Source organism: Oncorhynchus mykiss, chromosome 7 (assembly GCF_013265735.2).
Source record: "Oncorhynchus mykiss isolate Arlee chromosome 7, USDA_OmykA_1.1, whole genome shotgun sequence".
NCBI classification, from domain to species: domain Eukaryota; kingdom Metazoa; phylum Chordata; class Actinopteri; order Salmoniformes; family Salmonidae; genus Oncorhynchus; species Oncorhynchus mykiss.
This window is the reverse complement of record NC_048571.1, coordinates 75,535,935-75,657,830: the sequence shown is the minus strand read 5'-3', so window position 1 is coordinate 75,657,830 and position 121,896 is coordinate 75,535,935. Positions and strand designations below refer to the sequence as shown.

General features: G+C 42.4%; 3 protein-coding genes, 1 long non-coding RNA gene and 2 other non-coding genes across 16 annotated transcripts in view; 1 reads left to right on the top strand and 5 right to left on the bottom strand.

Annotated features, from left to right (window-relative positions):
• Positions 1-2,068: 2,068 nt before the first annotated feature.
• On the bottom strand, positions 2,069-7,087 carry LOC110528495. 2 transcript variants are annotated; one of them, XR_002474265.2, is made up of 7 exons: positions 6,541-7,085; positions 4,689-6,135; positions 4,232-4,435; positions 3,296-3,347; positions 2,932-3,112; positions 2,682-2,750; positions 2,069-2,432 (listed from the first exon to the last, which is right to left on the bottom strand). It is a non-coding gene; the product is annotated as an uncharacterized LOC110528495 (long non-coding RNA). The 2 variants fall into 2 exon arrangements; XR_005052671.1 differs by lacking the exon at positions 3,296-3,347 and having other exon boundaries at positions 6,541-7,087.
• A 10,621-nt stretch (positions 7,088-17,708) lies between these two features.
• On the bottom strand, positions 17,709-67,985 carry LOC110528493 (eukaryotic translation initiation factor 4B). 8 transcript variants are annotated; one of them, XM_036984071.1, is made up of 15 exons: positions 67,958-67,985; positions 49,279-49,431; positions 48,838-49,043; positions 40,391-40,507; positions 39,926-39,980; positions 38,884-39,036; positions 38,301-38,510; positions 37,594-37,758; positions 37,032-37,290; positions 36,148-36,251; positions 33,850-34,090; positions 33,635-33,669; positions 32,289-32,418; positions 30,294-30,366; positions 17,709-18,434 (listed from the first exon to the last, which is right to left on the bottom strand). In XM_036984071.1, the coding sequence occupies exons 1-15, from the start codon at positions 67,968-67,970 to the stop codon at positions 18,354-18,356; spliced, it is 1,995 nt and encodes a 664-aa protein (XP_036839966.1). In that variant the 5' UTR covers positions 67,971-67,985; the 3' UTR covers positions 17,709-18,353. The 8 variants fall into 8 exon arrangements, with proteins under 8 accessions (XP_036839966.1, XP_036839965.1, XP_036839964.1 ...); XM_036984070.1 differs by lacking the exon at positions 67,958-67,985 and adding an exon at positions 53,247-53,344; XM_036984069.1 differs by lacking the exon at positions 67,958-67,985 and adding an exon at positions 53,219-53,251.
• On the bottom strand, positions 38,672-38,839 carry LOC118965424. Its single transcript, XR_005052750.1, has one exon. It is a non-coding gene; the product is annotated as a small nucleolar RNA SNORA81 (small nucleolar RNA).
• On the bottom strand, positions 44,095-44,229 carry LOC118965414. Its single transcript, XR_005052740.1, has one exon. It is a non-coding gene; the product is annotated as a small nucleolar RNA SNORA16B/SNORA16A family (small nucleolar RNA).
• Positions 67,986-73,719: 5,734 nt separating the features above from the next.
• On the bottom strand, positions 73,720-84,067 carry LOC110528492 (keratin, type I cytoskeletal 18-like). The gene is made up of 7 exons (XM_021610596.2): positions 83,479-84,067; positions 81,844-81,926; positions 76,883-77,039; positions 75,965-76,129; positions 75,385-75,510; positions 74,786-75,006; positions 73,720-73,885 (listed from the first exon to the last, which is right to left on the bottom strand). The coding sequence occupies exons 1-7, from the start codon at positions 83,959-83,961 to the stop codon at positions 73,852-73,854; spliced, it is 1,269 nt and encodes a 422-aa protein (XP_021466271.1). The 5' UTR covers positions 83,962-84,067; the 3' UTR covers positions 73,720-73,851.
• A 31,256-nt stretch (positions 84,068-115,323) lies between these two features.
• The window catches only part of LOC110528491 (keratin, type II cytoskeletal 8), a 12,131-nt gene continuing 5,558 nt past the window's right edge, over positions 115,324-121,896 (top strand). Inside the window, exons 1-7 of one of the 3 annotated variants that reach the window (XM_036984066.1) lie at positions 115,324-115,879; positions 117,029-117,237; positions 118,304-118,364; positions 118,562-118,657; positions 118,817-118,981; positions 119,589-119,714; positions 121,695-121,896. The exon at positions 121,695-121,896 is cut by the window's right edge and continues 19 nt beyond it. In XM_036984066.1, the coding sequence (XP_036839961.1) occupies positions 115,403-115,879; positions 117,029-117,237; positions 118,304-118,364; positions 118,562-118,657; positions 118,817-118,981; positions 119,589-119,714; positions 121,695-121,896 (1,336 nt within the window). In that variant the 5' untranslated portion in view covers positions 115,324-115,402. The remainder of the gene's footprint in view (positions 115,880-117,028; positions 117,238-118,303; positions 118,365-118,561; positions 118,658-118,816; positions 118,982-119,588; positions 119,715-121,694) is intronic. The other 2 variants (XM_036984068.1, XM_036984067.1) reach the window with 2 other exon arrangements.

Here is a 121,896-nt window from a genome sequence, read left to right as displayed (position 1 = left end):
AGACGCCTCACAAGTCCTCAACTGGCAGCTTCATTAAATAGTCCCCGCAAAACACCAATGTGAATAATATTACCACATTAATTTGGTTAAAATATTAAAAACATTTACAATAGGATAAATTGTGTACTGTATTCCCATCTTTGCCTGTCATGTCAGTCCCTCACAAGCCTACAATGAGAGCAGATTATAAAATAGCAGCACCTAGTGGCGAAAAAGGAGAAGAGCATCTCAGTCTCAGCCACATTGCAGCAGACATTCGGTACCAAACCATTTTGGAATACTTCTATCTCAAGGGATTTAAACTTTTCAAATACCTTGATTGATTTCACTATTTGCCTGATGAAGATAAGCTATGTCTTGAATCCCCCTCAAAAGAAGATTATGAGCCTTTGGTAAAGGTGGTTAGAATCTTACAAACAAACAATATCATGTTCTCTTTATTTTAATTGGAAATAAAGATGACATTTAAAATGTTATGTTACAATTATTAAATAATATTGATAATATTGTCCATCCTAATTGTATCCCAATAATTTTTACCTGATAGTGAATTACCAAATCAATTAACAAAGAAAGTTCCAGAAAGCTCTCCTTCTATGGCCAGGCAGCATCGCATCAGTGGAAACCAAGACCGTTCACAGGGCAGGCAAGGTTGTAGCTAAACATGATGGTACAGGAGAACAAGATGTGGAAGGAGGTGCTGAAGCACTGCAGGGATCACGGACCTCACCAGCTTGCTGTCTAAGAGTGAGCAGCTCCAGATCCAGAAATTGATTCATTTAAATCGTGCCCAGAGAGACCAGTCCATGCTTCTTCAGTGGTTTCTGGATGTGGGTGAACAGGGACCCCTGGAGTACCAGGCCTGGACCGGGGAAAGGCTGCCCTACGCAACCCCCCCGCTGTTGGACCCTGGCCAGAGAGCGCAAGCTTTGGGGAACCAGGGACTGTAAGGAGAGGAGGAACTTCCTCTGTTACAAGTGATTTGGTAATTCATTATCATTGATGGGTAAAATTAGTTTTTAAATAACATAGGATACAATGTTTCATTGCTAATTAAAAAGGTTGACTGGAATTAGCTTTAAAAACCTAACAGGACCATCAGTGGAAGAGGACAGCACTATGATACAGTAAAATAGGCTACAATGAATAGTACATTGAACAATGTGTGCAACATACAGTACCAAAAGTTTGGATACACCTACTCATTAAGGTTCTTTATTTTTTTACTATATTGTAGAATAATAATGAAGACATCAAAATTATGAAATAACACATACGGATCATGTAGTAATCAAAAAAGTATTTAACAAATAAAAATAGATTTTAGATTCTTCAAAGTAGCCACCCTTTGCCTTGATGACAGCTTTGCACACTCTTGGCATTCTCTCAACCAGCTTCATGAGGAATGCTTATCCAACAGTCTTGAGTTCCCACATATGCTGGGCACTTGTTGGCTGCTTTTCCGTCAGTGTGCGGTCCAACTCTTCCCAAACCATCTCAATTGAGGTTGGGTGATTGTGGAGGCTTTGAATTAAATAAATACATCACAGACAGTGTCACCAGCAAAGCACCCCCATACCACCTACTCCATGCTTCATGGTGGGAACCACACATGCGGAGATCATCCATTCACTTAATCTGCGTCTCACAAGGACACGGCGGTTGGAACCAAAAAATGTAAATTTGGACTCAGGCCATTTCCACCGGTCTAATGTCCATTTGCTTGTGTTTCGCGTCAGAAGCAAGTCCCTTCTTCCTATTGGTGTCCTTTAGGAGTGGTTTCCTTGCAGCAATACAACCATGAAGGTCTGATTCACGCAGTCTCCTCTGAACAGTTGATGTTGAGATGTGTCTGTTACTTGAGCTCTGTGAAGCATTTATTTGGGCTGATATTTCTGAGGATGGAAACTCTATAATGAACTTATACTCTGCAGCAGAGATAACTCTCAGTCTTCCTCTCCTGTGGCGGTCCTCATGAGAGCCAGTTTCATCATAGCGCTTGGTGGTTTTTGTGACTGCACTTGAAGAAACTTTCAAAGTCCATTTTATACTACCTTCATGTCTTAAAGTAATGATGGACTGTCGTTTCTCTTTGGTTATTTGAGTTGTTGTTGCCATAATATGGACTTGGTCTTTTACCAAATAGGGCTATCTTCTGTATACCACCCCTACCTTGTCACAACACAACTGATTGTGTCAGTTGAATCAGAGAGGTGCGGGGGGCTGCCTTAATCAACATCCACGTCTTCGGCGCCCGGGGAACAGTGGGTTAAACTGCCTTACTCAGGGGCAGAACGACACTTTTTACCTTGTCAGCTTAGGGATTCGATCCAGAAACCTTTTTGGTTACTAGCCCAATGCTAACCACTAGGCTACCTGCTGCCTCATTGAAGGTGGCGATTAGCAAAGAACTCCAGACTACACTCCGACAACTGAAAAACAAAAGGCAAAACACAATAGTGTAACAGAGTTGGAAACCATATTCAACCATGGACCATAAAATTGATAAATACAACCATTCAAAGCTAGAATAATAATAATCACAGAACTCATCATACCTTATATTTTAAACTCCAGCTGTGCAGATTTATTCAAGACGTGTTACTGTAAATATGCTATCTTTTTGGCAACATTTTATTTTTATGGCAATGGGAAGTCCAACATGGTACAAAGGAAATCACCTTTTTCACTGTCTCCTTGATGTACAACTTCTTGTTTGACAGGTCATGACGAGGGTACATTTTAAAAACCTGAAACCCATCGTAAGAGAATAAGCAAACTAAGTAACGACAATGACTATATATTATTATTTTTTAAATTGTTAATCTATCAGGTTCTTAAGATGCACTGTATAGCCTAAATTGATCCATGAGGAAATGTGTGAGCGTTCAGTGTATGAACTCAATGAACTAAAAGATTAGAATGACTAACCTTCTTGAAAATGTCCTTCATTTCATCCTTCATTGTGACTTTCTCCAGGTCGACATGGGTCGGCACTCAGTTTCTTAACTGTTGTTTTCAGCTCCTCATTTGATGGCTTCCTGGTCATCATCTTAACCAAGGGTTCGTCATCTGAACTGTCATCTGTGATGATCCGATTCTGAAAGCAGCACTTAAACCAAAAGTGAGAGAAACAATGAAAAATACACAAGTTTTTTTTAAAGAGTTGTGTCAGTGCTGTAAAAAACACATACAGCACCCTGTGAAAGCATTTAATAGGCTACCTTGCAGTTAACATTGTTGTTTGTTCCGGACCTACACATCCTAAACTGCAATGTCTTAACTAAAAACTCACCCGTCTTCCTTTGCATCAAACACCTTATCTTTGCTCTCCTCATTGCTTCAATCTGTAATCCAACAGGGGCCAATTTAATATCTGGCACTAAGAAACCATCATTCACATGACATTCAAATAATCTCAAATTGATCTAGAGACTAATGACAACCTGCTATGCACAGCCATTAAGCCTAGACCTGGGACGATAAACCGAAAATGATTGACACCGATCGTACCGATCACTTTTCGTAGGCATTTTGATGATATTTATTACAATGAGTATTTTACACTAGAGAAATGTGAAGTTTGCAATGAAATAAGTTTGCTAACATGGTGATTGTTAATGGGACAATTGATGGCTACAACCATTAAACTAGTAGTAGTAGTAGAGAATAAAAACTGTGGTGTACATTAATGTTAAACTTATCATTCTATTTACCATTATCGCATCAGTTCAGGCAATTCATCGCGATATGGATTTATGTCCATATCACCTAGCTCTAATTTAGCCTATATCATCCAAATTAATTTAAACTAGCCTGCTTTTCATATTCGTTGTCCTCAAAATCTGTTGAGGTAAGGTCAGAGATCTCAGAAACATCCTCATCTGAACATGGGTGCCACATATTTCTGTGTACTACCTCGATCTTTGTGTGTGTGTTTGGCAATACTCTCCTCAGGGGAGAAATAGTCTGCAGGGAACAACGTGTGTTAGTATTCCAGTGAAGTTCTGCACATTACTGCATGTAAACATTAGGATGAGGTGAATATCTATGGGAATATTTACAGTATAGCTTAAATGCATAGATTAGGATACATTATAGCAGATTCAACATAGCCCTGCTTGTTCAAAGCTTTGCTCAGCCAATAAATTCAAAGTATTGAAAGACTCCAAGACCTGAAGAACTCCCATTCCAAATCAGTCAGGTGAAAAATGATTACATTTCCTCTTACCTTGGCTGAGGCTTGATTGATACCATAACCATCCTCATCGTTGGGAGTTATCACCATAGTCCAATCTCTTGTGCCTCAACCCAGCCCTCTTGGTTTGAGGACCTCTGCTATTTTGTTGTTCAGCTTCCAGTTCTCAGTCTCTCCCCTCCTCAGTACTCTGATGTGACCTGCTCGGAGTTCTACTGGATTTACTTGTTTGTTTGACTGTTGGACAAGAAACATAGCAGAGAGGGGCACTTTTGCTTAATTTGACTGTAGAGAAATTAAATATAATGGGGGTGTACATTGATGGCATCGGTGGGATTTTTAAGGTGAGTATTTCAGCCTAATAACTTGCGAGTTGAAATGGCTGAAAGCATGATTCACATGCCTACATATATTTCATGATAATGAGCCACTCTATATCATTAACGTATTTCTCAGTCAGGCGTTATGAACTAAAATGTCTGATAATTACCTGCAGGAGATGCAGTTTCACCCTGAGGGAGAAGTAGCAGGGCTGGTTGGGGGTTCTCCGCGGCATCGGGGGTTGTGCTACGAGGAGGCGGTGTCTTGCTGTCTCTTTTCCTTGCCGACTCCAGTTTCATCTCCCTCTCATACTCTTCCTCAGTAATAACCCTAGCTTTCAGTGGGGTCTTCATCTTACTTGGTCTTGGGGCCGTCTTCTTTTGATTATCTATCTCTGTGAAGACCTCAGCCAATTCTGCATTATTCAGTCCTGCTGCCCCCAGGGGGTGGGACATGTACTTGCTGGGAGTTACTGCTGATGGTGGCGCTGATGGAGTCGCAGTCCTTTGGGGCTGTTGCTTTTTGGATGTCAAGGGAACTATTTTACTCCAATCTATGGCACTGGGATTAAAGGGGAAGATCCCAGCTTTTCTGAACCCACTGACTACAATCTTCCGCTCTTTGCATTGCTGGTACGGCTGACGGAGAACCATGGGAAAGTCCATATTGGAAATGACTACGGAGTTTAAGTGGCAAAGGTCTCCAGCCACCTTGAAAAACCCAGTCTTCAAAGCAGAGAAGTAGGTCAAATCCAGGGGCTTCAGAATGTGAGAGCTGTTTGGAGGAAGAACTAGGAGCACAACGTTTTATTTTCTTGCTGCCTCAATCACCTCCGGATCCAGGTGACTTTTGTTTCCATTAAACACCAGCAGCAGGGGGCATGTTTTCACAGCATACTTGATGAAATTATTCCCAAACCACCCCCTGAAGAGTTCATTGTCAATGTATCCTGATGGCAATGTGCCATAGAGAGCATTAGCTGTACCTTCCTTGGTGTAAGGTCCTCCTGGGAATCTCTTTCCAAAAATTATGAAAGGGGGGGACATCTTCACCAGCTGCATTAAAGCAAGCCAGTATTGACACACGTGTACCAAGTGCCTGGATGCAATTCTTTTTCCAGCCCTTTGGTGCAAGGACCTTTCATTTAGATGCATCCATCTGGAACCCTGTCTCAGCACAGTTATACATCTGACAATGTTTATCCTTCAACCCATGTTGCTCCAGCGTCTTCTCCAGGAGCTCAAAGTATTCAGTCATATCAGGTTTTGTAGCCTGGTTGGCTCTGCATCTATTAAGGACGTCGTCTACCTTCTGCATGCTCTGGGGTTTTGCCTCCGTCTAAAAAACAACCACTATGTTTGGCCTAATGGCGTGACGTTATCTCCTGAGTTTCTTCTACCTCCTAATGGCAGTGCCGTCTGGCCTTGGTCGGGAGGAACCTTTCCACTTTTTCTGTCACTTGTGGTGGACCTTGGTACTATAAACATTACATATGCCATTACGGATTGATATGCCCTTTTTGCATGCCCCTATAGCCTTCTCCGTGTTTTCATTACTCCAAACTTTTTCCTGACGGTGTTTTATTTTGGTTTGTAATTGAATATACCATGTGGTCTCTGCAAGGACATGCAAACAATATAAATACAAATGATCAAGTCAAGGTTAGTCACATTCGCAACTCAAAGTTGGCTAGTTAGCTACATAATTTTCAAAATCTCTTAATATAATGTCATAGTTTAGCCCTAACAGCTAATTATTTTTTTAATCACTGGTTAATTTATCAAATATCATTACAAAGACATGATAAGCATGGCATCGTATCTAGCTAGCTAACTAAGTTATATTACCAAAATGCATGCCAGCCAGGTCACGTTAGATAACGTTAGCAAGCTAGCGAACGTTAGGTAGCTTGCGCCAAATGGACCAATTATACTTGCTCTTTTCCAATCCACTTAATTATTGAATGAAACATGTGATTCGGTTTCTTCTGGTACGTCATATTTATTATTTTCATTTCTTACCATATAATCTGAATCAATTTTCCACGTGCTGCTCCGGTAGCAAAGATTGTACTGGTTAGCGTTTACCAGACACTGTTCACATAGCTAGCCACTAAGATATGCGTCGATTTGGTGATTTCATTTAAACTCGCAAGGTGAGAGGAATATTACTTTATGACCAATGGAATTTTCTCATTGTGAAACGTCGTCCAACTGGTGCCCCGGGCGAGCTAAAGCAACCGACTGTTTTGTTTCTCAATCACTGCCACCTTCAATACAAAAAAAAATGCGCAAAGTTCTGCTTAAATAAATCAAAGTAATGATAATATGATCACTAACACAGCCTATATGACTAATGGGTTGTTATGTAATCCATTGATTTATATAAAATTACTTTTTATAACTAACCTCAATTTATTCTACCCTTAACCTGCTGTCACTGCAAGACGTATTGCAAATTATATTCATTTGAATGGGACTAATAGGAAGTGGAATGGCTGTCCTAGAAGGGCTGTGTTACGGAAGCATACTTAAAACAAAAACAACTATTGAAACGTTGAAGTAGAGATGGCGCCAGATCACCATTGACAATAAACTCACATGATGATACAAACTCAAGCAGTACTACCCCCCCCCCCCCCCTTTTTTTTAAACACTTTTTTTTCACCTGTCTTTAACCAGGTAGGCCAGTTGAAAACAAGTTCTCATTTACAACTGCGACCTGGCCAATATAAAGCAAAGCAGTGCGACAAAAACAACACAGTTACACATGGGATAAACAAACGTACAGTCAATAACACAATATACAAATCTATATACAGTGTGTGCAAATGTAGTAAGATTAGGGAGGTAAGGCAATAAATAGGCCACAGTGGCAAAATAATAAAAATTTAGCATCAACACTGGAGTGATGGATGTGCAGATGATGATGTGCAAGTAGAGATACTGGGGTGCAAAAGAGCAAAAATAAATAACAATATGGGGATGAGGTAGTTGGGTGGGCTATTTACAGATGGGCTGTGTAGAGGTGCAAGCTGCTCTGACAGCTGATGCTTAAAGTTAGTGAGGGAGATATAAGTCTTGAGGATTTTAGACCATCTTGATCAAGAGCTCACAAGCAGAGATCTCCTCTAACCCTCACAAATAGTTAATGAAATACAGTATAATAAGGTAGTCTTTCCAGAATCTAGCTCACTTTTTCACAAAGCATCTCCAACCATTCCAGCTCCAAAGCCTCAGGTAGTCAGTCCCCTTCCAGTCAACAGTGAGAAAAGCATTAGACAATAGCATCACCACGTGGTGAGAAAGGAGAATTGCGACAACTCAGTTTCCTAGCTTCTGCTTCTTCCAGCGGAAATTCATGTACCAAACAATATAGGAACTCTTCTTTCAACTATCCATTCCGTATCAAAGGACCTAAAGGTAACTACAAACATTGTGCCTAGTTATGCTAGCTCAATGAGCGGGAATAGAGCACCCAAAGTCTGAGAGAAAGATTGAATATCCTCAGAATTACAAAAAAGACACTCAGTTGGGAAGGGCTACGGGGTCTATGAACAAACACCCAGTTGTCCTGGGCGGTAGATTTGCATGACTATTGTGAAATTGCTGGATTTGAGCACCCAACCACTTTTGTCATACTCCAGCCAAAGGCTAGCTCATTCCCCAGGCATCTCCAACCATTCCAGGCTCAAAACACTCAGCTTCTAATATTGAGATGGGCGAGGAGCGAACAGTGCCATTAATTCATACATAGTGGGTTTCATTAATACCTTCTGGTAGATTTTGTGTGTGTGTGAGAACTAACTCGTCAACACGGCTTCTGTTTGCAGCGAACATGTTGCCAGAGTAACAATTTCAGTTTAATGAACGTTCCAAAATGTACAATTTTTAAAGGATTACTGTGGATTTTTAGCGACAATATTCAAACTGAAAACGACGACGCTATTCCTATAATATAGTCAAAGTCTGCATGGACACTTGATTATTTTTTGCGGACGTTTAGACCTGCTCCTACGATGTCTGGGTATTTATATCCCCACTTTCCATGAGCAGGAGTGTCACCTCAAAAATAGCCATGAAACTCTCCGAATAGGAATGGGAAAGCGTGTGTAAGACAAAACAGCGCTCTCGGTTGAGGAATGCACCTAGTCAACAAGGACCCTATTTTGGCTCAAACATTGATATGAACAACTCAAACATTGGCAATGGCATACAAGAGAGCAATGTGCATTGGTGACATTGCAGTATCTGTGGGTTGGAGAAATGTAACGTGTAGACAACATTGCCCATCATAAACATGAATATTATACAACATATAAAGACAAATGGATCGCTGTTTTTACATGTGTATGTCTACCCATGCCACTGTTTTTTCTTTAGATCAGGGATATTCAAGTCCTACCCTGGAAGTCCAGAGTACGGTTGCTTTTTTTTGCTCTTCTACCTGATAATTAATTGCACCCACCTGGTGTCCCAGGTCTAAATCAGTCCCTGATAAGAGGGAAGAATGGGGGGGAAAGCAGTGCAACTGACATTGAGGTCCAGGTACTATATACGCTACATGACCAAACGTATGTGGACATTCATCAAAAATGTCATTAGAAAATCATGGGCATTCATATGGACTTGGTCCCCTCTTTGCTGCTATGACAGCCTCCACTCTTCTGGGAAGGCTTTCTATTAGATGTTGGAATATTGCTGCGGGGGCTTCCATTTAGCCACAAGAACATTAGTGAGGTCGGGCACTGATGTTAGGCGATTAGGCCTGGTTCACAATCGGCGTTCCAATTCATCCCAAAGGTGTTTGACGGGGTTGAGGTCAGGGCTCTTTGCAGGCCAGTAAAGTTCTTCCACACCGATCTCGACAAACCATTTCTGTATGGACCTTGCTTTGTGCACTGGGGCATTGTCATGCGGAAACAGAAAAAAGCCTTCCTCAAATTGTTGCCAAAAAGTTGGAAGCACAGAATCATCTAGAATGTAAATGTATGTTGTAGCGTTAAGATTCTTAACTGGAACTAAGGGGACCATGAACATCAGCCCCAGACCATTATTCCTCCTCCACCAAACTTTACAGTTGCTACTATGCATTGGCGGAGGTAGCGTTATCCTAGCATCCGCCAAACCCAGATTTGTCCGCCGGACTGCCAGATGGTGAAGTGTGTCCAATGGCGGTGAGCTTTACACCACTCCAGCCAACGCTTTGCATTGTGCATGGTGATCTTAGGCTTGTGTGCAGCTGCTCGGCCACAGAAACCCATTTCATCAAGCTCCTGAAAAACAGTTCTGGTGCTGACGTTGCTTCCAGAGGCAGTTTGGAACTTGGTTGTAAGTGTTGCAACCAAGGACAGACTATCTTTACGAGCTACGTGCTTCAGGAATTCTCTAAGTTAGCCACCGATTCAATTTCCACCAGGTAATAACTCCATTGGAAATTATACTGTATTTCTTATCAACATCAATGAATGAGGTCAAAGCATCCAACAAAGTCCTGTGTCATGCTAAATCAGGTTGACATGGTTAAATACTGCCAACAGCTACGGAGTCATACATTGCCCAAAAGTCCAAAAGACAGTGAGGAACAATCATTAGCAAACTCCAGTAACCACCATGCCATGTGATACTGTGATTAAAATGACAATTGTCCACATACACTATCAGATTCAACTAATCAGGGTGTTGTTAAGTTAGATGAAGTATGGTAGGGCTGGGCTGGAACAAAAACGATTGCACATACATCTAGCCTCGAGGAACTGACTTTGAAACCACTGATTAGAAGTTCACTCTGAACCGTTTGTGATTGTGTTTGTTATATCTCACATGACACCAGGGGCGCCACTTTGGTTTTAGAAGTGGGGTGGCAATTGTAATAGTATTTTTTAAATGTATATATATTTTTCAGTTGGATGTACAGCCTACACGGCCGCTCGGAGGTGTCCGCATGGTCCTAAAGCGCACCGCTACCTAGTTTTGTATCACATTCAAATGATAAAAATGGGGGAGGGGACAAAAATGCAATTTCAGAATGTGGGGGGGGGGCATGCCCACCCCGTCACCAGTGAAAGTTGCGGTCCTGCATGACACTATCCATAAACATGTCCCGTAAATTGCTATTGGTTGTGTCACAGACAGAGCATTCTCCATAGACTAGGTGGACGTTGCTACATTATGGTTTAAGACTGGGGGTCCTGGCTAGAATCACTGGTTTTGTTTACATGTTGATGGGTCACAAGACAACTCCAAAAAGCATTAGGCGAGATACTCACAGCACAATAAATTGAGAAGTGCTATAACTACCTAGATAGTACAGAATCATGGTCAATCTATTCATATCCCATTCAAGTCCCCCAAAATGATTGTCTCCTGAGGTAATATTGTAGTAATATTAGAATTTGCCATTTAGCCAATGCTTTTATCCAAAGCCACTTACAGTAATACATCCATACATCTTCCGATGGGTTGCCCCAGTGTGATTCAAATGCACAACCCTGACATTGCAAATGCCATGCTCAACCAATTAAGCAACTGAAGGGTTAAACGTTTCGCGAATTGCAGAGATGTCAACAAGTCCCTCACGTACCTCAGCCAGCTGCAGGATTTCAACGGGGACATCGTGAACCACTACTTTTGTGGATCCATCAGGTTCTGGAACGCATCTCTTTCCCTTGTGACGCTGGGTACTGTGAACGCATCCCATAGATACGGTAGTACGCTTCTCTAGTTTTTTATGTCAGTTATCCGGTTATCCCAAGGACCTGCTCTCCTTCCTTATATTTATTTTCAAAGGGACCCACTCTCGTTTCTTCACTCCTTCACAGTGAATCTGGGTTCTGCCTTTGCTTCTTTGGCACTCTTATCTTAGCCCCCCCCCCAAACCCTTCGACTGCTCACTCTAATCTGCCAGGACTGGACCCCTCAGCCTCCACTCAGTTCTTCTCTCCTCTCTCTGGCTGTCCCATCTCTCCCTTTCTCCCTCTGTCACTAGCTGTTCTCCCTTCCTTTCCAGCCTGCACAAACCTTCCTCTCTCTCATCTCCTGTTACACCTCTCTGACTGCCCTCTCTCTCCCCTTTCAACCTTTAAAGAAACACCCTTCTCTTGCTCTCTGTCACTCCCCATCTCTTTTTACAATGTTCTCTCTAGCTGTTCCCCCTCTCCTGTCAGCCTGCTGCACAGACCCTCCCCTCTACAGGGAGAGGGGCAGCTGTTTTGGTCAAGCTGACATCAGGCCCTTCCCCATTTCTTGGTGTATGTTCAGCCTCTCTCTTTCTCTCCTCTCATATGGGAGCGATTAGATAGCGCCGCTCACTACGACACCCTGCACGGACTCCGCAACTTTGCACTTGAAGGGAGCAGACAGTGAAACGGTTCCTTCCTACCATTTTTCATCTCTTCCTTCTCTATGTCATGTGGGAACGACAAGAGAGAGTGCTTCACACACTCAAATAACCTGTCCACCCACCCGGAACCTGAAACTCTACTTGTGGAGAGAACACACACAGGACATCAGCACTGTAGTTCTCTCCATTTCTCACCCCTTCACCCTCTATGTTTTCCCTAAAAATCTCTCTCAACTGAAAACAATGAAAGACTCTGTTCCTTTAGAACTGTATATGTCAAGGGGATGTTGTGGTAGTAAAAGTAGCAAGGCTGGAGAGGGTCTGCTCCTGTCCTGAAGGAGTCACATGTGGAGCTGGACCTCCTCGGAGAGCCAGCTGGTATTCCGGCCCAACCACCAGGAATAACACTCCACAGCAAAGAACAGGGGGTGGGGAACACAATCACAGTTACACCCCTCCCCCCCAACAATGAATTCCCATCCAAAATCCTATTTTCTCTGACCCTAAAATAGCCTTTTTACAATTAAGGACCGGCAAAATGTCCTCAATTCTCTGGATTTTAGGTGGTTTACTATTCTTGTGAGGACTTCTAGTACTCAAGTAAATTAAAATGTGTACACAAACACCTGTCAGTATTCCTGAGGCAAATCATCAAGAAGCTGATGACTGTTTTAGCAGAGGAGTCCAGGACCCTCATGTCCCTGTCGAGACAGGCGTGAGGGAGGTGACGGGTGGCACAGCAGGACCCTCACCACTTGCCATCATGAGTTCTGTACACAGCGGGGGTTGAAGAGTGATCACCACCAGAGAAACAAACTGACATCCATGTTCAGGTCAGGACCACACCTGGGGTCTCTTCATTGAGGTGAAATGTTCACAACGGTGTGGATTGAAATAGAGCAGACACTTCCATATTCTGCATGACAATCATATCTGTTCAACATAATTCATTAATTAATTTCTATCTGAAGGTTTAACTGCGGCACAATGCAAACTGACATCTAATTATTGCTGATTAATGGCCGTCCTTGTCAAGGAACTGCATAAATACAAATTCATATAATGGGCTCTATGGAATAACATTACATATACAGATGAAGGAAGATTAGCCAAATACATTTAAACTCAGTTTTTCACAATTCCCAACATTTAATCCTAGTAATAATTCCCTGTCTTTGGTTAGTTAGGATCACCACTTTATTTTAAGAAGGTGAAATGTCAGAATAATAGTAGAGAGAATGATTTATTTGAGCCTTAATTTCTTTCATCACATTCCCAGTGGGTCAGCAACCTTTCGGTTACTGGCCCAACATTCTAACCACGACTACCTGCTGCACCACAGGTAGTCTAACATGATGCAGCCACCACTATGCTTGAAGTTATGGAAAGGGGTACTCCGTAATGTGTTGTATTGGATTTGCCCCAAACATAACTGTGTTCAGGACAAAAAGTGAATTGCTTTATCACATTTATTGCAGTATTTAGTGACTTGTTGCAAACAGGTTTCGGAATATTTGTATATTCTACAATGTTGCTGATCCATCCATCCATTACACTGTTTTAAAGTCACCATTGGCCTCATGGTGAAATCCCTGAGCGGTTATCTTCCTCTCCAGCAACTGAGTTAGGAAGGGCACCTGTAGTTTTGTAGCAACCGGGCTCCTGAGTGGCGCAGCGGTCTAAGACACTGCATCTCAGTGCTATAGGCGTCACTACAGACACCCTGGCTCAAACCCAGGCTGTATCACAACCGGCCATGATTGGGAGTCCCATAGGGCAGCGCATAATTGTCCCAGTGTCGTCCGGGTTTGGCCGGTGTAGGCTGTCATTGTTAATAAGAATTTGTTCTTAACCGACTTGCCTGGTTAAAAAAATATATATACACCATCCAAAGCGTAATTAATAACTTAACTTCAAGCTCAAAGGGACATTCAATGTCTGCTTTTCTATTACATTTTTACCAATCTATAATAAGTGCCATTCTTTGCAAGGCATTGGAAAACCATGGTCTTTGTGGTTGAAATCCACTGCTCGCCTGATGGACCATAAAGATAATTGTCAGTGGGGTACAGAGATCAGGTAGTCTTTCAAAAATCATGTTATATACTATTATTGCACAAAGGGAGTCCTTAAGTCAATTTGTGACTTAAGCACATTTTTACTCCTGAATTTATTTAGGCTTGCCATAACAACAGGGTTGAAAACTTGACTCAAGACATTTCAGCTTTTAATAAATATTTCCACTTTGACATTAAGGTATTGTGTGTAGGCCAGTGGCAAAAGAAAATCTTATTTTAATACATTTTAAATTCAGGCTGTAACAAGACAAAATGTGGAAAAAGTCAAGGGGTGTGAATACTTTCTGAAGTCACTGTACATTTGGTTTGATCCTTGACATCCACCAGATACTCACAAGCCCAATTTATCAATTACTTTGAAATGTTAAAAATGGCATCTCAAAGTAATCCTTACATCCTCTTTAGAGCGGCTCAAATGTTTTCCCAAAAGCAGATATTTTCACAGAACGAAGTCTGAATCACCAACAGCTGGCTGAAATATATAGTTGATGGCTTTTTAATGTCACTGTTGTGCCAGTCAGCGAGTGTTGAGAAATGTATACATCTGCACTGTGATGGGGGATAATGGTGATGAGATTAAGTTGAGATGAGTCTGTGGGGAGGCATTATTACCGTTGGCTGCCAACAGTAACAAAGACCCACCTAAAGGCCTCTGTTGAAATGCTGTACAAGTAACTTATGTCTGGATTACATTGATATGGTATTTCTTGTATATTGCTTAATTCTTGTGTATTTTGATTCCTTGCGTTATTTAAATTATATATTTTTTTAACTCTTCATTGTTAGTAATAACCTTTACGATAAAGTCTACACCGGTTGTATACGGTGCATTTGAAAACTAAAATTTGATGTCCCCTGTAGAACAAGTGCTGTACAAGAAACGTCAGGTTTTGAAGTTACTCATCAAAACTATCAAAATATTCATTTACATTTTTTCCAATTAATTGGGAATTGGGATGCAGTTTGACACCCCATATCAAATCTGGTATAATCAAAACCTCATAGCTTAAATGAAAACAATTAATCTCACTTGTCACATATGCCCAATAAAATGGTGACTTAACTGTGAAACGCTTGATTACGAGCCCTTCCAAACAATACAGTTAAATAATAGAATGAAAAATAGTACCACAAATGGAATACAATACATAAGAATTGAGCTATATACAGGGTGTACCAGATCAATGTTCAGGTGTACGAGGTTTTTGAGGTAGTTATGTACATGAAGGCAGGGTAAAGGGACTAGGAATCAGGATAGATCATAATATGAGTAAAATAGTGTGTTGGTGTTGTGTGTGTATGTGAGGGGTTTTTGCATTAGTGTCAGTGCAGTGTGTGAGTATATCATGTGTGTTTACAGTGCCTTGCGAAAGTATTCGGCCCCCTTGAACTTTGCGACCTTTTGCCACATTTCAGGCTTCAAACATAAAGATATAAAACTGTATTTTTTGTGAAGAATCAACAACAAGTGGGACACAATCATGAAGTGGAATGACATTTATTGGATATTTCAAACTTTTTTAACAAATCAAAAACTGAAAAATTGGGCGTGCAAAATTAGAAGAAGACTGATCAGAGATGCAGCCAAGAGGCCCAAGATCACTCTGGATGAACTGCAGAGATCTACAGCTGAGGTGGGAGACTGTCCATAGGACAACAATCAGTCGTATATTGCACAAATCTGGCCTTTATGGAAGAGTGGCAAGAAGAAAGCCATTTCTTAAAGATATCCATAAAAAGTGTAGTTTAAAGTTTGCCACAAGCCACCTGGGAGACACACCAAACATGTGGAAGAAGGTGCTCTGGTCAGATGAAACCAAAATTGAACTTTTTGGCAACAATGCAAAACGTTATGTTTGGCGTAAAAGCAACACAGCTCATCACCCTGAACACACCAAACCCACTGTCAAACATGGTGGTGGCAGCATCATGGTTTGGGCCTGCTTTTCTTCAGCACTGACAGGGAAGATGGTTAAAATTGATGGGAAGATGGATGGAGCCAAATACAGGACCATTCTGGAAGAATGCATATATATGCATACATATAAACATATCCAGGTGTTAGAATGGCCAAGTCAAAGTCCAGACCTGAATCCAATCGAGAATCTGTGGAAAGAACTGAAAACTGCTGTTCACAAATGCTCTCCATCCAACCTCACTGAGCTCGAGCTGTTTTGCAAGGAGGAATGGGAAAAAATGTCAGTCTCTCGATGTGCAAAACTGATAGAGACATACCCCAAGCGACTTACAGCTGTAATCGCAGCAAAAGGTGGAGCTACAAAGTATTAACTTAAGGGGGCTGAATAATTTTGCACGCCCAATTTTTCAGTTTTTGATTTGTTAAAAAAGTTTGAAATATCCAATAAATGTCGTTCCACTTCATGATTGTGTCCCACTTGTTGATTCTTCACAAAAAAATACAGTTGGAGCCTGAGATCCAAGAGCCGATGCTCCGGTACCGTTTGCCGCACTGTAGTCTATGGCTTGGGTGGCTGGAGTCTTTGGCAATTTTTCTGGCCTTCCTCCGACACTGCCTGATATGGGGGTCCTGGATGGCAGGGAGCTTGGCCCCAGTGATGCACTGGGCTGTCAGCACTTCTGTAGTGCTTTGCGGTCAAGGGTGGTGCATTTGCCATACCAAGCGGCGATTCAAGATGCTCATGGTGCAGTTGTAGAACTTTGAGGATCCAAAAGGCCCATGCCAAATCTTTTCAGCCTCCTGAAAGGGAAGAGGCGCTCTCGTGGCCTTTTCGTGACTGTGTGGTCCATGTTAAGCCCTTAGTGATGTCAACGCCAAGAAACTTGAACCTCTCCTCCTGCTCCACTACAGCCCTGTCGATGTGGATGGGGGCATGCTCTCCCCTCTCAAAAATGTAGTCCACAATCAGCTCATTGTTCTTACTAACATTGAGGGAGAGCTTGTTGTCCTGGCACGACACTGCCATGTCTCTGACCTCCTCCCTTAAGGCTCCCATCGACATCGGTGTTCAGGCCTAACACCACGCCAGCAAACTTGGTGTTGGAGTTGTGGGTGAATAGGGAGTACAGGAGAGGACTATGCACACACCCCGGAGGGGCCCACATGGTGGTTGTGCTGTGGGCTACCCTTATCACCTGGCGCAACAGCCCGTCAGTGGGGATCTGATAGGTTGTCTCTGAATATATTGATAATTATTACACTGCTGTTACTCTGTCATATATGCATAGTCACTTTAATAACTCTACCTACATGTACATATTACCTCAACTAACCTGTGCCCCCGCACATTGACTCTGTCCCGGTACCCCAAATATAGCTTTGCTACTGTTATTTTACTGCTGCTATTTAATTATTTGTTACATATTTTTTACTTTCTTAACTGCATTGTTGGTTAAGGGCTTGTAAGTAAGCATTTCACTGTTGTATTCAGCATGTGACAAATAAAATCTGATTAAACATAATAATTTCCAAGCTACTTCCCAAAACACTGTCAAACACCTTCCCAGTACATCTCAATAGATCAGTAGCACTGCTAGCTGGCTAAAGTTCTGTCCTACACTAGTAGTACCAGCTTCAGACATTTCTCAAAGGTAGACTTTCTTTGGGTGCGTTCTTTTGCAGAGGATGTCTGGTTATTAGTTGTGTGGGCAGAGCTGGCACTCGATTTGCAATTTAGTAGTCTGGTGGTAAATGCCAATTGCTCTACTCAACAGACCAGCTAGAACGAGTAAAAAAATAATTCAATGCTTGTGGTAGAGAACTTCGGATCATTAAGAAACATTAGAACCGCCACAAAACAATGCCTCCTTTATTGATCAGATTTGTTTAGTTAGTGACGACATTCACCTCCCCGTGCTCTACAGTACTCAATTACAACGGCAAACTCTGCCTTCACTTACGTAGGTTCAGTGTCCGCCAGCGGGGCAAACCCCCCCCATTGAGAACGATGTCATTATGAGTATTGGCTGGACCAATCGGCGAGAATATATACTTTTATCCTACTTAGCCAGCTGTCAGGTAAATAAAACACTGCCCTTTTAACTGCACATGAGATTTAATAGGTCAGGCTGACAAGCAAGCATCCAGTAACCAATGTCATCCTTTTCCACTGGGGAAAAGGATGGAGCCCAACGCATACCATCACAAATGTAAACAATATTTGTTTTTACCCCACTTTTTTATTTATTACAATTAATTCAATATTCCATATTTTCTTGTCAACTATTCCTTTCCCTTTCCATTTAAAACAAGTCAGTATATGACTATTCTTTTTAGAAACTGAAAAGTCCTGAAAAGGGGAGGGAGGGTTACGAGTAAGGAAAGTAGGTAGGAGTGACGACCTCCCAGGTGCCTCTACACCAGGTGAGGAGACTTTCATATTTAATGTGAGATTCTTTCATTGACTGGATCTTCTTTTCACTCCCCCGCTCTCGCTTTATTCTATGCTGTCCTCCGCGTCGTCTCCTTGCTCGCTGTCCATTAGCAAAGCGGCGTATTTACTGGCTGAGCTGAATTTCTGAAACAAAAAAAACAGATCAGGAGAGATCCTAACATTGCTCATTTGGTCCCACATTACAATACATGTCCTTAGTTATGTATTTTCAAGGTACAGTGCTACTACAGGTAACGGGTCAAACACTTAAATACTATGTCACAATTTGCACCTAAACTGCACATTGTATTATGAAAAATAAATCAGATTTAAGTGAGACGTATTTGCGCCATTACATTCCTGTTAGCTTGCACAATTCATGCCATTCTCCTTTTACCTATCATCAACAAGCTGTTTTCACCCACAGAACTGTTACTGACTGGATGTTTTTTGTTTGTAGCACCATTCTCCATCAACTCTAGCCAAAGTAGTGCGCAAAAAGGCTAGAAGACAGGCCATTCCTGACATATAGGCACCGACAATCATACCACGCTCAGTCGATTGTTTTGCCCAGTTCATACGAACAGTAACTGAATGAGTTGATGCCTGTCTACCTTCTTTATATAGCAAGCCACGGCCAGACTCCACAGTTGTAAAGTTGGCTGACGTCCTTTGGGTGGTAGATCATTCTTGATACACAGTGAAACTGGAGAGCGTGAAAAACCCAGCAGTGTTGCAGTTCTTGACACAATCCGGTGCGCCTGTCACCTGCCATACCCTGTTCAAAGGCACTTAAATATTTTCTTGCCCATTCCCCCTCAATGGCACACGTACACAATCTGTGTCTCAATTGTCTCAAGGCCTAAAAATCCTTGATCTACACCGATTGAAGTAGATTTAAGTGACATTAATAAAAAGGGATCACAGCTTTCACCTGGTCAGTCTCACGGAAAGAGCAGATGTTCATAATGATTAATACACTCAGACATATATATACATACACACACACAGCACCAGTCAAAAGTTGACACCTACTCATTCAAGGTTCCTTTACCATGTCCTACATTGTAGAATGGTGAACACATCAAAACTATGGAATCATGTAGTAACCAAAAAGTGTTAAACAAATCAAAATATGTTATGAGATTCTTCAAAGTAGCCACCCTTTGCCTTGATGACAGCTTTGCACACTCTTGGCATTCTCTCAACCAGCTTCATGAGGAATGCTTATCCAACAGTCTTGAAGGACTTCCCACATATGCTGACCGCTTGTTGGCTGCTTTTCCTTCACTCTGCGGTCTAACTCATCCCAAACCATCTCAATTGGGTTGAGGTCGGGTGATTGTGGAGGTCAGGTACTGATGCAGCACTCCATCACACTCCTTGGTCAAATAGCCCTTACACAGCCTGGAGGTGTGTTGGGTCATTGTCCTGTGGAAAAACAAATGACAGTCCCACTAAGTGCACACCAGGTGGGATGGCATATCGCTGCAGAATACTGTGGTAACCATGCTGGTTAAGTGTGCATTGAATTATGAATAAAATCACTGAGCGTCACCAACAAAGCACCCCCACACTTCCTCCTCCATGCTTCACAGTCAACCACATGTGGGGGATCATCCGTTTACCTACTCTGCGTATCAAAAAGATACAGCGGTTTGAACAAAAAAATCTCAAATTTGATCTACTCAGACCATAGACTTCCACCGGTCTAATTTACATTTCTCGTGTTTCTTGGCCCACGCAAGTCTTCTTATTGGAGTGAGTTCTTTGCTGCAATTCGACCATGAAGGCCTGATTCACAGTCTCCTCTGAACAGTAAATGTTGAGATGGTGTCTGCTACTTGAACTGCTACTGTGAAGCATTTATTTGGGCTGCAATCAGAGGTGCAGTTACTCATGAGAGCCAGATTCAGAGGGCTTGATGGTCTTTGAGATTGCACTTGAAGAAACTTTCAAAAGTTCTTGAAGTTAAAATAAATTTTGGGAAAAAAAGGACAACTCAGCTCCATCATTCATTGAATCAGATGGCAATATCAGTTGGTTTTGTGATGAATAAGCTAACTACTTTATTTTTTCATTGGCAAGATTGGCACATTTAGGCATGACATGCCAAAAACAAACACTAACACATCCAAGTTTATCTGACCAAATTATGAAAGACAAGCATTATAATGTTGAATTCTGTAAAGTGAATATGGAAGAGGTGAAAAAAGTATTGTATCAACATGACAAGCCACCGGGGTCTGACAACTTGGAAAAGTTAGTTTCAGAGTGGGTGGCAAGGAATAAGTTAGTCCTAAATATTTCTAAAACTAAAAGCATTATATTTGGGACAAACCATTCACTAAACCCTAAATCTCAACTAAATCTTGTAATAAATCATGCGGAAATTGAAGTTGAGATGACTAAACTGCTTGAAGTAACCCTGGATTGTAAACTGTCATGGTCAAAACATTGAGTCAAGAGTAGCTAAGATAGGGAGAAGTCTGTCTATAATAAAGCGCTGCTATGCCTTCTTAATTAACAACACTATCAACAATGCAGGTCCTACAGGCCCTAGTTTTGTCGCAGCTGGACTACTGTTAAGTCGTGTGGTCAGTTGCCACAAGAAAGGACTTTGGAAAATTGCAATTGGCTCAGAACAGGGCAGCATGGCTGGCCTTTGATGTAGAGCTAATATGAATAATATGCATGTCAATCTCTCCTGGCCAAAGGTAGAGGAGAGATTGACTTCATCACTACTTTTAATTATGAGAGGTATTGACATGTTGAATGCACCGAGCTGTCTGTTTGAACTACTGGCACAAAGCTCAGAAACCCATGCATACCCCACAAGACGTCTCTCCCCAAGTCCAGAACAAACTATGGGAGGCGAACTCTATTCCACATCAAGTAACTGATGAAAGCAGTAAAATAAATTAAAATAAACACCTTATGGAACAGCAGGGACTGCAAAGCAACAAACATAGGCACAGACACATGCATACACAAACGATAACATATGCACTATACACAGATTATGTACTGTAGATATGTAGTAGTGGTGGAGTAAGGACCTGAGGGGACACAGTCTGTTGTGAAATCTGTGAATGTATTTTAATGGTGATCCTAAATAAATACAACTGATTGGCTCAACAACTTTTAACAAGGCACACTTGTTAATTGACATGCAATCCAGGTGACTGCCTCATGAAGCTGGTTGAGAGAATGCCAAAGTGCAAAGCCGTCAAGGCAAAGGGTGGCTACTTTGAAGAATCTCAAATATAAAACTGATTTTGATTTGGTTAACACTTTTTGGATACTAAATGATTCCATAGTTTTATTCACAATGAAGAAAATAAAAATAAAAACCCTAGAATGAGTAGGTGTCAACTTTTGACTGGTACTGTATTTACACATTTTAATAGGACAATGTAAAGTCCATTATTCATCTGAAGAGTAGGAATTAGGCTGTGTGAGAAGGTTTCAATCCTAAGCAATCTGCATACTTCAAACAATGTGTACAATAGACCATCATAGCTACTGTAGTTGGTCAAAGCTGTGTGATGGAAAACCTTGGTGGAGCATGCATTGTGGTGCTCATGTGAATTTACTTTATTTTCCTGCTTCAGACCAATGCCTGCTTCACACTTATACATTTTTAGTTTCCATTGTTTTTACACCGGAAAGTGATTAATTTCCACATGCAAAAGGTGTCTTCAAAAATGTAACTTGCACTTCAAAGTGTAAATTGTCTCAATTTAATGTCCAGAACCCGGTTTCGCAAAAGCATCTTCATGCTAAATTCACCGTTAGGACCTTCGTAGGCACCTTGTTAAATCTCAGAGCCATTTCTCAAAACCATTTTAACTAAAGTAGCACTTAGACCACCAATTTACCTCAGAGCACTCGTAGAACAGCTAACTGGGTCGTTCAATGATTTTTTTTGCCCTTCCGTGTCACTTCATACATGCTCTCCCCGATAAACAAAGATTCAAGATTGTCTCTGACCACCGATATCTTCAGAACGAAATTGACTACAATACCAAGTTGCTAATGTCTTTGCAATTGTTATAAAACAAGCAAAGGATAAAAATATGCTTCAAATGAAAACTGAGATAACTGCATTATAGACAAATTCAATTGGCTAAATAGCCTATATTATTCAATCATAATGAAATAATTTTCATGTTCAATCAGTTGAGTTCCATTTTGCTAATTGTAGGCTGTAATTTTTGCCTCAATTCCATGGTATAGGACTATCATGAGCGCAACGTGACAAATATTTGATTTAGTGCATAGCCTAAGCATTACAATAACACCCTGACTACACCACTCGCATTGCAAAATAAATTTAGCAACCTATATTATTCAATTATTGCACCCACACTGCTCGCGAGCATCTGCATTGCCAAGGGCTAAAATAGAAGTCAGTTCTATTTGTGACGCAGGTCGCGCTGCAAGTCCTGCCTCTCCCATCTTCTCATTGGTTAAAAGAAGCAGATACCCACGTGCCATCTCATTGGTTATACCCACGTGGGTGATTGAAAGGAACTGTTGTCGGTCATCGTGGTAATACTATGAAAGTTTAGATGCCACTCACCATAAAAGTTCAAAGAAGAAAAATCCTTGAAGGAGGAGAGATGACTAGAAACGAGTCGGTTGACCGTTTCATGTGTGGATTAATTGTTGGAGTAGAGGACCTTGTGCATTTCAGGTAAAATAACTATGTTTAAATCCCAGGACAAATTAGCTAGCAACAGCAAGCTAGCTAGCTAAATTGCCATACATGTTTAATGCTTTTTGACCTGCCCACAAATTAATGTAATAGGTTGAGTGTTTGTTTTGATATTTTAACCCGCTTGTCGTGATCGTGTTTGGTGTGGGGGGACAAAATAAATGTATGCACGATGGCGCATGTGCGCAGCCGGTTTGGGTTTTGTGTGAGCCACCTCAATATTTGCAGCCATAGATCAGTCGTAGTATCTAATTTTAAGGTAAGATTTGAACGGAGAACGCTGATCCGAGAGCAGCACAACCTTTCTTTCGATCCTATCAGTATCGACACATGCTCTAACGACACACTTAATGAAAGTTCTCCCTACATCGTGTTTTGGGAAAGATGAGTTCTACGTTATACGTTATATTAACGATGCATCATAAAAAACTCAAGTTCCATCGCTATCAGGAAACTTGGCCCTGGCTATTACTTCAGACATGGCTATATGCATTCATGCAAAACATGGGAGTCTATCTTTAAAGAGGGGTGAATATCAACAGCTGCTTTACCTTTAGTACATACCAGTTCCTGTAAGTGACTTAATCATTTGGCTGAGTGCAATTGGAAAGTCTCGTTTACTTGTTGATGGCTACTTCCCACTAAGGGGACCTACACCAAGGTCATTTGCCTGTCTTTTTTGGGTCTATTTTTGGTGCGGTCCGGCCTCGATTTCCCTAATAACACACCACTTCGATACAAGGACATTTTTGCAACGGGTTAGAGAGCATTTTTGGCAACTCTTTCCCTAACCTTAAACAAATTATCCTAACGTGCTGGGTAAGTATAACATTTAGAGGTAGAGGTAATCAAACTTCTCTATGGGGACCCCAGGCCGTTCCATGTAATTGATCTATTCCAGAGCTAGCACTCCTGAGTCAACTAATTATCAACCTCTTGAATAACTATCAGAGCTAAAGCAAAATTGTGAAACGTCTGGGGTTCCCCGATGAGAGGTTTGAAAACCACTGCAGTAGAGCAAAAAAAAAAGTATTAGTATTTCAATAGTATAATAGTAAATATTAATTCAGAACCAAAAATATACCTGATTTCAACATCCGGAAAATAAGCTTTAACGTCAGGAAAATATATTTGAAACATTGTCTAAAATATATCTGGAAAAATGGTCTTAAAAAGTCATTCGTACTGGTTCAGATTTCTGGGGACACACTGAACTGTAACTTGACATGGTTGATTGGACTCCCGAGTGGCTAGAAGAGTCACCACAGACCCTAGTTCGATTCCAGGCTGTATCACAACTAGCCGTGATTGGGGTCCCATAGGGCGGCGACACAATTGGCCCAATGTTGTCCGGGTTAGGGTTTGGCCATCATAAATAATAATTTGTTCTTAACTGACATGCCCAGTTAAATAAATTGGTTAATACCTTTTGAATCAAAGTTAGTGCTAAGAAAATTGCATGGAAAGAGCATGTACTGAATGAACGAATCATAAGTTAAGCTCTGGAATTTGTCCTGGATGCTAGAGCAGCAACGTGTCGGTCTCGTGTGTTGATCTAACTAATTAAATAACTAGCATGTGTACACTCACAGCAATCCACAGCCAATGGGCTACTTGTATGTGCATTGGCTGGGTTTAGATTCAACATAGCTAACAATTTCTTAGCAAGACGATTCGTTTTAAAATCAGCTAGTTTGTGTTGGTATAGGCTTATCTTGGTTGAGGAAATGAAGGCTCGCTAGCAGTGTTTCTGATGAACCTGAAAATCTGGCTGCACATGTAGGCATCTAGCCAGTTTGACTATCATGCTGGAGTAACTAGATGAGCATGCCAATTGAAGTTTGCAGCATGGCGGTTTATCAAAGTTTGGTGTTGACAACGCACTTTGCTTAGCTAGCTATGCTTTATGGAATGTAGCTACTGAATTTGAAGTCAACATTGGTACAGTCTTGTTGGCTTACAGTTACTGGCTGTAATAGCAGCAAAGGACATTTGCCATCTTGTTTGTGCTCTGATTTACAGTGCCTTTCGGAAAGAATTCAGACCCCTTGACTTTTTTGTTATGTTACAGCCTTATTCTAAAATCGATTTTTTTAAATATATAAACACACACACATACACTCACATATTCCGTCTACACTTAATACTCCATTATTACAAAGTGAAAAGATTTAGTAATTTTGCCAAATTTATAAAAAAAAACGAAATACCCTTATTTACATTTAGTATTCAGACCTTGCGCTATGAGACTCGAAATTGAGTTCAGATGCATCCTGTTACCATTTCTCATCCTTGAGATCTTTCCACAACTTATTTGGAGTCCACCTGTGGTAAATTCAATTGATTGGACATGGATTTGGAAAGGCACACACACCTGTCTATAAAAGATCCCACAGTTGACAGTGCATGTCAGAGCAAAAACCAAGCCATGAGTTCGATGGAATTGTCCGTAGAGCACGGAGACAGGATTGTGTTGAGGCACAGATCTGGGGAAGGGTACCAACACATTTTTGCAGCATTGAAGGTCCAAGAACACAATGGCCTCCATTCTTAAATGGAAGTTTGGAACCACCAATACTCTTCCTAGAGCTGGCCGCTTGGCCAAACTGAGCAAATCGGGGAACAAGGGCCATGGTCAGGGAGGTGACCATGAACCCGATGGTCATTCTGACAGAGCTCTAGAGTTCCTCTGTGGAGATGGTTGTCCTTCTGGAAGGTTCTCCCATCTCCGCGGCACTCCACTAATCAGGAATTTCTGGTAGAGTGGCCAGACGGAAGAAACTCTTCAGTAAAAGGCACGACAGCCCACTTGGAGTTTGCCAAAAGGCACCTAAATACTTTCTGACAACGAGAAACAAGATTATCTGCTCTGATGAAACCAAGATTGAACTCTGGCCTGAATGCCAAGCGTCAAATCTGGAGGAAACCTGGCACCATCCCTACGGTGAAGCATGGTGGCAGCATCATGCTGTGGGGATATTATTCAGCGGCAGGGACTAGGAGACTAGCCAGGATTGAGGTAAAGATAAACGGAGAAAAGTACAAAGATCCGTCATAAAAAATCTGTTCCGGATGTTCAAGGTTTTGGATATTTTTTTTTTTATATAACCCAACCCTGATCTGTACTTCTCCACAACTTTGTCCCTGACCTGTTTGGAAAACTCCTTGGTGTTGCAGACCCTGGGGCCTTTCAGAACAGAGAGAGAGATATATATATATACACACATATACACGGCGATCATGTGACACTTGAGGTCCACCTGTGTGTAATCTAACTAATTATGTGACTTCTGAAGGTAAATTGGTTGCACCAGATCTTATTTAGGGGCTTCATAGCAAAGGGGGTGAATACATATGCACACACCACTTTACCTTTTTGTTATTTGTAAACTTTCTTTTTATTTTTTTTATTTTTTTTACTTCTTGGTGACGGGGCAGTATTTTCACATCCGGATGAAATGCATGCCCAAATTCAACTGCCTGCTACTCACTCCCAGAGGATAAGATATGCATATTATTAGTAGATTTGGATAGAAAACACTGAAGTTTCTAAAACCGTTTGAGTCATGTCTGAGTATAACAGAACTTATTTAGCAGGAGAAAAAGTATTTTGAAGTCACTCTTTTCAATGGGTTTTCATTGGGAATCCTGATTTCTAAGGGACCTTCTTGCAGTTCCTATCGCTTCCACTGGATGTCAGTCTTTAGAAATTGGTTGAGGTTATTCCTTTGTGTAATGAAGAAGTACAATCATCTTGACGTGTACTGTTAGAGGCGCGTGACCAGAAAGCTATCTTCAGTTTGTTTTCTTCCTGTATTGAACAAAGATCATCCAGTCTTCAATTTTTAAACGTAAAAAAAATACCTAAAGTTGTATTACAAAAGTAGTTTGAAATGTTTTGGCAAAGTTTACAGGTAACTTTTGAGATATTTTGTAGTCACGTTAAGCAAGTTGGAACCAGTGTTTTTCTGGATCAAACCGGCCAAATAAATTGACATTTTCGATATATATATATCAACGGAATTAATCGAACAAAAGGACCATTTGTGATGTTTATGGGACATATTAGAGTGCCAACAAAAGAAGCTCGTCAAAGGTAAGGTACGAATTATATTTTTATTTCTGCGTTTTGTGTCGTGCCTGCAGGGTTGAAATATGGTTTCTCTTTGTTTACGGAGGTGCTATCCTCAGATAAGAGCATTGTTTGCTTTCGTCGAAAAGCCTTTTTGAAATCTGACATGTTGGCTGGATTCACAACAAGTAACTTTAATTTGCTATCTTGAATGTGTGATTTAATGAAAGTAAGATTTTTACAGTAATTTATTTGAATTTGGACCTGTGCATTTTCCCTGGCTTTTGGCCAGGTGGCACGCTAGCGTCCCATATATCCCAGAGAGGTTAAACAAGTAATTTTTTTCATTTCACCAATTTGGACTGTTGTGTATGTCCATTACATATAATCCAAATTAAAAATCCATTTAAATTACAGGTTGTAATGCAACAAAATGGGAAAAATGCCAGTGGGGATGAATACTTTTGCAAGGCACTAAGCACACAGCCAAGACCATGCAAGTGTAGCATCGGGACAAGTCTCAATGTCCTTGAGAGGCCCAGCCAGAGCTCGGACTTCAACCCGATGGAACATCTCTGGAGACCTGAAAATAGCTGTGCAGCAACACTTCCCATCCACCCAACATCGATCGAGTGGATCTTCAGAGAAGAATGCAAGAAACTCCCAAATACATGTGCAAAGCTTGTAGCGTCATACCCAAGAAGACTCAAGGCTGTAGTCGCTGTCAAAGGTGCTTCAACAACGTACTGAGTAAAGGGTCTGAATACTTATGTAAAATTAAACATGAGCAAACATTTCTTAAAGCCTGTTTTTGCTTCGTCATTATGGGGTATTCTGTGTAGATTTATGAGGGGGGGGAACAAATGTAATCAATTTTGGAATAACTTAACAAAATGTAGAAAAAGTCAAGGCTTCTGAATACTTCCCAAAGGCACTGAACAAAAATATAAAACCAAACATGCAACAATTTCAAAGATTTTACTGAGTTAGTTCATAAGGAAATCATTCAATTAAAATAAATGCATTAGGACCTAATCTATAGATTTCACATGATTGGGAATACAGATAGGCATGTTTGTCACAGATACAGTACCGTAATTTCCGGACTATAAACCGCTACTTTATTCCCACGCGTTGAACCTCGCGGTTTATACAATGACGCGGCTAATTTATGGATTTTTCCCGCTTTCAAAAAAACTGAGCACCGTCACATAATGCTGTTTCGTTACAGCCTATTTATTTTTGTTACAAGCCGTGTTTCGTTTAAAGGCTGTGTAAAGATAATTTGTTTCAATGTACCGGTAGGCACCTGCGGCTTACAGACATGCGGCTTATGTACAAAATACATATATTTTAATAATTCAGTGGATGCGGTTTATATTCAGGTGCGCTTAATAGTCCAGAAATTACGGTACTTTAAAAATGAAAAGGTATGGGCATTGATCAGAAAACCAATCAGTATCTGGTGTGACATCTTCACATGGAGTTGATCAGGCTGTTGATTTTGGCCTGTGGAATGTTGTCCCACTCCTCTTCAATGGCTGTGGGAAGTTTATGGATATTGGTGGAAACTGGAATACGTTGTGCACGTTAATCCAAGAGCATCCCAAACATGCTCAATGGGTGACATGCCTGGCGAGTATGCAAGCCATGGAAGAACTGGAACATTTTTAGATTCCAAGAATTGTGGATCTAGTCACGGTATCTCTGCATTCAAATTGCCATTGTGTTTGTTGTCCTTCGCTTATGCCTGCCCATACCATAACCACCACGGAGCACTCTGTTCACAACGTTGACATCAGCAAACCCACACAACACCACACACACGGTCTGATTGTGAGGCCATTTGGACAAACTGCCAAATTCTGTAAAATGACATTGCGGCGGCTTATGGTAGAGAAATTAACATTCAATTATCTGGCAATAGCTCTGGTGGACATTCCTGCAGTCAGCAAGCCAACTGCATGCTTCCTCATCTGTGGCATTGTTGTGTGTCAAAACTTCACATTTTAGAGCTGCCTTACATTGTCCTTAGTACATGTTGCACCTGTGTAATGATCATGCTGTTAAATAAGCTTCTTGATATGCGATACATGTCAGGTGGATCGATTATCTTGGCAAAAAATGTACGCTCACGAACAGAGATGGAAACTAATTTGTGCACAATGAGATTAATAAGCTTTTTGTGCATATGAAAAACTTGGTTTATGTTTAATTTCAGCTCATGAAACATGGGGCCAACACTTTACATGTTGCGTTTAGATTTTTGTTCAGTGTAATTTAGAGGACTATACCCATCTCGCTAACAACCTTTTGCTTGTAGCTTGCTTCTCATCCAACTGGTGTTAGCTAGCTAGCTACAGCTGCTAGCTAGCTGCTACTGTTGCGCAGCAACAGAGTTGTTGGTTCCGGTTTTAGAACTCAGATTGAGCTGAAAAGATGTTAGCATTGTCAGAAATGCTACAAAAGGGTAGCACATAATTGGTTCTTAAATGGACAGAAATGAGCATGAGAGAAATTAGAAATTGAACATAGGTGAAACAGTTAACCCAAAAATGCTCAAATCAAATTGTCACTTTATGGATGCTATAACCTTATTTTAATCCGATGCCTAGAATTTGAGCTAGGTAGGCACAGAAAATACTCAGTCAATTGCTAATGACCCTGTTAAAGACATCCAGTATGTGGTTCTCGGTAAAGGCCGGAACAGCTCACGACGAGAGGCAGGGAGTGTGTTGTGTATCTCCAATCAAATTGATTGGCTTAGATATGATGGTTGGGAGAATTTACTAACATTGAGCTTTAACCCATGCCTATCACCCCCACAATAATATGTATGGTAACTATTTATACAAATATCAGTAAACTTTTCAGTAAGCGGGACCCATGTTTTTCCCTGATGTGTGAATTTTGCAATAAAAGCCGAAAAGACAGAAGAACAAACAAAGACTGAGGAAAAGGCTGGCGACATTGAGGGATACTCTAAAAGGGTGCTAACCATGGGCAGTTTCAGTAGAACACCGAAGCCAATGTGACAAGATTATGGGGTAAAGGACTGAAGACAATTTGGGGGACAGGTTCAGTGAAAGACGAGATTGTTCAGGGGGAGTTTCAGGTTTTGAAAACTGAATGACAGTGTGTGGGAGTTTGAGGAAAATCCAAATCCACTATGGGGTGGGTCAAGAGCACTTGATGTGACACCAGGACTCACGGGAGTTGGGGACTCTTCGTATTTCTTTGGCTCTGGTGCTGGTCTTGAGTCCCGATCTCTTCTGTTATCCTTTCTACAATCAGAATAAACACTAAGTTAAACTTCACTGTCCAGCTAAGTCTTGAGGGTCAGAGCCTGTGAGTGCACTAGCACACCGTTCAACAGTATGACACCAAATCATTCCCAGTCAAATTGATCCAATATAATCCACTCATAACTGTAAATGCAGGAGAAGACTAATAGTATTCACACCCTCACAATCTCTCATATAACCTCTAAAGGCTGGTTAACAGTTAGTCATCAACAGGAGTGTTTACTCCGGTCCTCAAGTAGGCTACCCCAAACATGACACATTACTGCATTGTCGGAACTAGAAGCACAAGCATTTCGCTACACTCGCATTAACATCTGCTAACCATACCCCCCACACAAGCTTGCCTACTCAACTAATGATCAAGCTTAGGTGTGATTGTATGGGGCTTGATAAAAAAAAAAGTGTTATGTTAGGGAAAGGAATCGAGGATCACTGCCTAACATCGGTGTGAAAAAATATGGCTATGAACACAACCTAAACCACTTCTATCCAGTTTAAAGAGGAGCTTTTGCGAAAGAAACAAGAAACACCCACATCTACTCACGCCTGCAAGACACAATTTTTTTTTTTTTTTTAAAGGCAAAAATCAGCCAGTACTTTAACCGGGGATATTTTCGTTCATGGAATTAGCTAGCTAAACAGTTATTTTATTCCCTAAAACTAAATCGGTTCCGTTATTAAGTTATATTAAGGTTACCATAACAAGGGGTCTCCAACCTTTTCTAGCATGAGAGCTACTTTAAAAAAAAAAAAAACGTCACAAGCTAGCTTTCAAATAGGCACATTCTCCTCTAACCTGTAACTCGCCTGCAACTCCTCCCCAGGTCCTTAGTGTACAAAAAGAAAGTAGCACACTAAGTTCTGCCAATATACTTGGTAAAACAATGTTTGTTTTAACCAACTCTAAAGGGGGGCCCAATAAAATCTGATTTTCCCCTAAATTGTTTAATATTTCTCAAATTAAGTTTGGTCAAATTCTGGTTTTCAATTTTTTGGGGTATTCACACAATTTGTTGTTCATAGAGAAACAACAAAATTGGATGTTCAGAGTACATATCCATGCTTTAATCACAGATGTTTATTTTATATGTAGCTCGGATTTTGTATTTTTTTAAAAGTTCAATTCCCCTTTAGGAATGAATGTGCCATCTAATTTGCTGGTCTAGCAATGCGTTTGTAATGTCATAATGTTTGCAAATAGATACAAATGTACTTCCTAACATTTAATTGAGAAAGTTTTGGGTAAAGTATGTGTCAACCCACAAGGCAGTTATCACATCAGAGTGACAGACAAACGTGTGCACCACACAGACGGGGGCAATATTGCTGGAAATTAATTGGCAGATAGTGTTAGTTTTGGCTTGTTGGGAGCTTGGGGTGTCTGACACTTGTGAGATTTGTTAATGAAAGTTTGCGGTGGAACACGTGAAAATTGCATGTACTTTCAAATTTGCTTGGCAAGATGCTCATTAGGTGGGCTGCAAGCTACTGTAAGAGACCCCTGTTCTGTAGCCGCATCAATTTTTTTGTCAATATTTACATAAGTCAACACTTCAAACACTTCTAACTTCAGTGTTTGTGACATGATGTTCAAATCCTCCAAATTATAATTTTGTGCTTTTGTAGTGGAGGTAAGCGAGTCCTAATGTTGTGCCTTCACGTTCGGGAGAGCCAAGAGTTGAGAAATTACAGCTTGCATCCGTAATATCCTCACTGAGGAGAGTATTGGGCCCTAGTGAAGGCACTTCCACACTTCTAATAACAATAGTGGCAATTGCATTGCTTTTAACTTTCTTAATTTCCAACAGTTGATGTACTGACCATAAACCAGCCTTTAGAGGTGCCCTGGCTGCAATTACCCTCCCTGCCTGTTCCACTAATGCAGCTCGTTTTGGGCTGACCTGTCTTCCTCCCTTCGTCGATCTCTGTTGGCCCCTTCTCCTCGGCCCCGCCCTGCTCCAGGCCCCGCAGCCCCCCCTCTCCCCCGTGGGGGGCCCCGGTCCCGACGCACACCGTCCACTTTATTCTCGTCTGGAAGGGAGAGCCCAAACAGTGAGGATGGAGGGAGGGGTTTGGGTGGCTGGAACTCCACTTAAGGCTACACTCCACAACAGCATTCCACGCCGCCTCTGGCCCAGGGTTGCATTCAAGATCGTAACATTTGCAGTTAAGCAAAACATGTATTGTCAAATGCGAGGTTCACACTTCTAACTTCTGTGATCTTGAATACAACCCAGGCCAAGGGAACCCATTTTCCTTAATGGCCGCAGGGTCTGCTGCTTTTGCTGACTGACAACCTTCACATGATTAATAAACCATACCCATTAAAAAAATGAATAATCTTACCTCATTTCCCAGGAGCTAACCACATATTAATGGCAAAATCTGTCAAGAGCTTGACAACGTCAGGGTCATGTTCAGGAGGCACAAACTAGAACTTTCAAAATGTTTTATGGGAAGGGGTGTTGAAGGTTGAACATTAGGTGTTTGGTGCCTACAGAGCACGACCCTGGGAAAGAATCAGACACTGCACCCATACAGGATCAAGGGTTCCCCACTTTAACTTTACACCAGGGCTGCCCAGTTTGGTTCCTGCTGCCTCTTCTCTCCTGGGTTTTATACCAACTGATAATTCAGTAAATTACAGCTGGATTCCAATACTTCAAAGTTGCTTCTGATGTCCCATCACATAATCAATTTGAAATAATTTTGTGAAGTACTGGTGGGCAAGGTAGTTGGGACCTTCCATATAGCTTTTTGCCAACCCTTCAGACCAGTGCTTTATAGTTGCAATATGGAGTCCTGAGATAGCTAGCCAATGAAACAGGCAAGAGAACCAACAGGAGAGATTATCCAGGACCATAATTGGGCAGTGCTACACTATTTTGATCCATGTTAGTCAAGTTGTGGCCTCATCCCAATCCACCCAATCTCCCCTGCTTTAGCTAAATCACCAAACCCCGAGAAAGTGGAAACAATCAATCATTTCCTTTTAGAATTGGAATGTGATGTTAGATATCACAATCCAGCAGTCATTCAAGGGCGAGGGGGTAAATAAAACCCCAAAGTGTCAGTAACACTCACGCTTGACTTCAGAGCAAAATCTCTTAATCTGAGAGTAGGACCGAAAGGCCTAGTTGGTCCACTCTGGGATTAGATTAGGACAAAGTCTCCATTACACCTTATTTGGAATGAACCACTAACAAAAACACACAAGCACAAGTTCTTTACAGTCCGAGTGCCTTACCCCTTCCAGATCCTCTTTCATCTGCAGAACTTGAGCTGAAAGAGACCGGACATTCAGACCTTTAGCTAACTCGCTTGCAAAGCAAAAAGTCCAAGCATTTATTTTTTTGCCTCAGTCACTACAAGACAGGCTTTTGGTAATGATGTGACAAATTGGCCACACCGTTATCCACAGATGCTATACAATATACAAGACGTATAAGAACGTGTTCTGACCTCAGTTTGGGACATGCCGCGTCACTGGGTGAGACAGGGGTGGACCCAGCGCTCACCGCAGGGCGCTTGGCCCAGGCATTCTCCTTGGGTGGTGGTGCGGGCATCACCTTGAGGGGCTCCTTGGAGGAAGATGTGGAAGAGTTGGCGGAAGTAGGGCGAGCTCCGGGAGAGGGAGGGTCGTCCTCCTTACCACTGAATACTTCGTTCTCAACCGATCGCTCGCTCTCTCTGCGCCGCGAGACTGGACAAAAGAGGGTGAGATTTCAGTATTAAAACTGACTGTTTGGGTTGTCTCGGGCGTAAAAGGGGCTACCTCTGCTCCTCTCCTTTAACTTGTATTGAAAACAAATTGGCTAAAAAGGAATACACGTTACATTCACCCATGCCGTCTATTTAGTTCGGTGCAGAATGAAGAGGAAAGGAAGGCACACACACAGTAACAGTCGGAAGTACTCATTCAAGGGTTTCTCTTTATTTTTTACTATTTTCTACGTTGTAGAATAATATTGAAGACATCAAAACTATGAAATAACACATGGAATCATATAGTAACCAAAAACATGTTAAAATCAAAATATATTTGATGTGAGATTCTTCAAAGTAGCCACACTTTACCATTCTCAAGGTGCTCGACCAGTCGGCGAAAGCCAACATCATCCACGACAGAGAACGGTTGATTGTCAAGGGCAATGAAATCCATTATCTTGCCGTTAATGAATTGAGCTTTTGAGTTGTCTCGCTGAGATTCTTACTCTTTCAAATGACTGCTCGACTTGGAACTCGTTTAGTTGTTGGAGGTGCGTTCATTTTTTTTCTGCTTTTGTTCTAAGTAGTCGCTGAACGTCTGGGGATGATGCACTTTCAAATGAGTAATTACGTTTGTGGTATTGGACTTTCGCCCCTCAGGAAATAATAGCAGCACAAACGTTGCATATGGCCTTTTTGTTATCTTCCTTTGAAACTTCAAAATAGATCCACACAGCAGACATTGTGGGCTGGGTTAGGAATGCTGTGTTGCATGTGTAGCGCTGTATTTTTTGTGGCATCATTGCATAATCTACCTACGTTATATTGGTATACACGTCAGCATTGACATCTGTTTAACACATTGGTGTTAAACTAGACATCGGGCCGATACCGATGTTGCCATTTATAGCTAATATGTTTACCGAGATATCATGCACCCCTAATCTCAAAATCAACTGTTCAGAGGAGACTGAATCAGGTGTTCATGGTCAAATTGCTGCAAAGAAACCACTACTGAAAGACACCAATAAGAAGAGACTTGCTTGGGCCAAGAAACATAAGCAATGTACGTATGAGCAATTAGACCAGTGGAAATCTGTCCTTTGGTATGAAGAGTCCAACTGAGATTTTTGGTTCCAACCGCAATGCCTTTGTGAGACGCAGAGAAGGTGATCTTCGCATGTGTGGTTCCCACCGTGAAGCATGGAGGTGGTGGGGTGATGGTGCTTTGCTGGTGACACTGATTTATTTAGAATTCAAGGCACCGTTAACCAGCATTGCTACCACATTCTGCAGCGATACACCATCCCATCTGGTTTGCACTTAGTGGGACAATCATTTGTTTTTCAACAGGACACTGACCCAACACCTCCAGACTGTGTAAGGGCTATCTGACCAAGAAAGAGTGATGGAGTGCTGCATCTGATGACCTGGCCTACACAATCACCCGACCTCAACCCAATTGAGATGGTTTGGGATGAGTTGGACCGCAGAGTGAAGGAAAAGCAGCCAACAAGTGCTCACCATATGTGGGAACTCCTTCAAGCATTCCAGGTGACTAACTCATGAAGCTGCTTGAGAGAATGCCAAGAATGTGCTAAGCTGTCGTCAAGGCAAAGGGTAGCTACTTTGAAGAATCTCAAAAGTAAATATTGATTTGTTTAACACCTCTTGGGTTACTACATGATTCCATGTGTGTTATTTCATAGTTTTGATGTCACTATTATTCTGCAATGTAGAAAATAGTAAATAAATTAAGAAAAACACTTGAATTTGTTGGTGTCCCCAAATTTTGACTGGTACTGTATATAAACACATATTTAAGCAAACAGATCACACCATAGATACACATTCCTTGAAATACTGATGAAAAGGAGTGGCTGTTGCAAGGAACCACTAATTTGATAGCTGACAGAAAACATATCTACAGTGAAAATACAATGGAGAGTGTGGTCACATTTAAAAGTTGATCATGTATGCGTGCTCACACCACAAGCAAAGAGACTACAAAGAGAACTGGACAAAACTCAGAAGATTAATATGGTTGATCACCTCTTCCTCCAGATGTACTTCCAGTCTGTGATGACTCACTTCCTGTGCGGGAGCGTGTTGCAGGTCGCTCAGAAGGTGGCTCCTCACTCCTCCAACTTGGGTCCCTACGCACGAGAAGAGAAAGATTGAGTAAATATATTCAACTAAAATGTAAAAACGCAACATACAGCAATTTCAATGATTTTACTAAGTTACAGTTCAAATAAGGAAATCAGACAATTGAAATAAGTTAATTAGGCCCTAATCTATGTATTTCACATGACTGGAGAGCGGTGCAGCCTCGGGTGGGCATAGGCCCACCCCCTGGAGAGCCGAGCCCAACCCTTGGAGAGCTGAGCTCACCCACACACAACAAGTTTTTTCCCCACAAAAGGGCTTTATTACAGACAGAAATACTCCTCAGTTTCATCAGCTGTTTGGGTGGCTGGTCTCAGACGATACCCCAGGTAAAAAAGCCAGATGTGGAGGTCCTGGGCTGGCATGGTTACACGTTGCCTGCCCGTTATGAGGCCGGTTGAACGCGCTGCCAAATTCTCTAAAATGGAGGCGGCTTATGGTAAAGAAATTAAAATGTAATTCTCTGGCAACTGTTCAGGTGGACATTCCTGCAGTCAGCATGTCAATTGCACGCTCCCTCAACTTGTGGCATTGAGTAGTGAAAAAACAGCACAATTTAGGGTGACCTTTTATTGTCCACAGCCCAAGGTGCATCTGTGTAATGATCAGGCTGTTTAATCAGCTTCTTGATGTGCCACACCTGTCAGGTAGATGGATTATCTTGGCAAAGGAGAAATGCTCACTAACAGGGACGTAAACAAATTTGTGCACAATTTGAGAGAACATTTCAGCTCTGGCACTTTCCAGCTACACCCTCAACCCCTCACCTGTCTCTGTCACGGGGTTTTCTATCAAAGCCCCTGGACTTGTCCTCTTCCAGCTGCCTCTGGAGTTTCTCCTCCACCTCCCGCTCCTTGGCTGCAGTGTCCACGGGCTTGGCTGCTCCGAAGATGGAGGCACGGCCGGAGCTGGGGGCAGTCGCTGGAGCAGCTGGGGCAGCTCCCCCACCACCGCTGCGGGCCTGCTCCTCTTCCTTGGGCGTGCTGCGTGGCTTCAGGACCAGCTTGGGTCTCTGGGTGGGACCACCTGGGTGTGGAGGGAAGGGGGGGGGGGGGGGGGGGGGGGGTGTAACAGTGGATATGGGTTATAAGGATGACATACTTTGCATTAATTTAATCTTTATTTGAACCTTGAATACATCATCACCAAGGGAGACCTGTTCATATTATATAATACAACACTACTCAGTAAGTAAAAGGGGGACCTAGGCAGGGGACCTGAGGGGGGGATGGTGTCAGCAGGGGTAAGAGGATGGACATGTGGTTGATATCATACAGAATATAATGGAATAAGCAAAATTATATTGAATGTAATTTGAGGGTCAATTACCCTCACCACCTCTCTCCTCGCGCCTCTCATATCGGTCCTCTCGATCCCCGCCGTAGCGATCCCGATCCCCGTAGCGGCCACCACCACCCCCGTCATCATCACGGCGGTAGCCACTGCCAAAGGCACGTCGCCCGCCATCATCCCGGTCCCTGCGGGAGCCAAAGGCTGTGGTGGAGTAGAGGGAGTACAAGGGCCAAGAATTTACAAGCTGTTCACAGAACAAAAAAAATACAGCTGCCACACTTGAGAAACAAATAGATTTTAGCACCAGCAACCAGTCAGATCAATGTAACTGCAGGATCTAAACTTTGCTACTCAGCATGGTGTGTCGGTTTGAGAGAAAGTATAAATGCTGAACTATTTATACTAGTGGAAATGACACTGTCACGACGGAGCTGTAAGTCTCAAAGTGAGAACACCCTTCAGATAGAAAATCCCCATGATTTATCAGCTGCGATTTTTTTAGCATACATCAAGACATTCAGATTTTCAAAAACGCACTGTTGGGAAGGGCCAATAGTAAATTTTCCTGTGAGAATTAGTCCTAAGCAAGGCTAAGAGCAAAAAAAGAGCATATGGATTGACATTCATAATCATTCAGGAGGATTGATGGACTGATGACAATCTGACAGAGGAGGATCTGGATAACAAAGTGAAGCGTATTCTAGAGTGTCGATGATATGCTAAGTTTTGAGCAGTGGTTTCACCTCCGCTCTCACCTCCCCGGTCGTCATAGCGGTCTCTGCCGCCGAAGCCGCGGTCTCTGCCGCCGTCCCGGTCGCCTCCAAATCCGCGGTCCCGGTCGCCGCCAAATCCGCGGTCCCGGTCGCTGCCAAAGCCGCGGTCCCGGTCACCGCCAAAGCCGCGGTCATTGTCCCGTCTCGGCCCGTCACGGTCTCCATAGCGGTCGCGTGACCCTGAGGGGGACAGAAAGAAAATTGCCTGCCTGTTAAGATCTAAGCAATACCAAGAAAAAGTTACAGAACATACGCAGTTCTTGTCATAAGGTTGAAGATAAGAACTTGAACTGTATGGACAGTCTAAAACATGACCATGCATGCTTAACATTTCAGATAAATAGTGTAGCACGTAGCCTTGAGACAAAGGACATTGGACCGCCCTAGCCTCATTTGCGACACTGTGCCTTTTCTCTCCTTCCTTGGTGTACCCGTGCTTACATGCTTGCAAGAGCCAAGCCGTGAGGCTTCGCCCTCCCAATTTTAGCAGGGTGCTTTAAAAAAGGGATGTGTGCATGCTGAGTCCACTTTGAGCTTAGGGAGTGACTCTCACCGAAAGCGGATTCCTCTCTCTTTGGGGGTCCATCATCAGCGTCAGCAGTGGGCCGGGCCCTCCAGTCGTCACTGTCTGTCTTGTCGGGGCCCCCCATGTCTCCCATACGGCCCATCCTGTCCCGTCCGCCCATCTGGCCATTATCTCTCCCCTCTGGACATAGGAGGTTAGGTATAAAATTAGAAGATAAAGAATGAAAAGCCAACACACTAAATGCCCCCAGGTGCTTTATTTCTGCACCACATTAGAAAACAATTTTTTGTTGCTCTTGCACTTCAGTGTTTTTTGCCCCGGCATTACATTTTATGAGAAATGTGGGATGTGCATCAACTGTTCTCCTGACACATATGACTGGTTTCCTGGAAGCAGAATAAGCCTAGTCCTGGACTAAAAGCACTTGTAATATTCTCCATTAGCTTTATAGCCCAGGACTAGGCTTAATTTGTACCCAGGAAACCACCCCATAATATCTAAGGATGGATTTAAACTCCTGTAGATGTACTCCAGAGACCCTGCAACATCTCCACAAACTACAGAGATTCCAGAGCATGCTTTAAATGGTAACTTTACGTACGAGTCAATGACGTCTTGCTACGAGGAACGTTAGGCTGGATTTTTACTCCAAACATCGGACAAAATAGATGCTCCTACAGTTTGTGTGTTACTACCGTTTGTGCCTAAAATCTATGATGCTTACAAAGCCCAGGTCAAGTGACAGAACATTTGGCCATTCTGTTCCCATAGTACAGTAGAAAGAAAGCTAGAATCGTGGGTTGTGTATAACTCATGGAAAACAAAGGAAAACGCAACACACTGCTGCTCATGCGCCCAGGTGATATTTATTTATAACGCTTGGACCCTTAGGTCTTCATCAGGCATCCATACCTAAGGGTCGAAACGTTGTAAATACATATCACCTGGGCGCATGAGCAGCAGTGTGCTGCATTTCCCTTTCTGTTTTGCATGAGTCTGCCTACAACTCCAGCAACTGGGGAAAGTACCTGGATGTGCCCATGTTCTTCAGATTGTGTGTATAACTCACCCTTGTCGTTGGACTGATCTGCAATATCCACCCGGATCCTGCGATTTCCCAGGTTCTGTTAGGACAGAGGGGCAGGGAAAAAGCAAGTCATTACCAATAATGTGGCCTAAATTAACAAATTCATCTTTCCATACCTGCATGTTCCAGTGTGATAGGTAAATAGTTTCCAGCTGTCATTTACATTAAAATGCAATACATTTGTCTTGAACAATTCATTTGATTAACGCATTTACAAAAAGCTCTCGTGCTGTTACTAAATCAACATTTGTTTTTTGTCCCTTGTAGTCAATTACCAAAGTTGAATGGATGTTGATATGGGTTGAAATTATAGAAAATGTCTATGGGATTAATCCCAACTAAGTGAGTGGGTCATCATACATTGCATTGATCAGTGTTCTGATAGATGGAACTCTAGTTAAGACCCCTTGACCATTCCTGCTGCTATTCCTTGCGCCCTTTCCTTACCTCCTCATTGAGAGTCAGCGCCCTAAGGAGGGAGTCCACATCATCAAACTCGGCGTAGCCAAAGCCCTTCAGCCTCTCTGGGTTACTGGGCTCCCGTGGCAAGCGCACAGCACTGATCTGAGAACAGAGGGGAGACAGAGCAGTGAGAGTGAGCTGATGGAGAACTTTGCTAGTATGAAGTCAAAAATTAGACTGATGAGTGATCGCTGATGCGGACAGTCTCAGAACAGAAGATAAATATTGCAATGACATAACAAGAATGAGTTACTGTATCATGAGATTAATAAAAATGTACTTGAGGGCAATAGGATAGCTACAAACTCCTTTGCATACATTGGCAGGTCTCCTCACACATTTAACTTATCTCCTTAACGTACAGTACTTACTTACATTTCAACATTTATACGAGTCAACTCCTTTAGCAAAATCTATATTTCTGATGCCTCCCATGTTAACATTGAAGATAGCGCCATATACTGAACTTGTTTGTGTAAACAGCTACATTTCAGGCAAGTCATCTTAACCTTTGGACAAGTAAAATAAAAAATGCTATCGACTTGCCCAATGGGCAAGTGTCCATCAAGTGTTATTGTCAATGCCCAGAAGACAACTGGTGGTTTCAAGAACAGGTTGATGGTTCCAGTTAAGCCTCCTATAGATAGGATAATAATATTATACAGTGATACACCAATATTACATTTTCCTTGCCAAAAAAAACAACGATATTTACAATTTGAGTGGCCCTTTACGCATTCTAGTACAGTAAAATACACATGGACGCAGGGGTCTAAGGCACTGCATCTCAGTGCAAGAGGTGTCACTACAGTCCCTGGCTCGAATTGAGGCTAGCACATCCGGCTGTGATTAGAGTCCCATAGATTCTACAATGTAGAAAATAGTAAAAATAAAAGGAAAAACCCTTGAATGAGTAGGTGTCCAAACTTTTGACTGGTACTGTATATATAATGAGCAAGTTTATTTTATTACACTCATATAGCAAAAAACAATGAGCATACAAACATACAGTAGTGTAAAGTACTTGAGTAAAAACACAAATTACTTGTCGTACATTAAAGTATCTGTACTTTACTATTCACATTTGACAACTTTTACATCACAGCATTCCTCATAAAAATTATACTTAATACGCAAAAAAAAATCTGACACCCAAAAGTACGGAACGCTTAGCACAGAAAAATTGTCAGATACACGCACTTATCATCAATGGAACACCCCTACGGCCTCTGATCTGGCAGACTCACTAAACACGTCTCTGACTATCTGTAAAAAAATAAATAAATAAATAAAGAAATAAAGAAAAAATAAAAAAGAAAATGACTTGCCTGGTTTGCTTAATATAAAGAAGAAAATGATTTACACTTTTGATACTTAAGTATATTTTAGCAATTACATTTACTTTTGATACTTAAGTATATTTAAAACCAAATACTTTTACTCAAGTAGGACTTTTTTCACTTTCACTTTTTTTTCACTTTCACTTGTCAATAAGGTACTTTTCCCATCACTGACGAACATGAATAAAAATAAAATAGAAAGAGCAAAACACATTAACTAATAATGTCCTGCGATTTTAAAGTGACTCAATGAGCAGAAATATGGGATTGGTGACCTCGTGTACCATTCAGTTCTAGACTTTCGTAGTCCGTTTGTTTTGGCTGCGGACGTTCCTGCCCGTCAGTGAGGGGGTAGTCAGTCTCTGAATTTAGATTTTAAGAGGCTGACAGCAGTCAGTGCAGAGTTGTATGTCTTTCATGAAGCCGAGGTAGGGACAGGTAAAACTGGAGTGTCCTCCTGGGATGGTGCGGCATGCTCTCTTCTGAATATGCTCCAGGTCATCAGACTGGGCTGGGTCAGTGAGCTGTGCCAAGCAGGAGGGGCATTCTCTAGGGTGGGGCATATGTAGCGGGTGTACATGTTCACCAGGTCTTCCTGTGCACATGGAACCTTTTAAGACGGTGAAGGAGAAAAAGTGATCTGTTGCTCTTCGTTAGTTTAGTAAGCAACCTGTTCGCCCCACTGTAAGTCCTGTAAAATTACCCCTAAAATGTTAACATATTTTAGCAGGTGAGCTTATCCAGAGCAACTTACAGGAGCAATAAGTGTCTTTGAAGGGAAGAAGCTAGTCGGCTCTGGGATTCAAACCAGCAACCTTTCGGTTACTGGCCCAACGCTCTTAAGTGCTAGGCTACCTGTTGTACTGTCACACACAGATCCTGGCCCTCAATCCAGAGGTGGCATGGGACAGGTGGATTTATTGTTAAGGTTACTGATAGGACCTTGCACTTGGTAGGGTTCAGAGGCATTCTGCTTGCATGAACACACGTGTCGAATTTGCAAAAGGGTGTTCAACTCAATATTAAAGGTGTTACTAATGTTTTGCACACTGAGTATATTTACAGGCTAGACAGGTTGATGGTTCCAACTAAGCCGCCTCCTATAGATATAGGCAATGATTAACCTCAGGTGGGTTGAATGTCCTTCAGTTTGACAGGAATTAGGAATGGTAACGGTTAACCGTTAAAAATCAGTTAGCAGCCGAAAATACATTTGACCGGTCATGCTTATGGTTCTATAGGTACATTTGAATAATTTTGTAGAATTAAATATTTTGTTAATTGTTAAGCAGCTTATCACACGCGTTCAGCATACATAGGCTATTCTGCTCCTCAAACTAGGATATTGCCTGTCAGACAGCATGAGCTTTTGTAAGCCCAGTCATTGCACAACGAATAACAATTCTAAATGCAATCGTGTTTTAACTGTTTTATAGCCACAATTAACTTGTAATTACAGCAATCAACTCGTAATAACAGCATTTGAGTGCATAGGCTGTATCAACGGTCACACACCACTTTGCAATGTGAGCTTGAAGGAGTATAACTGTTTGAAACCCAACGTTTAACTTTAAATAACGAGGCATGTATTACTTTGCTTCAAAGTAGCCTAGCCAAAATACAACCATAGAAAGTGGCGGCAATTATTTTATGAAGATACAGAATGTCTCTTCTGTTCGATTGGTTTTCGTATCAACTTTCTTTCATTGTCAATAAGCCAAAGGCACAATGCTCATATTAGCAACCCATCCTAGTCATTACGATAAGATCTCCTTCTCTAAGTTTCTAACTGAGATGTGTCTATCACATCTAACTGATCGCTTTAAGTGTGCTATTTAGAACAGTAATTTCCCACGTATTGAACTTTGGCAAATGTTCAAAAATGACTTTTTATTGGCTGCTTCATTACAGGAGTTGCATGTTCAATAATAAACTATAGCCTTTTGACTAAGACGACAGGTTTGCTATTGTTGCATGTTTCCAGCTCTTAATAAAGAATGTCTGTTCTTTGTATACATGCATAGTATTTTCTGTCAATCACCTCATTTTACTGTTTGGGAGGGGAGGGAATGATTGTTGACCGGTTAATGAGGGGTCGGTTAGTCGGCAGCAAAATTGACCAAAATGTGCATCCCTAACAGGAATACAAAACAACTGGTGTATAAACAGCTGACCATAAACGTCAACAGTCATTCAGTTTCTCATGTCTCCTTCAAAACAGGAAACTTTTCTGCAGCGATCATTGGGGGAGAAATCAAATTAGAATCATGAAAACACTAGATCTGTCATTTAATCACAATGACGGCCAAGAAATACACATCACACTATTTCTAGGCACAATTTAGCATCAAGTGTCCTTCCCCTTAATGTTGCTAAGTCAGTTATTGTCAAACTGCACAGCGACCGTCGGTGAAAGTGTTGTTTTTGGCATCATTTGACCGTATCTGCTACAAGAGAACAGCAACGGCTTCGATTGGTGCCAAGAGGCTCACTGTTGGCAGGTTCAATAGGTGTATAATTCTGAAGATAACGAGGCTGGTCAGCAAAAACTAAGTTCGGTAAAGAGCAAACCCTTGCAATAGTAAATGTTTTACAGTTCCCCTTTCCTATATACACTGATAGTAACTGTAAATCAGTACAGATCTATACTCTGTTGAAAATGTAGATCTGTCTACAAAGAAATACATTTTTGGGCTCCCGAGTGGCACAGCGGTCTAAGGCATTGCATCTCAATTAGGGCTGGGCGATGTGGTCAAAATATTTTATCATGGCATTTAAAAAAAATATTGGATGGTATTTGACTGCTTGAATAATATAAGTTCCATATTTGTTTTATGAGTAGTGAGTGAACCCCCTACACACATTCTAAGTGATTTCAATGAGTCTTTCATTCTGATTGTTTTATACTGTTCAATTCAACCAAAACAAATTTCGGCACATCTTTAATTTCTGCATTTCCTGCACTCAATTGCAGTGGTGGAAAAAGTACAAAATTGTCATACTTCAGTAAAAGATACGCTACCAGAAAATTACTCAAGTAAAAAAGTCATCCCACTAAAATACTACTTGGGTAAAAGTCTAAAAGTAAGTGTCAAAAGTAAATGTAATTGATAAAGTGTACTTGAGTAACAAAAGTGAAAGCATATATCATTTCAAATTCCTTATATTAAGCAAATCAGATGGCACCATATTTATTTTTTAACGGATAGCCAGGGGAACACTCCAACACTCAGACCTAATTTACAAACAAAGCATGTATGTTTAGCGAGTCTCTTAACCTCTGCGCACGGAACCCGCTAGCGGGCTGAAATTCCACAACATACGGTGGTCGCTACATAAATAGTCATATTAAAGATTCATGAAAATAGAAGTGTCTCACCTGTATCGAAAGCCTAGAATCTTGCTAATCCAACTGCGTTGTCAGATTTAAAAAAGTATTTACTGCGAAATAATACAATGCGATTATCTGAGAATAGAGCCCCATAAAAAACAACTATTTCAACCAGCACAGGCGCAACAAAAATCAAACTGCAATAAAATAGTTTGCCTTTGACGATCTTCGTCTGTTTGCAATTCCAATGCTCATTGTTACACAATGAATGATCTTTTGTTTGATAAAATCAGTTTTTAGAGCCTAACATGAAACATTTTGTGAACCGCTTGTGTAGTGAATTCCGTCTCATTCCATTTTCGAAGACACATTCCAGGTAAATAACCCACACAGAACGTGACTTTTCCAGTCATGTTGGGTTTCACGGCAATCAACTGGTTTGTTTGTAACAACCAAACCTGATGGGTCAATTTGCGGGACGTATTGACTGAAAGAAACCGATTTGAAGACAACAAGTAATGACATCATTGTGCGCCAATGATTTGCCCGCTGTTTCATTGATTGACTGTCTTTTAACCCAATGACCACTGATCATCTTAATCTAGCTGGGTAGAGCCAGTGAGCTGAGCTAAACGGCAATATGCCATGTTTATGTGTTGCAAGACCAACCCATGTAGTAAGCTCCAGCATAAAGAGAGTCATGCGCTATTGAATTTTCATACCGGAAGAAGCTACGTATTTACGAACTGTATTGTTTGGTGAATGCGCAGATTCAGCTGTTTATATATCAATCATTATGGCGACTAAGTCAGGGAAAGCTAAATCTAAGTCTAGATATACAGATGTACACACAACTTCAGAATAAATTGATTGGGAAGGTGAGACAGATTGTTGTAGGATGCTTCATTTAGCGATTGTGGAGGAATATTTTTTTGAACGGGAGAGGACATAGTTTTGGACTGGTAAGTTCTTATCATGCTAATGCCCTTGTTTGAAATTAATAATATATGTGATTTTTATTTATTTTAGAAGCAATATATAAACATTTAATGTCATGAAATGTGAGATGCGTGTGTCTGCCGCCCCACCCCAACCCACATGAAATAGCCTATTTGAGGCTATTGAGGAGAGTGCAGGACTACATCAATGGCCAAAGTGAAATGGAAATAGTAGATACAGCTGGTCTGTTGTAATATAATAAAGACAGTAATATAATAAAGACAGTAGATCTAGCTGGTCTGTCATAATATAATAGACAGTAGATCTAGCAGGTAATAATAATATATTCAACCTTCAACTCTCATATATATATATATATATATATATCTGTTTATTATACCTGATACACGGCTCATATGTGAAACTATTCTAACTGAACATTTTCTTTCACAGTGACACTGACTCCGAATGGGAGTCCTGTGTGAATTTAAGTATGCTCTCTCTAATTCTCTCTTTCGGAGGACCTGAGCCGTAGGACCATGCGTCAGGACTACCGGGCATGATGACTCCTTGCTGTCCCCAGTCCACCTGGCCTTGCCGCTGTTCCAGTTTCAACTGTTCTGCCTGCGGCTACGGAACCCTAAACTATTAATTTTTACTCTTGAGGTGCTGTCCTGTTGCACCCTCTACAACCACTGTCATCTCCACCCAGCATAGCCTGGTTCCTCTCTAGGTTTCTTCCTAGGTTGCTGCCTCTCGGGAGTTTTTCCTAGCCACCGTGCTTCTACACCTGCATTGCTTGCTGTTTGGGGTTTTAGGCTGGGGCTATATAAATAGATTAGATTTTTTTTCCTATTTTTGGGGGGGGGGTGGGGGGGGGTGTTAGAATATACCTTCACCAATTTGGCCACTTGGGTACATTTGGGCTACTTGTGTGGGACACCTGGGTGACTTCATGATAAATGTCATGTAGGCCACACATTTTGGAAGTTATCATTCTGAAACTTTGCACAAGTACTGTTGCCCTCTTATATTTTTCACTGAAATTGTCCCCATCATCCTATCTGAATGTTTGTTTTAACTGGTTCATTTTCATTGTTTTATCTAAAACAGATCTATTGTGTGTTATTCTCCTACATTCAATCCACATTTACGCAAACTTCAGAGTGTTTTCTTTTAAATGGTACCAAGAATATGCATATCATTGGTTCTGTGCCTGAGCTACAGGCTGTTAGATTTGGGTATGTCTTCAGGCGGAAATTGCACAAAGTAGGGCGGGAGCTGCAAGAGGTTACAAGTGCATGAATTGGACAACTTTCCTGTCTGCTAAGCATTCAAAATGTAACAAGTACTTTTAGGTGTCAAGAAAAATGTATGGAGTAGAAAGTACAGTATTTTATTTAGGAATTTAGTGAAGTAAAAGTTGTCAAAAATAAAAAGAATAGTAAAGTAAAGTACAGATACCAACAAACAAAAAAACAACTAAAGTAAAAATACTTGAAAGTACTACTTAAAAGTACTTTACACTAGTGCTCAATTGAGAATTTCCACACTGCCACATAGGGCTGCAAGATATGGGCAAATTATCAAGAACTTATTTTTAACCAAAAGTTGCAATTGCGATTTGACTTGCGAATTAGAGCAAAACTGTTGGAATCATGGAAATAGAATGACTGTTCTATGGTTAGAATATAATAGTGCACACTTTGAATAGTGTTGTTTGAGATGACAACAAATTAAAATGCCAGGGAGAGCTTTTGTGACAGGCTAGGAACTAAAATGTTGATAAGTGTTTCCTAGGAGACCCTATAAGCTTTGGCTACATTGCGTGTTCTCTTAGCTACTCCCATGTAGCTAACATATTCTTGCTTTTCATATTCCTTTGATTTAGAAGACACTGTTGCACAAACATGCTGATTTAGGTCTACACCATCACTGGTATTATCAGGCTGTATTAGCTAGGTACGTTTGCTCTTACTCAGTGCATTTATTAGCTAGATAGATAACGTTTAGTGTCTCAAGATTTAGGGCAACTTGCGAAGACGACAAACTAGCTGTTTGCTGATTTTAGAAATATAAACTAATAGTGTCATTATAGAACACTAGTGGATTTATATTAAGAAACAAAGTGAAAACATTGTTGTTGTCAACATTGTTGCATGTGCTGCATTGACCATGCAGACTGAATGCAAGTGGCGTGGTTGAGGAACATAAATTGCGCTCCTTGAGTGACAGGGGGCTTGGATAGATTGTGGAAAGTGACATGGAGAGAAAGAGTGGAGACAGAGATGACTCAAGTAGTAAAGTGAACTATAAAAAAGTGACATCACACATGGCGTATCACATTTAACAAAGTAAACAAAATGCCAGTATAGAAGGTAAAGTAAAAACCCAAACTGGTCTCTGCATCAATACCAGTATATCATAAAATATGTTATACCGCCCTGCCCTAAACTCAATGCAAGAGGCATCGCTACAGTCCCTGGTTCGAATCCGGGCTGTATCACTTCCAGCCTTGACTGGGAGTCCCATATGGCAGCGCACAATTGGCCCAGCATCGTCCAGATTTGGCTAGGGTAGGCTGTCATAGTAAATAAGAATGTTCATAACTGACTTGCCTAGTTAAATAAATAAGATTTATATAAATAATAATACACAAGTCAAAAAGTGTGTGGTATCCTTCCCACACCAGAGTCATGTTGAGTCGGCACAACGTAGACATGTCCAGGTAGGAGAGCAAAGCATTTTTTCACTACTTTGTATCTACTGAAAACACAGATTTTGTTAACACAGATGCCGTTCTGACAGGATCTAGTACGTACCGCTAGGCCCCGGAAGAAGTCCATGATAGATTCCTCAGAGACATCGTAGGGCAGGTTGCCCAGGAAGGCGGTGTAGGGGGGGCTGCGGGGGAGGCGCGACCGGTCCACGTTGGGCTCGCGGGCTGACCGTGGCGCCGTGGGCAGGATGTTGCGATCTATGGCCGGGGCCCGGTAACTGTCCTCCCCTGAGTGCCAGGAGGTGGACACTGAGAGAAAGAGTAGGAGGAGTAAGGAAGAGGGATATGTTTTTCCATGGACAGGTGCAATGTTACCGAAAACAGATAGAAATGTACTGTGGAACAACAAGACATGATTCCCAATGCTACATTTCACTGATCTGCATAGTTAGCATTGCACCCTAGTGAATGTGAAACCCTGGTAAGTTTGCATCTTTGGATGAGCCCCCATATGAGATCTCATCAAGCATCATGTGTCTCTCACCATCTCCCTCCACGTCATCCGTCTCGTCGGCCCAGCTGGTGGACTTGGCGTAGCTGGGTTGCGGTGGTGGAGCATTGCCTCCACTCCCATTGTCCTCTGCCAGGAAGTCAGTGAGGGTCAGGGTCTTCCCCTTCTTATTCCCCTTCTTCTTAGCTGGAGAGGGAGAGAGGGAGATCAGTGGGCTGCATGAAACATTGAAGGGAAATGTAATGTACAGAGATGAACTGTCCAAAAACAACCACTAGTCCCTAGTTTCCAATCTAAGGGGTCTGGATTAGCATGGTTGCCAGTCTCTTACGTAAGAGATAGAGGGTACATTTGGAAGACATTTTGACTGATGTAATTACAAAGTCATATCCCACTACAAGCGGTCCATTTAACTTGATTTGTAACTACTAGACTCGAGGTAGTGGTTTGCGAGAGATGGATTCCGCCCGCAATTTTTATTACCGCACTCCGCTGGATTTCTGTTCTACTCCCACGCGCAACAGGTCCAAACCCAACCAGCCCTTCAATGTTATTTTAGGCGTATGTGACACAGCTCACTTGCAAGGTATGGTCCAAGCAATTTAGCGCCCTACAGGCAATATCAAAATCCACAAAAATAACCCAAGAAATAGGTTAAATTGCCAGAGATTGTCACGTGTCCCATTATTAGGCTTTCGGTATTACTAGCCGATAATCAAACAGGCTAGACATAGTTTGAAGAGACGTGCACTTTCTCTTGAGATATGTTGTAGGAGTGAGACTATTTTCAGACAGAGACATACATGGGAGATAAATATTTATTTCTAGGCAATGTAGTAAACTATAGCCTAATCATATTTAGGAAGTACATTTCCTTGTAAAGATAATGGCCCTGTGCTTTGCCGCCCATGCATAGGCTATAGCCTACTAGGGTTGGGCGGTATGCAGATTTTCATAACGTCTCCTACCATAGTGGGGGATAAAATAAAATGTTTGGACGTACAAAACAATTTAGGAAACAGGGATCTTGATCCAGGAGAGGATAGAATGTCTCTGCTGTAACCAAGAAGCTTGATATCTAGCCACTTAGGTAGCAAACCAAATGCATAGCTGGAGCTCTGAGCTTGGTATAATTTCACATCTTAGATTTCTTATACTTAGTTTATCAGCAGTTGAGTAGCACACAACACCCCTTTGATTTTTTTTTATTTGATTTTTTAAAACAGTATTGAAAATCATACTGTCTGTCCCCAGTATACGATAAACAGTATCACCCAAGCCTAGTCTTGAATTGAGACCACACATGCACCCGATCTTCACATATGGATACTGAACTTGAAGTAGCAAGAATGTTGAGAGGACAGTAACACTTTCTCTTTAGCATATAGGATATAGCCCACCTTTTAGGAGGACGATTTACAGGCAGAGAAATGGGCAAACAATATTTATAGAAATTGAACAGGCAATACTCGCTCACCATTTTTAGCCTAAGCGCGCATGGTGTCTTTTCAATAATCTATTTGTTTGATTGCACCTCGACTCAAGTCTGTTGAGCGCCCTCCACTTATTACCATTATTATTTATTTACAGACACTGTAGTAAACTATTGTCTAGTCATATTTAATAAAAATTCCTTGGAAAGATAACTGCCACCTGATTCTCCGCCAATGCATAGGCAGCCTACTCTATTTAATTGAGACCACACATATACAGACGCACTTGATCTTGCACACCTAATTAGGAGGCAGGCTACTGAACTTAAAGCAGCAAAATCTGATAATGCAACAAATAGGTGTTCTTAATACAGTAGGCAGGCTAATGCATACAAAGCAGAAAGACAGCCGTTTCCAAATCATCTGCGAGACAAATATTTTCATCCCAAAATAGTCAGACAGACTGCCCGCTCCTAACTGCAGCATGAAAAATGCTGATTGGCTGCTATGATCTCTATTGGGACCAGCAGGTCCTGTTGGCATTCCGCAGGAGTGCAGCCCTCTACCTCCAGGCAGTCCTGCATTGCGTTGGAAACCAATGAAAGTGTCTATACCGAGCTAGTGGAAATGCCTGAAACTATGTTGCATCATTTTCACAAACTGCCATTGACATTCTCTGACGAAGGCAAAACAAGCACATTGGTTTAGAAAAGGCCTCAATACGCCCTTTATGCCAACAGCTGCAAGCGAACAAATAGCAATTTCTCACTGTTGTGGAGTGCTCCCGTCCAGCATCGTGTCAGATAAAGGAGCAGTGACGTGCAGAACATGATAATGAAACAGCGTGTCTGTCTAATAAGTCTTCAGTGTGTGGGGCCAAAGCCAGCCAGATGAGCCTTGGCCCCACTGACCCATTCTAAACTGCAGGATGATGTTTATTGAGATTAATCTTGCACTGGAGGCAGAGCTGAGAGATTTCCACTAGATTGGCCAGCTGCAAAGTGAAAGCTGGCTACATATTGTAAAAATTAATGAAAACAAAAATTTGCTTTTTGGTCTTAATTTAAAGTTAAGGCATAAGGTTAGAGGTGTGGTTAAGGCCAGCTAGTGATTACCCTGCAGAGCTGCCTCCAGTACTTGAGTCATCCCCATGAATGCCAACCTTCTAAAACAGGGAGTGGTCTCACCGCATATTAACTGCCACTATATTGAAATGCTCTAAAACAAAATTGGGCATCACTGATAAGTGCTTTTACAGTTTATCCTATTTTCAGCAACAGAGAGTTTGGTTGTTTCTTCAAGAGCAACAACACTTTAGGTATGTGTGACAGACATTAAATTAGTTATTGTGACTAAATTGGTTGACTACTGCTTTCAATGAGACCCAGCTCTTCTGATGGAGAAGGTTTGGTCGGTTTGTTTTGGTTTGAAGCGGACTGGGGAAAAACAAAGAGGGCTGGCGGCTTCATTGTGAAAATCCCAGCTGTCAGGGCATTCTTTTCACACACACAGCCTGTTTACAATTGGTATCTTGTCAGTGGGTCACACACACTGTTTACAATGAATGGTGATGGTCCTCGTGCAGTGAGTGACAACAATACCATTAATACACTGTAGAACAAGCTACAATATTTAATTATCCTAGCAAACAGCGTGTAAGTTAGGCCTAGGTGCAAAGTAGTGCCTTCCACGTGGTGAATCATTATGAATTACGTGAAACCAAACTGGGGAAATAGCCAGTGAGTCATTCTTGCCAATGTAGCCATATTGCCAAAACTAGCTAACATTAACCAAATAATTTCGAAACAACTGGATGGTTCCAAGCTAACTAACGTTAGCGGCCAATACAGCTTTAGCTACCACTGGTATGTTAGTAAGCTAACGAGCTAGCTAGTTGCTTAGCTAGCCATTGTCATTACATCCACTGGCTTCGTCAGCAAAGGACTGCTTACCAGGAATACTTTAAGGCCTATGCTAGTGGCATGTGGCTGACATCATTAAATACGCCAGCCTGCTAACATTTGAGGGGAGGCCAGCGATAGGACGCGTCCAGCAACTGTCCTGCTTCACCCATCGGTTACCAAATTCCGCACGTGGGAAATTCCTTGAGAACCCCATGCCACTGAACCAGACCCTCCTACAAGAAATGCGCTTGCTTGTCTTAGCGCCACAGTAAATCGTCGACTACCTAGACACAATGTGTCAGTTGCTTATGAATAACACTACGACCTACTAAAATGTCTGATACAATCCAAAGGCACAGCCTAAAGTCAACGCAATACCCGTAACATATCACTCAAAGAAAAACACCGGGAAGAAATTATTAAATTCTGAGTAAATAGCTGCCTCGCGAAGCTAACGACGTTAGCTAGCTAGATCCCTTCGCCGGCAGCGGCGTCTTTATCCCTGAGAAACAGTAATTTTATGAAAATATACACATAGGACACCGACACAGATTGACACGACAAGGTGTAGACACTCGTCAAACGATATTTTCTAAATTGTGTCGAGCTAATACCCTCTGAAATCTCCCAACCGACCTAGCTCGTTCACCCACATAAACCTCACCTGGCGCCGCCATGTTGGAGAGCGAGTTCGTACCAGATTCCCGGATGAAGGCGTCAGAGGTTTATAATCGAGAACGCGCATCTGGTCGCGAGCCTCAAATCCCTCCAGCCTTGCCCTTGCTGTCTACTATTTTCTATTAATAATATTATATTATGGTGTTTAGCTAGAGACCAATTTCAGGCATTTCAAATAGATGTAAATACCTTTTGTATAAAAAAAAACTAATAGTAGAAGAAAGTAGTATGTATAGTAGTAAAACTGATGTGGTCACAATTGCATATATAGCTAGTTAAAGCATTATGAATGTGATATGTCAAGTATGACTGTATTTACAAATATGAAGTGGATAATGTCTTGGTGTTGCAGTTGAATAAAATAGAATATACATAGAACAGCAGTTTTGACAGTGTGTGTGTGTGTGTGTGTGTGTGTGTGTGTGTGTGTGTGTGTGTGTGTGTGTGTGTGTGTGTGCGTGTGTGTGTGTGCGTGTGCGTGTGTTTTCCTACATTATCCGGACCCCAACATTTCTAACATTTAAGACTTTTTTCAAGTCCTGAATTTGTTCAAATGCTATTTTAAGTTTAAGGGGTTTGATTTATGGTTTTGGTGTTAAGGTTAATGATATGGCTAGGGTTAAGGTTAGGGTTAAGGTTAGGGTTTTTGGGGTTAAGGTTAGGGTTAGGGTTAGATTTAGGATAAATGTTAAGGTTAGGGTTAGGGGTTTGGGAAAATAGCATTTTTAATGGTCAAACATTTTTACCCTCCAAAAAGTCATGACATTTCACGAAAACATACAATGACAACTTTAGAATTGTACAGTAACAGCTTATTTAACCAGGGGAAAAACATACAATGACAACTTTAGAATTGTACAGTAACAGCTTATTTAACCAGGGGAAAAAACATACAACAGCACATTATCAAGAGCTGATCTGGCCTACAGGAAACAGTTACACTCCTCCTGAACATAGTTTTAGGCCAGAGTTTTAAACTCACTAAGGGGCACTAGTATATCTAGGTGAAGTTCCATGCCACATTTTGCAGACTGTTCCATGCCTCTTGTGCACAATAGGAAAAGGCAGTCTTGCCTTTCTCCGTAACTGCCCTGAGGCTTTACCAACAACCTAGTAGACCGTGTCTGGTAACTGCTACTGGTGAACAAGAGCAGGCTACAGAGGAAGAGAGGTCATTTACTCAGAAGGACTTTGTAGATGAACACAACAATGTAACTGTCTGTGCATGTAAAGCAAGGTCCAGCTCACCATTTGATACAAGGTGCAATGGTGGGTGAGCGACTTAGCCTCAACATCAGTATATACCTCAATGTCAACAAATAGCTGTCAGCCTTTCATCACCTTACCTAAAGCAATCAAATAATATTACTTTATTGTGGCTTATAAGTATGCTATAACACACCAAAACAAAGATTAGGATGCAGTAATAATGATGTGCTGCTCATTGACAAAAAGGTTAGAAATGCATCACATTGACGGTCATTATAATGCTGTATGATCCTTGAGGAAAAAGTGACCAGCAATTATGAAGCGCTACATATGTTGCTGTACATTATAAGTGATTATGACTATAATGCATCAGCAGAATTGTATTTATTTATATAATTGAACCTTTATTTAACTAGGCATGTCAGTTAAGAATCATTTCTTGTTTACAATGATGGCCTACACCCGCCAAACCCTGACTTGGACGACGGTGGGACAATTGTGCACTGCCCTATGGCACTCCCAATCACGGCCTGTTGTGATACAGCCTGGAATTGAAACCAGTGAAGCCTATAGCACTGAGTGAAGCCTCTAGCACTGAGATGCAGTGCTTTAGACCGCTGCGCCACTCAGGGGCATGAGTTTATATGAGTCTTTATGTGTCTATAACTAAACTTATACTTAATTATTACTATATCATAGTGCATTATGGGTATATGGGTACATGCTGTATAATGCATTATGCATATGGGTTTCATAGAAAGTCTTACCCAAATATTATCTAAGGTTCAGGTCTGGGAAGGTAGACAGCTAGGGTTAGCTGTTCAACAGTCTGATTGCCTGGTGGTAGACCTGACACTCCATTAACCATTTGCCAGATGGAACGGAGTGAATAGTCCGTGGCTCTGGTGACAGAGTCCTTGACGATCTTCCAGGCCTTCCTCAGAAACCGTCTGGTGTAAATGTCCTGGAGGGCGGGGAGCTTGCTCCCAGTGATGTTTTGGGCCGTTCCCAGTTCCCACCACCCTCTGTAGAGCCTTGTGGTCACAGTTGTTATACCAGGCGGTGATGCAGCCAGACAAGGTACTCTCGATGGTGCATATATAGAAGTTCTTGAGGATCTGAGGGGCCATGCAAAATGTATTTAGTTGCCTGAGGTTGAAGAGGGGCTGTCGCGCTTTCTTCACTACGGTGATGATGTGATGGGTCCATGTCAGGTCCTCTATGATTTGCACGCTGAGGAACTTGAAGCTTTTGACTCTCAGCATGATGTAACAGCAGTTGACAGCATTTTTTGTTTGTTTTTCTTCCTCTCCCCAGTCCACTTAAAGTTTTCTTCTTCATTTCCTATGGGCTTCACCCAAGTAGTGGCTGGAATACAACTGTATTAAGCCCCTTACAACACTACCCTGCAAAAATGCAACGTTGTCCCAAACATTTCACTGGCCTCAAAACAGAGGACGTAAGTACTGGTCTAGAGGACACCTGAGAAAACTGAACTAACACCCATATAACTGTTAGCGTATACGCTACTGGTGTTGGAGTCAGGTTCAGGAGAGCAGAGACACTTTATTTGACAGAAGCAAACAACAGACGGATGCAACAGTGTCCAACAAACCTCCAGCCAAAGGCAAAAGTGCAAAGCGTGACAAAGTCACAAATAAGCAAAAAATGTTAACAATAAAACATACTCCGGGTTGCAACATAGTACCCAAGGGAAAAACCAGCTAGGCGCATCAATACAAAACACGTAACAAAACAATCCCACACAAAGACATGGGGGGGAACAGAGGAATATGTATACAGTGCATTGCGAAAGTATTCGGCCCCCTTGAACTTTGCGACCTTTTGCCACATTTCAGGCTTCAAACATAAAGATATAAAACTGTATTTTTTTGTGAAGAATCAACAACAAGTGGGACACAATCATGAAGTGGAACGACATTTATTGGATATTTCAAACTTTTTTAACAAATCAAAAACTGAAAAATTGTCCGTGCAAAATTATTCAGCCCCCTTAAGTTAATACTTTGTAGCGCCACCTTTTGCTGCGATTACAGCTGTAAGTCGCTTGGGGTATGTCTCTATCAGTTTTGCACATCGAGAGACTGACATTTTTTCCCATTCCTCCTTGTAAAACAGCTCGAGCTCAGTGAGGTTGGATGGAGAGCATTTGTGAACAGCAGTTGTCAGTTCTTTCCACAGATTCTCGATTGGATTCAGGTCTGGACTTTGACTTGGCCATTCTAACACCTGGATATGTTTATTTTTGAACCATTCCTTTATAGATTTTGCTTTATGTTTTGGATCATTGTCTTGTTGGAAGACAAATCTCCGTCCCAGTCTCAGGTCTTTTGCAGACTCCATCAGGTTTTCTTCCAGAATGGTCCTGTATTTGGCTCCATCCATCTTCCCATCGATTTTAACCATCTTCCCTGTCCCTGCTGAAGAAAAGCAGGCCCAAACCATGATGCTGCCACCACCATGGTTGACAGTGGGGATGGTGTGTTCAGGATGATGAGCTGTGTTGCTTTTACGTCTTGCATTGTTGCCAAAAAGTTCAATTTTGGTTTCATCTGACCAGAGCACCTTCTTCCACATGTTTGGTGTGTCTCCCAGGTGGCTTGTGGCAAACTTTAAACAACACTTTTTATGGATATCTTTAAGAAATGGCTCTTCTTACCACTCTTCCATAAAGGCCAAATTTGTGCAATATACGACTGATTGTTGTCCTATGGACAGAGTCTCCCACCTCAGCTGTAGATCTCTGCAGTTCATCCAGAGTGATCATGGGCCTCTTGGCTGCATCTCTGATCAGTCTTCTCCTTGTATGAGCTGAAAGTTTAGAGGGACGGCCAGGTCTTGGTAGATTTGCAGTGGTCTGATACTCCTTCCATTTCAATATTATCGCTTGCACAGTGCTCCTTGGGATGTTTAAAGCTTGGCAAATCTTTTTGTATCCAAATCCGGCTTTAAACTTCTTCACAACAGTATCTCGGACCTGCCTGGTGTGTTCCTTGTTCTTCATGATGCTCTCTGCGCTTTTAACGGACCTCTGAGACTATCACAGTGCAGGTGCATTTATACGGAGACTTGATTACACACAGGTGGATTGTATTTATCATCATTAGTCATTTAGGTCAACATTGCATCATTCAGAGATCCTCACTGAACTTCTGGAGAGAGTTTGCTGCACTGAAAGTAAAGGGGCTGAATAATTTTGCACGCCCAATTTTTCAGTTTTTGATTTGTTAAAAAAGTTTGAAATATCCAATAAATGTTGTTCCACTTCATGATTGTGTCCCACTTGTTGTTGATTCTTCACAAAAAAATACAGTTTTATATTTTTATGTTTGAAGCCTGAAATGTGGCAAAAGGTCGCAAAGTTCAAGGGGGCTGTAAGGGCGTTCGTCTGTAGGAGGAGGAGAAGCGGACCAAAGCGCAGCGTGGTGGTTATTCACATTTTAATAAATCACTACACATGAACAAACTTACGAAAACAAGAAATGTGAGAACGCAAAACAGTCCTATCCTGTGACAACAAACACAGTGACAGGAACAATCACCCACAAACACACAGTGAAACCCAGGCTACCTAAGTATGATTCTCAATCAGAGACAACTAATGACACCTGCCTCTGATTGAGAACCATACTAGGCCGAAAACATAGAAATGCCCCAAAACATAGAAAAACAAACATAGACTGCCCACCCAACTCACGCCCTGACCATACTAAATAAATACAAAACAACAGAAATAGAGGTCAGAACGTGACAGTACCCCCCCCCCAAAGGTGCGGACTCTGGCAGCAAAACCTTGACCTATAGGGGAGGGTCTGGGTGGGCGTCTGTCCGCGGTGGCGGCTCTGGCGCGGGACGCGGACCCCACTTCACCATTGTCTTAGTCCGCCTTATTGTCCGCCTCCCTGGCTTACTCACCATGGCCACCCCTCTCAATGACCCCACTGGACAGAGGGGCTGCTCGGGACAGAGGGGCAGCTCGGGACAGAGGTGAAGCAGCTGCTCGGGACAGAGGGACAACTGCTCGGGACAGAGGGGCAGCTGCTCGGGACAGAGGGGCGATAGCAGCTCGGGACAGAGGGGCGGCAGCTGCTCGGGACAGAGGGGCGGCAGCTGCTCGGGACAGAGGGGCGGCAGCTGCTCGGGCGGCCCCTGGCTGACTGACGGCACTGGCGGCCCCTGGCTTACTGGCGGCACTGGCGGCCCCTGGCTTACTGGCGGCCCCTGGCTTACTGGCGGCACTGGCGGCCCCTGGCTGACTGGCGGCACTGGCGGCCCCTGGCTGACTGGCGGCACTGGCGGCCCCTGGCTGACTGGCGGCACTGGCGGCACTGGCGGCCCCTGGCTTACTGGCGGCCCCTGGCTTACTGGCGGCACTGGCGGCCCCTGGCTGACTGGCGGCACTGGCGGCCCCTGGCTGACTGGCGGCACTGGCGGCCCCTGGCTGACTGGCGGCACTGGCGGCCCCTGGCTGACTGGCGGCACTGGCGGCCCCTGGCTGACTGGCGGCACTGGCGGCCCCTGGCTGACTGGCGGCACTGGCGGCCCCTGGCTGACGGGCGGCACTGGCGGCCCCTGGCTGACGGGCGGCACTGGCGGCTCCTGGCAGACGGGCGGCACTGGCGGCTCCTGGCAGACGGGCGGCACTGGCGGCTCCTGGCAGACGGGCGGCACTGGCGGCTCCTGGCAGACGGGCGGCACTGGCGGCTCCTGGCAGACGGGCGGCACTGGCGGCGCTGGGCAGACGGGCGGCGCTGGCGGCGCTGGGCAGACGGACGGCGCTGGCGGCGCTGGGCAGACGGACGGCGCTGGCGCCGCTGGCGGCGCTGGGCAGACGGGAGGCTCAGCTGGCGCTGGGCAGACGGGAAGCTCAGCTGGCGCTGGGCAGACGGGAAGCTCAGCTGGCGCTGGGCAGACGGGAAGCTCCGGCAACGCTGGAGAAGAGGAAGGCCCTGGTAGCGCCGGAGAGGCGGGAGGCTCCGGCAGAGGCGCCGGACAGGCGGGAGGCTCCGGCAGAGGCGCCGGACAGGCGGGAGGCTCCGGCAGCGGCGCCGGACAGGCGGGAGGCTCCGGCAGAGGCGCCGGACAGGCGGGAGGCTCCGGCAGCGGCGCCGGACAGGCGGGAGGCTCCGGCAGAGGCGCCGGACAGGCGGGAGGCTCCGGCAGAGGCGCCGGACAGGCGGGAGGCTCCGGCAGAGGCGCCGGACAGGCGGGAGGCTCCGGCAGCGCTGGAGAGGAGGAAGCCCCTGTAAGGATGGGCCGGAGAGACAGCCTGGTACGGGGGGCTGCCACCGGAGGGCTGGTGCGTGGAGGTGGTGACGGATAGACCGGACCGTGAAGGCGTACTGGAGATCTTGAGAGCAGGGCTGGCACCAACCGCCCTGGCTGGATCTTCACCCTAGCCCGGCAGATGTGGGGAGCTGGGATGTAGCGCACCAGGCTAAGCACGCGTACTGGGGACACCGTGCGCACAACTGCATAACACGGTGCCTGACCAGCACCACGCCCGCCACAGTTAGCACTGCTAGGAGCACCGTAGTGCTGAGATGGCACAGGACGTGCAAGGCTAGGGAGATGCACAGGAGGCCTGGTGCGTGAGGCTGGCACAGTCTTCACCAGACCCCTCGCACGCACCTCAGGATGAGTATGGATAGCTGACCCCGGTGCCATTAAATCCCTGACACGCTCCGTCGGGCGAATGTCGTGCCTCATGCACCAAACCAGCAAATCCCTCATATCTCTCTCCTCCAATTTCCCCATTAACTCCTTCACAGTCTCTGCTTCGCTCACCTCCAACACCAGCTCTGGTTCTGAGCTCCTCCTTGGCTCCTCACGATAAACGGGGGGAGTTGGCTCAGGTCTGACTCCTGACTCTGCCACACTCCCCCTGTGCCCCCCCCCAAGAATTTTTTTGGGGTGACTCTCGGGCTTCCGTCTGCGCCGCCGTGCTTGCTTCGCCAACCTCTCTGCTTTTGCTGCCTCCAGCTCGGCCTTGGGGCGGCAATATTCTCTTGGCTTAGCCCAGGGTCCTCTCCCGTCGAGGATTTCCTCCCATGTCCAGAATTCCTTACTACGTATCTCCTGCTGCCGCTGTTGCTTCTCCTGCTGCTCCTGCCTGTTGACACGCTGCTTGGTCCTGTTGTGGTGGGTGATTCTGTAAGGGCGTTCGTCTGTAGGAGGAAGAGAAGCGGACCAAAGCGCAGCGTGGTGGTTATTCATGTTTTAATAAATCACTACACATGAACAAACTAACAAAAACGAGAAATGTGAAAACGCAAAACAGTCCTTTCCTGTGACACCAAACACAGTGACAGGAACAATCACCCACAAACACACAGTGAAACCCAGGCTACCTAAGTATGATTCTCAATCAGAGGCAGGTGTCATTAGTTGTCTCTGATTGAGAATCATACTTAGGTAGCCTGGGTTTCACTGTGTGTTTGTGGGTGATTGTTCCTGTCACTGTGTTTGGTGTCACAGGAAAGGACTGTTTTGCGTTTTCACATTTCTTGTTTTTGTTAGTTTGTTCATGTGTAGTGATTTATTAAAACATGAATAACCACCACGCTGCGCTTTGGTCCGCTTCTCTTCCTCCTACAGACGAACGCCCTTACAGGGGCTGAATACTTTCGCAATGCACTGTACATGTTTATATATGCAGTTGATTAGGGAATATAAACCGGAGAACAAGACAAAGCAAATTAAACAATGAAAAATGGAGCGGCGTTGGCAAGAAGGCCAGTGTTTTTTTGGCGCAGTGTGGCCTGCTGGAGGTGAACATAGGCGGCTTCCCATGTCTCCTCCGCACGCCGGAACCAGTCGTCCACCGCAGGAGCCTCGGTCTGACTCTGATGCCATTGCGCCAGAACCGGCTGGTTCCCCAATATGCACTGAAAGGGGGAGAGGTTAGTGGAGGAGTGGCAGAGAAAGTTCTGCTCCATCTCGGCCCAGGGCACGAACGCCACCCACTCCCCCAGCCGGTCCTGGCAATAAGACCGCAGAAACCTGCCCACATCCTGGTTCACTCTCTCCACCTGCCCATTACTCTCGGGGTGAAAACCTGAGGTGAGGCTGATCGAGACCCCCAGACGTTCCATGAACGCCCTCCAGACTCTCGAAGTGAACTGGGGACCTCGATCAGACACTATATCCTCAGACACCCCGTAGTGCCGGAAGACGTATGTAAACAAGGCCTCCGCAGTCTGTAGGGCCGTAGGGAGACCAGGCAGAGGGAGGAGACGGCAGGACTTAGAGAAACGATCCACGACAACCAGGATCGTGGTGTTTCCTTGTGAGGGAGGAAAATCAGTTAGAAAATCCCCCGACAGGTGTGACCAAGGCCGTTGTGGAATGGGTAAGGGATGTAGCAGGTGTCTAGGAGCTTTACACTGGGCGCACACCGAGCAGGAGGAAACGTAAACCCTCACGTCCTTTGCCATGGTAGGCCACCAGTACTTCCCACTTAGACAGCGCACCGCCCGGCCAATCCCCGGATGACCAGAGGAGGGTGACGTGTGGACCCAATAGATCAACTGGTCACAGACAGTAGACGGAACGTACAGACGCCCGACGGGACACTGGAGGGGAGCGGACTCTGTACGCAATGCCTGCTCAATGTCCACGTCCAGCTCCCACACGACCAGCGCTACCAGGCAGGAGGCCAGGAGTATGGTAGTCTGATCCATGGGCCGCTCCTCTGTGTCATACAGCCGGACAGTGCGTCTGCCTTAACATTTTGGGAACCTGGTCTGTAGGACAGGGTAAACACAAAACGGTTATAAAACATGGCCCACCTTGCCTGACGAGGATTCAGTCTCCTCGCTGCCCGGATGTACTCCAGGTTGCGGTGGTCAGTCCAGATGAGAAAAGGGTGTCTAGCCCCCTCAAGCCAATGTCTCCACGGTCCCCCACATCATAGTTCCGCTTCGCCGAGCTGAGCTTCTTCGAGAAGAAGGCACAGGGGCGGAGCTTCGGTGGCATGCCCGAGCCCTGAGAGAACACGGCTCCTATCCCAGCCTCGGACGCGTCCACCCCCACTATGAACGCCAGCACGGGAGCTGAGGTATGGGATGGGTGAGCACGGGAGCCGAGGTAAACCGAGCCCTTAGGTGCCCAAAAGCCCTGTCCACCTCAGCCGACCACTGCAAATGTACAGGACCCCCCTTCAGCAGTGAGGTAATTGGAGCAGCCACCTGGCCAAAACCCCAGAAAAATCTCCGGTAGTATTTGGCAAACCCTAAAAACCGCTGCACCTCCTTTACCGTGGTGGGAGTCGGCCAATTACGCACGGCTGAAATGCGGTCACTCTCCATCTCCACCCCTGATGTGGAAATGTGATACCCTCGGAAGGAGACTGCCTGCTGGAAGAACAGGCATTTCTCAGCCTTGACGTACAGGTCATGCTCCAACAGTCGTCCAAGTACCCTGCTCACCAAGGACACATGCTTGGCGCATGTAGCGGAGTATATCAGAATGTCATCAATATACACCACTACACCCTGCCCGTGCAGGTCCCTGAAAATCTTGTCTACAAAGGATTGGAAGAACCCGTATGGCATGACGAGGTACTCATAATGCCCTGAGGTGGTACTGAACGCCGTCTTCCACTCGTCCCCCTCCCGGATACGCACCAGGTTGTAAGCGCTCCTGAGACCCAGTTTAGTGAAGAACAACCCCCCATGCATTGACTCAATCGCCATGGCGATGAGAGGTAGCGGGTAACTGTACCTCACCGTGATTTGATTGAGACCTAGATAGTCAATGCACGGGCGCAGACCTCCCTCCTTCTTCTTCACGAAAAAGAAACTCGAGGAGGCGGGTGAAATGGAGGGCCGAATGTACCCCTGACGCAGGCATTAAGAGACATATGTCTCCATAGCCGCCGTCTCAGCTTGCGACAGGGGATACACGTGACTCCTGGGAAGTTCAGCGTCTACCAGGAGATTTATCGCACAATCCCCCCGTCGATGGGGTGGTAATTGAGTCACCTTCTTTTTGGAGAAGGCGAGAGCCAAATCGGCATATTCTGGGGGGATGCGCACGGTGGAGACCTGGTCCGGAGTTTTCACCGTTGTTGCACCAACGGAAACCCGTACACACCTCCCCGAGCACTCTCACGAGCCCTAAGGCACCTAGAGCCCCCTGTTGCCATGACATGGTGGGGTTATGAAGAGCTAACCAGGGAAGGCCTAGTACTATGAGAAACGCAAGAGAGTCAATGAGGAAGAGACTGATTCTCTCCTCGTGACTCCCCTGCGTCACCATGGCCAGGGAGATGGTGGCTTCCCTAATTAACCCGGACCCTAATGGTCGACTATCCAGAGCATGTACAGGGAAAGGTCTAACCACAGGAACAATGGGAATCCCTAAAATAAGGGTGAACGCTCTGTCGATAAAATTCCCAGCCGCGCCTGAATCGACGAGCGCCTTATGCTGGGAATGCGGGGAAAACTCAGGAAAACAAACATGCACAAACAGGTGGTCAACAGAGGGCTCTGGATGAGAGTGGTGCAGACTCACCTGGGGTGACGCCAGAGGGACCAGCTCGGCACCGACCAGCAGTGCGCTCTCTGCGGCCACAGATGGTGCACGTGAAGGCCCTCCTCCAGCCTCCCTAAGCGCAGCTCATGGGCACTGGAGCGGGGGTGCTGGAAGACGGAACCGACAGAGCCCTCCTCCAGCCTCCCTACGCACAGCCCCTCCCAGCTCCATGGGCACCGGAGCGGGGGTGCTGGAAGACGGAACCGACAGAGCCCTCTCTGGACGTCCGCGGGTGACCAGCAGGTTATCCAACCGGATGGACAGATCCAGCAGTTGGTCAAAGGTGATGGTGGCATCCCTGCAGACCAACTCCCGCCAGATGTCTTCGCGCAGGCTGCATCGGTAGAGGTCGATAAGGGCCCTGTCGTTCCATCCTGCTCCGGCTGCCAAGGTCTGGAATTCTAGAGCGAACCCCTGCCTCAGGTGGAAAAGCCGCTTCCCTGCGGGTGAACTCTTCGAAGTGGTCCAACGCCACATCTCCTTCTCCCCACACGGCGTTTGCCCACTCCAGAGCTATCCCCGAGGGGAATGAGACGAGGGCAGACACCCTCTCCCTTCCCGAGGGAGCTGGGTGAACGGTGGCCAGGTATAGGTCCAGCTGTAATAGGAACCCCTGGCACTGTGCTGCCGTCCCATCATACTACCTGGGAAGGCAGAGACGCATCCCACTGGGACTGGATACAGGGGGGACGGGTAGAGGTACCCCAGGGGCGGCAGGGTAGCCTAGTGGTTAGAGCGTTGAACTAGTAACCGGAAGGTTGCGAGTTCAAACCCCCGAGCTGACAAGGTACAAATCTGTCGTACCCCAGGGGCGGCAGGGTAGCCTAGTGGTTAGAGCGTTGAACTAGTAACCGGAAGGTTGCGAGTTCAAACCCCCGAGCTGACAAGGTACAAATCTGTCGTTCTGCCCCTGAACAGGCAGTTAACCCACTGTTCCCAGGCCGTCATTGAAAATAAGAATTTGTTCTTAACTGACTTGCCTGGTTAAATAAAGGTAAAATAAAATTTAAAAAAATTGTGCTGGTCGAGGCGCTGGAGAGACTCCCTGTCTCTCCCAGCGGTCCATGGTCTGGACAACACAATCCATCGTGGCGCCGAGATGTTGCAGCATCTTCGTGTGTTCTCGGACGAGTTCCTCGACTCGTCTAACCGGTGTGGGATTCTGTCAGCATATGCGCTACTGGCGTTGAAGTCCGGTGCAGGAGAGCAGAGAGTTGTGATCAGGCGCACACTTTATTTGGCAGAAGCAAACAACAGACGGATGCAACAGTGTCCAACAAACCTCCAGCCAAAGGCAAAAGTGCAAAGTCACAAATATCCAAAACATGTTTAACAATTAAACACACTCCGGGTTTCAACATATGTCATCGGAATTTCATAATTCCTATATGTGTACATTAATTAAATCACTCAGTCTATTTATAAGAATTTGTAAGATTCTTATATGCATAAAATAGACAGAGACCAGTCTTAAAATTAGCTGCCATGGAACCACGAACAACAGTTTATATACAAAATATGATGTCATAGGTTATAAAATGTCCTTCCTCCTATCGACCAGGACACAGAATGTTCAAAAGTTTATTCCAACCTCCTAGCGCACACACACTATATCAAGATTAACTTCTGGAGTCTCACCTTCATCCATCACTATTTAGAAGACATAATGGAAAACCTAGGGAGAAACTCGCTGCCTTATCTAAACATTCCAGAGCTAAGTTGAGTCGGTTCAACCATAGGTTAACGATCCTTTTTGCTTACTTAAAAACCCACAACCCATTCCTCTCTAACCTAGCTGGAATGGTGTTTATTATGTTTAATTACCCCCTGTTTCATGCTACACAATCCCTTCCTTATGAATTAACATTATTAATCAGATATTGTAAAACAGGGTAGAGTTCAATTAATTATAGTTCTATTTAAATGTAGATATTGTTTAGTCATTATTCATAAAATTCCTAACAACATAGTACCCGGGGGAAAAACCAGCTAGGCGTGTCAATACAAAACACGTAACAAAACAATCCCACACAAAGACATGGAAGGAACAGAGGAATATATATATATACATGCAGTTGATTAGGGAATGTAAAACATGTGTGCGGGGAACAAGACAAAACAAATGGAATAATGAAAAATGGAGCGGCGATGGCTAGAAGGTCGGCGACGTCGACTGCCGAACGCCGCCCGAATAAGGAGGGGAGCCGACTTCGGCGGAAGTCATGACAATAACTATATAGACATGCCCAGTCTACCTATATGGGCAAAGACGCAACTCCTACTAAACATTATCTCACTGTGATTAGTAAAGTCAATTTTTATTTTATTTAAATGAATAAATCTGAACATCTCTAATTCCTATCCTGATAAGCGCTTGGCAGCCCTAAAGTGGCTCCCGAGTGGTGCGGTGTTCTAAGGCACTGCCTCTCAGTGCAAGAGGTGTCACTACAGACACCCTGGTTCAAATCCAGGCTATATCACAACTGGCTGTGATTGTGTTTGGCTGGGGTCATTGTAAATAAGATTTTTTCTTAACTGACTTGCTTAGTTAAATAAAGGTTAAATAAAAAAATACATTAAAAAAGTGTTAAATGTTTGGATGTCTCTGGGCCTCCTCTGCCGGGCTGAACGGTGGGGCAAGGTCATGGTTGACCCCAATGAATCAGTGTCCACTTCATCATGGGATGATTGAGTCTCTGAGCCCTCAGCTCCTCCCAGACCTCTATGCTGAAGTAGTTCCTTTCTCCACAGACCTCTACTCGATGCTTGAACTGGCTCCTCAAATGGTAGGGAATTACAGTGCCTTGCGAAAGTATTCGGCCCCCTTGAACTTTGCGACCTTTTGCCACATTTCAGGCTTCAAACATAAAGATATAAAACTGTATTTTTTTGTGAAGAATCAACAACAAGTGGGACACAATCATGAAGTAGAACGACATTTATTGGATATTTCAAACTTTTTGAATAAATCACAAACTGAAAAATTGGGCGTGCAAAATTATTCAGCCCCTTTTCTTTCAGTGCAGCAAACTCTCTCCAGAAGTTCAGTGAGGATCTCTGAATGATCCAATGTTGACCAAAATGACTAATGATGATAAATACAATCCACCTGTGTGTAATCAAGTCTCCGTATAAATGCACCTGCACTGTGATAGTCTCAGAGGTCTATTACACTGGGTTTATTTTATTTGATACACTTACACAATTTAGTGATTAAGTGTTCAATGGCATGTTGCATGCGTGGCCAATTAAAGTGTTCTTGTGCTAAGTTCATGTAGTGGTCTGGGTGTAGCTGGTGCAGAGGAGTCAGGCGCAGGACAGCAGAGATGAGTGACACAAGTAACTTTACTCAAATATCCCAATAATATGTCTTAATACCGAGCCCACAATAACGGACCGAACATACATAAAACAATCACACACAAAAACCATGGGGAAAACAGAGGGTTAAATAATAAACATGTAATTGGGGAATTGAAACCAGGTTTGTAAAACAAAGACAAAACAAATGGAAAATTAAAAGTGGATCGGTGATGGCTAGAAGGCCGGTGACGTCGACTGCCGAAAGCAACCCGAACAAAGAGAGGGACCGACTTCGGCGGAAGTCGTGACAGTTCAACACTCTTTCTGTTCCTTAATGGATCATTTCAGTGTGTAAGTACTTGTAAATTAGTGTTCTGTACTGACTTGGTACCACAATTTGTGTCCTTTTTGCTGTTTTCCTTCGTAATAATCCCTCTGGTGAGACATGGAGTCTGTTCTACTCTTGCAGTAACTGTTTGATTTTGCATGACTCTTGTTGACATTCTGTTGGTTTTGGCTTTAGCCCTTTGCCTTTTCAGTTCCAAGATTATTGATACAGCTGCATCCTTTAATTGAACCTGCATGAGATCGTGTGGAGACAGTCAGTCTGTAATTGTTCCCCCTTACCTTGACAGATCATCTTGCACTGATGGCCTTAGCGTGACCACGGATATCCAAGTTACTCAGTCATGCTATTGTGCCTGAACATTATTGTGTGTTGCTTTTGCCGTCTCAGGGGGAGTGTTTCTCTGTGCATTCTTCCATGTAATGTTCAGCAAGCAAAGGAGAACGTGACAGAAAGTCTGAGTCAGTGTTTACCTTTCCAGGACGATACTTCAGTGTGAGATTGAAGTCAGACAGCTCCGCCATCCAGCGATGACCAGTGGTATATTCAGTCTCACTGTAGTTAGTACTTACAGTACCAGTCAAAAGTTTGGACTATTTTATTTACTATTTACTACATTGTAGAATAATAGTGAAGATATCAGAACTATGAAATAACACATATGGAATCATGTTGTAACCAAAAAAGTGTTAAACAAATCAAAATATATTTAATATTTGAGATTCTTCAAAGTAGCCACACTTTGCCTTGATGACAGCTTGGCACACTCTTGGCATTCTCTCAACCAGCTTCATGAGTGGAATGCATTTTAAATTAACAGCTGTGCCTTGTAAAAGGTAATTTGTGGAATTTCTTTCCTTCTTAATGTGTTTGAGCCAATAATTTGTGTTATGAGAAAGTAGGGGTGGTATACAGAAGATATCTCTATTTGATAAAAGACCAAGTCCATATTATGGCAAGAAAAGTAAAGATGGACTGTCATTTCTCTTTGCTTAAGACATGAAGGTCAGTCTTAAGGAGGATTGCAGTCGCAAAAAGGTGCAGTCACAAAAAACATCAAGTGCTATGATGAAACTGGCTCTCATGAGGACCACCACAGGAAAGGAAGATCCAGTTACCTCTGCTGCAGAGGATAACTTCATTCAAGTTCACTGCACATCAGATTGCAGCTTAAATAAATGCTTCACAGAGCTCAAGCAACCGACACATTTTAACATCAACCGTTCATAGGAGACCTTCATGGTCAAATTGCTACAAAGAAATCACTACTAAAGAACACTAATAATAAGAAGAGGCTTGCTTTGGCCAAGAAACACGACCGGTGGTAATCTGTCCTTTGGTCTGATGAGACCAAATTTGAGATTTTTGGTTCCAACCGCCGTGTCTCTGTGAGACGCAGAGTAGGTGAACGGATTACCCACCATGAAGCATGGAGGAGAAGGTGTGATGATATGGGGTGCTTTGCTGGTGACACTGTTGGTGATTTATTTAGAATTCAAAGCACACTGAACCAGCATGGCTACCACAGCATTCTGCAGTGATACATCATCCCATCTGATTTGCGCTTAGTGCGACTATCATTTGTTTTTCAACAGGACAATGACCCAAAACACACCTACAGACTGTGTAAGGGCTACTTGACCAAGAAAGAGAGTGATGGAATGCTGCATCAGATGACCTGGCCTCCGCAATCACCAGACCTCAACCCAATTGAGATGGTTTGGGATGAGTTGGACCGCACAGTAAAGGAAAAGCAGTCAACAAGTGCTCAGCATATGTGGGAACTCCTGATGGATGTGCTTTGCCCCTGATCCTACATCCTACTGCCCAATGGCTATCACTGATGACCAGTCTGATGACCAGTCTGTTGACCAGTCTGATGACCAGTCTGATGACCAGTCTGTTGACCAGTCTCATAACAACTTTAGCATTTTCTTCTCTCTCTTTTGGTTGTACATGGTTTTCTGTTGGAGCGATTCCTAACTGAACTGTCACCCTGGCCCTACACTGACTGTACTAATGATGTTACCTGTCAGGTCAGTTCTTTGATTGCTTCATTGCTCGCATTAATTTTACTGAGGAGGAGATTGTATTTATTTTATTTTCGGACTGTGGTCTGTGGGGGTTCTGCCTGGTCACATTCCTCTCCACTATCCTATTTATCCTCACTCTGTACTGCGTTCACTCCTGTGGGGGTGAACTTACCTGAAACCATGGCCTTTTGCATTTGTTTGCTTTCATTGCCCTGGGCAATTAGCATTTTCTCAAGCAAAGCACTCTCATCTCCACTCAAGATATAATTTGTTAATCTAGTAACAATGACTAACTCTGTGCCATATTTCAGTCCTGATAGGGTACGAGGCTGATAACACTTTCTGTCTCAGGTCGAAGACTCGGACTAGGAAGTCCAAGGCAGACTCTTGCGTTGTCTTAATCAACTTGTGATACAGTTCAGTGGCATCCTTCTCTGCATAATGTGTCCTCAAGATTTGCCTTAGGTTGTCATGTCTGTTTTCCCCTCCAGATGACTGGGCTCACAGCTCTGATTACTGCTTCTATGATTTCTAATTCACTGAATCCTTTTCTCAGTCCATTTTCAATCTGATGTTCTAGGCTGTTGAAGTTGAGATTATCTTTCTGATTCTGATCTCCTATCAGTCTTTATGACTGGGCATACTCACTCCACTCTTGCTGTGGTGTGTGCCTTTCTGGAGCTGGGGTCACCTCTCTGCTGGGCTGAGGAGCCCCTCCCCCCTCTTTTCATCCTGCAGCAGCTTCTGTCTCTCCACTGGGTTCGTTGTTCACTTGCATCGTTGGCGCCGACTGGCTGGGACTTGTAGGCAGACTTTTCGCAGCATCCCCCGAGTCTGATATTACTTTGATTTAGTTTTTCACTTGAAGCAGCCAAGACATTCCCTCATCTTCTGATTCTATTAAATCCTCCTTCTCACAGTAATCTTCAATCAGTTTGCGCCGCAACGCGCGACGGATCTTTCCTTTTAATTCAGAGTCATCTACACTTCCTATTCCACAATTTACACACAGGTGTCATACATTGTCCTCAGTTAAAGTCCAGAAACTGTTCAATTTCATCCAACGTTTCCCACTTTCGACTCATATTGTCCTACTCACGTGGCAACAACGACAATGCAGGCAATGGCAAGATAGCTAAAATTCGTTCAGTGGTTAACCAGCTATGGTTAGCTATCTAGCAACTCTCCCAATGTCTCTCACTCATTGTCCATTCAAGAAATATGGGCCGGTGCTCACATGAAAATAAATCTCAGCTGTGCCTCCAAATTTCTTACCTTTATCTATGAGCTTATAATGTACATTTCAACGCAAAAGGTACTGTTTACTTGAATTTTAACCACGATGTAACAGCTCCCCCAGTCCACTTCAATTGTTCTTCTTCATTTTCCATGGGCTTCGCCTAAGTACCCCATAGTGGCTGGAATACAACTGTAATAAGCCCCTCCTTACATCTTCAGTCAATGAACATCATTTTCACAACCTCTTGTCCAGGTGGGATAAGCCTGTGTGCAGTGCAATGGCGATTGCGTTGTCAGTTGATCTTTTGGTGCGGTATGCAAATTGTAGTGGGTCCAGGGTGTCAGGTAAGGTGGAGCTGATGTCGTCCTTTACCAGCCTCTCAAATCACTTCATGATGACAGAAGTGAGTGCCACAGGGCGATAGTCATTTAGGCAGGTTACCTTTGTTTGCCAGTGTACAGGAACAATGGTGGAAGCATGTGGGGATTACAGACTAGGACAGGGAGAGGTTGAATCTGTCCTTAAGCTAGCTGGTCTAGTTTTGAGAGTATTTAAAAGTATTTAAAAGTCTTGCTCACGTCGGCCACAGAGATAGAGCACACACAGTCATCTTGAGCAGCAGAGGATCAATGTTATTCACCTCAAAGCAAGCATAAAAAGTGTTTTACTTGTCTGGGAGACAATGCATGCAGCTGGTTTTCCCTTTATAATCTGTGATTGTTTGCAGCCCTTGCCAAAAACAGATCAATATTCTGAAGAAGTGCATTCTTTCTCTTTTACTTCTTCAAAACTATTTGACTGCAGTAATGTGGTAGGCTATTTGAGAGACAGCTTGCAGATACTGTATATTAAGTGGGTGGGGTTATATCCTTCCTGTTTGGCCCTGTCCGGGGGTATCCTCAGATGGGGCCACAGTGTCTCCTGACCCCTCCTGTCTCAGCCTCCAGTATTTATGCTGCAGTAGTTTATGTGTTTCGGGGGGCTAGGGTCAGTCTGTTATATCTGGAGTACTTCTCCTGTCCTATTCGGTGTCCTGTGTGAATTTAAGTGTGCTCTCTCTAATTCTCTCTTTCTTTCTCTCTCTCGGAGGACCTGAGCCCTAGGACCATGCCTCAGAGGACCTGACATGATGACTCCTTGCTGTCCCCAGTCCACCTGGCCGTGCTGCTGCTCCAGTTTCAACTGTTCTGCCTTATTATTATTGGACCATGCTGGTCATTTATGAACATTTGAACATCTTGGCCATGTTCTGTTATAATCTCCACCCGGCACAGCCAGAAGAGGACTGGCCACCCCACATAGCCTGGTTCCTCTCTAGGTTTCGGCCTTTCTAGGGAGTTTTTCCTAGCCACCGTGCTTCTACACCTGCATTGCTTGCTGTTTGGGGTTTTAGGCTGGGTTTCTGTACAGCACTTTGAGATATCAGCTGATGTACGAAGGGCTATATAAATACATTTGATTTGATTTTATGACATAACGTGCTGGCCTTCACAAGAAGGAGCTACGCATAAACTATGTATTGCACTATGGTCTTTCTTATTTATTGCCTATTATAAACTGGGTGGTTCGAGCTCTGACTGCTGATTGGCTGACAGCCGTGATATATCGGACCGTATACCACGGTTGTGACAAAACATGTATTTTTACTGCTCTAATTACATTGGCAACCAGTTTATAATAGCAATAATGTAGCGTAACTAAGTAGCCTACCTAAATTCAATAAGAGCACAATAATCAATTTCTTCCTAAAGCATTCTTCTCTATAGCCTATTCACAATTAGTTATAATGAATTATTTTATTGTATGTGCTGTGATTAATTAAGGACTTTATGAATGTTTAATTGCTAATTGTTTACCTCACATGTTGGTTTAAATGTTGACTATATTGTTATACACATATGATAAATACTCATCAATTTCTTCTCTCATTATTAAGCCACACCATCCTTGGTTTTAGGATGATACGCTTTTGCAATATCCTATAAGCTTTTGTTCATGGGTTTGGGGATGTGTGCCTCTTTCTGAACATTGAGGTAATTTCAGGACAATATTTCTGTCCGTTTAATCATTTTTGTCTTCTTCTGTTACTAACCCTACACTATGTCATGCATCATGTGTGATGATGGCTTTGAGTTTTTTGTAACTTTGAGTTTGGGACTTTTCTTGTATTTATTAGATTGCTACACAAGGGGTGTTTGTGAGTTTGGGACTTTTTGATTGCCCGTGCTTCGTACTATAAATAATAAACCATAATTTAAAAAGGGAATTACAGTTTTCTATCCATCACATTAAGAAGATAAATTTTAAGCTTTCCTAAAATCTCGCAATGGGCCCGGTTCAATGGGCCCGGTTCAATGGGCCCGGTTCAATGGGCTCGGTTCAATGGGCCTGGTTCAATGGGCTTGGTTCAATGGGCCCGGTTCAATGGGCTCGGTTCAATGGGCCCGGTTCAATGGGCCCGGTTCAATGGGCCCGGTTCAATGGGCTCAGTTCAATAGGCTCAGTTCAATGGGTTGGCAGGTAGCCTAGTGGTTAGAGTGTTGGACTAGTAACTGAAAGGTTACAAGATCAAATCCCCGAGCTGGGAGATATGCACGTGACAAGGTACAAATCTGTTGTTCTTCCCCTGAACAAGGCAGTTAACCCAGTGTTCCTAGGCTGTAATTGAAAATAAGAATTTGTTCTTAACTGACTTGCCTAGTTAAATAAAGGTAAAATAAAAAAAATGGGCTCAGTGCAGTGGTTAGGTATAAATATCAGAAACAACACGTTAAATTATAAACCATTGCATCAAGGTTTTATTTTTATGACATGGGTTGATGGGTTTGACTCCTCTGTGTCTGTGGGTATCTCTCTCCATGAAGTTGACAGTTGGTCATCACTTTTGTCCCGCCTCATTCCCTTAGGGTTTCAGGTCATCCATAGCGTCTTGGAGCCTGGAATAGAAAAAAATAGGTATTCAAAAACAGGACATTCATTCATAAACAGGACAAACAATCATGCTATACCTGGTTTATACTGTAGATGGCGTCAAACTACCTCATCCACTCACATTAGTAAGATGGCGCAGACAGATATGGCAGCTCTGCTTCAAGCTCCAAAGTACTATATTTCACTCATACAAGGCCTACTTGCTGCAGATGTGTCCAAAATCATTTCGTGTTTCTGCCATTTGACTTTGTCACAACTTCCAAGTATTTGACTCATGGTAAATGTCACCCCCACCTCATTATATTCTGTTTAACTCCCTGGATTTGATTTGATCCATGCACCATGGCGTATTGTGGTAGTTGAGCTTGAAGCATAGCTGTGATTGAATCAAGAATTTGACCCTCAACTATTTGTTCTTATTCTTGCGTGATAACTGATTAAAAATAAACATTTTATTTCATCTCAATCAGCTCAACACTTCTCAGAGCTAAGGGTGCATCTCAATAGTGTAAAGTTGCTTCCTCTCATTCTCGCCTTCTTTCCTTCACTGATGTCAACAAACTGGATTGCGAAAAGTCTGCCTAACTAACATCCACCTATCGATGTGTCTGTAAATCAGTGCACATGAAGGAAACAAATCTAGGTGAGAGGAAGCAGGTTTAGACTATTAAGATGCACCCCAATAGTCAGTCAATGGCCCAATCCTAAATCAACCTTCAGGCCCTATGTCACATGCACTTGTGGAGATCTGAGAAGATTTGATTGGAATAACCAATATGATGAAACTTCCACCTGGCCTATCAAGGTGGAAGGTGGAGCTATGAACATAATGCTTATACCTATCTAATTGGTCTACGGGTTGATTTAGGATTGGACCAATCTCCCTCATCCCCTCGTTCACTCACTTGAAGTCCCCTCCGTCGAGCAGGCTCCTGTAGGTGGCGATCTCGGCCTCCAGCTTCATCTTCATGTTGAGCAGCGCCTCATACTCCTGGCCCTGATGCTGGATGTTGCCCCGCAGGTTGGTCAGCTCGCCCTCCAGACGGATGAGGATGGCATTGTACTTCTCCACCTCCATGTTGGAACGCATCTCCACGTTATGCAAGGTGTCCTCTAAGGAGGATTTCTGTTTGAAATAACAGGAGAATTTTGGGAATGTTGTTGAATGACATTGGGATTATTAGAATGTTGGAATTTGGAGATATGGAGGGTATGGCTAAGGTATGGTGAGCGGCGCTATAGGAGGACAGGCTCATTGTATTGACTGGAACGGAATACACGGAATGGAGTCAAATGTGTTTTCCATTTGTTGGATGTGTTTGATACCATTCCATGAATTCCATTCCAGCCCTTACAATGAGCACATCCACCCATAGCGCCTCCCACCAGCCTCCTCTGTTGTACATAGAGGACATACTGGGGTTACTATCAGTTCCATTTCTGCTCTGGAGAATATAGGAATTTAACTGAAATATGTTATCATCATATTGAAAGAATATCTTACCAAGCTTTGTTGGGACGCCAGCTCAATCTCGAGGGTCTGTAGCTGTCTATGTAGGTCACTCATCTCAACCTGGGCCCCCTGCAGGGCCTCTGTGTTCTGTGATACCTGCACCTGCACGTCTGAGATCTATACCACAGCACAAAGGGAGAGAGATGGGAGGGAGGGAGGGAGAAAGGGAGAGAAGCTGAGTCAACTTGAGAGGTGAATTCATGTTTTGTAGTTCAGGCTTTTGTTGTGTGACTAGACTACCCAGATATGATACTGGTTTGTGCAACAAAACAAGTTTTTATTGGAAAGCTACACATTTTGCAAATAAACATTTTTATATTGGAGGTAGACCATTTCAATTCCAATTGCGGATCAAAAACAGAGTATTATAGGCTTTATTTTTATTAACTTATTTTATTTTATTAAACCTTTATTTAAATAGGCAAGTAATTTAAGAACAAATTCTTATTTATTCTTACCCCAGCCAAACCTGTACTTTATGTGGTGTGTAATGTTAGTATGTATGAAGTTATGATAAGAACATATCCATCCTTCTTTCCTTCTGAACACTGTAAAGATAGGATGGGCAAACCTGGTTTTCGTGCCACACTTTGAGGTCCTCTGCGTTCTTCAGAGCCATCTTCTCGTACTTGGCCCTCATCTCCTCCATGACCAGTGACATGTCCTGACCCTTGGGGGCGTCCACGTCCACCTGCACCCCCGACTGAGTGATCTGGTTCCTCATCTCCGTCACTTCCTGTTGGAGAGAGGGAAGAAGGGAAGGGGGAGAGAGAGAGAGAGAGACAGAGGCATGAGAAATAGTAAGGCATTCCAAAATTGACCAACTGTGAAAAGTTCATAGCTAGCGATGAGGTTACTCTGATTTTGTTATCACGTTATCATCATTCTTCCTGGATTATATCATTCTTAAATCTAGTCTGGAAATGTTCTATTTCATGCAAATATTACATTGTTTGACATGGACATTCAATCTCAATCAGGGGAGAACAACTGCCACGTCTCATTGAAGCCATGAAGTTAAAGACCGACCAAGGTACTGCAGGCTGTTGTTTTCGGAAAGCAGGATCCCCCATTATAGTGAATGGGAAAATGGCAATCTTCGTTGGCAATATTTGTGTAAACATTTTTTTTTCAGAAGACGGTCATGGTACCAATATTTGCTTCTATCACACCAAATGTATGTCCTTGAACCAACTATTTGAAAATCGCACACAGAAGAAGTTATAAGGATATTCAAATTGCTACCGGCAGCCTGCAGTACCTCAGTATGCCTTCAATTTGAGATAATCAATGAGAAGGGGCAGCACTGAGCTAGCCTGCAATGTCGCTACCTGGAGTAGCTCAAATTGAGCATGTTAAGTCTTGAGAATCACCCCCATGAGACGCTTCCAATAATAATATTAGTCTTCAACCTATTCAAATACAATACAAATATTAATTTTAAAATTATAATTTGATGTGGATATTCAATATTAATACTATAGCTCACATTGTCATGGTTCTTCCTGAGGAAGATGAGCTCCTCCTTCACGGCCTCGATCTCACTCTCCGCGTTCATCCTGCCCATGTTGGTGTCATCGATGACCTTCTTCAGCCCAGCAATGTCTGCCTCCACTGACTGGCGAATGCCATTCTCAGATTCAAACCTGTGGGCATAGGGAGAATGTCACTACACTCCTTGTTGACATGAAATAGTTGGAAATTGTGACCTTGGGACTTTATCTGAGAAAAGCATTGTTCTGAGATATTAACCTGTTAGAGCTCTAGGGGCGCTATTTCATTTTTGGATAAAAAACGTTCCCGTTTTAAGCGCGATATTTTGTCACGAAAAGATGCTCGACTATGCATATTCTTGACAGTTTTGGAAAGAAAACACTCTGAAGTTTCAGAATCTGCAAAGATTTTGTCTGTAAGTGCCCCAGAACTCATTCTACAGGCGAAACCAAGATGATGCATCACCCAGGAATTAGCAGAATTTCTGAAGCTCTGTTTTCCATTCTCTCCTTATATGGCTGTGATTGCGCAACGAATGAGCCTACACTTTCTGTCGTTCGCCCAAGGTCTTAGCAGCATTGTGACGTATTTGTAGGCACATCATTGGAAGATTGACCATAAGAGACTACATTTTCCAAGTGTCCGCCTGGTGTCCTGCGTCGAATTCGGTGCGCAATTGCCAGCTGCTTCTACTTTACCATTTGATTCAGGGGAGAAAGCATGTGTCCAAGAACGATGTATCAATGAAGAGATATGTGAAAAACACCTTGATGATTGATTCTAAACAACGTTTGCCATGTTTTCAGTCGATATTATGGAGTTAATTTGGAAAAAAGTTCGCGTTTTGAGGACTGAATTTTCGGATTTTTTTTGGTAGCCAAATGTGATGTATGAAACGGAGCTATTTCTAATACACAAGGAATCTTTTTGGAAAAACTGAGCATCTGCTATCTAACTGAGAGTATCCTCATTGAAAACATCAGAAGTTCTTCAAAGGTAAATGATTTTATTTGAAGGCTTTTATGTTTTTGTTAATGTTGCGTGCTGGATGCTAACGCTAATGCTAACGCTAAATGCTAACGCGAAATGCTAACGCTAGCTAGCTACTTTTACACAAATGATTGTTTTCCTATGGTTGAGAAGCATATTTTGAAAATCTGAGATGACAGTGTTGTTTACAAAAGGCTAAGCTTGAGAGATGGCATATTTATTTCATTTCATTTGCGATTTTCATAAATAGTTAACGTTGTGTTATGCTAATGAGCTTGCTGATAGATTTACACAATCCTGGATACAGGGGTTTTTTCATAGCTAAACGTGACGCAGAAAACGGAGCGATTTGTCCTAAACAAATAATCTTTCAGGAAAAACTGAACATTTGCTATCTGAGAGTCTCCTCATTGAAAACATCTGAAGTTCTTCAAAGGTAAATTATTTTATTTGAATGCTTTTCTGTTTTTTTGTGTAAATGTTGCCAGCTGAATGCTAATGCTAAATGCTACGTTAGCCATCAATACTGTTACACAAATGCTTGTTTTGCAATGGTTGAGAAGCATATTTTGAAAATCTGAGATGACAGTGTTGTTAACAAAAGGCTAAGCTTGAGAGCTAGCATATTTATTTCATTTCATTTGCGATTTTCATGAATAGTTAACGTTGCGTTATGGTAATGAGCTTGAGTCTGTATTCACGATCCCGGATCCGGGATGGGGAGATCAGAAAGGTTAAGCAACAAAGTTTTCACATCCCAGATCTCTGAACTGTTTTGTAGTGAAGTCTTCTTTCATAACCCTCACCTTAAAGGTACTTAAAGTGCGGAGTGTAAAAATGTATCTTCTTTTTTTATTTTCTATCTAACATTTCTGAATTTGTCATGTTCAGTTAAAAAAAAGTGTAACTATTTGAATACATAAATGATAGAATAATACAAAGATAGCGTGGGTGAAACTGGGATGGGAGAACAGGGCCCGGATTCCCGATAGCGACGGAACTTAGACTTACGTGTGTTTTAATGATGCACCTTTCTTACAATGGCCAAAGATGTAACATGCCTTTCCCAAAACACCACACAGAGACAATGGCCGCTAAGTGAGTCGTTGGAGCATGTGTCGATACTGGTAGGATCGAAAGAAAGGGAGCACTGCGCTCGGATCAGCTTTCTCCATTCAAATCTTACGGTAAATCTTACCGGCTGGAGATAAAATGTATGACGATGTAATGAGACGGACACTTTTTACATCCTGCAGGTTTCTCCGATCAAGTAACCTAACCTAAACTGCACCCAATCAAATAAAAATGCGCTGTCATGTTAACAAACAACACATCCTAAAAACAGGATAGGTAAAAGTAAAATGGACAATATGGAATTGACAAACAACTTTTGTCCTGGGGTTTCACCTCATTGTCATGATCAGTGGTTTCAAGTTTGTATCCGTACATTTTTGATAAGCTGATCATAGCAAAAAATTAAATAGTTCTGCATTTCCAACTGTGTAAACACATTACAAACAGGCTTACGATAACTCCTGATAAAGTTGGGTAGCTGATATTCAGAGCTTAAATAGCCAAATGAATTAGTCACAGGAAACAGGACTAATAAAGCAAATGCCTGTTTGACAAATGGTGGGCCTACCACATGAATGGGCATACAATTCCATTGCTGGCCGGCATGGTAGGCTACACCCCAGTAAGCACGGTCAGTCGTAGTCCTTTTTTTGGTGTTTTACAAATGGTAGGCTTACCACATAGAAGGGCATTCATACAATTAAATTTCAGGCAACACAACAGGCACCTCAGTATGCATGGAACGACGCTGACGCTTTTTGAAGGTTTTGCTTTGGTGCAGTCCAGACCGGACTTGATTTCTACATCCACGGAAATTCAATAGATTGGACATGATTTGGAAAGGCACACACCTGTCTATATAAGGTCCCACAGCTGACAGTGCATGTGAGGGCAAAAACCAAGCCATGAGGTCAATGGAATTGTCTGTAGAGCTCCGAGACAGGATTGTGTTGAGGCACAGATCTGGGGAAGGATACTAAACATTTCTGCAGCATTGAAGGTCCCCATAAACACAGTAGCCTCCATAATTCTTAAATAGAAGGTTGGAACCACCAAGACTCTTCCTAGAGCTGGCCACACAGCCAAACTGAGAAATCAGTGGAGAAGGGCCTTGGTCAGGCAGGTGACCAAGAAACCGATGGTCACTCTGACAGAGCTCCAGAGTTCGTCTGTAGAGATGGGAGAACCTTCCAGAAGAACAACCATCTCTGCAGCACTCCACCAATCAGGCCTTTATGGTAGAGTGGCCAGACGGAAGCCATTCTTCAGTAAAAGGCACATGTCAGCCTGCTTAGAGTTTGCCAAAAGGCACCTAAATGACTCTCAGACCAGGAGAAACAAGATTCTCTGGTCTGATGAAGCCAAGATTGAACTCTGGCCTGAATGCCAAGCGTCACATCCGGAGGAAACCTGGCACCATCCATATGGTGGTGGCAGCATCATGCTGTGGGGATATTTTTCAGCGGCAGGGACTGGGAGACTAGTCAGGATCGAGGCAAAGATAAAGAAGTAAAAGTACAGAGAGATCCTTCATGAAAATCTGCTCCAGAGTGCTTAGGACCTCAGACTGGGGGCGAATGTTTACTTTCCAACACGACAACGACCCTAAGCACACAGCCAAGACAACACAGGCGTGGCTTTGTTTTCTGGAAAGATCTGAAAATAGCTGTGCAGCAACGCTCCCCATCCAACCTGACAGAGCTTGAGAGGATCTGCAGAGAAGAATGGGAGAAACACCCCAAATACAGGTGTGCCAAGCTTGGAGTGTCATACCCAAGAAGTTGTCTACTCTTCGTCCGTCCCCCCAATATCTAAACTACAACTTCGCCGTTGCAAGACAGTCAGAACACATCATAATATACATTAAGAAATGCATCATGATCAACAGAGAAATTACTGTCATCACTGAACAATGATGCGACAACATAATTTACTTTAAGATTTTTGACAGTGTTTTTTGTTGTTGCCATTATTGTTGGCTAAACTAGCCTAGATCGTACTTAGAGGGACATGGCAAAGACATGTGTTCTGATTGGTCCATTTGTATTTATTCAGGCGTGTGATTGGATTGCAGATAAAACCTTATAGCGCCAAGTTAAAATGGGTTTATGCAGATATACGTTTCTAGTTTTCCATTTTTTTTTTCATTTAAAATGTACAGTAGTTTATTTAATTTAAATATTTTACTTCACAATCATCTGAAGAACCTTCTTAAGATAATTTATGTGACTATCTCATTTTTGACAAAAATGCCAGATTGAACCTTGAACCAAGGTCTCGAAAAGATGGGGTGAAGGCACAAAATGGCTGCCGTGTTTCAGTTCACTATGAAAGGGAAAATGGATATCTAGTCAGTTGCTCAACCAAAATGTGTTGACTCAGACACTAATTTGAAGGCAATTTTGATTCTCTCCCTCCTTTTTATTATCATTAGAATTTGGGGAGGGAGGCCTCTTGAGTGGTGCAGTGGTCTAAGGCACTGCATCGCAGTGCTAGCTGTGCCACTAGAGATTCTGGATTCGAGTCCAGGCTCTGTCGTAGCCGGCCGCGACCGGGAGACCAATGGGGTGGCGCACAATAGGCCCAGCGTCGTCCGGTTTAGGGAAGGTTTAGCTTGTAGGGATGTCCTTGTCCCATTGCGCACCAGTGACTCCTGTGGTGGGATGGGCGCAGTGCACGCTGACACGGTTGCCAGGTGTATGGTGTTTCCCCCAACACATTGTTATGGCTGGCTTCCGCGTTAAGTGGGCATTGGGTCAAGAAGCAGTGCAGCTTGGTTTGGTTGTGTTTCGGAGGACTCGTAACTCTCGACCTTCGCCTCTCCAGAGTCTGTATACAAAGTTGTGGCTCAACCAGTGTGCAGAAAGATGTAATTTACAGTGGTAAACTCACTTTACTTTGAAGTCATCTGCAGCTAAGCGGGCATTATCGATTTGGAGCACAAGGCTAGCATTGTCCGCTGTCGCATCAAAGACCTATGGGAGAAAAAGATTGTTAATGCTAATGAATACATGACAATAACAGACTAAATCTTTTGGAGGACAATTTTGCAGATGATGTGAGCATTATGATGCTTTACTTAACATAACTTTTGAATCCATGTCAGTTATAGAGGAAAGCTGTAGGCCCCACTTCTTAATTCTAACTATAATTGTGTGTGTCATACACAGATGAGCTGGCAGTAAAAAAAGCAGAACTAAAACAGATCACGGGATCTGCTGCTCATCACCACCATTTTATATCTAAGACTCTCAGGGGAGTGATATTGAAACTGCAGGTTGAGTGAATCACAAATGAATCTATGGTTACCGTCACATGTCTCTAAGAAAAAAGAGGAACCACAAATGGAAGAACAGGAAAATGAGTTCTCTCTCTAGGGCTGAATCTGTTCTCAATTTTCATTGTTAATAGACAAAGGCGGGGCTTCCTGTCCCCCACAAAACCATAAAGAAAGTCCCCCCCCCCCCTCCCCCCCAAAATATCTGTGTGTTTCTACCATGGCATTCTGGTGTGAATCACACAAAAAAGGAACCTCTTGTCCCTTTATGTGTCCGGCAAGTGGAACAAGGCTAACATTCATCATAAGAGTGCCATCATAAACTATAGAGGGCCTCTGAATTCTTTTGGACAAAAGTCTGTTTTTGCCAGGAATTCATGAGATCTTGTTGGAATTCTTAGAGATCTTTGACTGTGCTGTGAGTAGTTTACAGAGACTTTGACTGTGCTGCGTGGAGCTATAATGGTTATACAACCAGCACACCCACCATGTGTTTCAAATCTCACAGGGGATTCTTTTTGTGTGTTGTCACACCACATCTGGTTCACATTGCTGGTCCCTCCCACACCACACTACGCCCCAGAGTAACCAAGGAGAGTGACCTGGCGAGTTGGAAACGATCTTGGAACATTGTTTATGGGTTTTGGTCAGTTTTTTGATGATGATTCACTGCTTCCACCAAAGGATTCATTTGAGGAACTATTTGACCAGTTTGAGGAGTGAGGGAACTAGGGAAAGAGGGGGAAGGAAAGGGGATATCTGCCCCATCCGGCCCCACCCTCTATTCAGTTGTTAGGACATTTTATAAGGCAGTTGTTACAAAGCAGGGTTCATCACAGAAATGTTGAAGTGAAGACAGAAAGAGTGAGAAGCAAAGTATAAATGGGTGAATAAATAATTTTCACTATGCTTAAATTAATTATTGGAGGGACATCTCTCATACCATATGGGTTTTAGTTCACAGAAAATTTGCAACAGTGGTGACATTACATGGATATTTTGATTTATAGGTTAATCAAATAAGGATTATCTATGAACACACGTATCTGAAGCAACAAAAGACAAAACAAATTCCTCACCTTAAGCCTTTTTCTACACACATTATCAACCCTCTCTCTCTCTCTCTCTCTCTGTCACTCTCTCTTTGTCTCTATCACTCTTGTAATGATACTGTATTATTATTTGTTTGAATGTAATACTACATCAAGACACCCCATATTGCTCTCTCTCTTTCTCATTCACACCCCCACCTTCTTGCGCAGGTCGTCCAGTATAGGGCTGTACTTGCTGTAGTCGCGGGCATCTGGTCCTCCCTTCTCCAGGGCCTCTCGGATCTTCATCTCCAGCTGTCCGTTGGCCTGCTCCAGGTTCCTCACCGTCTCCAGGTAGTTGGCCAGACGGTCGTTCAGGTTCTGCATGGCCCCCTTCTCGTTTCCCATGACGTGACCACCGCCACCACCTGCCGCCGTCGTCTTGATCAGACCACCCGTGCCCAAACCCATAGCGGCACCCATGCCACCACCCATGCCCATACCACCGCCGCTCACCTTAAAGGAGGATGTGGAGTAGGAGGAGGAGCTGGCCGGGGCACCGCTGCGGAGGCCCCCGTAGGCTGTGGAGGAAATGCGGGTGCCCTGGCCTCCGGCCCCGCCATAGGTGCTGGCGGCCCGGTAGGAGGACACAGGCGCGGAGCGTTGGAAAGAGGTGTGGCTGCTGGACGGTCTGTAACTCATGACTGCTGATGGAGGAGTTAAAAGGAATTGAGAAGAGAGAGAGAGCGAGAGGAGACTGAGCTGAGATACAGAGAGAGTGACTCGGGTAGAATGAACCGGAGAACTAATACTCCCCCTACACAACTATCCTCTCTCTCTTTTTCGCAGGCCAGCCTCCAAGACCCTGCCTACATCCACACCCCCATCCTCTCTTTCCTACTCTCCTCCCTCTTCTCTCATGCTTTCATTCGCTCGGTTCCTTATTTCCCCTGTTTTTTTGCATGCATCTAATGAAAAGCATACAGTACCAGTTAAAAGTTTGGACACACCTAATTTCTACATTGTAGAATAATAGTGAATTCATCGCAACTATGAAATAACACATATGGAATCATGTAGTAACCAAATGTATTGACATTTTAGATTTTAGGTTCTTCAAAGTAGCCACCCTTATCCTTGATGACAGCTTTGTATTCTCTCAACTAAGTTCATAAGGTAGTCACCTGGAATGCTTGTCCAACAGTCTTGAAGGAGTTCCCACATATGCTGAGCACTTGTTGGCTACTTTTCCTTCACTCTGTGGTCTAACTCATCCCAAAGCCATCTCAATTGGGTTGAGTTCAGGTGATTGTGGAGGCCAGGTCATCTGATGCAGCACTCCATCACTCTCCTTCTTGGTCAAATAGCCTTTACACAGCCTGAAAGTGTGTTTGGGTCATTGTCCTGTTGAAAAAAGTCCCACTAAGTGCACACTAGGTGGGATGGCGTATCACTGCAGAATGCTGTGGTAGCCATGCTGGTTATGTGTGCCTTGAATTCTAAATAAATCATTGACAGTGTCACAAGCAAAGCATCCCCACACCATCACACCTCCTCCTCCATGCTTCACGGTGGGAACAACGCATGTGGAGATCATCCGTTCAACTACTCTGCGTCACACAAAAACATGGTGGTTGGATCCAAAAATCTCAAATTTGGACTCATCAGACCAAAGGGCAGATTTCCACCGGTCTAATGTCCATTGCTCGTGTTTCTTGGCCCAAGCAAGTCTCTTCTTGTTCTTGGTGTCCTTTAGTAGTGGTTTCCTTGCAGCAATTCAACCATGAAGGCCCTAGATTCATGCAGTCTCCTCTGAACAGTTGATTTTGAGATGTGTCTGTTACTTGAACTCTGTGAGGTGAAATCTGAGGTGCAGTTCATTGCTGATTTCAGAGGCTGGTAACTCTGATGAACTTATCCTCTGCAACAAAGGTAACTCTGGGTCCTCATGAGAGCCAGTTTCATCATAGCGCTTGATGGTTTTTGCAACTGTATTGAAGAAACTTTCAAAGTTCTTGAACTGATTGGCGCAAACGCATTAAAAAGGAAAGCAATTCCACAAATGAACTTTTAACAAGACACACCTGTTAACTGAACTGCCTTCCAGGTGACTACCTCATGAAGCTGGTTGAGAGAATGCCAAGAGTGTGCAAAGCTGCCATCAAGGCAAAGGGTGGCTACTTTGAAGAATCTCAAATATAAAATATATTTTAATTTGGTTTACACTTTTTTGGTTACAACATGATTCCATATGTGTTATTTCATAGTTTTGATGTCTTCACTATTATTTAACAATGTAGAAAATAGTAAAAACAATGAAGAACCCTGGAATGAACGGGTGTGTCCAAACCTTTGACTGGTACTATATATTTAAAAGATTTCATGACATTGTAAAAAATAGGGAAAATGTTTTAATTGGAAAAAAGAAACAAACACATATAATTAAGAAAATAATGAAAGACTGGAGTGAATGAAGAAGAAAATAATGTAAGAGTTTTTAATCTGAGAATGCATTGGCATTCCTCTGGTTTTGCCCATAAAAGCATATTTGTAATGGTTGCTGCATAGTTTATACATACGTGGTCAGCCAAACCCCAAAATAGCTGGATATGGGCATACTTCTCAGCAGGGCTAAACAAAACTAACTGAATATGTTAGCTAACTTTGGCCAACTTTCACAAACTATTTCCCTGCACCTCTTGTTTGGAATGGCTAACTTTACCACACCAAACCTCTTAGGAGCGACCTATGATGAATTTGTTAGAAAACCAGTGATAACAATAGTTATCCCATTATCATTTACACTGAGTATACCAAACATTAGGAACAGCTTGCTAATATTAAGTTGCACCCCCCCATTTTTGCCCTCAGAACAGCCTCAATTCATTGGACCATACAAGGTGTCGAAAGTGTTCCACAGGGATGCACACAGAAACTGTTGAGCATGAAATACCCAGCAACTTTGCAGTTCTTGAAACAAACCAGTATGCCTGGCACCTACTACCCTACCCCGTTAAAAGGAACTTACATATATTGTCTTGCCCATTCACCCTGTGAATGGCACACATACACAATTCATGTCTCAATTGTCTCAAGGCTTAAAAATCCTTCTTGAACTTTTTATGGCTGCAGGGGCAGTATTGAGTAGCTTGGATGAAAAGGTGCCCATTGTAAACGGCCAGCTCCTCAGTCTCAGTTGCTAATATATGCATATTATTATTAGTATTGGATAGAAAACACTCTAAAGTTTCCATAATGGTCAAAATACTGTCTGTGAGTATAACAGAACTGATATTGCAGGCGAAACCCAGAAGAAAATCAAAACAGGAAGTGGCTTCTATTTTGAAAACTCCATGTTCCATAGCCTCCCTTTGCTGGATTTAAAGGGACATGAACCAGATTCCTTTCCTATCGCTTCCTCAAGGTGTCAACAGTCTTCAGACATAGTTTCAGGCTTTTATTTTGAAAAATGAGCCAGAACGATAACATCGCGTCAAGTGGTCACATGAGTTTTGCTCACGCAACAGAATTTGGATGGGTATTGTTTTCCCTCTCCTACTGTGAAAGACATTTGCGGTTGATATTTATCGATTATGTATTTTAAAAACAACCCGAGGATTGATTATAAAAAACGTTTGACATGTTTCTGTGGACATTATGGAAACTATTTGGAATTTTCTGAACATAACGCAACAAACATACAAAGGTATTTTGGATCTAAAAATAATCTTTATGGAACAAAATGAACATTTGTTGTGTAACTGGGAGTCTCGTGAGTGAAAACATCCGAAGATCATCAAAGGTAAACGATTAATTAGATTGCTTTTCTGATTTTCGTGACCGAGCTACCTGATGCTAAGTGTACTTAATGTTTTATTGTGCGATCGATAAACTTACACAAATGCTTGGATTGCTTTCGCTGTAAAGCATAATTTCAAAATCTGACACGACAGGTGGATTAACAAAAGCCTAAGCTGTGTTTTCCTATATTGCACTTGTGATTTCATGAATATAAATATTTATAGTAATATTTATTGTATGTAGCGCTATGCTATTCAGCGGTTGTTGATGACACTTATCCCGATATCGGGATTGCAGCTATAACACGTTTTAACCAGTCTCCCCCCCTTCATCTATACTGATTGAAGTGGATTTAACAAGTGACATCAATACGAGATCATAGACTTCACCTGAATTCACCTGGTCAATCTATGTCATGGAAAGAGCAGGTGTCCTTCATGTTTTCGATACTCAGTGTAGTATAACCATGTATTGAAAGACCCCATAGCCCATATTAAACAGGAAACACCCAAACTTCAAACACACCTAGAAGATGTAAAGGTTAATCAAATTAGGTGTGCACAAATACTTTGCTGATAAGCTGATACCACAGTGTATATGTCTCTCAGTCTTCAGGGATAGGATTGGGGGAGGGAAGGGGTGCTCTTCAGTCACCTTTTAGAGATAGAACACTGGGCACTATTTTCACAAAATTCTTCAGTTAATATCTTCAAGTTGATAACTTTGATACATTTGAGTAGATATCTCAAGATAGCTGTGACACCTTGAATGGTATTTTTTAGTCGAGTTTGTATCTCATTGATCTCATTGAGCAGGAGTGTTGATTGTGTCACCCGAAAGGTAATTAAGTCACACAGACAGATAGAGCCATTGAATTTTTAATCCAGTACACAAAAAGCCCATCAATATCCATTGTTCTTAAGAAAACACACTAGAATAGGACTGTGAGTGTCAGAAATAACATATAAGGTAATTCATTAATTACATAATATATGAATAAGAACCCAGTATGTAACATTTTACTCAGACTCTTGCCACTTTTAGTCTCACAATAAACAAGCAACTTCCTAGCCTCAAATTATGTTCACAAGGAATTGTATGGCTCCTTAGGCCCTGTAATAAACTAGCATCCTGTCCAGGGGGTGTACTTGTATGTCAAGCTGCTTCACGCTACAGCAATATGGGCCATTCTGGCTTGGACAAGGTTACTTACTTAAACATTAAAAAAAAAACTTAAAACAGATATACTGTATCTTAGACATTATTAAATGAAGGGCTGGTTGTGTGTGGAAATGTAACAGAACATTCCAAAATAAAACCTCTGCCCTTAAGTAGATGGACTCAAATTTAATAGGTGGTGGTGTTTATAGCAGTGGAAAATAGTAGGTTCCCAACCACTTTCTCTGACGAGACTACTGTATGCCCTGGCTAGGGCGGATTCACAAAATGGACCCCAGGGAACAAAATAACAAAACACACAGTACCCAGGGGACGTTGGCTAAAGCTCATACACTTCCATTGTTTTCTTTATACTGTCACTCTACCTCACCTTCATGGTTGATCAAGTTTCAAAGCTTCCCCTCTACATCAGAACAACTCTCATATAATACAGTACTTATGTTTGGTAGTATCATATATCAAGGAGTTCATACCTCAGTGATTTAGAATGGTTTAATGGCTGAGGAAGAGAAACTTCTCAATGGAATCAGAATGACTCATCTTACTATTTCTATACCATTTCGAAAACGTTTAAAATGAGAGTCCACTTCTAAATCAAAGTTTGTCAGATATTTCAACTCATTTCATTGTGCAAATCAAATGCACTTCTGAAGTGCTACCTGGAAATTATATACAGGCCATGTCTAGCTTTAAATTCAATGGAGCGTGCGTTTAACTGATGAGAAGACTGAAGTCAGAAACTCCCCAAAATAAACAACAACTGAAATGGCTGCAAAAAAGGAAAATACAAGAGTTTGGTGATGCCAATGGGTTGCAGGTTCGATGCAATTATTATGGCATGCAATATGCCAATGGGTTGCAGGTTCGATGCAATTATTATGGCATGCAATATGCCAATGGGTTGCAGGTTCGATGCAATTATTATGGCATGCAATATGCCAATGGGTTGCAGGTTCGATGCAATTATTATGGCATGCAATATGCCAATGGGTTGCAGGTTCGATGCAATTATTATGGCATGCAATATGCCAATGGGTTGCAGGTTCGATGCAATTATTATGGCATGCAATATGCCAATGGGTTGCAGGTTCGATGCAATTATTATGGCATGCAATATGCCAATGGGTTGCAGGTTCGATGCAATTATTATGGCATGCGATATATAACCAAATACTTCATTCTTAATTACTTCTTATTTACTTCACATGCTCAATATATAAGTGTACTCACACTGTGGTTTTTGTGCAGTTGCCATTTTTTGAACGGGCAAATAAACAGAATGGTTTTGGATCCTGCAAACCTACTATTACTTCCTACACAACAGATGGCGACATTTGTGGACTCAACATTTGATATATTCTTGAAGTCCGAAAAAAATCGGACCAACTTTGATTTCAGAGGGCACTATCACTTTAAACTGCTGCATGTGCAGTAGCTCTGGAGACCCTCAGACCAGCGAGGCCATGGGGGGAGAGGGAAAGAGGGATAAAAAGAGAAGAGAAAAAGGAGACTGACTCATAGCAATAACAACAGGAATGTGGGAAACTCAACAGGAGCTCATGTGCTTCATGGGTTCTGGACAACCGTCAAAGAATGAAAGCGCCCAGCTTGATCGTTCTTGGATGAACTTGAACTTGTTTATTCTTGTTTTTTTTACTCACTTCCACTCTGTTACCACGGAGCTCGGGAATGCTTACCCAGCTAAAATAATTATACTGCTACAATGTTAGGTAAACACTTTATTTGGATAGTCCATCTGTAGATGCTCTACAGATTATCTACAGACTATTGATAATATTTCAACTTTCTACTAATCCAAACCCTAGCTCTAACCCCAACCTTAACCGTAACCTTAGCAAACAGTTACTTATCAACAGATAGTTTGTTGATAGTATGACCATCTGCAGAGCATTTACAGATGGAAAATCCGGTCTATACAAATAAAGTGTGACCCAATGTTATGGCAACGGTACTTACTCAATCCCATGACCACGAGTTGTGCCATATCTGAGAGAAGGACAGCGGAAAATGGGAGGGTGGATATTGATCTCTTTAAATTAATTAGAGGTATTAGATAAAGACCCAGACACACCCGGAGACCCTGAATATTGTTGGATGCATTGGTTACACCCTGAGACCCTGAATATTGTTGGATGCCTTGGTTACACCCGGAGACCCTGAATATTGTTGGATGCATTGGTTACACCCTGAGACCCTGAACATTGCTGGATGCATTGGTTACACCCTGAGGTCCTGAATATTGTTGGAAGCCTTGGTTACACCCTGAGGTCCTGAATATTGTTGAATGCCTTGATTACACCCTGAGACGCTGAATATTGTTGGATGCCTTGGTTACACCCTGAGGTCCTGAATATTGTTGGATGCCTTGGTTACACCCTGAGGTCCTGAATATTGTTGGATGCCTTGGTTACACCCTGAGGTCCTGAATATTGTTGGATGCCTTGGTTACACCTTGAGACCCTGAATATTGTTGGATGCCTTGGTTACACCCTGAGGTCCTGAATATTGTTGAATGCCTTGATTACACCCTGAGACGCTGAATATTGTTGGATGCCTTGGTTACACCCTGAGGTCCTGAATATTGTTGGATGCCTTGGTTACACCCTGAGGTCCTGAATATTGTTGGATGCCTTGGTTACACCCTGAGGTCCTGAATATTGTTGGATGCCTTGGTTACACCTTGAGACCCTGAATATTGTTGGATGCCTTGGTTACACCCTGAGGTCCTGAATATTGTTGGATGCCTTGGTTACACCCTGAGTCTCAACAATATTCAGGGTCTCGGGGTGTAACTGAGGCATCCAACAATATTCAGGTTCTTGGGGTGTAACCAAGGCCTCCAACAATATTCAGTATTCAGAGTTTGACTGTTCTTCAAGGTAGGTAGAAAAGTATTCCGAGTTTTATCAGTATTCAGAGTTTAACCGTAGTTTAAATAAGTAGAAAAGTATTCGGAGTGTGACCATAGTTTAAAATAAGTACAAAAGTATTCGGAGTGTGACCGTAGTTTAAATGAGTAGAAAAGTATTCGGAGTGTGACCATAGTTTAAAATAAGTACAAATGTATTCGGAGTGTGACCGTAGTTTAAATAAGTAGAAAAGTATTCAGAGTGTGACCATAGTTTAAAATAAGTACAAATGTATTCGGAGTGTGACCGTAGTTTAAATAAGTAGAAAAGTATTCAGAGTGTGACCGTAGTTTAAATAAGTAGAAAAGTATTCAGAGTGTGACCGTAGTTTAAATAAGTAGAAATGTATTCGGAGTGTGACCGTAGTTTAAATAAGTAGAAATGTATTCGGAGTGTGACCGTAGTTTAAATAAGTAGAAAAGTATTCAGAGTGTGACCGTAGTTTAAATAAGTAGAAATGTATTCGGAGTGTGACCGTAGTTTAAATAAGTAGAAATGTATTCGGAGTGTGACCGTAGTTTAAATAAGTACAAAAGTATTCAGAGTGTGACCGTAGTTTAAATAAGTAGAAAAGTATTCAGAGTGTGACCGTAGTTTAAAATGAGTACAAAAGTATTTGGAGTGTGACCGTAGTTTAAAATGAGTACAAAAGTATTCAGGGTGTGACCGTAGTTTAAATAAGTAGTAAAGTATTCGGAGTGTGACCGTAGTTTAAATAAGTAGTAAAGTATTCGGAGTGTGACCGTAGTTTAAATAAGTAGAAAAGTATTCAGAGTGTGACCGTAGTTTAAATAAGTACAAAAGTATTCAGGGTGTGACCGTAGTTTAAATAAGTAGTAAAGTATTCGGAGTGTGACCGTAGTTTAAATAAGTAGTAAAGTATTCGGAGTGTGACCGTAGTTTAAATAAGTAGAAAAGTATTCGGAGTGTGACCGTAGTTTAAAATGAGTACAAAAGTATTCGGGGTGTGACCGTAGTTTAAATAAGTAGAAAAGTATTCAGAGTGTGACCGTAGTTTAAATAAGTACAAAAGTATTCAGAGTGTGACCGTAGTTTAAATAAGTAGTAAAGTATTCAGAGTGTGACCGTAGTTTAAATAAGTAGAAAAGTATTCAGAGTGTGACCGTAGTTTAAATAAGTAGAAAAGTATTCAGAGTGTGACCGTAGTTTAAATAAGTACAAAAGTATTCGGAGTGTGACCGTAGTTTAAATAAGTAGAAATGTATTCGGAGTGTGACCGTAGTTTAAATAAGTAGAAATGTATTCGGAGTGTGACCGTAGTTTAAATAAGTAGAAAAGTATTCAGAGTGTGACCGTAGTTTAAATAAGTAGAAAAGTATTCAGAGTGTGACCGTAGTTTAAATAAGTACAAAAGTATTCGGAGTGTGACCGTAGTTTAAATAAGTAGAAAAGTATTCGGGGTGTGACCGTAGTTTAAATAAGTAGAAAAGTATTCGGAGTGTGACCGTAGTTTAAATAAGTAGAAATGTATTCAGAGTGTGACCGTAGTTTAAATAAGTACAAAAGTATTCGGAGTGTGACCGTAGTTTAAATAAGTAGAAAAGTATTCAGAGTGTGACCGTAGTTTAAATAAGTACAAAAGTATTCGGAGTGTGACCGTAGTTTAAATAAGTAGAAAAGTATTCAGAGTGTGACCGTAGTTTAAATAAGTAGAAATGTATTCAGAGTGTGACCGTAGTTTAAATAAGTAGAAAAGTATTCAGAGTGTGACCGTAGTTTAAATAAGTAGAAAAGTATTCAGAGTGTGACCGTAGTTTAAATAAGTACAAAAGTATTCGGAGTGTGACCGTAGTTTAAATAAGTAGAAAAGTATTCGGAGTGTGACCGTAGTTTAAATAAGTAGAAAAGTATTCAGAGTGTGACCGTAGTTTAAATAAGTAGTAAAGTATTCGGAGTGTGACCGTAGTTTAAATAAGTAGAAAAGTATTCAGAGTGTGACCGTAGTTTAAATAAGTAGAAAAGTATTCGGAGTGTGACCGTAGTTTAAATAAGTAGAAAAGTATTCGGGGTGTGACCGTAGTTTAAATAAGTAGAAAAGTATTCAGAGTGTGACCGTAGTTTAAATAAGTAGAAAAGTATTCGGAGTGTGACCGTAGTTTAAATAAGTAGAAAAGTATTCGGAGTGTGACCGTAGTTTAAATAAGTAGAAAAGTATTCGGAGTGTGACCGTAGTTTAAATAAGTAGTAAAGTATTCGGGGTGTGACCGTAGTTTAAATAAGTAGAAAAGTATTCAGAGTGTGACCGTAGTTTAAATAAGTAGTAAAGTATTCGGAGTGTGACCGTAGTTTAAATAAGTACAAAAGTATTCGGAGTGTGACCGTAGTTTAAATAAGTAGAAAAGTATTCGGAGTGTGACCGTAGTTTAAATAAGTAGAAAAGTATTCGGGGTGTGACCGTAGTTTAAATAAGTAGAAAAGTATTCGGGGTGTGACCATAGTTTAAGGATAGCGTAGCCGGCCGACAGAAAAGTATTGTGAAATTGTATGTGTGTATAATGGGTTACTAGAGATTTGATGATGTAACAAAAACAAACAAACATGAGAAAACAATAAAATATATATACAGTTGAAGTCGGAAGTTTACATACACTTAGGTTGGAGTCACTAAAACTCATTTTTCAACCACTCCACAAATTTCTTGTTAACAAACTATAGTTTTGGCAAGTCGGTTAGGACATCTACTTTGTGCATGACACAAGTGATTTTTCCATTAATTGTTTACTGACAGATTATTTCACTTGACACTCACTGTATCACAATTCCGGTGGGTCAGAAGTTTACATACACTAAGTTGACTGTGCCTTTAAACAGCTTGGAAAATTCCAGAAAATTATGTCATGGCTTTAGAAGCTTCTCATAGGCTAATTGATATCATTTGAGTCAATTGGAGGTGTACCTGTGGATGTATTTCAAGGCCTACCTTCAAACTCAGTGCCTCTTTGCTTGACATCATGGGAAAATCAAAAGAAATCAGCCAAGACCTCAGAAAGAAATTGTAGACCTCCACAAGTCTGGTTCATCCTTGGGAGCAATTTCCAAACGCCTGAAGTTACCACGTTCATCTGTACAAACAATAGTCTGCAAGTATAAACACCATGGGACTACGCAGCCGTCAGGAAGGAGACGCATTCTGTCTCAAGGTACTTTGGTGCGAAAAGTGCAAATCAATCCCAGAACAACAGCAAAGGACCTTGTGAAGATGCTGGAGGAAACAGGTACAAAAGTATCTATATCCACAGTAAAATGAGTCCTATATCGACACAACCTGAAAGGCCGCTCATCAAGGAAGAAGCCACTTCTCTAAAACCGCCGTAAAAAAGCCAGACTACGGTTTGCAACTGCACATGGGGACAAATATTGTACTTTTTGGAGAAATATCCTCTGGTCTGATGAAACAAAAATAGAACTGTTTGACCATAATAACCATTGTTATGTTTGGAGGAAAAAAGGGGGAGGCTTGCAAGCTGAAGAACATCATCCCAACCATGAAGCACAGGGGTGGCAGCATCATGTTGTGGGGGTGCTTTGCTGCAGGACGGACTGATGCACTTCATAAAATAGATGGCACCATGAGGATGGAAAATTATGCAGATATATTGAAGCAACATCTCAAGACATCAGTCAGGAAGTTAAAGCTTGGCCGCAAATGGGTCTTCCAAATGGACAATGACCCCAAGCATACTTCCAAAGTTGTGGCAAAATGGCTTAAGGACAACAAAGTCAAGGTATTGGAGTGGCCATCACAAAGCCCTGACCTCAAACCTATAGAAAATTTTGGTCAGAACTGAAAAAGTGTTTGCGAGCAAGGAGGCCTACAAACCTGACTCAGTTACACCAGCTCTGTCAGGAGAAATGGGCCAAAATTCACCTAACTTATTGTGGGAAGCTTGTGGAAGTCTACCCGAAACGTTTCACCCAAGTTAAACAATTTAAAGGCAATGCTACCAAATACTAATTGAGTGTATGTAAACTTCTGACCCACTGGGAATGTGATGAAAGAAATAAAAGTTGAAATAAATCATTCTCTCTACTATTATTCTGACATTTCACATTCTTAATATAAAGTGGTGATCCTAACTGACCTAAGACAGGGAATTTTTACTAGGATTAAGTGTCAGGAATTGTGAAAAACTGAATTTAAATGTACTTGGCTAAGGTGTATGTAAACTTCCAACTTCAACTGTATATATACAACTTGCACAACTTCACCTAGATGTACTTAAGTGGTGCAAGAAGTATTCTGAGAAATATTCAGTTGTCCCTTTATGGATCATTTTCTTAATAATAATGTTAATGCTCTGCATGCCTGTCTAAAGGGTCTGGAAAATAACGTGTCAGACAAAGATTGACACATTTGACATGATTTTAAAACAGCTTCCAACAAAAAATATAATCGCCATGTTAATCAGAGCGTTCGTCAAGAATAAAAGGAACACCACCCTGTAATATATGTTGAAACAAACCTCATGCCCTGTTCAATAGGACCAATGAATGGTGAACATGATTTTTTGTATTCACCCACTCAACCGTTTAACTTGATAGGTAGCGAGTTGTTAGCTAAGCTTAAGGATACAATTTATTGTATTCCGATGGAGTTTTCATTGATATCCCCAACAATGAAGACATTTCATGAGTGTGAAACAGAAAGTGAATACCCAACGGAAATTGGTAATAAATATATAGAGTAACATTGTTAGGGTAGATAAAAATCCAAACAATGCCCTCCAGTGGTATCCCGGTGAACATAATTTATCATCTTTGTTTTTAAACTTTATAATAGGGGTAAAAACAGAACACTGTTTGAGAGTGATTCTTGTGTATTTGTAACGGCTTTCTTCTGTGGACGAAGGATCGGACCAAAGCACAGCGTGGTTAGTGTTCAACATGTTTAATAAAGACAATAAACCTGAACACTACAAAATACAAACCAAAATGTGAAAAAACTAAACCAGTCCTGTCTAGTGCATAGACAGAAGACAACCACCCACAAAGTACCCACAGAACATGGCTGCCTAAATATGGTTCCCAATCAGAGACAACGATAGACAGCTGCCTCTAATTGAGAACCAATCCAGGCAACCATAGACATACAAACTACCTAGAAAGGAAACAGCCCTATAAAGATACAAAACCCCTAGACAAGACAAAACACATACATCACCCAAGTCACATCCTGACCTAACCAAAATAACAAGGAAAACAAAGAACACTAAGGTCAGGGTGTGACAGTATTAGAAGTAATATATATGCCATTTAGCAAATGCTTTTATCCAAAGTGATTTACAGTAATTAAATAGTTAAATAAAGCTGTAATAAAATAAAATAAATAAAAACAGTCATGGGTGCATACATGTATGGGTGGTCCCAGAAATCAAACCTACTCTCCTGGCATTACAAGCATCATGCTCTACCAACTGACATGACAACAACTACATGACAACAAATGCATTAACTACAGAAAATGCATAGTCAGCCCAATGGCCTGCTTAATTAATATGCTCCCTTTTAACATGCACATGTAGGGTGAGTATCAGTAAAGTGGACACTCTCTGAAAATGTGCTTTCACCTTATTAAATCCTTCCATTGTCTAAGCCCCCAACATGATACTATCATTAATAGCTTAAGAACTCTACTACACTATACAAAAGAAGGAACAAATAAACATTAAACACAGAATGGATTACTTCTTCAAACACAAATGGTCCTGAGACCATGTCTTTTTCAGTCGATACTGGCAAATTGGGACATCTTTATTGGCAAGATTGGCACTTAATTATTTATTGTAAAGAAGGAGAAATTAGAGAGTAGCCTATATAATTTCAAGATAAACTGCAATCATTCATACAAACTAAATGTATTTAATTATTTAACTGGGCAAGTCAGTTAAATAACAAATTATTATTTACAATGACAGCCTACCCCGGCCAAACCTTAACCCGGACGATGCGGGGCTGATTGTGCGCTGCCCCATGGGACTCCCAATCACAGCCAGTTGTGATCTAGTCTGGAATTGACCTTGGGTCTGTAAGGACATCTCTAGCACTGAGATGCAGTGCCTTAGACCACTGACCCAGGGTCTGTAAGGAAACCTCTAGCACTAAGATGCAGTGCCTTAGACCGCTGAACCAGGGTCTGTAAGGACACCTCTAGCACTGAGATGCAGTGCCTTACACCACTGACCCAGGGTCTGTAAGGACACCTCTAGCACTGAGATGCAGTGCCTTAGACCACTGACCCAGGGTCTGTAAGGATACCTCTAGCACTGAGATGCAGTGACCCAGGGTCTGTAAGGACACCTCTAGCACTGAGATGCAGTGCCTTAGACCACTGACCCAGGGTCTGTAAGGACACCTCTAGCACTGAGATGCAGTGCCTTACACCACTGACCCAGGGTCTGTAAGGACACCTCTAGCACTGAGATGCAGTGCCTTAGACCACTGACCCAGGGTCTGTAAGGACACCTCTAGCACTGAGATGCAGTGCCTTAGACCGCTGAACCAGGGTCTGTAAGGATACCTCTAGCACTGAGATGCAGTGACCCAGGGTCTGTAAGGACACCTCTAGCACTGAGATGCAGTGCCTTAGACCACTGAACCAGGGTCTGTATGGACACCTCTAGCACTGAGATGCAGTGCCTTAGACCGCTGAACCAGAGTCTGTAAGGACACCTCTAGCACTGAGATGCAGTGCCTTAGACCACTGACCCAGGGTCTGTAAGGACACCTCTAGTACTGAGATGCAGTGCCTTAGACCACTGACCCAGGGTCTGTAAGGACACCTCTAGCACTGAGATGCAGTGCCTTAGACCGCTGCAACACTCAGGAGCCCATGTATTGAAACATTCTTTAGGTATATTGTTTAACATTCATAATTATCATGAATTATTATTATTAATATCATCATACTTGATTATAATTATATGGTGCTTATTTAATTGTATAGCTTATATAAAATAAAAAGAACCATATCTAAGCCTATCAGGTCAACACTCTCATTGCTACACTCTAGTGAACATTTTGTAGAATGCAACCAGAAAGACCCCTTACCCCTCAATGACTGTTTCAAATACAGCTATATAAACTTTTTTTTGTCATACACAGTACTTGTATGGTTATAAATATCGCTAGCTAGGGCTAATGTTGGTGAGGTAATATAAAACGCAAAGTGAAGTGTTGGCCCCACGTTTCATGAGCTGAAATAAAAAAAATCCCAGAAATGTCCATATACACAAAAGCTTATTTCTCTCAAATTGTGTGCACAAATTTGTTTACATCCCTGTTGGTGAGCATTTCTCCTTTGCAAAGATAATCCATCCACCTGACAGGTGTGGCATATCAATAAGCTGATTAAACAGCATGATCATTACACAGGTATAAGGGCACAAGGCAAGACCCAAATGCAGACACAGGAGGCAGATGGTTGAGCTCCGATATTTTTAATAACAAAAGGGACAGGCAAAAGGTAGTTCGGGGACAGGCGAGAGTTCATAAACCAGGTCAGAGTCCAAACAGTACCAGACAGGCTCAAGGTCAGGATAGGTAGGGGTTCAGTGAACAGGCCCGAATTCAAACAGTACCAGGTGATTGGCAGGCTCGAGGTCTGAACAGGCAGAGTGGTCAGGCAGGTGGGTTCAGCTTCAGGACAGGCAAGGGTCAAAACCAGGAAAAACAGAGACTGAGGAAAAAAGGAGCTAAGAAAACCGCTGTTTGACTTTTCAAAACAAGACAAACTGGCACAGAGAGACAGGAAACACAGGGATATGTACACCGGGGATAATAAGCGACATCTGGAAGGGGTGGAGACACAAGGACAGGTGAAACAGATCAGGGCCTGACAACAGGTGCACATTGTGCCGGGGACAATAATAGGCCACTTTAAAATGAGCAGTTTTGTCACACAACCCCATGCCACAGATGTCTCAAGTTTTGATTGTTCATGCAATTAGCATGCTGACTGCAGGATGGTCCACCAGAGCTGTTGCCAGAGAATTGAATAATCTCCATATTTCTATCATAAGCTGCCTCCAACATTGTTTTAAAGAATTTAGTAGCAAAAGTAGAATGAAATCCATTTACAGTCATTTTGATTCACAATTACATCCTATTACAAAATATGTTGTAATGATACTCTGAATATACTTTTAGTTTATTTTAACCATAACATTATTTACCTGAGAATGCTATTTCAATTTACTTACCATTATGCCTCTGGAGATGCGTGTCATTACACAGGATGCCACGCCCACAATAATGACACCGTACCCATTGAAAACATTGTTAATCATCGCAAACTTCCTCAGTAACACACAGGCATTGATTGTTGGTGATGTTATTGTACACATTTAAAGAAATACATAAAAGTTAAGTGCCCCGCTTTGTTACATATCCCACTTAACCAATATTCACCCTACATGACAACAAGTTCATGAACACTCCACTGGAAATGCATAGTCACAGCATAATAGCCTCTTAAACGGATAGTTCACCCAAATTAAAAGCATATATATTGGTTTCCTTATCCTGTAGCTTTCAGTAAGACAGCAATCCTACTTAGGTTTTGTTGAACTTTTTAGCATGTGTGGCACAAAACCAACGCAAGTCAATATCCCATATTAGACTGCTCACAGGGTAAGAAAACCAATAATGATCTGTTTAACATGTTCCCTTTGACCATCTGGACATACAGTACATGAGCCTATAACACTTAATGGGAAATGCATCGTCAGCCTTCATACTCTTTAGGTACATAGGAATACAGTAAAACACACATTTCAAATTATTAGAATGGAGGTTATGAAAACAATGACATTTTTATAAATTGGATGACACCTCTTTTCTATTAGAATACTTGCACAGGAAGATTAAGGCAGTATGCCTTCACACACACACACATTCACACACACTCACACACATTCACACACCAGAACATCTGGTTACATTTTATTTTACAGTCCTATTTCAGTAATTATTTATTTGTATTTACAGATACAGTGCCTTGCAAAAGTATTTGGCCCCCTTGAACTTTGCGACCTTTTGCCACATTTCAGGCTTCAAACATAAAGATATAAAAGTGTATTTTGTTGTGAAGATTCAACAACAAGTGGGACACAATCATGAAGTGGAACGACATTTATTGGATATTTCAAAAAATTTTAACAAATCAAAAACTGAAAAATTGGGCTTGCAAAATTATTCAGCCCCTTTACTTTCAGTGCAGCAAACTCTCTCCAGAAGTTCAAGGAGGATCTCTGAATGATCCAATGTTGACCTAAATGACTAATGATGATAAATACAATCCACCTGTGTGTAATCAAGTCTCCGTATAAATGCACCTGCACTGTGATAGTCTCAGAGGTCCGTCAAAAGTGCAGAGAGCATCATGAAGAACAAGGAACACACCAGGCAGGTCCGAGATACTGTTGTGAAGAAGTTTAAAGCCGGATTTGGATACAAAAAGATTTCCCAAGCTTTAAACATCCCAAGGAGCACTGTGCAAGCGATAATATTGAAATGGAAGGAGTATCAGACCACTGCAAATCTACCAAGACCTGGCCGTCCCTCTAAACTTTCAGCTCATACAAGGAGGAGACTGATCAGAGATGCAGCCAAGAGGCCCATGATCACTCTGGATGAACTGCAGAGATCTACAGCTGAGGTGGGAGACTCTGTCCATAGGACAACAATCAGTCGTATATTGCACAAATCTGGCCTTTATGGAGGAGTGGCAAGAAGAAAGCCATTTCTTAAAGATATCCATAAAAAGTGTCGTTTAAAGTTTGCCACAAGCCACCTGGGAGACACACCAAACATGTGGAAGAAGGTGCTCTGGTCAGATGAAACCAAAATTGAACTTTTTGGCAACAATGCAAAATGTTATGTTTGGCGTAAAAGCAACACAGCTCATCACCCTGAACACACCATCCCCACTGTCAAACATGGTGGTGGCAACATCATGGTTTGGGCCTGCTTTTCTTCAGCAGGGACAGGGAAGATGGTTAAAATTGATGGGAAGATGGATGGAGCCAAATACAGGACCATTCTGGAAGAAAACCTGATGGATTCTGCAAAAGACTTGAGACTGGGACGGAGATTTGTCTTCCAACAAGACAATGATCTAAAACATAAAGCAAAATCTACAATGGAATGGTTCAAAAATAAACATATCCAGGTGTTAGAATGGCCAAGTCAAAGTCCAGACCTGAATCCAATCGAGAATCTGTGGAAAGAACTGAAAACTGCTGTTCACAAATGCTCTCCATCCAACCTCACTGAGCTCGAGCTGTTTTGCAATGAGGAATGGGAAAAAAATTCAGTCTCTCGATGTGCAAAACTGATAGAGACATACCCCAAGCGACTTACAGCTGTAATCGCAGCAAAAGGTGGCGCTACAAAGTATTAACTTAAGGGGGCTGAATAATTTTGCACGCCCAATTTTTCAGTTTTTGATTTGTTAAAAAAGTTTGAAATATCCAATAAATGTCGTTCCACTTCATGATTGTGTCCCACTTGTTGTTGATTCTTCACAAAAAAATACAGTTGTATATCTTTATGTTTGAAGCCTAAAATGTGGCAAAAGGTCGCAAAGTTCAAGGGGGCCGAATACTTTCGCAAGGCACTGTAAATAATGTAGTAACAATAATGCAGAACTCAATCACTCCAGGAACCAACACATGATTAATGTGATTGTAACCAATATGTTTTTGCCATTTTACCTTGTAATTGTGAGCTAAATATCATATATATATAGTGGGCTGTAAAATTAAAGCTTATTTACTTTTGGCACTACTCAATCCGTAAAGCTGAAGATGTTCCCGCTGTTGCGGAGACTGCTTTCACGGTAAATACTGCACATGTCGACTCAATCGGAAATTACCTTCACATTTTAATACGGATGTTCCACAATGCTTCGGCAATACAGATTGAATCCAGCCCTAAGTGAGAATAGGCATTGGTCTGAAGTCGAAAAAGAAAGGAAATTCACGAGCACCACAATAACTACTCCACCTATGCTCAACCAAAGTTTTCCAACACACAGCTTTGACCTACTACAGTAGCTATGTTGGTATTATACTTCAAATAATGTGTAGGCAGGTTGCTTAGGATTCAAACCTTCTCAAACAGCCTAATTCATACTCTTAGAGGAGGTGCTGCCACAATAATGTGATTTTTACCGCATGTTCAAATGTTGGACTCTTCACACATCCCATCCACTACCCTTTAAAACTTTTTTTATTACATGAAAGCAAGCTTTGCTTTTATACTTACAAGACCATCACACTTGATTGAGCGAGTTGTTTTGTCTTGTAGTAATGTGGTGCCTGCCTGTATTTCATTAAACCTTTATTTTAGCAATACATGCATTGAGAAAAATAGATATTTGATAACATATTTTTTGGGTCAGTAGGCACCCAACATAACAACAGGTTATGGTGTGTTGGATACAGTCACTCTTATAGAGGTCTACAGAGCCTGTCTGTATTCCTGGTTTCTGTAACTGTTAGATTACCTGTGTAATATCCACATCAGCTCAGATACACTTGTTTTACTAACATGGTCCTGTTTTATCAATTGCTGTGCGGATCAATGGGCAGTTCATTACCTATGTCAAATGAATATGTAGCTTAAAGTTATGCCTGTATTTGTATTTGCAATAAAGATGGTGACACTACAATAATACACGTTTACAATAGGCCTATATAAAAAAATACATACAGCCCAATAATATTTACAGTATCTGTTTGCATTTATTGATTAACCTCAGCTTGAATACCACCCTAGGGCTAGCTACCTCTTATGACAGGCAGTCTGTTGCAGGCAGCAGCAGCTGTGTTGTTAAACGAGCAACCAAGTTGCTCGACCAGGTTAGATAGCTAAACTCTGAGATTCAGCTAAAAATATGTTAGCATTGACAGAAACGCTACAAAAAGGTAGCACATCGTGAGCTATAAATTATACATTTAATAAAAACTGTTGTACCTACAAATTTAGTCAATCCGCCCTTTTATTATCCACTTTATGGACGGTAATCTCATTTTTTTAATCTCATTTTAATCCGAAGTCTGGAATTTGAGCTAGGTAGGCACAGAAAATACTATTTTAAAAAACCATTAAAAATCCAGTATGTGGTTTGTTATATGCATACTATAGTCAACTATAATATTAAAGCACAGGCACAACTATAATATTAAAGCATCGGATTCTTCCCAAGGGGCACTAGGGGGAGCCAGCCTCAAGCCAAGCAACCCAAACAAGTATACCTGAATAGCGTGGAGAGGCAGCCTCAAGCCAAGCAACCCTAAACAGGCATACCTGAAGAGGGTGTGGCAGTCAAGGTACAAATGGGCAGCTGTTCCTGCCTGTTTCCGTGACGACCCCTCCTCTGCCTTGGCCCTGACCTTCCCGTGGACCATCCCATTGGGGATGTTGAAATTTCTACCTTAGTGTTGACTCCACTTCAGACAAAGATGTTTATGACTCTAAGCGTAGGTGGCAGGGAGAGGCCTGTAGGGCAATTATGTGACCCATACTGCCAAGCCCTTAGGGTTATTTGAAACAGCAGCCCTATACACGTCAGAGTCAACTTCTGATATTTGTAAAGAGGCTGTTTCTTCTCGGCTATAATCGTTGTCTTCTGACCCTCCCACCATCATCCACTCATTGCATGTACAGTGGGGCAAAAAGTATTTAGTCAGCCACCAATTGTGCCTGCCCGGCCAAACTGAGCAATCGGGGAGAAGGGCCTTGGGCAGGGAGGTGACCAGGAACCCGATGGTCACTCTGACAGAGCTTCAGAGTTCCTCTGTGGAGATGGGAGAACCTTCCAGAAGGACAACCATCTCTGCATCATTCCAACAACCAGGCATTTATGGTAGAGTGGCCAGACGGAAACCACTCAGTAAAAGGCAGATGACAGCCCGCTTGGATTTTTGCCAATAGGCACCTAAAGACTCAGACCATGAGAAACAAGATTATCTGGACTGATGAAACCAAGATTAAACTCTTTTGTCTGAATGGCAAGCCTCACGCCTGGTGGAAACCTGGCACCATCCCTGCGGTGAAAGAGGGTGGTGGCAGCATCTTGCTGTGGGGATGTTTTTCAGCGGCAGGGACTGGTAGATGAGTCAAGATTGAGGGAAAGATGAACGGAGCAAAGTACAGAGAGATCCTTGATGAAAACCTACTCCAGAGTGCTCAGGACCTCAGACTAGGGTGAAGGTTTACCTTCCAACCTTCCAACAAGACAAGTTCTCCCACTTAAAAAGGTGAGAGAGGCCTGTAATTCTCATCATAGGTACACTTCAACTATGCAGACAAAATGAGAAAAAAAATCCAGAAAATCACATTGTTGGATTTTTAATGAATTTATTTGCAAATTATGGTGGAAAATAAGTATTTGGTCACCTACAAACAAGCACGATTTCTGGCTCTCACAGAGCTGTAACTTCTTCTTTAAGAGGCTCCTCTGTCCTCCATTCGTTACCTGTATTAATGGCACCTGTTTGAACTTGTTATCAGTATAAAAGACACCTGTCCACAACCTCAAACAGTCACACTCCAAACTCCACTATGGCCAAGACCAAAGAGCTGTCAAAGGACACCAGAAACAAAATTGTAGACCTGCACCAGGCTGGGAAGACTGAATCTGCAATAGGTAAGCAGCTTGGTTTGAAGAAATCAACTGTGGGAGCAATTATTAGGAAATAAAAGACATACAAGACCACTGATAATCTCCCTCGATCTGGGGCTCCACGCAAGATCTCACCCCATGGGGTCAAAATGATCACAGGAATGGTGAGCAAAAATCCCAGAACCACACGGGGGGACCTAGTGAATGACCTGCAAAGAGCTGGGACCAAAGTAACAAAGCCTACCATCAGTAACACACTACGCCGCCAGGGACTCAAATCCTGCAGTGCCAGACGTGTCCCCCTGCTTAAGCCAGTACATGTCCAGGACCATCTGAAGTTTGCTAGAGAACATTTGGTCCAGAAGAAGATTGGGAGAATGTCATATGGTCAGATGAAACCAAAATATAACTTTTTGGTAAAAACTCAACTCGTCGTGTTTGGAGGACAAAGAATGCTGAGTTGCATCCAAAGAACACCATACCTACTGTGAAGCATGGGGGTGGAAACATCATGCTTTGGGGCTGTTTTTCTGCAAAGGGACCAGAATGACTGATCTGTGTAAAGGAAAGAATTAATGGGGCCATGTATTGTGGGATTTTGAGTGATAACCTCCTTCCATCAGCAAGGGCATTGAAGATGATACGTGGCTGGGTCTTTCAGCATGACAATGATCCCAAACACACCGCCCGGGCAACGAAGGATGGCTTCATAAGAAGCTTTTCAAGGTCCTGGAGTGGCCTAGCCAGTCTCCAGATCTCAACCCCATATAAAATCTTTGGAGGGAGTTGAAAGTCCGTGTTGCCCAGCAGCAACAGCCCCAAAACATCACTGCTCTAGAGGAGATCTGCATGGAGGAATGGGCCAAAATACCAGCAACAGTGTGTGAAAACCTTGTGAAGACTTACAGAAAACGTTTGACCTCTGTCATTGCCAACAAAGGCTATATAACAAAGTATTGAGATAAACTTTTGTTATTGACCAAATACTTATTTTCCACCATAATTTGCAAATAAATTCATAAAAAATCCTACAATGTGATATTCTGGATTTTTTTCCTCATTTTGTCTGTCATAGTTGAATTGTACCTATGATGAAAATTACAGGCCTCTCATCTTTTTAAGTGGGAGAACTTGCACAATTGGTGGATGACTAAATACTTTTTTGATAACATATTTTTTGGGTCAGTAGGCACCCAACATAACAACAGGTTATGGTGTGTTGGATACAGTCACTCTTATAGAGGTCTACAGAGCCTGTCTGTATTCCTGGTTTCTGTAACCGTTAGATTACCTGTGTAATATCCACATCAGCTCAGATACACTTGTTTTACTAACATGGTCCTGTTTTATCAATTGCTGTGCGGATCAATGGGCAGTTCATTACCTATGTCAAATGAATATGTAGCTTAAAGTTATGCCTGTATTTGTATTTGCAATAAAGATGGTGACACTACAATAATACACGTTTACAATAGGCCTATATAAAAAAATACATACAGCCCAATAATATTTACAGTATCTGTTTGCATTTATTGATTAACCTCAGCTTGAATACCACCCTAGGGCTAGCTACCTCTTATGACAGGCAGTCTGTTGCAGGCAGCAGCAGCTGTGTTGTTAAACGAGCAACCAAGTTGCTCGACCAGGTTAGATAGCTAAACTCTGAGATTCAGCTAAAAATATGTTAGCATTGACAGAAACGCTACAAAAAGGTAGCACATCGTGAGCTATAAATTATACATTTAATAAAAACTGTTGTACCTACAAATTTAGTCAATCCGCCCTTTTATTATCCACTTTATGGACGGTAATCTCATTTTTTTAATCTCATTTTAATCCGAAGTCTGGAATTTGAGCTAGGTAGGCACAGAAAATACTATTTTAAAAAACCATTAAAAATCCAGTATGTGGTTTGTTATATGCATACTATAGTCAACTATAATATTAAAGCACAGGCACAACTATAATATTAAAGCATCGGATTCTTCCCAAGGGGCACTAGGGGGAGCCAGCCTCAAGCCAAGCAACCCAAACAAGTATACCTGAATAGCGTGGAGAGGCAGCCTCAAGCCAAGCAACCCTAAACAGGCATACCTGAAGAGGGTGTGGCAGTCAAGGTACAAATGGGCAGCTGTTCCTGCCTGTTTCCGTGACGACCCCTCCTCTGCCTTGGCCCTGACCTTCCCGTGGACCATCCCATTGGGGATGTTGAAATTTCTACCTTAGTGTTGACTCCACTTCAGACAAAGATGTTTATGACTCTAAGCGTAGGTGGCAGGGAGAGGCCTGTAGGGCAATTATGTGACCCATACTGCCAAGCCCTTAGGGTTATTTGAAACAGCAGCCCTATACACGTCAGAGTCAACTTCTGATATTTGTAAAGAGGCTGTTTCTTCTCGGCTATAATCGTTGTCTTCTGACCCTCCCACCATCATCCACTCATTGCATGTACAGTGGGGCAAAAAGTATTTAGTCAGCCACCAATTGTGCCTGCCCGGCCAAACTGAGCAATCGGGGAGAAGGGCCTTGGGCAGGGAGGTGACCAGGAACCCGATGGTCACTCTGACAGAGCTTCAGAGTTCCTCTGTGGAGATGGGAGAACCTTCCAGAAGGACAACCATCTCTGCATCATTCCAACAACCAGGCATTTATGGTAGAGTGGCCAGACGGAAACCACTCAGTAAAAGGCAGATGACAGCCCGCTTGGATTTTTGCCAATAGGCACCTAAAGACTCAGACCATGAGAAACAAGATTATCTGGACTGATGAAACCAAGATTAAACTCTTTTGTCTGAATGGCAAGCCTCAAGCCTGGTGGAAACCTGGCACCATCCCTGCGGTGAAAGAGGGTGGTGGCAGCATCTTGCTGTGGGGATGTTTTTCAGCGGCAGGGACTGGTAGATGAGTCAAGATTGAGGGAAAGATGAACGGAGCAAAGTACAGAGAGATCCTTGATGAAAACCTACTCCAGAGTGCTCAGGACCTCAGACTAGGGTGAAGGTTTACCTTCCAACCTTCCAACAAGACAAGTTCTCCCACTTAAAAAGGTGAGAGAGGCCTGTAATTCTCATCATAGGTACACTTCAACTATGCAGACAAAATGAGAAAAAAAATCCAGAAAATCACATTGTTGGATTTTTAATGAATTTATTTGCAAATTATGGTGGAAAATAAGTATTTGGTCACCTACAAACAAGCACGATTTCTGGCTCTCACAGAGCTGTAACTTCTTCTTTAAGAGGCTCCTCTGTCCTCCATTCGTTACCTGTATTAATGGCACCTGTTTGAACTTGTTATCAGTATAAAAGACACCTGTCCACAACCTCAAACAGTCACACTCCAAACTCCACTATGGCCAAGACCAAAGAGCTGTCAAAGGACACCAGAAACAAAATTGTAGACCTGCACCAGGCTGGGAAGACTGAATCTGCAATAGGTAAGCAGCTTGGTTTGAAGAAATCAACTGTGGGAGCAATTATTAGGAAATAAAAGACATACAAGACCACTGATAATCTCCCTCGATCTGGGGCTCCACGCAAGATCTCACCCCATGGGGTCAAAATGATCACAGGAATGGTGAGCAAAAATCCCAGAACCACACGGGGGGACCTAGTGAATGACCTGCAAAGAGCTGGGACCAAAGTAACAAAGCCTACCATCAGTAACACACTACGCCGCCAGGGACTCAAATCCTGCAGTGCCAGACGTGTCCCCCTGCTTAAGCCAGTACATGTCCAGGACCATCTGAAGTTTGCTAGAGAACATTTGGTCCAGAAGAAGATTGGGAGAATGTCATATGGTCAGATGAAACCAAAATATAACTTTTTGGTAAAAACTCAACTCGTCGTGTTTGGAGGACAAAGAATGCTGAGTTGCATCCAAAGAACACCATACCTACTGTGAAGCATGGGGGTGGAAACATCATGCTTTGGGGCTGTTTTTCTGCAAAGGGACCAGAATGACTGATCTGTGTAAAGGAAAGAATTAATGGGGCCATGTATTGTGGGATTTTGAGTGATAACCTCCTTCCATCAGCAAGGGCATTGAAGATGATACGTGGCTGGGTCTTTCAGCATGACAATGATCCCAAACACACCGCCCGGGCAACGAAGGATGGCTTCATAAGAAGCTTTTCAAGGTCCTGGAGTGGCCTAGCCAGTCTCCAGATCTCAACCCCATATAAAATCTTTGGAGGGAGTTGAAAGTCCGTGTTGCCCAGCAGCAACAGCCCCAAAACATCACTGCTCTAGAGGAGATCTGCATGGAGGAATGGGCCAAAATACCAGCAACAGTGTGTGAAAACCTTGTGAAGACTTACAGAAAACGTTTGACCTCTGTCATTGCCAACAAAGGCTATATAACAAAGTATTGAGATAAACTTTTGTTATTGACCAAATACTTATTTTCCACCATAATTTGCAAATAAATTCATAAAAAATCCTACAATGTGATTTTCTGGATTTTTTTCCTCATTTTGTCTGTCATAGTTGAATTGTACCTATGATGAAAATTACAGGCCTCTCATCTTTTTAAGTGGGAGAACTTGCACAATTGGTGGATGACTAAATACTTTTTTGCCCCACTGTACATGTCTATCCCAGCACATTCCAAACTTTATGTGTTGCATGTGAAGCCCAAAACATCTCTCGTCTCTGGAGGCCACAGGGTGAGACCGGTCAGATGTCAAACGGGTGTCTTAAAATTACCCCAGGCCTCTGACGACAGATGAGGAATGTAGTGATTTCAGCCAGAGAGGAAAGTAGAGATTTATCAAAGTGAAGATGATCACAGAAAGATTACAGCTGTTTTTGTTTGTTTAGGGATGAACCTGATGAATAATAATAGGTCATTGGTCACTTTTTGACAAACATGGTAAGGCTTGAGCCAGATAAGGGCTCCCAATGGCCAATGCAAACGTAAGCCATGTTGCTTTCATATGGCAAAATAAACATTGGTGTAGGCTCTTCACAATGCAACTTCGAGTCTGTTTACAAATGGAGTTGTATTTTCCAACATTTGAGATAAACTGAAAAATAGTTAAAACTATTCACTCAACCAGATCTGTAAAAATGATTTAAAATCATAATGCTAAATAATGTTTTCCCAACTGAATCCATTGAGGTGTGTTATTGAGTTCATTGAGTGAGTCATTATTTATCTCTTCAACCCAGCAGTCAAACTCTGATAAGCCTTTCCCAGGGAGGTGTGTGGGTTAACATGTGTTACTAAGCAGCAAGGCTGTGTACACACACACACACACACACACACACACACACACACACACACACACATCCTTTGTGTCTGTGACAACAGTGTCAGGGTGTTTATAGTAGCATTCCATTGCTTAGGGCTAAATAAACACAAGGCCCCTTCCTTTTGCATGTAAGCACAATAGGCCAGGCTCTTACAAGGACCACATTCTCTTAAAGCTACCAATTAACCGCGGCAGGTAGCCTAGCTGTTAGTGTTGGCCCAGTAACCCAAAGGTTGCAAGTTTGAATAATGAGCTGACTGAGTGAAACATCTGTTGAGCTGCCCTTGAGCAAGTCACGTAGCCCTAAAGGCTTCAGGGTTGCTAACAATAATGGCTGATTCCTGGCTGTGACCCCACTCTCTGAGGGTGTCTCACGGAAACAGGACAAACATAAAAAAAACTATTTGACCTCTGTTTTGATCAACCGAATCACATTCTTTCAACTGAAGTACAGGGAGTGTCAACAATAGAAGAAGTGAAGCCTGAAGGTAAAGATATATATCGTACTTGATAGAAATGTGAAGGTACAATACTGACAATTTGTACAGGATGTGACTTCCAAATTAATAACAAATTAAAAGCTGAAATGTTTTGAGTCAATAAGTATTCAACCCCTTTGTTATGGCAGGCCTAAATAAGTTCAGGGGTAAAAATGTGCTTAACAAGTCACATAAGATGTATGTGTGCAATAATAGTGTTTAACATGATTTTTGAATGACTTTCTCATATCTATACCCCACACATACAATTATCTGTGAGCTCCCTCAGTCGAGCAGTGAATTTCAAACACAGAGTCGACCACAAAGACCAGGAAGGTTTTACAATTCCTCACAAAGGGCACCTATTGGCAGATGGAAAAAATACAGACATTGAATTTCCCTTTGAGCACCACACTTTGGATGGTGAATCAAAACACCCAGTCACTACAAAGATACAGCATCCTTCCTAACTCAGTCGCCGGAGAGGAAGGAAAACCATGAGGCCAGTGATGTTATAGAGTTACAGAGTTTAATGGGGAAAACGGAGGATGTATCAACAAGATTGTAGTTATTCCACAATACTAACCTAAATGACAGAGTGAAAAGAAGGAAGCCTGTACAGAATAAAAATATTCCAAAACATTTCTCCTGTTTGCAACAAGGCACTAAAGTAATACTACAAAATAAATGTGGCAAAGAAATGTACTTTTTGTCTTGAGCACAAAGTGTAATGTTTTGAGAAAATCCAATGCAACATATTTCCAAGTTCCACTATCCATATTTTCAAGCATAGTGGTGGCTGCATAATGTTATAGGTATGCTTGTAATCATTAAGTACTGGGTAGTTTTTAAAGATAAAAAATAAACGGTACGGAGCTAAGCACAGGCAAAATCCTAGAGGAAAACCTGGTTCACTCTGCTTTCCAACAGACACACAGAATTCACCTTTCAGCAGGACATAAAACACAATGCCAAGTCTACAATGGAATTGCTTACCAAGAAGTTAGTGAATGTTCCTGAGTGGCCAAGTTACAGTTTTGACTTACATTTACTTGAGAATGTATGACAAGACCTGAAAAGTGTTGCCTAGTAATGATCAACAACCAATTTTACAGAGCTTGACATAAAAAAATAAAATAAATGGGCAATGCTTGACTAGGAGCTCACCAGAGCCGAGTAACCGGAACCTCACATTTTCTACTGCTTGAGCTCCTGTTTCTCTTACAGAATATTAGATCAAAAGTATTTTTTATTTAACCATTATTTAACCAGGCAAGTCAGTTAAGAACAAATTCTTTTTTCAATGACAGCCTAGGAACAGTGGGTTAACTGCCTGTTCAGGGGCAGAAGAACAGATTTGTACCTTGTCAGCTCGGGGGTTCGAACTTGCAACCTTCCGGTTACTAGTCCGACACTCTAACCACTAATGACATATTTTTGTATTGTTTTCACTTTTTCATTATGGGGTATTGTGTGTTTAAAAAATATATATATATTGAACTCAGGCTGTAACCCAACAAAATGTGGAATAAGTCATGGGGTATGAAAACTTTCTGAAGGCATTCCTACTCTAAGACACTTTCTGCATACGGGCCATGATCTGCCTTTCATGATGCAGGGAAAAGGGTATGTGACCAAGATGGGCTTGGCATTATATTGAGGAAACTAGAGACAACCACTGTTTGCTATTTTTTCAGCAGATAAGAGAGGAACGTTAATCGATAGCCATGTGACACTCTCCACACAATAAAGGTGTCTGTGTAAAATGTAATTGATCAACGAGAGTTGTTCATTGCAACATATTATACAGTATGTATGACTCACTAAAATATGTGTTAAGATATGGATTGTGAATTAGGTTTACATTAAAAACCACAACTGTGAGTCATTCTGTCATGCACGTGATTGAGGACCCAAAAGCGGTTTAACAAAAACAGAGTTCTTTAATGTCGAAACACAGGTAAGACATAGATCCTCTTCAAATGGATATGATGGCAAAATAAACAACCCGCAGAGAGGGCGACAAATGAAACATAAAGTCCTTCTGAATATCACAGAAGAGTTCCCCTTCTAGCAGCAGAGGAGAATAGCTGGGTAAGAGTCCTCTTCTAGCAGCAGAGGGGATTAGCTGGGTTGTAGAGGACAGAGGTACCTGATCACACGTAGCCTCAGATGAACAGGCAGATTCCGACAGGACAGGACAAGGTTGAAGCAAACAAGACGATAGTTTGGTTCTGGCATGAGAAACTCAAACGAGAATCTGACAAAGACAGAAGCAGGAACAGAGAGAGAAATAGAGACCCAATCAGAGGGAAAAAGGGAACAGGTGGGAAAAGGGTGAACGAGGTAGTTAGAGAAGACAAGGAACAGCTGGGGGAAGGAGGGGAAGAGAAGGCAACCCAATACGACCAGCAGAGGGAGACAGGGTGAAGAGAAAGAACAGGAACAAGACACAACATGACAATACATGACACATTCAGTCACTATCAACACAGACACGCCATATCTGAGGGTAAAAACCTGCCCCATCTGCTTGATGTGGTTTAATGTGTCTAGAAGTACTTACTAACATGTACAGTCTGTCTGTGGAAGATTTTTTGCTGCTCATTGGTCATATTAAAATACGTCTCTTGATTTTGGGAGAATCTGACTCATGGAATATCTTTCCTACATGTTGTTTCAACTCTAACACAGTTCTGGGCATTATAAAGTTCCTTTTTACACATGCAAAATACTTGCTGCAGCAAGGTACATCGTTAATGGTGACAAACTCTCTCGCAGGATGACACCAAGCACTAATTCCATTAGCCATCATCTAACACACCGTAAAAAATATTGTGCTAGTTCCACTACTATACTTAACTTTTACTGTTTCAAACACTAATACATTAAGTGAAGTATAAAACAATGGCTAAGATTCAACTTAGTTTTATCAAATCCAGAACTGTTATCGTACATTAGATCTACTTAATCTTTCTAATTAGTTACTTTCATTGATCGTGTCTTACTGTTAAACATGGCTTTATGTCTTACTGTTAAACATGGCTTTATGTCTTACTGTTAAACATGGCTTTATGTCTTACTGTTAAACATGGCTTTATGTCTTACCGTTAAACATGGCTTTATGTCTTACTGTTAAACATGGCTTTAAGTCTTACTGTTAAACATGGCTTTATGTCTTACTGTTAAACATGGCTTTATGTCTTACTGTTAAACATGGCTTTATGTCTTACTGTTAAACATGGCTTTATGTCTTACTGTTAAACATGGCTTTATGTCTTACTGTTAAACATGGCTTTATGTATTTCATCGCTTGACATTTTTATTCACTTTAGCAGGAATTGTTGAGCACAGTGCTCATTCCGCTAGCACTAACTGGAGGTCAAGCCGCAAGCATCGTAGCTTGATATATTTGCCTCTGTCAAGCATGGCGGCATGATCTTACTAAGGATGATAATGGGTGGTCTCATCACTGAACCTCAATTTGTCTGATGGTTTTGATATCCATTCATCATGATCCATTACACCTTACAGAATAACAAACTGTTTGATACAAACATAGAAATGTGCTTTTCGTTCTTTAAACATGATTACAACATTGGGTAAAAGTATCGTAAACTAAAAAATAAAAAAATGTACCCACTATCCTCTGAAAACAGAGCCACATGGCAAGTTGTTGGAAGAACTTAAAATTCTTAAGTTGAACGGAAATATTATGAAAATTGAGTAAGTTAAACAATTTTCCGTGTAGTTGTTTTTACACACAAATAGTTGTTAATATTAAGCATTTATCTTATGCTGAATTAATGTAAAATAACATTTGGGTTGGTTGAACAAGTGAAGTAGAGTAAAGTACTAATTATATTCAAGTAAAGATGAACACTACATTTTGTATGTAATTATATTTTCAAATATAATTTACTAACCACCTGAATCATGTACAGTGCAGTAGCCCATTCCCAGAGCTGTATGTGTCTGTACAATTCAATACTGTTGGTGTGTTTGACGATGCATAGAATGCAGGGTTGGGTTGGTTAATTTCTAAATGTAATCCGTTACAGTTATTAGTTATCTGTCCAAAATTGTAATCAGAAATGTAACTGATTACCCAAACTCAGTAATGTAATCTGATTACTTTCCCTTTCAGAGGCATTAGAAGAAGACAAAAATGATCCATCAAACGCATTTGGTGTGTCATCATAGTGATCTCTGACTTGTGATCAGACTCGCTCAGGTGAAACAAACATAACTTGCCCCTTTTTATCAAGGCTGAATTGAATGTCATTGACAAAACAGAAAGGTGTCATAATTAGTTTTTTTTTTTTACCAACATCATTTCTCAATTTTAGAGTATTACAAGAAGTACTCTGTTATCGAATTACAATATGTTTGCAGGTAACTGATTACAGTTGCAGTTTTTTTGTAATCAGGAACTCCCCAACCCTGATATAATGCATTCTGCACTGGTCAACTGCATTGACACTTTAACATAAATAAATCATCATAAGAATAGTCAGAATAGCATTATGATAATATCTTATGCTGCAAACAAGGAAAAGCAGCTCCAAATCCATCTAAAGCTTCAATGAGACAGGCAATCCCTTTTATGTAAGTTTTGTACTCTCTCAAATTCAATCTGTGTGCTGTAAATATGTAACATGACTCTATTATTTTCCTCCAGCATTCCTCTATTCTGCGCTCATCCCCAATGCACGCTAGCCAATCATAACTCCAATCAGACCCTCCCCTTTCCAGATAAAAAGAGGGCCAGGGAACAGTGATCTCCATCTACAGAGAGTCTCTCAGTCTCCACAGACCACCTCCTCTAACACTGGCTAAAACGTAAGTTGTCATGTCCACCAGAGCTGTGAAGAGCTACTCTGTGAGGCCCTCCTCTGCAGGCATGGGCTCCCCTCAGAACTTCAGCAGCAGCTCCTACTCCGGTGGATATGGCGGTGCCAGACAGAGCTACAGCGTCCGCAGCTCCTACGGGGGCGTTGGCAGCAGCGCCAGGGGCGTTGCAGCAGGTGGTTATAGGGTAATTGTGGCTGGGGGGTCCGTGCAAAGACGGGGTGTGATGGAGTTTGGGTATACGGTCATGGGTGTTGGCGGTGGTATGGGTGTTGGCGGCGGTATGGGTATGGGGGGTGGTATGGGGGGTGGGACGATGAACTGTACTGGACCCCCTCAAATCACAGCTGTTCAGGTCAACCAGAGCCTGCTGGCACCACTGAACCTGGCGATCGACCCCAACATCCAGGTTGTCCGCACCCATGAGAAGGAGCAGATCAAGACCCTCAACAACCGCTTTGCCTCCTTCATCGATAAGGTCAGTTCCTCATGTGTTCCTATCACAACAGGGTCAAATGCATAGTGCATGCCAAATACTTTCATACACTTGAGCTGAGCTTGATTTAGCTCGTCTGGTACAATGGGGCCAATGGAGTGTTCCCAAAAGTGCAATGTCCACCCCTGGTTTGTATTAACTTGGCCTTTGAAGGATGATTTCAGTCATCTGTTTCAGATTTTCAATGTTACCTATAACCATTCCCTTTACCTTCATTTAATAAGCTCCCTGCTTTGGTCAATCATAATTGAATGTACATTGTGTACAAAACATTGTGTACAAAACTGAACGTGCATTGTGTACAAAACTATGGAAATAGATTATACTGTACATTTATGACTTATTGCATACTTTTTAGGCAAGCATATAAAAGACAAACTTGGTTATTAACAGAATAAATTGGGATCACCAAACTCCCTCTTACTAAAAAAGGGAGACAGGGTGGACAGAAATTGGGCCAGAGAGAGACCACAAGACGAGGTTAGTTGTATGAATACAGGGTTTGTTGTTCGGAAAACCCTTCTAGACATTAGTTACTTACTCTTAGGTCCACAAAACAATCTTTCTTCTCAGTAGTTGTAGGCAAATAGGGATTTGTTGTTGGCCAGAAATCGATCTTGTCACAGAGTCCTCTCTTGCTCAATGTGTCCCATAGACCTTCACAATCAAACAGGAAATGTCATGTTCACTGTCAGATACATCAGCCCATTCATGCACAGGGCTTATCAACGGTCAATTATCTCTACAATGATTACATGCTTCAACCATCCCTTATTGTTTTACCTACCTTAATGGGGCCCGTTATTTCTAAAGAACCAAAGAACTCAAGGATCAATGTGCAGGTTAAGCCATAAATCGGTTATGTTTACCACCAGGTTAACCTTATCTATGTGTGGCATTCTACCCCTCTCCACACCTTAGCGATGCGATGCACATCACCCTTCCTTCCTTCCTTCCTTCCTTCCTTCCTTCCTTCCTTCCTTCCTTCCTTCCTTCCTTCCTTCCTTCCTTCCTTCCTTCCTTCCTTCCTTCCTTCCTTCCTTCCTTCCTTCCTTCCTTCCTTCCTTCCTTCCTTCCTTCCTTCACAAGTTTCAGTCAATGGCACTGACCATTTCCCTTTTGTCCCTGAAGGTGCGTTTCTTGGAGCAGCAGAACAAGATGCTGGAGACCAAGTGGAGCCTCCTGCAGGACCAGACCACCACCTGCTCCAACATCGACGCCGTGTTCGAGGCCTACATCTCCAACCTGCGCAGACAGCTGGACGACCTGGGCAACGAGAAGATGAGGTTGGAGTCGGACCTGCACAACATGAAGGGTCTGGTGGAGAACTTCAAAACCAAGTAAGTACTTTCTTCATATTAGAAATGTTTAACTAGGAGGGTTCATTTGCCCTGAAAAGGTCATTATCATTAATCAAATTAAATGTATTTATAAAGCCCTTCTTACATCAGCTGATGTCACAAAGTGCTGTACAGAAACCCAGCCTAAAACCCCAAACAGCAAGCAATGCAAGTGTAGAGGCACGGTGGCTAGGAAAAACTCCCTAGAAAGGCCAGAACCTAGGAAGAAACCTAGAGAGGAACCAGGCTATGAGGGATGGCCAGTCCTCTTCTGGCTGTGCCGGGTGGAGATTATAACAGAACATGGCCAAGATGTTCAAATGTTCACAGATGACCAGCAGGGTCAAATAATAATAATCACAGTGGTTGTTGAGGGTGCAACAGGTCAGCACCTCAGGAGTAAATGTCAGTTGACTTTTCATAGCCGATCATTCAGAGTATCGCTACCGCTCCTGCTGTCTCTAGAGAGTTGAAAACAGCAGGTCTGGGACAGGTAGCACGTCCGGTGAACAGGTCAGGGTTCCATAGCCGCAGGCAGAACAGTTGAAACAGGAGCAGCAGCACGGCCAGGTGGACTGGGGACCGCAAGGAGTCATCATCCCAGGTAGTCCTGAGGTATGGTCCTAGGGCTCAGGTCCTCCGAGAGAGAGAGAAAGAAAGAGAGAAAGAGAGAATTAGAGAGAGCATACTTAAATTCACACAGGACACCAGATAAGACAGGAGAAATACTCCAGATATAACAGACTGACCCTAGCCCCCCGACACATAAACTACTGCAGCATAAATACTGGAGGCTGAGACAGGAGGGGTCGGGAGACACTGTGGCCCCATCCGACGATACCCCCGGACAGTGCCAAACAGGCAGGATATAAGCATTAGCATTAGCATGCTAATTTGGGAAAGTGGCGCTACTTTACAAATCTGGGTCTCAAATACAGTATTATGATTTCAAGAAGCTTTATTTTTGAATGAATTTAAATATTTAATCCTAAACATCATTTGATTTTAAGCTTGTCAGAAATGTTTCTTGTTTGATTAAAAGGCTTGCTCTATTCTCCACTCTCAGGTATGAGGATGAGATCAACAAGCGTAACGAGTCTGAAAACAATTTTGTTCTCCTGAAGAAGGTCAGTAGACTGAATCATTATAGAAGCCCCCCTACATGCATAACTTGCAGTGCATCGTTGCTTTACCACAACATCAACAAATTGGCTGAAGTAAAAAAGCACATTTACTTGCAGGAGCAGTTAGGATTAAGTGCCTTGCTCGGTTACTGGTCCAACCTGCCGCCCTACATGAAACTAGATATGTCCTGCTTTCTTAGGATACAGATTCTGCATACATGATCAAGATGGAGCTGGAGGCCAAGCTGGACTGTCTCACTGATGAGATTGAGTTCCTCAGGAGTATCTATGATATGGTAATGTACCATGTCCATACTGCAATGGGAGAGACTGACAGAAAACATTTGAAGGATTGGCCTATGCTGTCGATTCCATTGGATTTGGAATCAATTGAGTGAATAGTAGATGCCGGATGAAATCTAAAGGTTTCTCTTCATCCTCTCTTGGTTCTTCAGGAGCTGCGTGAGCTGCAGGGCCAGATCAAGGACACCTCTGTGGTGGTAGAGATGGACAACAGCCGTAACCTGGACATGGACTCCATTGTCGCTGAAGTGCGCGCCCAGTACGAGGACATCGCCAACCGCAGCAGAGCTGAGGCCGAGACTTGGTACACACAGAAGGTAAGCCCTTTCCCCTGTGAGGCCCCCACCTCACGCCTTTGTAAACTTTCCGAGATTTAATATTATCTGTGCTCCTATGTCCATACTTGCATATCACTGAGAATGGATGTCCATTAGAGGATGCTGGTGGGAGGAGTTATAGGGGGATGGGCTCACTGTAAGGGCTGGAATGGAATAATTTGAACTGTATCAAACACATCAAACATATGGAAACCACATACTTGACTCTGTTCCACTAATTTCATTCCAGCATTGCAATGAGCCCGTCCTCCTATAGCTCCTCCCACCAGCATCCTATGATGTCGAATGCCTACGTGGTATCCTAATGTGGATACTAGAACAACCACCGTAACCATAAAATCTCAAGTTCTATAGTTTGGGGTGACAGTTACCCCAGGGAAGATCTCTGAGGGAGGATAATGTCACTGTGTGAGGTCATGACTAGCTCACCTCCACTACTTCATTATAACTATACATTGTGAAACCTCTCTCGATTACCATAGCAATTGTGGTAACAAAGGCTATTTCTACCATCTCAGGTATCTGCTAGCTAAATTACATGGACTTCACTGTTTTGTTATGTCTCTATGTGTTGTCTCTGTAACAGTATGAACAGATGCAGGTGTCAGCCAGGAAGTATGGGGACGACCTGAAAAACACCAAGGCAGAGATCGCAGATATGAACCGTAAAATCATGAGATATCAGTCTGAAATTGACATGATGAAGGGTCAGGTGAGTGTCTCATACTGCATGCCTCTCAGTCAATATGTAACAGAAGTGCCATTTTATCTAACACCCCTAGCGTGGATTATAGGTAGACCTATTATGATTTTTCAATGCCGATACCGATACCGATTATTGGAGGACCAAAAAAGCCGATACCGATTAATCGGACAATTAAAAAAAAAAAAATTGTAATAATGACAATTACAACAATACCGAATGAACACTTATTTTAACTTAATATAATACATCAATGAAAAATCAATTTAGCCTCAAATAAATAATGAAACATGTTCAATTTGGTTTAAATAATGCAAAAACAAAGTGTTGGAGAAGTAAAAGTGCAATATGTGCCATGTAAAAAAGCTAACGTTTGAGTTCCTTGCTCAGAACATGAGAACATATGAAAGTTGGTGGTTCATTTTAACATGAGACTTCAATATTCCAAGGTAAGAGGTTTTAGGTTGTAGTTAATATAGTATTTATAGAACTATTTCTCTCTATACCGTTTGTATTTCATATACCTTTGACTATTGGATGTTCTTATAGGCACTATAGTATTGCCAGTGTAACAGTATAGCTTCCGTCCCTCTCCTCGCCCCTACCTGGGCTCGAACCAGGAACACATCGACAACAGCCACACCCGAAGCATCGTTACCCATCGCTCCACAAAAGCCACGACCCTTGCAGAGCAAGGGGAATAACTACTCCAAGTCTCAGAGCGAGTGACGTTTGAAACGCTATTAGCGCACACCCAGCTAACTAGCTAGCCATTTCACATCAGTTACACCAGCCATTAGGCTGATAGGCTTGAAGTCATAAACAGCGCTGTGCTTGCAAAGAGCTGCTGGAAAAACGCACTAAAGTGCTGTTTGAATGAATGCTTACGAGCCTGCTGCTGCCTACCATCGCTCAGTCAGACTGCTCTATCAAATCATAGACTTAATTATAACATAACAACACAGAAATACGAGTCTTTGGTCATTAATATGGTCGAATCCGGAAACTATCATTTCGAAAACAAAGCGTTTATTATTTCAGTGAAATACGGAACCGTTCTGTATTTTATCTTAACGGGTGGCATCCCTAAGTCTAAATATTCTTGTTACATTGCACAACCTTTAATGTTATGTCATAATTACGTAAAATTCTGGGAAATTAGTTCGCAATGAGCCAGGCAGCCCAAACTGTTGCATATACCCTGACTCTGTGTGCAATGAACGCAAGAGAAGTGACACAATTTCACCTGGTTAATATTGCCTGCTAACCGGGATTTATTTTAGCTAAATATGCAGGTTTAAAAATATATACTTCTGTGTATTGATTTAAAAAAAGGCATTGGTGTTTATGGTTAGGTACAGTCGTCCAACGATTGTGCTTTTTTCGCAAATGCGCTTTTGTTAAATCATCCCCCAGCGTTGCATCGATTATATGCAATGCAGGACAGGCTAGATAAACTAGTAATATCATCAACCATGTGCAGTTAACTAGCGATTATGATTGATTGATTGTTTTTTATAAGATAAGTTTAGCAACTGACCTTGGCTTCTACTGCATCTGCGTAACAGGCGGACTCCTTGTGGAGTGCAACGAGAGGCAAGTGGTTATTGCGCTGGACTAGTTAACTGTAAAGTTGCAAGATTGTATCCCCGGAGCTGACACGGTGACACGGTGAAAATCTATCCTACTGCCCCTGAACAAAGCAGTTAACCCACTGTTCCTAGGCCGTCATTGAAAATAAGAACGTGTTCTTAATTAACTGACTTGCCTAGTTAAATAAAGGTATAAAACTTGTTTAAAAAAAACATCTGCGCCCAAAAATACCGATTTCCGATTGTTATGAAAACTTGAAATTGTCCCTAATTAATCGGCCATTTCGATTAATCGGTCGACCTCTAGCGTGGATAGACTGTCTCTCCTATTCAGCGGTAGGATCAACAACATTTACAAATAGGAACACAACTAAAAATATGATTTATCTGACAATAGCGCAACCACCTGGAGAACCAGATTCCTAAGGCAGAGGAACGCGGTGAGCTGGCGGTGAAGGACGCCAGGCTTCGCATCAACGATCTCAAGGTGGCCCTGCAGAGAGCCAAACAGGACATGACCATGCAAGTCCGCCAGTACCAGGAGCTGATGAATGTCAAGCTGGCCCTGGACATTGAGATCGCCACCTACAGGAAGCTGC

What these genes read in the sequence shown, in the direction of transcription:
- LOC110528493 (XM_036984069.1), bottom strand. An exon ending in GGATGACGTGGAGGGAGATG is followed by an intron (nt 49,044 to 49,278) that starts GTGAGAGACACA and finishes TCTTTCTCTCAG; the next exon opens with TGTCCACCTCCTGGCACTCA. An exon ending in CGAGGAGAGAGGTGGTGAGG is followed by an intron (nt 37,291 to 37,593) that starts GTAATTGACCCT and finishes CTCCACACCCAG; the next exon opens with GTGGTCCCACCCAGAGACCC.
- LOC110528492 (XM_021610596.2), bottom strand. Translation starts at nt 83,961, where the DNA reads ATGAGTTACAGACCGTCCAGCAGCCACACCTCTTTCCAACGCTCCGCG. An exon ending in TGGACGACCTGCGCAAGAAG is followed by an intron (nt 81,927 to 83,478) that starts GTGGGGGTGTGA and finishes TTTCTCCCATAG; the next exon opens with GTCTTTGATGCGACAGCGGA. An exon ending in CTCGACGGAGGGGACTTCAA is followed by an intron (nt 73,886 to 74,785) that starts GTGAGTGAACGA and finishes TTTCTATTCCAG; the next exon opens with GCTCCAAGACGCTATGGATG.